The 144,179-nt window shown below is 44.1% G+C and overlaps 1 protein-coding gene across 1 annotated transcript; it reads right to left on the bottom strand.

The window, feature by feature from the left end:
* Positions 1-63,641: 63,641 nt before the first annotated feature.
* TAPT1 (transmembrane anterior posterior transformation 1) lies at positions 63,642-126,550 on the bottom strand. The gene is made up of 14 exons (XM_029235390.1): positions 125,738-126,550; positions 113,121-113,251; positions 99,077-99,195; positions 88,768-88,930; positions 86,231-86,366; positions 84,582-84,679; positions 84,329-84,398; positions 78,294-78,374; positions 75,796-75,905; positions 74,318-74,377; positions 73,868-73,936; positions 70,218-70,294; positions 67,324-67,484; positions 63,642-64,427 (listed from the first exon to the last, which is right to left on the bottom strand). Exons 1-14 carry the CDS (start codon positions 126,522-126,524, stop codon positions 64,210-64,212), a joined length of 2,280 nt encoding a protein of 759 aa, XP_029091223.1. The 5' UTR covers positions 126,525-126,550; the 3' UTR covers positions 63,642-64,209.
* Between the last annotated feature and the right edge of the window lie 17,629 nt (positions 126,551-144,179).

The raw sequence follows: 144,179 nt of genomic DNA, 5'->3' as shown, positions 1-144,179 counted from the left end.
ATTTCATACGGTCCAAGCAACCAAAGAACAGAGCTGTTTGGGTCTCCAGTGGGTCTCTGTTGGGATGGGGGGAGGGGACGTTCAAGGACCTCAATCACACCTGCTTGTGTTAACAAAGATCAGCCGCCTCTCTCAGAAACCCGGGAAAACCTTCCTCCAGCCCGGGCAGGAGCAAGGTCAGCAGCCGCCGCGGGCTACGGGCGCAACCTGTTGCTACAGAAAGCTGGTGGCGCCGCTCCCCCAGCCTTCCCCTGCAACCCACCGCCAGGCCGGGGCCGCTCTTGCCCTCGCTCCCTCCGCGCAGGAACCTCTCTCCGGCTGCGGGACAAAGGATAGGCGGCAAGGCGGGCGCGGGAAACCAGGAGACTCCAGGAATCCGCCGTCGCCCTGGGGGAGGGGGCTGCCGGAGTAACTTGGCTGCCGCGAGAGAGTCGGCGCCGGTTCCCCGCCGAGGCGCGGGTTGGCGTGGACTGGGGTCGCCGTCCTAAGCTGTGTGCCCCAGGGCCCCCTGGTCGCATCCCCCGCCGCTCTCGGCGAGGGCTTTCGAGGAAACTGACCTCGGGCCCCCGACTCTCCCGCACCGCGAAGCTCCTCCTCTGTCCACGCTTCCCTTTGTTGTCCTGGCCGGCGCCTTACCCAGCGGGGTGCGCCTCCATCACCCAGTTCTCCATCAGGCAGTCGCCAAAGGTCCCCGTGCTGTGCACCCAAAGCAGACCGGGGGGATGCATCAAGCCAGGGGTGCGTGCGCTGCCAGATGGGCAAGGCGATAAGGCCTCCCATGGCACCCTCAGAGCCCCCCTCCTGTGATGGTCGATTGCACCGCGTACTTCTTTTAGCAAACCAGAGGAAGGTGAACCCTTTCCATACCCACCTGGGGAGGGTCAGTGTCCCGCACCCCTCGTTCCACTCCCCAGGACTCCCCTCACCCCCGAACAGTTCCCAAGCCCCGGACCACCCTCGCCTCGTCCGCCGCCCTCTCAGAGAACGAGCCGGTAGCCTCGGGGTCTGGGGTCCCACTCGCGTTACCACCGCCTGCTCGCGCCCCGGATCCTGGCCACAGCCGCCAGCTCCCCTCCAGTGGGCGGAAAGAAGACCCACCACGCAGCCCGCAAAGTTTGCGTGCGTCTGCGCCCTGCCCGGAACTCTCGCAGGGTCCACCTCGGCGGCCCTGCAGCCCCTCTGGTTCCCCCGACGCTCCCGGGCTCGCACCACCTGCCGCGGCCCGGGGAGGGGGTGCCGAGGGTTGGGAGGAGAAGGGAGCAGAGCAAGCCCCTCCATTCCCCATTCCCCGCCCCCAGCTTTCTGGAAAGGGGTGCACTCAGCCGCCGGGTCGGGGCCGCAGACACCTTCCGAGCTCCGGCGTGAGGACGCGGCTACTCACCGTGCGCCCGGTCCAGCTACCGGTCAGCCTTCGCCGCCGCTGCCGCCCCCCTCTTTCCTCCCAGCCCTGCTCGCCCGGCCCCCACTCATGAATGATTTATGACTTGGCTTCGGGGACCACCGGGATGGCTTCCGGAGAGGCCGCTCCGCTGTCCCGCTGCCCCGCGCGCCGGCCAGACCCCGAGATGGGGCGGGTCCGGAAAGGCGCCTGCCTTCGAGGCGCGCCGGAGAGGCCCAGGGTACCCTTGGGGACCTGTTGCGGCCTCCGCAGCTCCTGGGCGGGACTCGCGGATGAGGCTGCCGCAATGCACTGCTTCCAGAAATGTACTCACCCGCGCGCGGCGGGAGAGCTGAGCGCGCAGCCAGGTGGCGGGTGGGGACTGGCTCGGTACTTCAGAGATAGCTAATCCTGGAGTTCGGCCCGCGCGCTCCCGGTTGGACCAGCTGAGCAGCTTCGCCACGATACCCCGGGGCACACACTGGGACCCAGCTGCATCCATTTCCTGAGGCTAGAGCCCCGCTCAACCGAGCACGTCCCTCCCACAGGACCCACGCCTCCTTGAGGCAGGCTGAGCGGTTTAGTTGGAACGCCGCTCCTCTTCTAAAAATTTCGCATCTCTCTGGTTCCACCTCAGACCTGCCTTGGTTGACTCCCTCTACCGCTTTAGACGCTTCTATTGCCAGTTTCCAAGACTTTAAAAAAAAAAAAAAATTACTCAAATAAAACAAAACCCCAATCATTTGGTTCCTTAGCGTGTACCAATCGTAATGCTAGTGGCTGGAGCTATAAAACCGGCAAAAAGCAGCCCTTGCTCCCATGTACGTACACAGGCATCTGCTATAGCTCCAAGCACACGGAGCTTTCATTACTCGTTTCATATCGGTCTCTTTGCTGTGCGTTGCTTGCCATCCCCTCAAGCTGAGGGGTGGGGACCTTCTGCCAGAAGCAACCACTCCGTCTTCTAACTGTGCTCACCTCACTCCTCACTCACTACTTCCTATCTTGAGTGGAGAGTACTCTCTGGTAGGAAAAATAAGACTAATGGAAGAAAAGCACCTTCCGGACAGTGTTTAGCATACAGTAGGTGTTTAATGTTTGTGATATGGATGGATTGATGGATGCATGGAAGGATGCACAGACTGACAATTGAATGATGGACAGGAAGGTTAACTCAACAGCTCTTTCACTTACCCCAGAATCTAGCATAAAACAGGTGCTCGAAAGAGCATTATTTTTGTTCGATTTAAATTTAAACTGATCTTGAATGTGCATATTTCCTGGACAAATGCTAGTTCAGGAAACTTCTGAAAACTGCCCTATAGGCATGCAAAGTTAGATGGTGCCCTGAGACATCTGATCAGGCCTGCTGTCTCTCCGTCTGAAAGTGGTCAGGGCCTCTGCTTGAACACCTCCAGAGGCCCCAGCACTTCTGCTCAAGGGCAGCCCTCTCTGGGTGGGGCCCAGAGGTGAGTTCTTCCCTCCTGAGGGCAGCCAGCTCTGCCCTGCCTCAAATTTTGGCCCTGTCCCTTTTCATCACTGTGACTTCGTCTGCTTAATCTCACTGAGCCTGTTTCCTTGTCTGCAAAGTAAAAATAATTATGCCTCAGAAAGCTCATTTTTACTCCTAATAATGACGATGGTGATGATGATAATAATAATGACGACAGTAATAGTGGTGATAGCTAAAGCTTAATGAATGCTTACTACAAATGAGGCAGTATGCCAAGTGCTTTATGTGCATTATTTCATGTAATCTTAGCAACAACAACAGCATAGTATTATCTCCATCTTAGAGATAAGGCTAGGGGCTTCCCTGGTGGCGCAGTGGTTGAGAGTCCGCCTGCCGATGCAGGGGACGCGGGTTCGTGCCCCGGTCCGGGAGGATCCCACATGCCGCGGAGCGGCTGGGCCCATGAGCCATGGCCGCTGAGCCTGCGCGTCCAGAGCCTGTGCTCCGCAACGGGAGAGGCCACAACAGTGAGAGGCCCGCGTACCGCAAAAACAAAAAAAGATAAGACTGAAAGAGTTTCAGTAATTTGCCCAAGGTCACAGAGCTAGTAAGTGACGCACTGAATCTGAACCCAGATGTGGCCTCCAGAGCCCATGATTATCCTAACATACCAGTGCCCCAAAGATAACATAAAACCCTCTGGGGCCTGTACTCTCCCGACAGATAATGTAGTGTGGATTGAAATGGTTGGCCATCAGTCTTCCTGCAGGCACTGAATGCTTCAGCTGTTTTTATCCATTTCATACCCCCAACACCTACTCTACCTGGGCCATCGTAGGTGTTTAATAAATGAATGAATAGATAGTAAACATAGAACACAATATTAAGATGTGTTCTGAGCAGCCTTAGGCAGACTATAACAGGAACTAATGATTTATTCTGTTCAGCTTGGCTTGGAGTTCTAATCCTACAGTCCCACTATTCAGCACAACTGAATTTCTTTTCTCTCTTTTGTTAAAATTGAGGTATAGTTGATTTACAATACTGTGTTAGTTATAGGTGTACAACACAGTAATTCAATTTTTTTTGCAGATTATATTCCATTATAGGTTGTTACAAGATATTCAATATAATTCCCTGTGCTATCCTTGCTGCTTATCTCTTTTATGTATCATAGTTTGTAACTGTTAATCCCATACTCCTAATTTGTCACTCCCCACCCTCTCCTCTTCGGTAACCATAAGTTTGTTTTCTATGTCTGTGAGTCTCTTTCTGTTTTGTATATGATTCATTGGTATTATTTTTTAGATTCCACATGTAAGTGATATCATGTAGTATTTGTCTTTCTCTGAGTTACTTCTCTAAGCATAATACTCTCTAGGTCCATCCGTGTTGCGGCAAATGGCAATATTCCATTGTTTTTTATGGCTGAGTAATATTCCATTGTGTGTGTGTGTGTGTGTGTGTGTGTGTGTGTGTGTGTATAAAACATCTTCTTAAGCCAGTCATCTGTTGATGGGCACTTGGGTTGTTTCCATGTCTTGGATATCGTAAATAGTGCTGCTATGAACATTGGGGTGCAGATATCTTTTTGAATTAGAGTTTTCGTTTTTTTTCCAGACATGTACCCAGGAGTGGATCACATGGCAGCTTTATTTTTAGTTTTTTAAGGAACTCCTATACTGTTCTCCATAGTGGCTGCACCAATTTACATTCCCGCCAACAGTGTAGGAAGGCTCCCTTTTCTCCACACCCTCTCCAGCATTTATTATTTGTAGACATTTTGCGGATGGCCATTCTGACCAGTGTGAGGTGATACCTCATTGTGGTTTTGATTTAGTGCAACTGAATTTCTATGCCATATGTTCTATGCAAGGCCAGAGGGGGTGATGTTATTCCCATACACACACTGAGTCATTAGATGCAAAAATTGTCCCCCTTTCTGAAATTGCTCCTCACTTTGCCTGCCCAAATGAAATCTAAACAGGAGGCAGCAGGGCATCCTAGAAGGATCCAGAAGATTCATTCAGTTTCAGTCACGAACAGCCAGTGTGTTCCCTGGTAAGTCATGTAACCCCCCTGGGCTTCACGTTCCTCACTGGTCAATAGCCATGCTCAATGACCACATAGGGCTAAAGGCTACCATCTTGGACAGTGCAGACAGCACATTTCCATCATCACAGACAGGTCTATTGGACAGTGCTGGGTTAAATAGTGAACCATAATAAAGGGAAAATTACAACAGGACTACAATAACAAACTTAAGTTTCAAGAAAAGTGATTGGGGTTATGTAACATTAGAAATGAAGTGTTGATTGAAATCAGTTATTCTCAGAGTACACAACACTTGGTCTTTCAACAATCCTTGATCTTTGACAAGATGTTCCTTATGAAGAACACTGAATATTTTTCTCTGAGTCACTAAGACTAAAACAAAATAGGTTAGTGAGTATATTATTCTAATTAACCTGAAAATTTCTATAAATATGTTCCCCCCAAAATAATGTATTTGTATGACCAACAAACATTTAGCATGTGATGCTTTAGAAAAATGGGTTTATGCAATCTCAACATCCACTGCCTTGTCTTCTTAAGACAGAAATTTGTGTAAGAGACAGCTAGGGAGAGAGGGAAAAGGAGAGAGAGACAGAGAGCCAGTGAGAGGGAAAGAGAAATTGTTCTAAATAGAAATTCCACTAGTTTTGAAGGGAATGACTTCATGCAAGCCAAGGTTCTCCTATAAATGTTTTACCTCATGATTTCCTGTTAATCTTGCTTTTTTCCACTTGCCTCTGGACTTAGATGCCAAAAAGTAGCATTGCTGGTGTTTAATAACCAAAAGCCAAGAATACATTCTTCTTGTACATTGAGTACATTCAGCTAAGATTTTTGACTCATCCATCAAGCCCACTGCTTACTAATTCAGAGGAAAAAAACTTCAATCTAGTTTGGCCCAAGAGGAGGAAAGAGAGAGAAGGGGCCAGGCTAAGGACAGTACCTCAGAGCCTGGATTCCAAACATGGGGAGAACTTGGAAAACTCAGTCACAATTTAATGAGGCAGGTATTGGGTAGTTTTATATTTTATGTGTTGTATCTGTCTTTCGGTAACTGTTTCAAATAAATGCCTCCTCTCTAGGGCTGGCTTTCATCTGTGGCTTTCCCCCTGACATCATTTTTAACATGCACTAACTCAGATGGGGCTTCATAATCTGTCTTCAGTAACAGTATGGAAAAAATGAGAGCAGCAGAACGTCAGAGAATTATAAAGTGTTAGGATACTTGCTTTTATTTTCTTGAGGAAAGCAAGGTTCTTTCCAGCTAAATGTTATTGCGAGATTGCAGAAGGAGGTAGACAGGAAAATTCTACAATTTCTGATTCTATAGTTTTCAGTTTTTATTATATCTCAAAAGAGATTCACCCAGGAACTTTTATTTATACAACACAAAACTTACATCTATGCATGCAGTGTTTTACCCCTCTGGGAATACTTACTATTATTACTTTCCTCTAAAGAACTATTAATTTGCATTTATCTTCTGCATCATCTGAAAGCACTTATTAAGCATCTGTTAATTATTCATACATTCATTCATTCAGTAACATTTACTCAGCACCTGAAACCGAGCAGGACCCTGAGGAGTCCTCCCAGCTAACCAGAGATTTATGGCTCAGATAATGTTCCAGCCACAAGAGAGACCTGATGGCTATTTGGAACCATGTAATCAAGACAATCATCTCTGAAAATAGAAGATTACCTCCTCCCTAGCATGTAGCCCCTTCCTCTTTTCCCTATATAATCTCCAAGCAAAACCTGGGGAGTTGGGAGTTGGTTCTTTGGGACATGAGTCCACCTTCTCCCCAGGATTGCCAGCTTCCTCAATAAAGCTATCTTTCTTTCACCTAACACTTGTCTCTCAGTATTGGATTCTCGAGCAACAAGCAGCTGAATCTGAGTTCAGTAACACTGCTACTCGTCAGGAGCTAGAGATTCTAGTTACCCTGACCCAGAACATACTTATGAAAAGTCAGTCACACTGTAACAGGGGCAGGTGTGGGGAAGTTTCATATTTTGTGTGCTGAATCTGTCTTCTGGCAACTGTTTCAAGTGAAACTTATGAAAAAAATCTTTTATCAAACACTATCTTTTCCTCTTATTTACCCTCATTGTGAGACTTTCTAAAAAAGCATTCTCTGCAAAATTCTCTTTTGCTTCATATTTGATGTGCCACCTAAGCTATCATCAGATATTTATTTTAAATAAATATTTAAAATATTTATTTTAAATCCACAAAAATTTCTGCTAATTAAAACACTATTCACTTTTGCCAGAGCAATCAAGGTGTTAAATTATAGTCCCAAACACCTACTCACGTCAGAGAGTGAAAGGTGGAACTATGTTTTGTGGAACAGTGTGGAAAACCTGGGAGGTGGAGCTTGAACAGTACTGGGAATGAGCCCTAGCTCTGTTACTCCATTCACTCATTCATTCATTCATTTTTCTCCTTCATTCATTCACTTACACATGCATTTGACAAATGGTGATTGACCACCTTCTGTGGGCCAGACTGAGCAAAGAGATAGGGCAGAGAATAACAAAGGACACCCTTGGCCTCCCAGAGCCAACCCCCTCATAAAGGAGACACACAAGCCAACAAATCAATAAGCATGTTCACTGTACACCCTTCAGTAAGTACTTGATGTCTCTGAGCTTCAGTTTCCTCACCTACAAACCACAGGTTTTGCAAAGATTAAATGAGATGATATATGTAACATACCTGTAGGTATGTTGAATAGCAGCTATTATTTCTGCTCTTACTATTTCTCTGTAAAACTCCCTTTCACCCCTACCCCCCATCTTTATTTCCAGTTCCATAAATTAGGGTGTAGGGCTATTGGGTCCACAAGCTAAATATTCATCCCATAAATACTTACATAATATGTCCTAAGGATTTGTAAGGCTCCAAGCCAGAGAGGCTGAAGAAGCTGGATATATTCTGACTTCTGCTCTGCAAAAGAAATTGTCCAAAACTTGGAAATGGCAAAGGAGATGACTGGGCATCTTTTCAGTGGAGTGAGGGGCATGATCTAAAGGACCTTCTGGGAATTATTGGATCTTACAGAGGTGTGTATTTGATTGTATTTATATTGACTAGGCTATATCACAACTCTGTAAAGGTAGAAGTTAAAATTGTAGAACACCTGGGGACTTCCCTGGTGGCTCAGTGGTTAAGAATCTGCCTGGCAGTGCAAGGGACATGGGTTCGATCCCTGGTCCAGGAAGATCCCACATTCTGCGGAGCAACTAAGCCCATGTGCCCCAACTGAGCCTGCGTGTCTCAACTACGGAAGCCCATGCTTCATTATGGAGGGAAGAAAAATTACAAATGAAGTGAGAATATTGTTCTAGATCAGGGTTTTTTAACCTCAGTGCTTTCGACATTTGGGGCTGGATAACCCTTTGTTGTGGGTCTGTCCTGTGCATTGTAGGATGTTCAAGCATCCCTGACTTATACCCACCAGACAGAAGTAGCGCCCTGCCCCCTTCCCCCGAAATGTGACAAACAAGTATTTTCAAAATCTAGAGTTGATTTTTTTTAAGTCACAGGAGAGATGACTGAGTTTGGGCAGAATTTATCAGCTATATTAAAGAGGGAGTCTCTGGTATCAGTTTTGGCAAGTGCTAAGCGTGATGGTCATGAACTGAAGCATACTGTGCGCCCAAGCCGCTTAATCCATTCACATCACCTACCCGGCCCTGGGGAGTCTGCCCTCGGTGACTTCCCATCGCCCCAGTCACAGCCTACCCTGGAAGAATTGCAAAGTGAGTTGTTTTGAGAATGCAGCTACCTGCTTGGATTCCTCCACTGTGACCTTCACAAACCTCCCCTGCTTGGTGCTTGCTCTGAGATTAGCCTACCACTTGGAGAAACTCGACATTTTACTTACAACTGTGAGCACAGAAGCATTCAGAAAGAAGAATAGGACAATTCATGAAATTTCCCATGGGCTAACGAGAAAGCGCCCCGTATGTAATAGGGCTTCAATAAATCTCAGAGGAAAACAAGGGGAATGGGGGGAGCTATGAGCTCATAAGAAGACAAATGAAAGTAGTGATGAGATAAAAATTCACATTTTAAGGCAAGATAAGAAAAATTTAAACATAAAACTTTTTCTCTGCCCTTTGGCCTCCTCCGTCCCCACTGGTATGCATTGTGCATCCGCATTGGATGTTAACCAGACCTCCCCAGAGGTAAAGATCAGTTTTTCTCCTACTGGCGCCAGCCATGTAACTCCTTAGAAGATAACGTTCCTTTCTCAATCCTGTAAAAGGTCATGATGACCCACCCTCACCTTGTACATGCAGAGATCTTCGGTGAACTTTATGTACAATGCCAATATAGAATTTCCCTTAAAGATTGATGCTGAACAGACTGGTCAGTTGACCTGGGGAGATACTGGACTGCACCTAATAATGGAAGTTCATAGCTTAAATACTTACTTATGCCCTTACTAATATTACCAGCTATACTACTTGTACTCTGTTCATTTTACCAGATTATTGTTTCTTGCATTACCAAATGTGTGACTGAGCCTCAGATAAAATTAATGATGATTAATTAATTAATTACTGATGACTTGAAATGATCGACCAAACGTATAGCTCTGTAAGATCAGTGATTGTGGGACTTCCCTGGCTGTCCAGTGGTTAAGATTCCACACTTTCCCATGACAGTGGGGGACCAGAAAGTCTGCAGAGCGTGGAGGGTAGAACCCCAGGCCTGGATGATAGAAAAATAACAACAGCTAACATTTTACTGAAATTTCACCATGCATTGGGCAGAATGCTAGTTCCCATGTGCCAACTCATCGGCCCTTGTAATAACTGTATGAGGTTGGTTCTGATATTATTTCTACTTTACAAATGGGGAACCTAGTACCAAAAGGTTAAGCAATGTTCCCAGGGTCCAGGCTCCCCGTTAACATGGGGCTCAGGGCAAGAGTACATGGAGGTCCATAGACCACATGTCAAATATTTCAAAGTGAAGAATCCAGCCAACAAATTGTTAACTAAAATATGTTCTCTCATCCTAAAAAAAAAAAAAAAAGAATAAAGAAAAAGATTCATGCTTCCAACGCAGGGAGTGCAGGTTCAATGCCTGGTCTGGGAACTCAGATACCACGTGCCATGTGGCGCAGGCCAAAAAAAAAAATTAAAAAAAAAAGATCAGTGATTGTAATAGTTAGTGTAACTCTAGATATGGGAAGAAGCAACAGGAGGGAACCACTTCCTGGACCATAACAGACCAGTGAGACAGGCGGTCCAGAGGCTTTTGCTTACAGGTAACAGGGCCGAGCCCAGTAATAGCACGTTGAGTGGCCTATCAACGCAATCCTTGCCCGACCTGGGAATGAGCATTCCTAGCACCGTGGGACAAGCTGATCACGAAATGCCTCCCAAACCTTGGTCGAAATTAAGACTGAAAAGGAAGGGATTGTAAAATAAAGAATGTTGCCCACCATCCAGTCCATAAGAATCAAGTCATTAGCCACCGCAGTGGCTGACCTACAGTACACCCTGGAAGGAATTCAGGGCAAAGACCAGGATGACATGCTCTGTGCTCTGGGAGAAATGGTGGAACAGGCCTTCGGGTAGTTAGATATTTTCAGGAGAAATTTTTGAGGAATCTGCATTCCTGCATCTTCCCATACTTAGAAAAGCACTAAAACCACTAATTAAAATTTTTCTCCCTCGAGGCTAGCAGCAACCTACTGAGATGTGCGCTTGATTGCATGTACCCCCTTCACCAAAATCACACATATACTGGCTGGCCTCCCCCTTTACCTCTTTGGAGTACTTCTCAGAGCTCTCTGACAGACTGACTGTCTCCCGGGTTATAATCCTCAGTGTGGCTTGAATAAAATTTTCCATTTCTTTCTTAGATTGACTACTTATTATTTCCTTGACAATAGTAACAGCAAGAGTATGAGAAGAGAGATGACGAATATCCCCAGGGCAGTTTGCTGGCTGCTGACGTTTGGTGACCATCTACTCTCTGTCAAGCACTGAGCAAAGCGCTTTCCCTACATTCCCTTATTTAATTAAATCCTCCTAAGGGGGCATTGTCATCCCCATTTTTCAGAGAAGGAAACTGAGGCTTACAGACTTGGACTAGTCCACAATAAAAACAACACTTACCATTTATCAAGGTAACCATTACGCTCAATATTTCATTTAATGTTTAAGATGATCCTAGGAAGAAGGTATTATCCAAGCAAATTAAACAAAAATCTATTTTGTTACATGCCAAGAGCTGCTGGGGGTGCGGGGGACACAGCCGCAGACAGTCCTTGCCCTCATGGAGCGTTTAGTCTAGGTGGGAAAGCAGACCCTAACAAATAAGAACAGATGGGATGATTTGTTTCAAAATCCCACCTTCTTCCTCCTGACTGGAAGTTCTTACCGCAAGAATACACAGCAGCCTTCAGACTGGAAGCAAAGACGCTTTCTCAGTGAGTTTTCCTCCGCCAGGCGGACCCTGTCCTGGCACTCAGGGACACAGAGATGACTTGAACCTCATGCCAGTGAGAAACTCTTTGCTTGGACCTGGCTGCCCATGTACTGTGGCTGCTCAATTAAACCCTATTAGGGGGCAAATAATGATGGTGGTAAAAAAAAAATTTCTTAAGAGAATGTAAGAAGAACAAAATGAACAAGAACAGTCCAGGATCCTTTGCAACAAAGCAGAACCATAAACCTGGGTAAGCACGGCCTGGAAAAGCTGAGTGAAGTTAGAGGAGGCCAGAGATTCACGAGGACAAAGAGCAGAAGGAAACATTCGCATGCATGTCTTTCTGCAAAACACTTCAGAAGCCATTTAACGCTGTCTGAAGGTGCTAAAATGCAAGAGGATTTTAGAGGTACCTAAGTTGTAGTGGTAGAGGGGTAAGGGGCGGGAGGGGGCAAGAAATGTAAAATTAAGGGAAATTTCCCTTAAACCTAAGGGAAAATCTCCCGGTAAGGAGACCTAGAGATGCAAGGAATACGAATGAACATCTTAAGAGTATACTGAAATCAAATTTAAATCAGTAAAATGATTGAAGCAGGGTAATAGGTATCAGGGGTTCTATTTTGTGCTGGTTTGAAATTTTCCATTATAAGAAGGTAAAAAAGAAAAAGAACAGAACGTCAATGGCTGGAATACTGGGAGATGGGAGGTGCAGTGGGCTTGCAGTGAGGGTGTGATGGCTGTGGGGTTGAGGGCCAGGGCTGAGTTGAGTGTGGGGTGGAAGACCAGAGTAAGCAAGTCAGGGGTGAACTCTGCCCCCTGTCTCCTCTTGGCTACTTTTCTCACATTGGTTCTTAAGGAAGGAAAATGTCAAACACCTCAAAAATTTAATAGATAAGGGCCAGCAATGGGTGTAAAGTTACTCTCTCTTGGTGATGGGCCAGACAGCAACACAGATTCTGGAAAAGACCAACCTGGGTTTGAATCTGACTCTGGCACACCTAACTCCATGGGTCACCTTGGAGGTGTTACCCAACTCTCGCGCGCCTCAGTTTCCTCACCTGTAAAATGGAATTAACCCTGGTAGTACTGCTGGGCTTTGAGAACATGAATGAGGTAAGGCATGTATGGCACCTGCACATCAGAGGGTTCCAGTAAGCGCTTGCTCTGTCCTCCTGACCACACCAGCCCTGACTGTATTTAGGGCAGGACAAAGGTCCTTCTTTAGACTCCAGCTTTGCCTCTCCATCCAGCAGGTCTGGGGCTGGCTGGCTGAACTGGATAAAGTGATATCACAAAGACAGTGGAGCCACAGGTTAGAGAATGGCTCTGACACACCCCATCTCCACCCCCCACTTCAAGAAGGCAGCTCTTTGGTACAACTGTACTAGATGGTACACGAGGACCATATCATCTCCGCAGCTTGTTGCCTCCATGGGAAAACCATCTGAATGTGTCCTACTGGCCTTCACAGGCACCGAGGAAACAGAGCACGTGTCTGAAAGTGAGGCCAACTTACTATTTTTCCTTTTGTCATTTTCAAGACTACTGGTTTGTTCCTTCTCCAGAGTTTTCCATCTTAATTCATGGCTCTAAGCAGTCTCCCAAGAGAGAAATTCAACCTTGCCTGTATTAAGTGTTTATTATTAGTTGAGTTGTCCAACATGCAGACCTTTTCCATCTGGGACAATGGACAACTCACCCCTTTGTGGTGAGTGGTAGTGGGTTACAGTCCAGCATCTTCCACCACAAATGCCAGAGGGCTATCCTCCCATTCACCTGTCATGCACCCAAGGCATGGCCTTACCTAGGCCCGACCAGTTGGCCACTCCTGCCCGTGACTTTGACTCTGGAGCGTGTGCTGCTGCAAAGACTGTGATGCCAGGTGCCAGAAACCATGTCCTAACCGGGCTGTGTCCACTGCCTTTGCATCTGATTCTGTTCTCCAGCCTCCTGACAAGGCCAGGAGCCATCCAACACCCTTCCGGTATGCTCCTTTCCTAAGATTAGCCAGAGTTGCTTTCTGCTGATGCCTGATTAATCAATGCACCACCTTTGGGACTTCCCTGGTGGCGCAGTGGTTAAGAATCCGCCTGCCAATGCAGGGGACACGGGTTTGATCCCTGGTCTGGGAAGATCCCACATGCCGTGGAGCAACTAAGCCCGTGTGCCACACAACTACTGAAGCCCGCGTGCCTAGACCCCGTGCTCCACAACAAGAGAAGCCACCACAATGAGAAGCCCGCGCACTGCAACAAAGAGTGGCCCCGCTCTCCACAACTAGAGAAAGCCCGCGTGCAGCAACGAAGACCCAACGCAGCCAAAAATAAAAATTAATTAATTAAAAATATATACCACCTGAACCCCCCTCCCTCAACTTCACATCACTTTCTAATCCATGGTCTCGTCTCCAGTCTCTCAGTGGCAGGGCTAACTCATCCTCTCAGCAGGTACTACTGGGAGTCACCTTCCTGAGCAAATTACTTGGGGATGGGACTTAGGAAGATGAGTGACAGGAGTTGGGCAAGGGCAAGATGGGATCCTGTCTTTATTTAGCATTTTGAGATTTGTTCATCATGGAGTTTGGGGCATCAATATGGATTTTTTAAATTGCATTAAAATATTATGTATCTTTAAATGCCATCTGTAGCAACATGGGTGAACCTAGAGATTATCATACTAAGTGAAGTAAGTCAGACAGAGAAAGACACATACCATGTGCTATCGCTTATATGTGGAATCTAAAACAAACATGACACAAATGAACTTATTTACAAAACAGAAATAGACTCACAGACATAGAAGACAAACTTATGGTTACCAAAGGGGTAGGGGGACGGATAAATTGGAAATTTGGGATTAACAGATACATACTACTATATATAAAATAGATAACCAACAAGGACCTACTGTATAGCACGGGGAACTATATTCAATATATTGTGACAAACCACAGTGGAAAAGAATTTGAAAAAGAATTTTTTTTTTTTTTTTTTTTTTTGTTGCGGTACGCGGGCCTCTCACTGTTGTGGCCTCTCCCGTTGTGGAGCACAGGCTCCGGACGCGCAGGCTCAGCGGCCATGGCTCACGGGCCCAGCCGCTCCGCGGCATGTGGGATCTTCCCGGACCGGGGCACGAACCCGTATCCCCTGCATCGGCAGGCAGACTCTCAACCACTGCGCCACCAGGGAAGCCCGAAAAAGAATTTTTATATACGTGTGTGTGTGTGTGTGTGTGTGTGTGTGTGTGTGTGTATAAACTGAATCACTTTGCTGTACACCTGAATCATTATAAATCAACTATACTTCAACTTAAAGAAATTATGTATCTTCATTAATGAGCTTTTAGGCGCCCCTTACATTTTGTGCTGGCCCTGTGTGACTCCATGCAACACTGGCCAAGACCAGAGCTTATCCACGCATTTCCCTTTGTTCACTAAACAAGTTCTTTGGGGCGTGGCTCTGCATTCGACTATACTAAGCTGTAAGCCTGCAGAGATGATGAACACCAAGCCCAGCCCTCAAGATTGTCACCATCTAGTGGGGGAAACAAAGAAAGGACACTCAGAATTCTAGGTGCACCAACAGAGAGCGAGGACAAGGTAAGTGTGGGCATAAAGAGAGGAAGCAAAGCTCAGCTCAGCCCCAGCTGGATCAGGGAAGGCTTCCCACGGGCCCTGGTGCTCAAGCTACTTCTTTGGAGTGAGAAGTTCATCAGGTGGAAAAGGAGGAGGACCTTCTGAGCAAAGCAGTCAGCATTCCTAGGTGTCTTTCTGAAACCGAGCAGGATCCTATGGGGCCCTCCTGGGGAAAAAAGCCTTTCCATGTCCCCCCATTTCTTGTTTGTAGGAAAAAGGCTTCAGCCTCCTAGGCCTTCCCTGAACTCCAGAGGGCAGATTCAAACAGTTACTAATTACTGGAGTGAGGGAAAGCAGAAACAAAGGAGGAGCAGTCAAGAAACAATGGTGCAGGACTTCCCTGGTGGTGCAGTGGTTGAGAATCCACCTGCCAATGCAGGGGATGTGGATTTGAGCCCTGGTCCGGAAGATCCCACATGCTGCTGAGCAACTAAGCCCGTGCACCACAGCTACTGAGCCTGTGCTCTAGAGCACATGAGCCACAACTACTGAGCCCGCGTGCCGCAACTACTGAAACCCACGCGCCTAGAGCCCGTGCTCCGCAACAAGAGAAGCCACCGCAATGAGAAGCCCACGCACTGCAACGGAGACCCAACACAGCCAAAAATAAATTAAATAAATAAATTATAAAAAAAAAAAGAAAGAAACAATGGTGCAGTGATGGGGCAGGGTCCTGGTTCCTCCTCAAGGGATATACAGAACAATCTGATACACATCTCTGAGTTCTGCTACAGGAACTAAGGCCCCCCACCCAGGTGGAGGTTGATACCTTCAAGCTGAGCACAAGCACGTGGACCCCTTCTGGTTGGAATCAGAAGGCTGATGCTTGATATTCCTGGAACACCACCCCGTAACCTCAACATCAACCAATCAGAGGAAGGTCACATACCCTGCAACCCTCCCTTCAAATTCTGCTTATAAAAACTCTTCCCCCAAACCCATCAGGGAGTTCAGGCTTTTTGAGCATGAGCCACCCATTCTTCTAACTTGGCGCTTGCAATAAACCTTATTTCTGCTCCAAACTCTGACGTTTCAGTTTGTTTGGCCTCACTGCGCTTCCAGGACTGAACTTGGGTTTGACAACATTCAGATTCAGTCAGTGATATTGTAGGGTTGGATTGCAAAGTGTGTGGAACACAATTTGGAAAAATGAATAATGAAAAGTGAACCTAGAGCGGGAGGTTGGAAAGGGTGAGGCTGTGAAGGGGCTCATACAACAACCAGGCTAAGGGATTTGGACCATCTGAAGGCAATGGAGGAACCATCAATGGTTATAAAGTAGAGGAGTAATGGTATGACATTAGTTTTAGGTAGATTATTCCAGAAGGAGGGCTGGGGAGGAGGAAGCTGTGTGGTGTGGGAGAGAGGAGCCTGACAAGACACTATCCAGTGTGGGTGCTTAGGGGCTGGTTCACAAGGGCCTTGGTGCCCTATTCAGGAGTCTGGCTTTTTCCTCTACGTTGAAGAGCTCTGGCCTTTGGAATATGCATTAGATTAACCTCTCCTTGTGTTGCCTCTCTCTACCCAATTGCTGGCAACAAGTCTAATTATTATATGCCACAAATGTCTGCTGGCCTCAACACCCTAGATCAACAATATAAAGTCTCGGGGACTTCCCTGGTGGTGCAGTGGATAAGACTCCGTGCTCCCAATGCAGGGGGCCCAGGTTCGATCCCTGGTTGGGGAACTAGATCCCACATGCATGTCACAACTAAGAGTTCACATGCCACAACTAAGGAGCCCACGTGCCACAACTAAGGAGCCGGCGAGCCGCAACTAAGGAGCCCACCTGCCGCAACTAAGACCTGGCCCAACCAAATAACTAACATAAATAAATAAAGTCTCATTTACATTTCTGTCCCAATTAGAAGTCTCCATGCCCTGCCCCCCCTTACCTAAGCAGAAAAGTAGATGCCTTTTAAAGTACCAATGAGGTATTTTGGGGAGTCCCCAAAGGTGTCTGTTCTCTGCTTTCATCCACCGCTCAGAGCCCAACATGGCCTTCAGCTGCTGCTCTGACACCCATGGCCACAAAACCACCTGAGGAAGCCTGTCTCCTGCCCCTGCAGACACAGCCCATCACAGGACCCAACATCCTTATCACCACCATCTCCAAACTGCTACAGGGCCCTTAAGACATGGAGTTCCACAGGTGCTGCACAGATCTGGGGTGTATGGCCTCATCCCCAAATCTGGACCATAATTTGGAGGGCTAAAAGAACCCCCAGAGGGCGCCTGGCCCAATGGTTCTCAAACTCTAGCCCACCCATCACTGAGAGCCGGTCTGAGGGATTCCCCCACTAAAACCCAGTAAGACCCAAATAAACCTGGATCTTCTTGCCCCTTAAGGCCTGCCTTCACACGCCGTGGCTTTCCAGGTACACCCTTCCGCTATATCTGCCTCCAAACTGCCCTGCGTGGTGACTGCAGCCAGTCTCCCGAGGGACGAGAGACGTAGAGGAGAACATCACCCATTATGAGGGCTGCAGAGCTTCCTTACCATCCCCCTTTTCTCACACCGCCACTCAGATCTCCCCCCCTCCCTTCTTTCCAGAAACTCCCTGCTCACGTAGTCCTTGATGCTGGCAGCAGAAGGCGCAGGATTCAGTAGACTGTAGTTAGAGGATCACTGGAAGATGGGTACCAAAGGTTCCGGATCCTCAGCTCAGGGATCATTCCTTCAATCGCACGATAGGGGAAAAGAGAATACTGGAGAAAGCCCAGACCAGGCCCCTGCATCACGGAAAGAGAGGCACCATGGGGGATGGAAAGGTGTGGGCGTTAAGCTCTGCAGAACAAAAGGCACAACAGCGATGTGTATCTTACAAAGATAATACTTGATAAAAGCCCATTGACTCCTCCACTACCGGAAGCCTTTTCTCAAAGGGCTTCCATTCTGAGTGTGGTTTTCTAACTCTGGGGCAGGGAGCCCTAGAGTTTGCTCAGGATAGGAGTCTTAAGTCCCAGCCCCATTTCAAGGGGAACGAACACCCAGGTGTCAGTTACATATGTTAGGTTACTAAATAAGATCTTCATTTAAGAAAAAAGCATCGATGCTCTACCCCAACTCAACATTTAAAATTGGCCTAGGAAAAGCCCTGAGCTTCACTAGTAGTCAAGCAGCACACAAACAATAAGGACGTGGCCAGGACCGTTCCTTGCCCACCGATGTCCACTCTCCCCTTCTTCTTTCACTCACTGAGATGATGAATAAGCAGTACCCGTAGCCTCCTCCAGTAAAGATTACATTTCCCAGCCTTCCTTGGAGTTATCACTAAATTCTGGTTAAGCAGAATAAAGCCAGAGGGGTGTATGCAGTTCTCGGAAATGTCCTTAGAGGGCGTATTAATGAGGGTTCTCCAGAGAAACAGAACAGGAGATCTATATGGAGATTTATTACTAAGAAGTGGCTCACGTGATTTTGGAGGCTGAGGAGTTCCTCAATCTCCCAACAGCAAGCTGGAGCCCCAGGGAAGTCGGTGGTATACTTCAGTCTGAGTCTGAAGGCCTTAAAACCAGGGAAGCTGATAAAGTAAATCCCAGTCCGCAGGCAAGAGAAGATGAAATGAAATGTCCCAGATCAAGCAGGGGAAAAAAAGGGGGAAATCTCTTCTTACTCAAGCTTTTGTTCTGTTCAAACCCTCAACAGATTGGACAATGCCCAAACCACACTGGGGAGGATAATCTACTAAGTTCACTCATTAAAATGCTAATTTTATCAGGAAACACCCCTCACAAACACACCCAGAAACAATGTTTAAACTGGGCACCTGGGGCCAGTCAAGGTGACACATAAAATGAACCATCACAGAGGGAGAGGGTGCCTCCTTCTTCAGCTCTTCCTCCTACCTACTGCGCAGAATTTGGACTGATGGTTGGAGCTCCGGCAGCCATCTTGGGCCATGAGTGGACCTTGAGAATAGAAGCCATGCACAGCAGAGCCACATAAAAGGAAAAGTGAAGCATCACTTCAGCTCACACTGCCTTCCTTCCACCAGTGTTATAATGAGTGACAAACAAATTTCTATGAGGTTTAAGCTACAGTTTTGTTTTGTTTTGTTTTCTGCTCTGTTACTTGTAGCCAAACTTCCTCAAAACTAATAAAATGCCAATATATCACATTCAATGAAAGATGGTGGGCCCTCTGGGGGCTTTTTTGTCATTCATTTCTGCCTTTATTAGTATAATGTATTTGGACTCACTTTCTCTCTCTAACCACAGACTCTTCATTCAGGGAAGGTCTGGCTATAGTTGCTGCACATTTGATAGATAGAGCAAGAGGCTGGGAGGAGGGAGGACAAATTCTAAATTTAAGACAGAACAAACCACTTCCTTCCTGTCATTCATTTGTTCTTTTTAATTTAACCAGTGCTGACTGACTCTGTGCCAGGTACTATGCAGTATCTCATCTAATCCTCACTGACGACACAATGAGGGAGGCATCATTCCCATTTTTCAGATCAGGAAACTGAGGTTCTGAGAGGTAAGGAAATGGCAGAGTGAGAATCAGTCTGCCTCCCTTGATTCTGCATTGATTATTTTTTAAAATCATCAAACATATTTTCATTTGGCTAGTGGGAACTTGATTCCACAAACTTACTTCAACAAGGCAGAGAATGAAATAGTATGAAGCACCCAGTTCTCAGGTGATAAGGAGGCTGGGGTTGGTCAATCAGTTAACCACTATCTACTGAGCACCTACTGTGCTCCATGTACTATTCTTCAAGTGGGTCGTCACCAATGTGATGTTTACAGAGGACCTTTCCTCTGAAGTGCAAACATCACCGTTTCTGTGCAGAACCCACATTGCCCTGGCACACTCTCATGGTTCAGAAGAAAAAATAACAGCCAGGGGTACAGGGATCTAGGTCTGGTTCCATCTCTACCACCTGTCCACTGTGCGCCTTCAGATAGGTTGGGTAACCTCTCTGGTCTTCTGTCTCCCCTTCAGGGCCTTTGAGAGTTTCCCCTGCCCTTGCTTGTGCTTCTTTTGGGTGTTCCTGAATTCAGACTTGGTCAAAGCTTGTCGGGCAGTGCTATTTAGAGTTGTCCAGGAAATTACACTCTCAATGGAAATTCAGGAACCTTCCATTAGGCCCCCAAAATAATTCACATAAACAAACATCGGGCTTCAGTTGCAGTTTCCTTTTATAAAAGAGAGAAGACATTTGAGAAGGAACTGTTGTTACAGTTGAAATAGTCCCTGGAATCATGTTCTCACCTCCTCCTTGACTTTTTTCTTTTAGGAACCTTCTCTGGGAAAGAGTCCCATTGGAATGTGTTTCCAAAATATATTTGGTGATAAGAACATGGGGTTCTTGATTAAACTAACAAACAAACAGAAGCAGTATCCCAAGTCAGTCTTGGAGCTGTGATTCTGCAGATCAGAATGAGGCCAGGAATAAATATTCTTAAGAAGTCCCCAGGGCCTGGGCTAAACCAAGACTTGAGTCCACATCCTGAGGTTACATGGAAGTTGGAATCAGAAGTTTGAACCCTGATCGGCCTATTTATTAGCTGTGTGATCTTGGGCAAGGGTTCTACTCAACTGACAAAGTATTCATGAGCAAGGGTCCGTATTACGTGCCAGATCACGTGCCTGGCTGAAGTGCTGATGGTGGAAGGTGAGAAGCCAGCCTGCCTATGGGTGTTGCAGAGCCTGGAGGGGAGATGACCAAAGAGCAGGGACCACTAGAGGTGAAGAATGCCACCAAAGCGGAGGGGGACCCCATAGAGGTACCCAGCACACCTGGCCCGGTCTGCAGGGGACGGGAGTGGCTTCCCTGAGAAAAGGTGGTTCAGGCTGCAAAGGCTGACGAGGACTCGGCCAGGTGAGCAGGTTGGACGAGAGCACTGCAGGTATCAGGACAAATGCGCAGAGACCAGGTAAGTACCTGAATGCGGGCCTCCTGAGTCCAGAAAGAAATCCAGGAGGCGACCGGGGTAGCCGGGGAAACTGGGGTGGGAGGGGGAGGCAGATCACAAGTGGTCTCGTCCGCGCATGCGCTCTATTCTAAAGGCGAAAGGAAGTCCCTCAAAGATGAGGGGTGGTCATGGTGCCGTCGGATGTTGAAGGCACGTTCCTGAGCCTCCGAATCTTCATCTGTAAACGAGGGGTTTTGAGGGGCCTCTGCTTTCCTCTTTCCCACCTGTGGTCTAATTCTCCACCGAGGGAGCGGTGTTTTCACGCCAGAAGCCACATCCTGTCCCTCCTTTGCTTAAAAGCCCCTGATGGCCCCCATCTCAGAACAGCGTCCAAAGTGCCCACCGTGGCCTGTAACAATATGCCACGCCCTTCCCGGGCCTCCCTGTGGCCCCCAGGCCCCCAGCACGCTTCCCCGGCAAGTTGTGCCGCGGCTGCGTCCTCCGCCTGGGGTCTCAGACACAGACGCCACTCAGCCCCTCCCGACGGCACCCCTCGCTGTCCCTTGAGGTAGCTCAGTTTTTCTTTGGAGCTCATTCACCTGTCATCTCATATATTTATTTGTCTAGTTCTTTCTTGTCTGCTCCCCCCAGCAGAAGGTGAGCTCCCGGGGAGCAGGGATTTGGTGTCTGCTTGCTGCTGTCTCCCCAGGGTCTGGTGCAGAGCGCCAGCCCATAATATCAGAACAATACTTATCTCACATGTTTGAGAAGCTCAAATAATAGAATTATTGTATAAGTAGCATTGGGTTCAGTAAGTACTTAGGAAGTACTTCCCTGTTTCTTTCTACCCCAATCCCCCATCTTCCAGGCTCCCGTTAGAAGTCCTTCCCAGGGTACCATTTACCCCTGAGCCCCCAGTTGCCCCACTGGGCCCTCTGCCCCGCCTGCCAGCCCCTGGCTCTGTCCCTGACTGACCTGCAGGTTTCGTACTGCCCCGCTGCTGGCTTGGCTGTGTCCCGGGAGGAGATGGCGTGTGTCACAGTTACCACACACTGTGGCCCAGGCTGTTTGGAGGTTGGCAACTCTAGTTAAGAGTCCTGCTGCCCCTGGACCCTGTGTGGTCAGGGCCTGGGTGTGGCCATCACCCCGGGCGGCATCAAATGCATGCCAGGGCATGTAATGAATCTGGACCATTTTGCAGGGACAGAAAAAACAAAACCCTTCCTTAAGCTTTGACTGATGGCTTCTTTTCTCCTGACCCCAACACAAATAGATGGTTTTCATCTGATTTTCTCCAGCAGTGACCTGGGATCACGTGCAGAAAGTCTGCTGATTGCCCCTGCCCCTTCCTACAATCTACCTGCAAGGGTGGTGGAGATGGCAAGAAGTCTGCAACAGGGAGGCCCAGGCAATGTTCTGGAAAGGCTCTCTCCTCCTGCCTCTTACTCAGAACTCACAGGGATTTAAACAAAAAGCAGGGTCTTGCAGCACACGGGATCTTCACTGTGGCACATGGACTTAGTTGTGGCACACATGCGGGATCTAGTTCTCTGACCAGGGATCGAACCCAGGACCCCTGCATTGGAAGTGCTGAGTCTTACCCACTGGACCACCAGGGAAGTCCCGCAAGGTGGGGGGGTGTCTTTAAAATCACCTAGATCAGGGGTGTTGAACCTGAGGCTTCTGATTGGCTGAGGGGTTTGGACTTGGACTCTGAGCCTGTGTGCAAGATGGTGTCGGTCTGTGGACAGAGGGTGCTTGATTTTTTGATTCTCAGAACCGACCTGTGCAAACATCCGGCCTGGGCAAGAGGAATAACTCACCGTGATCACACCGTGGATGGCAGCTCAGTCTCCTGGGGCTCCGAGACCTCCACCTGTAGTGATGCCAGGTCACCAGCACTACTCAGGACAAAACCATGGGCAGATAAATAACAACAAACACGGAAACAATAAAAACCAAGCTTAGAAGAAACAAAGCAAAAGGAGATCAACATGTTAGCCACAATCGTTTCAGGGAGCAGTGGGACAAAAGTCTTTCTCTTTTCTATTCTTTTACATTTTTTTCTGTATTTTGCAGATTTTCTATTTTAAAAGCCTTTTCTTGAAAGCATCATTAAAAGAAGAAAACTTTCTTTGAAGGAAAAAGAAAATCACTAGCATTGTATAAAAGTATCTCCATCCAACCCCTCTTTTTATATTTTTTTAGGTTTGAAGGTTTTTTTCTATTGTTCGAGTTTGTGAGGAATACATTTTGGTAAACAACTTTTCTAGAAAAAAAGCATGAGAATTTAAGAATGCATTTGTTTTCACTCTGGAAGTATTTTCAATCTGAAAAAAAGCATGAGAGTTTAAGAATGCATTAGTTTTCACTCTGGAAGTATTTAAGGATTTCGCAGGAATGCTTTAAAGGACAATTTTCATGTTCTGATAAGTTCTATAAATGGCAGAGTGCATTATTTGGAAAGATGCTTTTTTATGAATAGTTTTTTATTTCACTTACACTGTTGTAAAGTTTTATTTCTTCAGGGACTGAACAAAATTCAGGGAGCTGAGTTTGCCCTGAGATACCACTTCAGGACAACCCTCTTATTTTTCTATTCTTAGCTTCAATGGAGGTTTTAAAAATAAAATTTTAAACTGTGGCTTCAGCTGTTGAGTCCTATGTGATAGCTACTGAACCTGATAATTATAAGATTTCCTAGAATAAATTTAATTGGCACACAAACACTTGCAATCAGCCATTATTGTTGCTATAAATATCTCTAAAGCCCTGGGTAAAACTATGCTAGTTGTTCTGGCCTCCGGAAAAATGTTAGGCATCACCCATTTATGGGCCCTCATTGTAGCCAGTTGTTTTGATTCATCTGGGGCAGATGTCTATGTAGTTCAGAGAAACTCCTCACACACACAGAAGACAGCAGAAAGTTACTATCATTCTTGTGGAAAAAGGACACTTTTTTTTTTTTTACCCCATGTGGTGTGTTAGAATCAGGTTTACAAATCCATCCCTGTTTATATCTAGCTATGTCATCTTCTAGAATTTCATTCTGAATTTACAGGGATAAAAATAATTTGAATATAAGCCATTAAGCTGAATATAAGCCATTTTGTCTTTAAATATGTAAGTCTGACTTTAAACCCTTGTTCTGCTTCTTAGTAGCTGTGTGACCCTGGGCAGCTCACACAACTTCTCTGATCCTTATTTATAAAACAGGGATGGTAATATACATGCCATAAGATGTATGTGCTGTTAAGACTGCAGTTTTCTGGAAATAAGGTTTTGGGAATTAAAGTATAATATGGCATTATTAGCACAGTGTGGAACACACAGAGCACATTTAAATTCATTTCATTTTCCCCAGGTGATTCTCAGAGAAGAATATCAATTTTATTCAATTAAGCAAACATTAATTGAGCACTTATTATATGCAAAGTCCTGGGGATACCAACCCTCCATTCAATATTTTTAAGAAGCTCATCATCTTTTTTTAATTTATTTAATTAATTTATTTTTGGCTGCATTGGGTCTATGTTGCTGCGTGCAGGCTTTCTCTAGTTGTGACGAGTGAGGGCTACTCTTCGTTGTGATTCACAGGCTTCTCACTGCGGTGGCTCCTCTTGCTGCGGAGCACAGGCTCTAGGAGTGCGGGCTTCAGTAGTTGTGACTCACGGGCCCTAGAGCGCAGGCTCAGTAGTTGTGGTGCACGGGCTTAGTTGCTCCGCGGCATGTGGGATCTTCCCAGACCAGGGCTCGAACCCATGTCCCCTGCATTGGCAGGCGGATTCTTAACCACTGCACCACCAGGGAAGCTCTGCTCATCATCTTCTAAGGAGGACAGACTCCCTCTTATGTCCTAATCACACCAGATTGGGAAAACTGCTTTAACTGAATTCGAAAGAACGTGCTCAGGGTTCCAAGGGAAAGGAATATTAGTTTTGACTGGTACAAAAAGGTTTTTATGAAAGGGTTTAAGAGCCTCAACCTAGCTCTCAAAGGATGAATAGTTCTGACCTGAAAGAGAAGAAAGATTTGGAAAGCAGAGAATGGAGAAAGAACACTGTAAGAGGCAAAAGCATAAAGGATGGCAAGACAGAGTAAATGTGTGTGGTGTGGTCGAGGAATGCTGCAGAGGACTGTGTCTCCTCAGGGGAGATGACCAAGTGCCAGAGAGAGAAAGATGGGAAACAGAGTCGCCAGAGGCCTAGGTAGAAGTACCTGTGGCTCGTCCACATTGCCTCTGTCAGTGCCTGCCCCTTTAAGGCAGGCTGATCTCCAGAAAGGCAAGTCTTGGAACTCTAGTGGAAGGTCAGTAGACATCTATCACCTTTAATTATTTACTCAGCAAATACTCATCGAGTATCTACTATGTGCCAGGCCCTGTCTGAGACCCTTGGGAGGCAACAGTGAGCAAAACATGGTTCCTGCCTTCGTGGGGTTCCATTCTACCAGGGCAAACAGATGATAATCAGATAAACAAATAAATGTCCTATAGAATAAAAATTTAGGGCATAGTGCTGTGAAGTACAAGAAAGTGTAGGGGATGGACATGAGCTATTTTCCACAGGGTCATCAGAGATGTCTCTCGGAGGTGATACTTGAGCAGAGATCCAAGTTAAGTGAATAACTGTGGGAAGAGGGTTCCAGGGAGAAGCGCGGCAGGTGCAAAGGCCCTGATATGGATAGGGTCGCTTCATGTGCTCAGGGAAGAGCAAGAAGCCTAGGTGGCTCCAGTGCAGGGTTTGGAAATGAGGTCAGAGATTTGAAGAGGCAGATGAAGGTTTCTAAACCCATAACTCTGTAATGCACCCCCCAATCATGCTCTGACCTTCTGAGCTTGGTTCTCCTGGATTTTGAACTTGGCTTTTCCAGGGCAGATTCTCTTGACTCACTATTGGCTCCCTCTGCCCTTACAGGAAGCCCTGGCTCCCATGCCACCCAGGGCACATAATTCTGGGCACTAGTCTTTGGAAAGGAAACGCGTAGAAAAGGGAATTGGTCACTTGGGTGGCTGTGCCTCCCCCACCAGAGTTCTCATCAAATTCTCACCTTGATTCTGCAGACTGGCGGCAGGGAGGGGGACTCTCCAGTGCGGAGGGCCATGGCAGGCTTGACTCTGGGACTCCCCTGGTGTCATCACACCCCTGCTGGCCCTTTACTCTCTCTGACCTAACCCTGAACACAGACCCTTCCATCGATTTGCTCCAGCCCAGCTGAGACCAGGCTGGATAGTTTAGCAAGATTTTACAGGGGACTTAGGGAACACCAAAGGGATGTAACTAGAATAACTGACAACTACCACCGCCACGGTTGCTCTCAGAACCCTCAAGGCCACCCACAGCTGTCCTCTGCCTGGCTCAGCCCCTTCCCAGGCAGCAGTCACTGCTCCCTACTCCTGGGGTCCTGGTCCCCACGGAGGGGCCCACAGAGAAGCAGGCGGCCAACTCCTCACCAGTTTAAGGTCAGCCTTCCACATTACTTCCCGTCCCAGAATCCTCCTCTTCCCACCTGATTGACAGCAGGGTCACTGTAGGAGACCCTGCCCAGCACCCCAAGGGCTTGTAGCCCAACTTAATCCTATCAGAGTGAAACCGAGTCCCCCTAAAACCAAGTTCCCTTACTGAGTTTATTAACCTCTCTATTCAGAACTTCATTGCCTTTCTTGTCCTGCTGCAGTTCCCCTCAGGATTGAGGAGTGTCAAAGGAAAGTGGGGATTGAAACCAAGCAGGACCCTGTGAGGCCCTCCTGGGTACGAAAGGCCCTCCATGCTCCCGTCTCTCTTTTGTTTTTTTAAACATCTTTATTGGAGTATAATTGCTTTACAATGGTGTGTTAGTTTCTGCTTTATAACAAAGTGATTCAGTTATACATACACATATGTTCCCATATCTCTTCCCTCTTGCATCTCCCTCCCTCCCACCCTCCCTATCCCACCCCTCTAGGTGGTCACAAAGCACCGAGCTGATCTCCCTGTCTCTTCTCTGTAGAAAAAAGGCTTCAATCCCCTGGGTCTTCCCGAAGTTCCAGAGAGCGGACTCAAGCAGGTAGCGATTAGAACAATAGAGCTGATTTCAGACGCAGGCAGCAGTGAGCAGTAGTTGGAAGAAAGATCTTAGTTCCCAGACGGGGAGTCCTAACTGCTGGACCACAGAGGCCAGCGGCTAGGGCCTAAACCCCCCGTTCTTGCCTGCCTTGTCAGGAAAGAATTCAGGCTAGGAGGCAGAAGGTGAAGAAAAAAGTAAAAAATTTACTGGGAAAGCAGAGTACATGCGGAAAGATGGACGGGCGAACTCAGAGAGAGAGTCTCGCCTTTGGGAAGTTTAAATCCTTTATAAGGGGGAAGTTTTCCGGGTCTTTGTCTTCCTTCTGGCCAAACATCTTGCTTTGTGCTCCCTGGCTAATTTGTCTCAGGACCCTCCCCTTAGGTGCGTACACATCTCTCAGCCAAGACGGATCTCTACGCAAAGGATTCTGGGGGAAGCAAGACTCATTATGGCCTGGAGTTGTCCCCTGATTTTGATCCCCAAGGAGCCTTTCTGCACATGAGTAGTGTCTCCCTTGCCCCAAGGAGGGGGGAAGAAGAGATCCCTTGATCCTTTACTCAAACAAGGTTTTGCCCCTCTTTGTTCCTGCCATGACTGCTGTCTCAAGGCCTCCACGAGAGGCAAAGCTTGGCTAATTATCCAGTCCCTGTCATAGCTTCCATTTCAGAGAGTAAACAGGAGGTTGATTTTAAATGTCTAACCTGGAGCCCATCTAACTCTTGTCTCAGGAAATGCAAACAGGAGACTAGTTGTAAGTGTCAGGTCTGAAGCCCACTTTTTCCTGGCCTACGAAATGTAAACAGAAGGCCGGTTGTAAATGCTTAAACTGGAGCCCATCTATCTCCCGCCTCAGAGTCACCAGACTCCTAGCTCCTCCTGAAGATACAGAGAACAATCTGGTGCATATCTTTCAGTTGTTCTATAAAAACGAAGACCCCCACCCAGGTGGAGGATGGTGACTACATGCTGACCATAAGCACGTAGACCCCAGGCTGGTGGGAACCAGAAGGTTGACGATTGGGATTCCTGAAACATCACCCCGTTACCTCACCACCAAGCAGTCAGAAGAAGGTCCACCAGCTGGTCAGGCACCCTAGGACATCCCATCCCCTAACACTGTCTTTAAAACCTTGCCTGGAAGCCATCAGGAAGTTGGGGTCTTTTGAGCACAAGTTGCCTGTCCTCCTTGCTTGGCGCCCTGCAAATAAACCCTGACTTTGCTGCAAACATCCGCTGGCAGAGTTTGGCTCTTGGTGCCTTGTGCACACGAGCCCTTGCTCGGTAACAAGAGCACTGTGCTCTCAGTGTCATTCAGAGGTCACAGATTCTCCTATGGGAGGATTCCTCACAGCTCGACCGGTGCCCCTGGACTCAGTTCGCCCCCGCCCTGAGCTGCTTGGGGCAGGAATTCCCACCTGGCCTGGCTTCTTGAAGCTCATCTCTGCTCAGCAGCCCCAGCATGGTGGGGAGGGAGCGGGGGGTAGCCTGGAGGGGGCTGGCCTCCTGTCCTGCACTCTGCCTGTGCTGCTGAGTCTCTGGCTCAAGGGGCCGGTGGGCTCACCGGGGGTGTCCTGAAGTCCGGCTAGTCTCAGGGTAAGGTACGTGGCTCCTTCTACCCATCATGCCTTGAGCTGAAGAACTGTCACCCTGTTTACAAGTTAGACACCGAAGCAAATGGAGCAGAGTAGTTCTCCAGGTTCAAATGGGACACAAAAGGAGCGGAGTCTGGATGAGTTTGGAGGACAGAGACCAAGAGGGACACGCCATGTAACGTAGCGGTTTACACTGAGAGTGAACACATGTAAACTTAACAGATTTGACTCAGTATCATATTATATCCCAGACACAATGCACGTGATCCTTTTTTTTTTCAACATCTTTATTGGAGTATAATTTCTTTACAATGGTGTGTTAGTTTTTGCTTTATAACAAACTGAGGGGGCTTCCCTGGTGGCGCAGTGGTTAAGAATCCGCCTGCCAATGCAGGGGACACGGGTTCGAGCCCTGGTCCGGGAAGATCCCACATGCCGCGGAGCAACAAAGCCCGTGCGCCGCAACTGCTGAGCCTGCGCTCTACCACCTGCGAGCCACAACTACTGAGCCCACATGCCACAACTACTGAAGCCCATGCACCTAGAGCCCGTGCTCCGCAACAAGAGAAACCACTGCAATGAGAAGCCCGCGCACGGCAACGAAGAGTAGAGCCCCCGTCCGCCACAGCTAGAGGAAGCCCACGCACAGCAACGAAGACCCAACGCAGCCAAAAATAAATAAATAAAATAAATAAATTTATTTAAAAAAACAAAATAAAGTGAATCAGCTATACATATACATATATCCCCATATCCCCTCCCTCTTGCGTCTCCTTCCCACCCTCCCTATCCCACCCATTTAGGTGTGATGCATTTTCTTGATTCCCAAGGTGAAGAGACTTGGTAAAGTTCCATTGCTGAGGAATGGAGGTGGGGGACTGGGTGCAGATTGGCCTGACTCCGGGCCTGGGATTTTAGCTACCACACCACACTGCTTCTTAAGCAAAGATGCCTGAAGTCTGGGGAGGAGAAAACAAAGTCGGGAAGAATTCACTGAAGCAGGTTTCTGGGCCATCATGACATGTTGTGCTGAGCTCATGGCCCTTGTCCATCATAGAGTGTACAGTGGAATCATCTAGAATACAGTAGGGAACCACCCAGCTGCCAAGGCAAGAAGAGGACCATAGTAGTGTCCCCAAGACAAAGGCTCCCAAGCCTCTAGGAGAGAAAATCGAACACATTTATGAATCACCCCTGATTTCCTATCATCATGGCAGCCACCCTGTTATGGATTGAACTGCATCCCCCAAAGTCCTTACCCCTAGTACCTCACAATGTTACCTTCCTTGGAGACAGGGTCTTTACAGAGGTAATTAGTTAAGCTAAGGTCATTAGGGTGGGCCCTAATTCAAAATGGCTGGTGTCCTTATAAAAAGGGGACATTTGGACAAAGGCAGACATAGAGGGAAGATGCTGTGCAGAGAAACAGAGAGAAGACGGACGTCTACAAGCCAAGGAGGGAGGCCAGGGACACATCCTTCACTCTCTGTGAGACAGTGCCTGTCTGTCGTCTAGGCCACCAGTTTGTGGAACTTGGTTACAGCAGCCCTAGCGAATGAATCGACACTCCATGTGGGAAGAGTTATTGTCTTTACTTTACAAATGAGGAAACAGAAGCTCAGACAGATTTCATGTGCCCCCTCAAGGGTCCTTGCATCCAGTAGGAGGCTGAGATTTGGGCTGTCAAGCCTTTTCCCACTGCCTGGAGCTGCTCCTGTGGGGGGCAGGGGGCAGGGAGTTGGGGAGCCCTGAGGTTTCCCACACACGGGCCAGGCTGCACCCTCGTGCTGCAGCAGACGAGGCCCTGACTCTAATTATGATCACTTGCTCCCTTCTGTGGTTAGGTAGCAACCGTTCCAATGATCTCCTGGGTACTCACACGGGGCAGGGCACCTCCTTCCTGGAGGCAGGAGGGGATCCAATTCCTGGCAGCCAGGAGGAAGAAAGTTTCCTTATTTACACAGTAAAGCTAATGAAAACCTTGTTGGAAGTCCAAGCTATTTACACCCCCCCGGAGAGGGGGTAGGGGAACTGAACCCTGGGAAAGTAAGTAAGGTGTTTGCAGGAAATGTTTGAAAGTGAAAGTATGTGGCCCTCGGTGGCGGTCCCCTTTCCCATGCTGGTGTCATCCCATCACAGCTCAGGGTTTACTGACTCCCTCCCAGGGTCTTCTGGCCTTCACCCCTTCGCCCATCCCAGCCTCTCCACACCTTGCGGGGCAGGGGCTGCTCTTATTTCTCCCTTGGACAGAGGAGGAAACCCAAGATCAAGGAAGCAGGAAAACGAGCCCAAATCCACGTGGCCAGTGAGTGGCAGAGCTGGGAGTCAAACACAGTCTTTTATTGTCTCACCATAGAACTCATCTGGAGACCGTTGCTGAGCCCTTGCTGTTTGTCGGAGGGAAGGAGGGGAAGAATGAAAACAGGGGCCTGCCTCTCTAGACTGTCTGGAGGCCTCTGAGCTCCCTCCTGCTAAGAGCTGCCTCACCCACTCGATCTCCTAAAAGCGCTGTTGAAACTGGCAGCCAGGCTGGTCCTGCGACCGAGGCCACAAAGCAGGAGGAACTGCCACCTCACTTCCATCCCGTTCATCCTGTGACACCGGCTTTCCAGTCTGGGGCTCGGGGAGAGCCAGGGGGTCAGGCTCGAAGGATGGAGGGGTCTTAAGGGGGAAGTGACTCACCTTGAACGAGCACATCAGAGGTAAAGAACAACGATTAAGTCCAGCAAAGGGCACAACGTCCAATGACCCTCCACACGACACTCCCCACCCCTTCGCCGGGCCCTGAGGGCTGCACTGGGCTGAGTCTGCACAGGAAATGGGGGGACAAGGGGTTGGGGAGCCCTTTCCTCATCCAGAAAAGGGCCTCAAGGCTCCAAGGGGCCTAAGTGGCCCCTCGCCCTCAGAGGGTGGTAGGGCGCACAGTGAGGCACAGGGCGCTGTGTGAGAGGTGCTGGTCTCTCCTGGAGCATCATGCAAAACCTCCGGAGCGGGGAGGGTCAGTCCAGCAGATCCAGCCCCTGGACAGGCATAAGCTACAGGCACAGCCCTATTCTCCTTTTTAAAAAATTGAGGTAGATTCACGTAACGTAAAATTCGCCATTTTAAAGTGTACAGTTCATTGGTATTTAGTACATTCACAGGGTTGGACAAATGCTGTCTCTGTCTGGTACCAACACACCTTCATCAATCCCAAGAAAGCCCCGATCCCATTAAGCAGGTGCTGGCTCTCCTCGCCTCCCAGCCCCTGGCAAGCCCCCATCTGCATCTGTCTTGATGGAGTCACCTCTTCTGGGTATTTCCCACAAATGGAACTGTACGACCCTGTCTCCCTATCAACAGCCTGCAGAGCATCAGGTGGAGAAGGGCTGAACTGTAGACTTCCTTCTGATATATTTTAACCTTTGTTGAGACTTTTTTTGTGTGTGATAAAGAAAGTCACACATTTCATGGTAGAAAACCTAGAAACTGAGAAAATCCCAAAGAAGAAACTTAAAATTGCTCCTTGTCCCATCCCTCAGAATAACTATACTAATATTTCAGAGACAAATATTCCACTTTCCCCCCCCCCAAGCAAATATCAGTGAGCATCTAGGCTGTTCTACCCGGCTATGTGCCTTGGGTTGGTTTCTTAACCTCTCTGTATCTCCTTTCCTCACCTGTACAATGGAGATGATAATAGTACCTACTTCATGGGTCCATTGAGAGGATAAATAAGTGAATAATACATGTGAAGCACTGAAAACGGGGCGAGCCACAGAATAAATGCTCAGCAAATGCATCCACGTCAGCTATTATCATATTCTTTCCCACAACTCAATGTCATGAGGATTATTATATCTGCAGAAGAAGAAACCGAGGGTCTGAGAGGTCAAGTAATTTGCCAAAAGGCAAAAGGAAGCAAAGATTCTTTTTTGAGTACCTCTATGTGCTAGGTCATTATCACTGCCTCATTTTACAGAGAAGGAAATTGAGGTGCTGAGAGGTTAGTGTGTCCAAGGTCACACGGCAAGTTAGGGGCAGAGCTGGTTATTAGCAGTCCTGGTGTCTTCCTCCATCCTGCCCCATTGCCTCCTTCCATGTAACGAAGGCCCCTAATCTGGGATTTACAATCACGTGGCCAGGGCGCCTCACCTCTGTGTGGTTCCAAGCATCTGGTTCTGCCTTCCTGGTTTTCCAGGGCTGCTGTCAGCTCCCTCTGGCTGCTTGCTCTGGTCATCTCTGGGCTGTAACTGGAGACACTCCTGCAGTGTCTCCAGTGTCTCTCTGAGAAGAGTCAAACACCCTGTGGAAGCAGGCTTGTCAGTGCCCCGGTTTCTACTGCCGGAGGCCCTTGGGTACTGCTCAGAGACAGTCCAGGGCCTTTGAGCAAGGCGTCTCCAGGTTACACTACCTGCTGTGAGCTCAGAGCCAGGCACCAGGCCTCCCTTCACAGATGCCATCCACTGAAGCCTCCCACCTCTGCCCTGGAGCAGGGTAAGCCCTGCGAAACACCGAGAAACGCCTCAAGCCTGGTGAAGCAAGGAAGACGTCTCAGGCTGGAGCCCATAGCTCTGCCAGCTCACCATGGTCAGCACTGGATGTTGTTACCGAAACAATTCATTGGGCCGTAGAGCTTTCCCTGAGATTCCACAGGAGGGCTTCGAGGCTGCAGCCTTTTCCCAGGATGCTAATTAGAAGCACAACCCGACCAATACAGCATCATAAATTATTCAACTTGGGGACCACAGGGACGCAGGGTTCATGCTGCTGCCCGAATCCCTCCAGAGCATGCTTGTTCCTGCCGTCCTCTGTCTGTCTGGAGATCTCCCGAGACGGGAGTACTTCTCAGCAGGAGCAGCTCCCTAGTCACTGGGACTAGAGGCCCGCATGGCTGCCTTGGTCTTGGCAGCCCCACTGAACCCCATCTGGGCTGCTCCCTGGCTGGGCTGTAGATGAGGCTGCCTGGCTTGTCAAACGGGAATTGAGTCTGGAAACTGGACACGCCTCCCTTCAGTGAAGTTCCCCAAAGTCCTCCAGCTTGGGGCTTGGTGGGAGCCGGGTAGACCTTCTGTTCCTGAGTTCCCAGAGCATCCACAGGTGAAGACTTATTTGTGAATTTAGAAATTGCAAATGCCTTGGACTCTGTCCCTTGAGGATGTCAGGCACCTGCTAGGTGATGAGATGCCTGAGCACGTGTAGCACCATTGTGCTGTGCTGTACGGATGGAGATGCTGTCAGTGTTTGGGTGTGGCTTTGACACCGGGGAAGACTTAGAACGTCCACACGGAATAGACCTGTGGGGCAGGTGATGCCTCCGGGGGCCTCTGCCTACCCAAGCTCTCTCCTTGGCCTTTCTGAACTAATGAAAACTCACTTAATACACCTGGAAAAATCCTATCGTCCATGACCCATGGAGAAGGCTCCCAATAAATAGAGAAGGTTCCCACACTTGGACTTCAGTGGAAGGATCAGAGGACAAAGCAACACAATCTGTGTGGCAGACCCTCCGGGGGCGTTCCTCAGCTGGCTCGACTCTCTTCCCCTGCTGCCAAAGCCCAGGGCAGATCTGGGCACCCCCTCTCCCACCTGATCAAGGGAGCTAGTGTCTCTGTGGCCACAGGCAATGAATGTGGCTCAGTTTGAGCCATTTGTGGTCCCTCATTCCCCACATCCATGATTGCTTAGGTGTGGGCTTGGGATGTAACCCTAGCTCCTGAAACAAAAGGAGACGGTCTTTTGGGGATTTGGGGAAGGATTTCCTCCCTGATGGAAAGGATATGTGAGGAGAAATTGCCCCTCTTGTTCCTGGACATGATTCTGTGAAGACAGGCGATCAGAGGCTGAGGCCGCCATCTTGCAACCATGAGGCAAACCTGAGGACAAAAGCCGGTAAACCAGGAAGCAGTGTAGAAAGCACCCAGGCCCTTGATAAAATTCAACAACCTGCTCCCAGCTGCCTTTGTACTACTTGTAGATGAGATAATAAATCCTTACGTGCCCAAGCCATTGATTTCCAACCTTTAGCGTGTGTATGAGGATCACTCAGGGAGCTTGTCAAAACAGGGATGCGCATTGGGGCTGGAGTGAGGCTCCCGAATTTGCATTTTCAGCAAACTCCCAGATGATGCTGATGCTGACCCAGGGACCGCACTTTGAGTAGCCATGGCTGAAAGCCATTTTAGTTGCCTGCTCTATGTCTCACAACCCAAAGCATCCTAGCTGATAAGTGCTTTGGGCTGGTACATGACAACGAAGTTTACTTCATATTCACAAAGCTCTGGTGCAACACTAGTTCGTTTGATCCTCACCACCGGCTTAGGAGGTGGCTTGCTTTGTGGAAGAGGAAACTGAGACTTAGAAAACTTCATTGGCCAGAAGCCTTTTGTTTGCAACGACAGAAACATGGCTCCAAAGGAGTTTAAGCACAAAGGGAAAGTTGTTGACTTAGGTGTCCAGAAAGAATAGGGGAAAATCCAGGCACAGGTGGATCCAGTGATTCATAAGATGTTGCCAGGGCTTCATTTTGTTTTATTCTTTCTGACCTTTGACCACCTTTCTTCCAGTAGCAGAGAACCTGACCAGTAGCAACCCAAGGCTCCCATCCCATCACACTGGATTAAGACTCTAGAGTGGAGTGTTTCTCTTGCCCATTGTCCACATATGAAACCCCTGGACCAATCCCCGGGGGGAAAGAATGGAAACAGTGAGAATGGTTAGGAAGTGACCCAAATTGCCAGGCATGAGATGACGTGGCTCATATCAGGCTGGGGTCATGAAGGTTGTGAAAAGCAGTCGGTGTGCTTAAATTCAAATACCTTTGTAAGATTTTCATTTCAATATATTTAAAAATCAGACAAAAATACTTTACCCGAATTCCTGTTCCAGGGCTTGGTCCTGAAAATGTGAGTCCCTCTGTTTGTAGTTTTTATCTGACCCTCCAGCTTGGAGATGTTAATTATTACCTCCTCCATGAGTTATGGAGCCCTGAGAGCAGAAAACATGTCATTCATTCATTTCCTCAACAAATATTTGTGGGCCCTGCTGTGTGCCCAGCTCGAGGAATGGCGCTGATAATGCTGTGTCCGTCCCAGTGAGGACATGGCCTCTGGACAGTCGGGCTCCCTGTGGACCAGGCGTCCAGGAGGTGCATCTTTGTGCCCCTCCTGGAGCACAAAGACCCACTTCATCACACTCTCCTCAAATTTCATTCTATGATTGGAATATTCAGCTTTGTCTTGGCTTTGAATAAAGACTGATTTTACCATCTGTCAATTTAGAATTTGGTCATAGGCACATTTAGTGACCCCCAGAACGTGTGCATGCACGTACGTGCATGCACACACACACACACACACACACACACGCCTCGTTATCCCAATGTCTCCAAGCCTCGCCAAACTGGAGTTATGATCACGTTAGCCATAATCCCTATGGTTGGCAAGTAGTTCTTTTGTTTATATTCTCAGCCTTTTCCATCCCAAACAGCATATTAGCTGGGTCAGAATGGATCTTAACTATGAGCTTGCAGATGACCTTCAGATCCCCCGTACTGCCCTCTGGACCTCAAGTCCTGAATCTGAATTGTTTTGCCAAAATTCCACTTCTCTCTTCAATTCCCTTGCAAAGATGCCCCAGTACTTTCGGTGGCTGTGTAATTTCATCCATCTCTGGTTCACAGAAAGACAAGGAAATCACAGTTGGGGTGGTTTGGGCTGATATTAGATCTGGACCTAATTAGATGTGGGCTTCCACGCGGTGATGCCCATCCACATGGTGATGCCCATTCATGCAGTGATCCATCTTCATGGTGATGCCCATCTATGTGGTGTTGACCATCAGCCGGGCAGAGCAGCCATCTTGGAAGCCTCTGCGGAGAAGTTCTGCTTGAAGACTTGGGATAAAACTGGGGCATCTAGAGAGGAGAACAGACACAAAAGGGAACTCACCCTGGGTTACAACCGGGGTTGAAGGGCAGGGAGAAAGCAGAGCAAATGCAAATGGAAGAGACAAAGAAGCAGTATCCGGAGAAAGGACAGCACAAGATGGCTGAGTCCAGGCGGGAGCATTGCTGGAGGGAAGGAGAAATGCAGTGAAAGTACCAAGACCGCAAAGCCAGGTGGGACTGACCACAGCAAAGCAGGCGAGTGGCATAGGCGAGCGCCTGCCTGGACCTTCTCCCTGCCTCTGGAGGTGGGCACAGCAGACACTGTGATCCTGTGATCTCTAGCTCCCAAACGAGTCTGCTGAGGACCAGAGAACTGTAGGAACGTCTTCGAAGTCACACAGGTTATTCTAATGCTCATGTGTCCTGGGACCTTGGCCAGTGTCCTTTGGGCTCCATCCAGCTGCCAAGGGCAGTGATCACTCCAATGGGCGGCAGCTGCGCAGGAAGAATCGGTCATTGGAAAGGTCAGCTGAATTACAGCTCAAACACGTTGAGGTCTGAATTTTTTGAAAAACCCATACAAGCCTGCTGAAATTAACCATCCAACTTTGCCATCCAGCTGTCCTCTCAGGAGGCAGAGTTTGTGGATAAATTTCTGTATATCATTACAAGTTTCCAAAATAGTTTTCCTTCTCTGTGTTGGGGAAACCAGCCAGACTTCCCAGGAGACATGACGATACCAGAGGCTTCCCTGCATCCACTAAATGGAAAACAAGCCTTTAGCACTGATGTGAATTCCCTAAATCACTGGTTCTCCACCCTGACCAAGAGGTTAAGTCCTTTGTGATGTTGTCTCCCAGGCAGGGGACGGTCCACCCCCAGCCCTACCGCCAGCTGGTCCCATCTACTGCGGGGAGCCTGGGAGAGAGATGATCACTAAGGTAACCCAAGGCCCCGGGGGTGGGCAGACACAGACACACAACAGCTCCCACTGCTGGGCACGCAGCCTATGTCCTGCTCTGGGGGGACTCCCGGGGGCCTTTGGCCAGCTGAGGCCTCAGACCCAACGCCTGCGGGCCTGCCTGGAGAGAGCTGCTTGGAGAGAGTCTTCTTGGTCTCTGCACACTCCTGTTGGATCACGGAGACCCCGGGGACCATCTCCAACTGGGGAGACTGAGGCCAGGAGTGGAACTGACACTTAGCAGCAGAGCTGGGGCTTACCCTCAGTGGTCCTGATACCTGCTCCTTCTTTGGGGTGATGTCTCGATACAGTGGGCTCCCCAGGATCCCATAGAGAGGGGCTGAACAGTGCTGCCATGGATGGCATTCATTCATTCATTCATTCACTCAGTAGGCATACCAGATGTCTACTATATTAGTTTCCCAGGGCTACCATAACAAATTACCACACATTTGGTGACCTGAAATAACAGGAAGTTATTCTTGTATAGTTCTGGAAGCAAGAAGTCCAAAGTCAAGGTGTTGGCAGGGCAGTGTTCCCTCCGAAGGATCTAGGGGTGAATCCTTCCTTACCTCTTCCAGCTTCTGGTGGCTCCGGGCATTCCTTGGCTGGAAACTCTGCCTCCTGAACGCGTCCTGAGCTGCTGAAGTGCAGGCCCGGGCACCTTGAGACCAGAGCAGAGTGTGGTGACACCATGGCATGAACACTTGGCTTTTGAATTTCAGGGGCCACACGCAAGCGGCACGCCTTTCCTGGAGCTGGCCTGGATGCACAGCGAGGCGTAACAGCAAGGGGTGCAATCTGCATCCCCAGGGGCTGGACAGGCCAAGGGAATCCAAGGAAGGAACCAGCCTAGAGACTTCCTGGAAAAAATTCTGCCCAAGAGGCTGCTTGCTGGGCAAGGGGGCCTCCAGCGTGAACCCTAGGGCCGGAGATGTGATGGGCAGAAGCTGTGAGAGGTCAGACAGAGAATGCACCTCCCACGCCAAGAGCCCCAGGTGGCGACAAGGGTGGGTATCAGGGGAAGGGGATATCCCTGAAGAGCCCACAAAACACCCCATGAAAGAGAGAGGAGAAAGAGTGCCATTATGGGTGAGTTGTTCACCCCCACCCACCAAATATGTTGAAGTCCTAACGCCCAATACCTGTGAATGTGATCTTATTTGCGAATGGGGCTGTGACTAATGTCATTGGTGAAGATGAGGTCACACCGCAGTAGGAGGGGCTCTTAATCCACTGTGACTGGGGTCCTTACAAGAAGAGGGAAAACTGGGCACAGGCACAGAGAGGAGAAGGCCGTGCGAAGAGGCAGAGACTGGAGTGATGCTGCCACAGCCAAGGAACACTTAGCGCCAATAGAAGCTGGAAGAAGCAAGCGAGGGTCCTCCCCTGGAGACTTCAGAGGGAGCGTGGCTCTGCCAAAACCATGATTTTGGACTTCTGGCCTCCAGATTGTGAGAGAACAGATCTCTGTTGATTGAAGTGCCCCATATTGTGGCTCTTTGTTATGGCAGCCCTAGGAAATTAACAAGGGGACCAACCTTTGAGCATCCACCACATAGCAGGTACCGGTAGCCAGCCATTCCAACAGGAGTTCAACAGAACTGCCTTGCCTTCACATCTCCTCTCCCTTTGCTCACCCTTCTCCTCCAGCTCTGGAGGAGCCAGACACGGCAAAGCCTATGGGGGAGAGGGGAGGAGAAATACGAGCCGAAGGACACACAATGCTCTCATTCCTGCTGTTGCTCTGCCTGAACTGGGGGAAGGGTACTTCTTCAAATGGGATGTGAGACAAAAAAAAGAAAAAGGAAAAAAAGGTCTGCCTTACATTAGACTGGAATCTTTTTTTTTTAATCAATTTATTTATTTTTGGCATCATTGGGTCTTCACTGCCGTGCCCAGGCTTTCTCTAGTTGCGGTGAGCGGGGGCTACTCTTCGTTGTGGTGCACAGGCTTCTCATTGCGGTAGCTTCTCTTGTTGCAGAGCCCGGGCTCTAGGTGCGCGAGCTCAGTAGTTGTGGTTCATGGGCTCTAGAGCACTGACTCGGTAGTTGTGGTGCATGGGCTTAGTTGCTCCGTGGCATGTGGGATCTTCCCGGACCAGGGATCACACCCATGTCCCCTGCATCGGCAGGTGGATTCTTAACCACTGCACCACCAGGGAAGCCCTAGACTGGAATCTTTATACTATCTGAAAATGACCAGAACGGGGTATGGGATCCACCTATATAATGTGGGAAATTGCCTCCAAGAGGTAAGACTGGGCAAGAATTCAAAGTAAACATGCAGGTAGAAACATCTGATTGGCTCTGATACGAAACTTCCCCCTAAGCCGCAGCAGGAGCCAGAGTGCCTCTCTAAAGACGAGGGTGGCGGCAGGAGGTTATCTCAGAATCCTTGCCTTCCTTTGTGCTTTTCCAGAATGGAAAGAACCCTCAATTCAGCTTCACAGAAGTCTTCTCCAGGGACTGAAACCTAACCTGGAGCCCAGGTCATTTGCAGGGAAATGATCCAGACTTCAAGGAATTGTAAAACATGTACTCAGGCAACAGCTTTACCTGGAGGCTGGCCAATGAAAGTCACCTAGTGGCCACCTTTGAGACTGGAGATGGTGATACAAATGCCAGAGTAAATAGAGCAGGGTTTCCTGGTTGAGGGCATGGGTGCTCGAGGCAGACAGCGCGGGTCTTTGTTCTGGCCATCTGTGCAGTTGGCTAAGTGGCTTTATCATCAGGGGCAACTGCAGGAAACAAAAGCCTCTAGTAGTTTCTAGGCAAAAAGAGAATTAGTACAGGGAATTAGATGCTTACAAAGTCATCTGAAGGCTAAAGGGAGTAGGGGGCTCTAGACTCGGTCTCCAGGGGTATTTAAAGCGTAGATAGGATTTGTTTTCATCGGTATGATAAGATACTGACATGTCAGTGACTGTTGTCAAGGAAGAAGTGTGTTATCCTCGCAGATCCCTAGAAACAGGAGGCATAGTGTGCTATGTAGGGCCACATGGGGAGGCACCATGGTCTGCTGGGGGCAGTGGGAGCAAGGGGAAAACATGAACAAGAAAGAGCCTTTATCACAGTTTCCAGGGGAAGGAACTTGCTGCAGGGTAGGCAGGCTTGGGATTGGCTGGTGTGAATAACTTCAGCAGACTGTGGGGCCTAGGTGCTGTCCTTAGTTGTCTGGTACCAGGCCTTGGGGAGATTAGGGCAGGTGAATAGCGGCTCAGATGGTGAGAGCCTTAAAGGAGGTGGCTGGGGGTATGGGCTCTGGGTTATTGGCCAGTTTGCATAGGAAACACATGTGTACAGACCAGCCATTGGCTGTCTCTAGGAATTAGCTACTGTGGAAGGGACAGTCCCTCCAGGGTCAGCAAAGCCCCAAGATGTCAAAGCATCAAAAATACAGAATAAAAAGACTCGATAAACACAAGAATGATTTCTTTACTACTGTAGAATTGACCAATAGGATGTGGAATGGTTTCTGCCACCTTCTGGAAGGTGAGGAAACAGGCCACAAGGAAGCTACTGAGTGTGAGAAGATAAAGACATGTATATAAACTGCTAGCAGAGCTAAAGGCATCAAGTCTTCATAGTGACTGCTGTCATTCTGATTACTGTTTTGAATTCTGTAACTTGGGCAGCACAGACAATGATCATTAGGCTTGAAGTTAAAAAGGTAAAATGTCCCTGTCATTTGATTATCCATTAATACAGTACTCCCAGGGACACAGGTCTGATCGCATGTGCGTACTTGTCAGCACTTAGATGCACCAAGTTAAATTGGACCGCAGTGTATTGGGGATAAGGGAGTAGTTCTGAACCTCATCTTTCCAGGAGGGCTTGAGCATTGTTGGGGGTAAAGTTGCCTATGAGAGGACCTAGCAAAAATTGTTTCCAGCACCTTTCTGAAATATCCCAAGAGCTTTTCCATACGTGTAATGTTTTCTGCTGCCCACCAGGTAAGCATCAGAGTGAGGCGAGCCCCAAAGCAGGGTGATGAAGAGGCAAACCCTAGGGCTTCCCTGGTAGCGCAGTGGTTGAGAGTCCGACTGCCGATGCAGGGGACATGGGTTCGTGCCCCGGTCCGGGAAGATCCCACATGCCGCGGAGCAGCTGGGCCCGTGAGCCATGGCCGCTGAGCCTGCGCGTTCGGAGCCTGTGCTCCGCAACGGGAGAGGCCACAACAGTGAGAGGCCCGCGTACCGAAAAAAAAAAAAAAAAAAAGAGGCAAACCCTAAATCCAGCCAAGGAGGGCCAACCTCTGAATCCATTTCCTGGAGTTGGGGAAACAAAGCGAGGGAACCGTTCAGTGGGTGGGGCCTCAGGGACAACAGGGGCGGGGCAGACCACAAAGCTCCCCCAAGTCAACACAGGCCAATGTTGGCTCCTTCAACCTGGCTTGTCCTGCCCAGTTTCCCTGACTGAAATTGCATTCCTCTGCACTTTCACTCACAACTTTTATGGGTTGCATTTTTTTTTTTAATGAAATAGCTCTTTTTAATTTATTTTTAAATTTATTTTGGCTGCATTGGTCTTCCTTGCTGCACCTGGGCTTTCTCTAGTTGCGGTGAGCAGGGGCTACTCTACGTTGCAGTGTGCCGGCTTCTCATTGCGGAGCCATTCTCATTGCGGAGCCATTCTCTTGTGGAGCACGGGCTCTAGGCGCGCGGGCTTCAGTAGTTGCGGCACGCAGGGTTAGTTGCTCCATGGCATGTGGGATCTTCCTGGACCAGGGATCGAACCCGTGTCCCCTGCATTGGCAGGCGGATTCTTAACCACTGCACCCCCAGGGAAGTCCCTTATGGGTTGTATTAATAACACATCCTTCACAATTACAAAAGTAAGAGACACTGTAAGTCAGAGACATGTACACTGTATAAAGATAAATCACCGCACTGACAAGGATGGCTATACTGCAAAAGATAACAGCAGGTACTGTAAGGATGTGCAGCGATTCGAGCCCTCAGACACAGCTGGCATTTAGCACAGCTGCTCTGCAGAACAGCCTGGCAGTTCCTCAAAATGTTAAACAGAGTTATCCCACGACCCAGCAATTCCACTCGTAGGGATATACACAAGAGACATGAGAACATGTGTCCACATAAGAGCTTGCCCATGAATGTTCATGGCAAAATTATTCATAATAGCCAAAAAGTGGAATCAGCCCAAATGTCCATCAACTGATGAAGAGATAAAGAAAATGTGGTCTATCCATACAATGAGAATAATTCAGCAATAAAAAGGAACGAAGTCGGGGAGGGAGAAGGGTAAGCTGGGATGAAGTGAGAGAGTGGCATGGACTTACATACACTACCAAATGTAAAATAGATAGCTAGTGGGAAGCAGCCACATAGCACAGGGAGATCAGCTCGGTGCTTTGTGACCACCTAGAGGGGTGGGATAGGGAGGGAGGGAGGGAGACGCAAGAGGGAGGAGATATGGGGACATATGTATATGTATAGCTGATTCACTTTGTTATAAAGCAGAAACTAACACACCATCGTAAAGCAATTATACTCCAATAAAGATGTTTTTTAAAGAAAAGGAATGAAGTACTGATACAGGCTACAACATGGATGAACCTTGAAAATATTAAGCTAAGTGAAATAACTCACAAAAGACCACATATTGTAAGTAATGTCCAGAAAAGGCAAATTATAGACAGAAAGTATATTAGGGGTTGCTTAAGCCTGGGGTGGATGAGATGGGGAGTGACTACTAATGGATACGGGGTTTCTTTTGTGATTACAAAAAGGTTCTAAAATTGATGGTGGTAATGGTTGTACAACTCTATGAATATACTAGAAATCACTGAATTATGCTCCTTAAATGGGTGGATTTTATGGTATATGAACTAAATCTCAATGAAGCTGTTATAAAAATTAGTTATGAAAACTTATGTCCACACAAAGGCCTGCACACGGATGTTTATAGCAGCTTTATTCATAATTGCCAAAACATGGAAGCAACCAAGATGCCCTTTAGTAAGTGAATGGATCCTGCAGTACATCCAGACAATGGAATATTATACAGCGCTAAAAAGAAGTGAGCCATCAAGCCATGGAAAGACATGAAGGAAACTTAAATGCGTACTACTAAGTGGAAGAAGCCAGTCTGAGAAGGCTACATACTGTATGAGTCCAATGATCTGATTTTCTGGAAAAGGCTAAATTATGCAGACAGTAAAAAGAGCAGTGGTTGCCAGGGGTTGGGGGAATGGAGGGAGGGATGAATAAGTAGAGCGTAGAGGATTTTTAGGGCAGTGAAACTATTCTGTATGATACCATAACAGTAGATACATATCATTACATATTTGTCAAAACCCATAGAAGGTACAACACCAAGAGTCAACCCTCCTGTAAACTATGGACTTTGGGTGATCATGATGTTTCCACGTGGGATTATCCATCGTAACAAGTGTACCACTCCCTGGGGGATGTTGATGGTGGGAGTGGAGGTGGTGAATGTCAGAGACCAGGGTGCATATGGGAACACTCTGTACTTTTCTACTCAGTTTTGATATGAACCTAAAATTGGTCTTAAAAAATAAGGCCTATTTTTTTTTTAATCACTTAAAATTTAAAAAATCACTTAAGAGTCTGATCACATACACACATGATAACTCAAACATTTTAATCGTGTGCTTGGAGTCTTTGTAAAGGCGTTTTTATATAGTTTCACGTTACAGTATTTTAGCCTGTTTTTCTTCACTTAGCAATATAATGTAAACATTTTTCTATGTCAATAAAGGTTTTATTACACTTTAAAATATCTACATGGAAATCCATTATGTAGATGAGCTATAATTTATTTAAACATTCCACATTTTTAGACATCCTTTTAATTTGTGTTAGCATAAAGAACACAATGGTAAACATCACATGCTCTTGGAATAAATTCTTAATGATAATAAATAGTGAATATTTGTTGAGTGCTTATAGGGGCCAGTTAATGATCAAATGCTGTACAATTTGTCTCGATTAACAAATGCTCAGAGAAACTTAGGAAGCAAGGTACTATAATTGACCCCATTTTACAGATGAAGTGACTGAGGTTCGGAAATATTAAATGACTTGCCCAAGGTTAAACAGCTAGTAAATGACGAAGGCTGCAATCACACTTAGGTTCACCTGATTCTAGAACTTAGAGCTATTAATTGTTTCTGACTCCTAAACACATGGAATTAGTTTCTGTAACTTTTCATTCTTTTGATACCTTTTGTCAAATAGCCCTCCAGAAAATTCACAATAATTTATAGTCCCCACCAAAAATGCAGAAAAGTACTAATAACTCTCACCAACACTGGTTTTATAGTTCTATGTAATCTTTGTGCTAATTTGATAGTCAAAAAATGATTTCCTGTTTACTGTTTCAATTTGTAATTTTTTTTTAAGGGGCAGAGTTGTCATCTCTGAGGATGTAGACATTGTTTCTTTTTTGTTCTTTTTCTTTTTTAATTGAAGTATAGTTGATTTACAATGTGTTCATTTCAGGTGTACAGTAAAGTGATTCAGATATATATATATATATATATATATATATATATATTTCAGATTATTTTCCCTTACAGGTTATTACAAAATATTGAGTGTAAGTTCCCTGTGTTATACAGTAGGTCCTTGCTGGTTATCTATTTCATATATAGTAGTGTGTATATGTCAATCCCAAACTCCTAGCTTATCCCTCCCCCACTCTTTCCCTCTAGGTAACCATAAGTTTGTTTTCTATGTCTGTGGGTCTACTCCTGTTTTGTAAATAAGTTCATTTGTATCTCTCTTTTTTTTAAAGATTCCACATATAAGAGATATCATATGATATTTGTCTTTGTCTGGCTTACTTCACTCAGTATGATAATCTCTAGGTTCATCCATGTTGTTGCAAATGGTATTATTTCATTCGTTTTTATGGCTGAGTAATATTCCATTGTATAAATATACCACATCTTCTTTATCCATTCATCTGTTGATGGACATTTAGGTTGCTTCTATGTCTTGGCTATTGTACATAGTGCTGCAATGAACACAAGGGTGCGTGTATCTTTTCGAATTATAGTTTTCTCCAGGTATATGCCCAGGAGTGGGAATGCTGGATCATATGGTAACTCTATTTTTAGTTTTTTAACGAACTTTCGTACTGTTCTCCATAGTGGCTGTACCAGTTTACTTACCAACCAAGTTATAGAAGGGCTCCCTTTTCCCCACACCCTCTCCATCATTTATTGTTTGTAGGCTTTTTGATGATGGTCATTCTGACCGGTGTGAGGTGATACCTCATTGTAGTTTTGATTTGCATTTCTCTAAAAATTAGTGATGTTGAGTATTCTTTTCACATTCCTGTTGGCCATCTGTATGTCTTCTTTGGAGAAATGTCTATTAGGTCTTCTGCTCATTTTCAATTTGTAACTTTTAAGTTACTTGCGAGATTGTATATTTTTATGTTTATTCGCTGTATTCATTTATTTTCTCAAGAATCAATTTTGTACCTGCTTTTTTCTCTTCCACTGCACTTCTTTCTTATTATTTGTTTAGCAATAGCCTTGTTGTTATATAATTTTCAAACATCTTCACACTTCATACTTTTGCATTGTAACTTGACAATTTCCATTATTTCTCTTACTGACTTTTATTTTTAGACTTTAAAACTGTTCCCTTACCAACTCCTCTAGACACGAGTACAGTAGCAATGAAGCTCCACAGTAAGCAAGCTGACAACGGCTAGTCAGGGAGCCAGCTCCTGAAATCGTTTAAAACCAGTCTCTGCTCTTATTTTCTCTCCAATCAAATCCAGAATAAATATCCATATTCTTTGCTTTCTGCCTGGAGAAGTCAGAATACACATCAGATGTAGAAGGGCGGTATCAAAAGTGCAATTTGGAGCTGACATTTGGTCCATAAGACAGCAAAAATTACAGCAAATTCCTCCATACTTTTGCTAATTGATGAAAAATGTTAAGATATAATTCATATACCATGAAATTCATCACTTAAAAGTATAAAATCTAATGCCTTCTATTATATTCACAAGGTTGTACAACAATCACTACTACTTAATTTCAGAATGTTTTCATCACCCTGCAAAATGACACTCCATACCCATTAAGCAGTCGATCCCCATTTCCCCTCCCGCCAGCCCTGGGATCCAATAATATGCTTTCTGTCTCTATGGATTTGCCCATTTTCTATAAATGGAATCCTACAACATGTAGTCTGTGTCTAGTTTCTTTCACTTCGCATGTTTTTCTTTTTTTTAATGATTTTTTTTTTCTTTTGTCTGCGTTGGGTCTTCATTGCCGTGCGCGGGCTTTCTCTAGTTGTGAGCGGGGGCTACTCTTTGCTGTGGTGCGCGGGCTTCTCATTGTGGTGGCCTTTCTCATTGCTGAGCACGGGCTCTAGGGCCGCGGGCTTCAGTAGTTGTGGCACACGTGCTCAGTAGTTGTGGCTCGTGGGCTCTAGAGTGCAGGTTCAGTAGTTGTGGCTCATGGGCTTAGTTGCTTTGTGGCATGTGGGATCTTCCCGGACCGGGGCTTGAACCCGTGTCCCCTGCATCGGCAGGCGGATTCTTAAGCACTGCACCACCAGGGAAGCCCTAGCATGTTTTTAAGTTTCATCCATGCTGTAGTTTGAGTCAGTGCTTTTCTTTTTGTGGCCAAATAATATTCCATTGTATGGAATTTTGTTCCTCTGTTTGATGTTGATGGACATTTGGTTGTTTCCACTTTTTGGCTCTTATGAATAATGCTGATATAAAAATTCGTTGCTACACATTTTCATGTGGAGGTAAGTTTTCATTTCCCTTGGGTATATATCCAGGAGAATGGCTATATCATATGGTAATGATGTTTAACATTTTGGAAAACTGCTAAACTTTTCCGTAGAGTCTACACTATTTTTCATTCCCACCAGCAATGTGTGAAGGTTCCAATTTCTCTGCATCCCTGCCAACCCCTGTTATTTTAAAATGTATTTATTTTTATTATGGCCATCCTAGTGGGAGAGACTTTTACACTGGGTGAACTTTGAGCCTGTTAAAATAAAGACAAGCTTTCTGAGTGTGGGTCTTCCAGGGAACTACCAGACAGGTCAAATGATGATCGTTCTTTGTGAATGATGTTTTGAAAGAACTCCAGCTTTGTTCTGCTCCATCCAGTACGGGGAATGCAGACTGTTATTTTTCAAGGCTACTGCTGAGCTGGAAAATGAGGGATGGGACTAGAGCAAGTTAAAAAACAGAAATTATATTTTTATGCAAAATTGCCTGATTTTTAAAACACCTTTTGATGGTCCCAGTTGAAAACACCTGTGGGTCAAAATCAACCGCGGGCCCCAGTTAGGGAACTTGGACACAGAGAGAGGTGGCTTGGCGGAATGGAATGGTTTTCAATTGTTTTAAAGTAGTATAAAATTTTTGTCAGATAGCATTTTATTCAGAAGCAAGGGTGATATGGAAAATATTTCACAACCCAAAGGCCTAGCACCGGCCCATCAGAACAGACACAACTTCAGCTGTGCCAAGTGTTGCCCTTTGAACGGCCGGGTTGTGGGGAGACGGAAGGGTGTCCAGGAGAGGGGCCCTCCCGGAGCAGCCCTCAGAGAAGAAAGGATGAAAGCGGAGCTTCCTTTCAAGTGGGGGTGGGAAAGGAGAGCGTGTGCGCTGACCCCCGCGGTGCCCCAGACCCTCTGCAATCCCGACTCCCTCTGATGCCACACCCTGAGCCCACACTCCCGCGCTGCGGACCCCACTGCCCCTCCCCTGCTCCTCGTCATCCCTTGCTTCTCCCCTCCCCCTTTCTGTGCCCTCCCCTCTCCGTGCTCCGGACCGCCCCCCACCCCCCGTGCGCCCCCCGGGTCCTGGTACCTGGACTCCGCTGTTCCTGGGCCCCCTGCACCCCTGCCCCTTCCGCCCCTCCCGCAGCAGCCCTTAAAGTACCTCGGGGAACCCTGAGCTCGGCAGAGGAGTTTAAAACTTCCTGCTAGAGGGTTCCCTTTTCTCCACACCCTCTCCAGCATTTATTGTTTCTAGATTTTTTGATGATCTTGCACTGTTGGTGGGAATGTAAATTGATACAGACACTATGGAGAACAGTATGGAGGTTCCTTAAAAATTAAAAATAGAACTACCATATGACCCAGCAATCCCACTAGTGGACATATACCCTGAGAAAACCATAATTCAAAAAGAGTCATGCACCACAATGTTCATTGCAGCACTATTTACAATAGCCAGGACATGGAAGCAACCTAAGCGTCCATCGACAGATGAATGGATAAAGAAGATGTGGCACATATACACAATGGAATATTACTCAGCCATAAAAAGAAATGAAATTGAGATATTTGTAGTGAGGTGGATGGACCTAGAGTCTGTCATACAGAGTGAAGTAAGTCAGAAAGAGAAAAACAAATGCCATATGCTAACATATATATATGGAATTTAAGAAAAAAAAAGAAAGGTCATGAAGAACCTAGGGGTAAGACGGGAATAAAGACACAGACCTACTAGAGAATAGACTTGAGGATATGGGGAGGAGGAAGGGTAAGCTGGGACAAAGTGAGAGAGTGGCATGGACATATATACACTACCAAACGTAAAATAGATAGCTAGTGGGAAGCAGCCTCATAGCACAGGGAGATCAGCTCGGTGCTTTGTGACCGCCTGGAGGGGTGGGATAGGGAGGGTGGGAGGGAGGGAGACGCAAGAGGGAAGAGATATGGGAACATATGTATATGTATAACTGATTCACTTTGTTATAAAGCAGAAACTAACCACCATTGTAAAGCAATTATACTCCAATAAAGATGTTTAAATAAATAAACAAATAAATAAATTAATTAATTTAAAACAAAAAAACTTCCTGCTACAGGATGAAGAGTGTAGCCCACTCCAGGGCTTCCCAGACTTGATCCTTGGGGGTCCATTCTCTGAGCCCGCGGAACCCTGCCCTCCCCGCCCCATCCCCGGCGCCCTGGGGGGGTCGGTTCTCTGCTGGGGTTGGCGGGGCTCCCGGGGTCTGTCCTCCACCCACCCCCGCAGGCACTGGGGGCGGCGGCGGCCACCCCTTCCCGAGGACCAGCCTCACAGGGGGTTCCTCCTCTGAACGCAGACGGGTCGCGGGTCCAGGGCGGGGCTGAGGGCGGCGGTGGGGCTGGAATCTGCCGCCTTTGTTTCCTCAACCCCGGGGGAGTGCGTCTGGAGGAAGGGTCTCCCCTGGGCCCCCAGCTTTCCCCAGTCTCCCTTCTGTTAATGCCACCCTCCTTCGTGTGTTTTGTAGTCTAGCTTTGCTGGATGCCCAGGTCTCATAGATGGGTCCTGAGTGGGTCCCGTCTCTCCGCAGGGGTGCTGGTTTTTCTTGGAGACCGCCACATCTGGTCTCCCGTAAAGAAAGCGTATTCGAGCTGTGATGTGTCTTGGTTCCTGATCCTTGAGATACGAAAGTTACTGAGGTTTCTCGTGAGGGGCTTCTGAGTCCTGCTTGAGCCTGGTTTTTACTGAGAATCAAGTCAACACGCAGCAGGCTCCCTACCGTCTTGTCTTTCATGATTGGCACCAGCGCCCCTGGGATTGTTTCTCTGATCCTGGATGGGGATGATAACGTCACTTTACCGTTGGCCTCAAGGGCGCGGTGTTGGTTGTCAGCAGACTGGGTTCAATTCTCATCTCCACCAACTGTTGTATGATCTTAGGGGGTTCACTTGGCCTTCCTGGACCTCAGGCTCCTCAGTTATAAACCTGAGATAAGACTGTCCTCCTTATGGAATATTAGCCATACAAAAGAATGAAATAATGCCATTTGCAGCAACACAGACCGAACCAGAGATTATCATACTAAGTGAAGTAAGTCAGAGAAAGACAAATGCCATATGATATCACTTACATGTGGAATCTAAAATATGTCTCAGATAAACTTATCTACAGAACAGAAACAGACTCAGACAAAGAGAACAGACTGGTGGCTGCCAAGGGGGGGAGGGGGAGGGCTGGAGTGGGAGGTTAGGGTTAGCAGTTGCAAACTATACATATAGAATGGATAAACAACAAGGTCCTACTGTATAGCACGGGGAACTATATTCAACACCCTGTGATTAAACCACAATGGGAAAGAACATAAAAAGATATATATGTATAAGTGAATCACTTTGCTGTACAGCAGAAATTAAGACAACATTGTAAATCAACTATTCTTCAATTAAAAAAAATAAATAAAAGCATTAAAAAAAAAGAAAAAAGACTCTCTCCTTGCAGTGAGGACTCAGACAGTGTGTGGCGAGGACCCAGCCCTCTTGCTGGCATCAAGCAGGCCAGCAACAGAAGTGAGCTTCTTTCTTTGCGTCTCTTGGCTTCCTGGGTTGAGCCAGTTGGTGTCCACGCCTTCTGGAGCGGCCGAAAGGAGAGGACGATTCTATGACGCTCTGCTGTCTGCCAGTCCCACCTGCTCTCTGGACAGGACCATGATCAAAGTGGCAAACATGGCCCCAGGGCTGCAGAAAGGCTGCAGATGGAGCGAACAGCATGGTGGTTCAGCAGGGTCTGAAGCCAGACACCCTGGGTTTGAATCCTGCCTCCGCCACTTCCTGTGTTCCTTTGAACTTGCAGCTTTTATCTTAAGTCAGAGTCTTATCCATAAAAAGGAGTAGATTGTGAGGGTACCCAGCTCAGAAAAAGTACATGCAGAATGAATGACCTAAAGCACCCACCGTACGTGAACACAGAGTCCAGACGTGGGAAGGAGCACTGCATCAACACAAACCAGTGTTATGTATTCTTTTTTTTTAATTTTTAAAATTTATTTATTTATGGCTGTGTTGGGTCTTCGTTTCTGTGCGAGGGCTTTCTCTACTTGCGGCGAGTGGGGGCCACTCTTCATCGCGGTGCGCGGGCCTCTCACTATCGCGGCCTCTCCTGTTGCGGAGCACAGGCTCCAGACGCGCAGGCTCAGTCGTTGTGGCTCACGGGGCTAGTTGCTCCGCGGCATGTGGGATCTTCCCAGACCAGGGCTCGAGCCCGTGTCCCCTGCATTGGCAGGCAGATTCCCAACCACTGCGCCACCAGGGAAGCCCGAATTATGTGTTTTGACCTCACGGGATTGCCCTGAACATCCAATGAAATCATGGTATGTGGGCTCTTGGTGAGTTGTAAACGGCTTTTTGAAAATAAAAGCTTTTTGTCATTTGATCAAAACAGCAAAAAAGGGAAAATGGCCCACTCTAGGATGAAACCCAGGGGTTGGGAGGCTGCCCTTGTGAGTCTAGACCAAGTTCAGGAACACACAGAGAGATTCTAATTCCTGGGTAGGATACTGTGCCTGCACTGAGTTATAGCTTCGGCTTTTCAAACCCGGTCAGCAGCTTGCCAGGGGGGTTATCTTGTGGCTTAACTACGTAGTTGTAAGTGAAAGGCCTTTTGCTAAGTAGAGGAAAGACAGCATCCCTATCAGTCATCTGTGTTAAAATGGCAGAGCTAACTAACACCATTTTAATTAGGAAATTGTAGGAATTTAATTTGCAGTGGCACTAGGGTGCCCTGCTCAGGGGGTGGGGTGGGGTAAACCCGGAGCTGCGAGTCACAGGGCTGCATCTGGGTGAGTCATACCTCCATCACTAGCCAGATGTGTCACCTATAGGGCAGGTTACCTAACCTTCCCAGGTCTTGTGTTCCTACTCTGAAAAATGAGTAGAGTCAAACCTATTTCATCTATTAAAGATAATTAATGAGAACAGTCCAGAAAGTATTAGGTTCTACACAAATGCAAGGTTTCATCGTCATCACATCAGATCCCTTCTCTCATCTCTCAGTCCAGGGGCCCAAGTTCACCAGAGAATGGAGATTTTTGTTTGTTCGTTCAGTAATTCTTTACTGACCGTCATTTAACAACAAGGATTCGAAGCAGCATGTAGAAACATACAGAGTCCAGTAGCGTTCCAGTAAACACCACAGTGAGCTCCAGAAGGCTATTTCTTATAAGCAACACAGTAAAGTAAAAGTGATTCTTTGGGATTCTTCTTCTCACTTGGTTTGTTGACTGAATGAAAGACTGAATGGAAGATGGTGAATTGAGATTCCCTTTAGGTAATATTCCTTTGTACATGTACAGGGAGTACATACGTTTGCAATGTCCACAATAACCTGTTAGATGATCTCTCCCTTACAAGCATAATCCAGTCACAGAGGATCGATTTTCTCTCCATCATCACTGACCATCAACTTTATGACAAAGAGGCTCCAAATTGACAGGACTCAGGGTGCAGAACATGGTGTGATCAAAGATTTGGTGAAGCACTCCTCAAATGGCATTGAAATGATCGACTGGTAAAAACACAGATGCTTTATTTCTGGACACTAAGGAACTGAGCAAAACCCTCCTTTTGGGGGGAACTTTGTGCCTGGCCTAGACAGAATGGGGATCAATTGCCGTGTCCCCAGTCTTTTGGGGCAACAATGATGGAGGGGAATGAGAGGATGCTGAGTGCTGTGTCCCAGAGACAAAGCCCAGTTCATTGGATGCTCTATACATTGCGACTCAAGGGGATGTGGGCCCCATTGAATGTAACTGCTGATCTGCATTGCATAGTTGTCCTTAGCCATTGGAGAAACATCCAATGAAGAGTTTAAATAGAACTTTGGGGGAGGATTTGTTACGATGCGTGCTTGAAAAGACACTAGGAAAACTTATCCTACATGAGGAAAAGAGTGCAGAGAAGTAGTTGCAATCTGAACACACCTGAAGAAACAACACTGGGCTTGGTGAATAGCCCGGAGGAGGGTGATCCTGCTATCCTAAAATGAACCTTGAAGAAAGGCCACTGGGGATCTGAGAACTCCTACCCAGGCATAACTCTCTCTATTATGGGCTGAATGTTTGTGTCCCCCCAAAATTCATATGTCGAAACCCTGACCCCCAATGTGATGGTATTAGGAAGTGGGGTCTTTAGGAGGTGATTAGGTCATGAAGCTGGAGCCCTCGGGATGGGATTAGTGCCTTGTTAGTCAGGGTTCTCCAGAGAAACAGAACCAGTAGGATATATATATAGTTATATACAAGAGGAGATTTATTCTGGGAATTGGTTCACGAGGTTATGGAGGCCAAGAAGTTCCACGGTCTGCTTTCCTGGAGAATCAGGAAAGCTGAGGGTATAATTCAGTCCGAGGCTGAAGGCCTGAGAACTGGGGAGGCTGTTGGTTTTAAGCCCCTCAGTCCAACGGCCTGAGAACAAGGAGCTCTGATGTCCGAGGGCAGGAGAAGATGGACATCCCAGCTGGAGGAGAGAGAGAATTCACCCTCCTTTCACCTTTTGGTTCCATTCGGGCCCTCAACAGATTAGATGGCGCTGCCCGTATTGGTGAGGGCGGATCTCTTTATTCTTCTTCTGAATCAAACACTAGCCTCTTCTGGAAACGCCCTTCACAGGCACACCAAGAAATAATGTTTTACCAGCTATCTGGGCATCCTTTTTTTTTTTTCATTACTCGGGCCTCTCACTATCGTGGCCTCTCCCATTGCGTAGCACAGACTCCAGACGGGCAAGCTCAGCGGCCATGGCTCACGGGCCCAGCCGCTCCGCGGCATGTGGGATCTTCCCGGACCGGGGCACGAACCCGCATCCCCTGCATCGGCAGGCGGACTCTCAACCACTGCGCCACCAGGGAAGCTATCTGGGCATCCTTTAGTCAACTTGATACATAAAATTAACCATAATGGTGTCCTTATAAGAAGAGACAGGAGACAGGAGAAACAGTAGAGAGCCTTCTCTCTCTGCTTTCCGCCAGGTGAGGCTACAAAGAGAAGACAGCCGCCTGCAAGCCAGGAAGAGGCTCCTCATCAGACCAGATCTGCCAGCACCCTGACCTTGGACTTCCAGAACTGAGTAAGGTTTGTTGTTTAAGCCACCCTCGTCGTTGGTAATTTGTTCCAGCAGCGTGGCTGGCTAAGGCACTCCCTGAAGGGGCTCTCCTGCAGCCTGGCAGTCAAGGTCCTCTGGGGCAGGTGGGGCTCAGACAACTTTCCCAGACAATCTCCTTCCATCCGTCCCAGAGCCCAGCCCGCCTGGTGCTGGACGCGTGCTTGTTCGCTCACACTGCCGCTCTGCCAGGGTTCACGTGTTCACACGGGCCCACCCTTCAAGGTCTGATGTCGGCTCTGTTACGTGTCTACCTGATGTCTCCCTCCCTTTCATCCTGTGCTAATGAAACCCTGATTCTGTTCGGAGCCAGTATGTTCCAGGTAGTTGATTATGCTCGGTGTAAACTGGTGTTTTTCAAACAATGGACACAATCCATCACAAGATTATGAAATCAATTTAGTATAGTGTGACCAGCATTTAAAAATTATAAACTGAAAATTTCTGAATAAATCAGAGTGAAGGTAAGTATTGTTTGGTGAAAGTTTACTTTTCAGTTATATATGTGTGTGTACACTGGTTTCAATGTGCCATGTACAGTTGACCCTTGAACAACACGGGTTTAAACAGAGTCCACTTATATGTGGATATTTTTCAATAAATACTACTACAGTACTACACAATCCACGGTCGGCTGAATCCGAGGATACGGAAGCATGGATTGGGAGGGCCCACTCTAAAGTTATACACGGATTTTGGATTTTCGACTGCAAGGAGGTTGGCACCCCTAACCCTCCTGTTGTTCAAGGGTCAGCTTTATTACCTATTATGGGTCTCCACCAGAAATTTCCAAAATCACTGGTCTAGGCCAATCAGGAAGCTCTCAAGTCCCCATCTCCCAGCCCCACTTGCAGCTAACACCAAAAAGAAAAATTAAAGATATAAATACACATGCCACTAAGATGAAAAATAACTAATAAATATTTTTAAAATATTTAATCACACTCTTAAAACTAGGTACCCTTTTTAAACATCTGTAAGGTTGGCAAGGATTAGATCAGGGCTGGTGGAAGTGTGGGGTTCCAGGTATGCTCATGTGTGCATCTAGAAGGTAATTTCATAACTACAACAAAAGTTGTTTGGAGACTTTGTCCAAGGAATTCCAGCTCTAGGAATTTATGCTAATGAGAAAATCAAATGCCCAACAAAAAGGAATTGATTAAACAAATTATGATATGGCCGTAAATGGAATTCTAGGCAGCCATTAAAAATATTTTAAATCATTGACTTGGAAAAATGTCCACCACGTGTAAAGGAAAGGAAGCATGTTATAAACCAGTATGTAGAGTATCATGGAAATATATTTACACGTAGAAACCTATACCTGTGTATATATTGTCAGAAACAGTTTGAAAGAAAGTACAACAAATTAGATGGTAAAATTATAGATATTCCTCTCCACATCTCTACCTTTTTCTTAATAGTCCTCTGACTTTTCTATAACAAATGTCTATTACCTGAGGATTGACAAAAGCTTTTAAATTATGCGCTATTTACCGTTGCTCAAGACAGGAAGGTGGTCCCCACCCTCCTTTCTTAGCACGTGATCAGCGATGGGGGACATGTTATGCCCACGTGTTTAGCAAGCATGTGCCCCATGCATGGTCAGGAGCCCTGCTCCAAGGTCCTGGCACCACACCCAAATTCTTGGAAAACCAAGGTCTTGGTCTCCCAGTTGGTACATGGACATCAGGACCCACCACGCAGGAGTAAATGAGAAACCAAATGCTAAGCATCACATAAATCCATGTTGTCATGCCTCACACCGTCTAGGTTCCTTAGGGAGAAAAAAAAGGTGATTCAACAGTAAGCAGTAGAACCAGAACAATCCATTCATCGTCCAAATTCTAAAAATAGCACTCAGCAAAGCCAACCTATGGAGAATTGGAATCATATGAGAGACTGGAAAGTGTGAACTGAAAAGAGGTCAGGAGGAATGGAAAATTTGTTAAATGCTCATGCTTTTGTTGGAAAACCACTTGATTTAAGAAAAAAGTCTTGTGCATATTGGTAAGAGCTCTGGTGCAGGGCTGTCCTGGGGTCTGAGCACTGCACAGCTGTGAAGGACCAGTGCTCTGCCATTAGATGAACCAGCCTTTAAATCTTGGTCCTATTTTTCCCTAGCCGGATGACTGTTGTGAAAAGCCTCCTAGCCTCAGTTTCCACATCCATAAAATGGGGACCCTGCAGGCATATTGTACAGATTAGATGAAGTATGAATTAAAAGGGCCTTGTATGATGGTTTGCAGTAGATGTCTAACAAGTACTGCTCTAAAAATCATTATTATTGGGCTTCCCTGGCGGCGCAGTGGTTGAGAGTCCGCCTGCCGATGCAGGGGACACGGGTTCGTGCACCGGTCCGGGAAGATCCCACATGCCGCGGAGCGGCTGGGCCCGTGAGCCATGGCCGCTGAGCCTGCGCGTCCAGAGCCTGTGCTCCGCAACGGGAGAGGCCACAACAGTAAGAGGCCCGCGTACTGCAAAAAAAAAAAAAAAAATCATTATTATTCTTATTACTACTACAGCTCTTGCTTCAAGCCAAAGCTAGATGACACTGGGGTACAGGAGAAAAGTAGCTTGTCCTGGGACAGAGGTTGGGTGCCTGTTAGAGCCCCTTCAAGGCTAAAATTCCATCTTTCTAGGACCTACATCATCTTTAAACATGTTATCTTTGAAGGAGAAATGAACATCCATTACATTTACAAGGGAAAGTCATATTCTTTCATGCGGTGTTTTCTAATTAAAGATGGGTAGGATCTGAAACCGCATGGCTTTATGTCACCCCGCCACCGGCTTCTTTTTTTTTTTTTTTTTTACAACTTTATTGGAGTATAATTGCTTTACAATGGTGTGTTAGTTTCTGCTTTATAACAAAGTGACTCAGTTATACATATGTTCCCATATCTCTTTCCTCTTGCGTCTCCCTCCCTCCCACCCTCCCTATCCCACCCCTCCAGGTGGTCACAAAGCACCGAGCTGATCTCCCCGTGCCATGCGGCTGCTTCCCACTAGCTATCTATTTTATGTTTGTTTCCAGTTCTCAGTCCAGTCCTGACAATGAGGGAGCTGAGCCCAGTTTCCTGCTATTCAGCCTGGGGCTCTCAGGGTGCTTCCTTCCGTTGCCTGTTATGCAAATGTGATTTCCATCCTGAGCCTGTGACCCGGGCCCAGCCTGTCTGGGCAATCATTTCAGGAGGCTGCTCATCACTACATCATCCAGTGAGAAACAGAAAATCAGACAAAGATGATTGATTTTGCCTATGTGCAGTGTCAGCATTGAAAAAACACAAGGATGAAGTGTAAGTCGAAACCTTTGTTATGTGGCTGTACGGCCAGTGGAGGTTTAAAGGTTCCTGCAGAGGTGCTGCTTTTTCCTTCCGAGGTGGAGACAGAACCAAGTCAGCCTGGGGGGCTCCTGGCCCTGCCCCGACTCCAGGCCTCCCTCGCCTGGTTTATTCCATAAAAGCACCCCCCCCCACACACACATGTCCCTGATTCCATGCTAGCTGCCCTACAACCCATTCTTCACACAGCAGGACAAAGCAACATCCTAACTCCTTATCTGGTCCCCGACCCAGGAATATCCTGGCCCCTCCTGGTCCCTGGGCTTGGATGAGCTGGACGCCCTGCCATAGCCCACCTCTTACTGCATTTCAAGCTGCGTCCTGTCCTTAACCCCACATCCCTTCAGCACTGCTGACTTCCTTCTGTGGGAAGAATACACCCTTCTCACTCTCATCTCAGCAACCTTGAACTTGCTGGTCTCTGCCTGAAAGAAGTTCCTTGTACCTCAGGCCACATCTTACATGTCAGCTTTTAGAGGGCTTCCCTGACCATCCCTATCACATTATCTTGTTTTCTCTATGGCACCCATCACCCTCCACACTACTCAGCTGTTCCCAAGGTTGTGGTCCGGTTTCCGCACTGGAAAGTAAGCTTCCAAGTGAAGGACCCTGCTACCTTGTCTGCTGTGTCACTAGTTCTCAGAACAGCAGGCTGCTCCCGGAGGGGATGAATCTCCTGCAAAGGGTTTTGGTGCCCAATTGCACAACTTAGTGGACTGTGTGTCCTTTCTCTCTTCCTCGGCTTTGGTGATTAAAACTTTGGAGTGTCATGTGATATCTTGACCCAGCGCTCTATGATTTCTGCATGATTTATCTGAAAAGTTCTACTGCCAGAGGTTGGGGGTGGAGCCTTGAGGGTGCAGTAGGCGGAGCATTGAGGCTTGAACATCTGGAAGACACCGGTTCAGCCCTGCTCTGCCTCATCTAACTGCCCTGTCTTGCGAAAGCAACATCAGTGAAGTGTGGATTTTAAATAAAACGTAGGCATATGCTTAGAGAACTTTGGCTCCCCAATTCTATTTTAGTCTCTTCGGTCTTTACCTTGGGAAGAGCAGCTGGAGCTGTTTCTGGCCCCATAATTTGAGGTCCAGATCCTAGACAGTGATGGCTCTAGGCCAGGGGCTCTGAAACTTGAACGTGCACGTGAATCGCCTCGATCGTCGGGCACCACTTCCAGAGCTTCGGATTCAACATGGCTGGGCAGGGGCCAAGAATGTGCAGTTCTAACATCTTCCCAGGTGATGCGATGCTGCTGCTCCGGGACAACGCTTTGAGGACCACTAATCTAAGCTGTGAGGCATCAGGTAATGATGGTCAGCACAACTCAGATTTGTACAGTGCTTTATCATTTACAAGCCGAGTTTTAGATGCATTACCTTATTCGCTCCTCCCAACAACCCTGAGAATATTATCAAGCCCAGTTTACAACTGAGGTTTGCAGTTGCACACAGAGGAAGTCCCTGACTCAACACCACACAGCCAGCCAGCCAGCCCTCCCCGGACTTCCTAGAGGGGTAAACATTCTAGACATCCAACGTCCACAAGGTCACCATGCCCTACACCCCTTAAGTCCTGTTACTCCGGCATGAATGACCACAGTCACCTCCTTAAAGGGTTTCCTTCATTCATTCACTTCTGACTTGTCCTTCCTTTTTTTTTTTTTTAATCCATTTAATTCCTACTCTTCTTTCAAAGCAGCCTAATTGCACATCCTCCACAATGACTCCCAGGTTTATTCATCCAATAAACATTTATTGGCTGCATCCATGTGCCAGGAACTGTACAAAATGCCAGGGCTACAGTGGACATGGTGAACCCCATCTGAATCCGATGTCCTGTAGCAACCAGCACCATGTTTGCGGTAGCACTTACGTCAGTTAGTGGTCCCCCATCAGGCTGCAGATAAACTCTGTGAACAGAGAGCACAGCTTATTTAGTTCTGTGCTGTGCACAGCGACTGACTGTGCCATGAATATTTTACATCAAGCCCGACAAGCTATTTAGCCATTTTTGTTGTATTTCACTTATCTGGTTAACCCTGACATGATAGCTGTCTCTTTCCCGAGTATTTACATTTTTATGTAGACGTATCTAAAATGAAGTGAAAATAAGCTTGTTGAAAATAATTGCAGTTTTGAAAGTACCCACTTTGCAGGTGATTCACCCCTCAAGAGCACAAACACTCTGTAATCCCTGATCTAATTCCCTCAAAAAGGTGCCAACTGTACTCTCAAGACCCTCACTTCATTTCCTCACCTGCCAAAAAGAAAGTTGTAAGTGAAAAGCAAACTACATCGTGCAGATACATTCCCTTCTTTTTCATCACTTTAAATATCAAACGACTCCAAATAAACTTTACTATGCTGTGCCAAAACGGTGCCTTTCATTAACTGGCCAGTGTGTGTTGCTTTTCTTTTCTTACTGAAATTTACAACAGCAAGGCCAAGCTTGCACTTGCGGAGCACTGCCTGTTACTAAGGAAACTCCTCAGATAACAGAAGCTCCCCTGGAATGCCAATTTCTTTCTTAACAACTTCCCCTCTCAACTGTACACATTGGATATTTTCAGCCATCACGTACATGGTACCATTTGCTTCAAACTGGTCCCGGATGATCATGATTCTGCTGCTCTTTTGACATACTAACTCCTTTTCTTTCCAATTCTCTGTGCTGTTCGACTGTACCCATAATCTATTCTTCCTGTACAATTTCCTGAGAGACAAGGGACAGGGCACATCTTTTCTGTAGAGTATATGAACAAATAGGACTGCCACTTATAAACACTTAATGTCGTGATGACCCAGGGTGTTGCAGTCTGACTGCTGAGTAAGTGGGGCATAGTCGTTTTATCTCTTCCTCTACAAACAACAAATAGTAAATATCTAAAGAGTATTTTTAGAAGCACCCGTTTTAGGAAGTTAGGTCTAACATCCACTCCTTTTATGTAAAGATCTCTAAATAGGCCCTTTCAGATTTCCAAGTGTTATGAATGTGGGCTGTAATCCAGACCCTCCAGGTTCAGTGGCTTAGAACCAAAACCACTTACATCTCTCTCATGTATAGTCTAAGCTAAGTGTCCCAGGTTGATGGGCAACTCCACTCCACAGAGGCATTCAGGGACCTGGGTTCCTTCCCCACTGAGGCTCTGCCATCCAGTGAGCCCTGTGCATTTACCTGCATGGCTGGGAAGGGACCACACCTTCTCTGGGTTCCAACTGGTGGGAAACGGAGAGGTGTAGGGGACCCGTGATGGTATATACCCTTTGGTTTCCATCTCTTGGTGAGAATTAGTCACTTGGCCACATGTAACAGCAAGAGGGGCTTGGGAACGTAGTCCCCAGCGAGGCAGCTAGGTGCCCAGCCACAGCTCTATGCTTATGCCACAGAAGATGCTGGTGGACAACTAGAAGTATTTGGTAAAAAAAAAATATTTTCTTTCTTTTTTTTTAAATTAATTTATTTTTGGCTGCGTTGGGTCTTCGTTGCCGCGTGTGGGCTTTCTCTAGATGTGGTGAGCGGTGTCTACTCTTCGTTGCGGTGCACAGGCTTCTCATTGCAGTGGCTTCTCTTGTTGTGGAGCCTGGGCTCTGGGCACGCGGGCTTCAGCAGTTGCAGCATGCAGGCTCAGCAGTTGTGGCTTGCAGGCTTAGCTGCTCTGCGGCATGTGGGATCTTCCCAGACCAGGGCTCGAACCCGCGCACCCTGCATTGGCAGGCGGATTCTTAACCACTGCGTCACCAGGGAAGTCCCTCTTATTTTTTTTTTATTTTATGGAAGCACTGTGAAACTGCTATACAATTATTTTATTTTAAGCGAATCCAATAGGAAAAAAAATCAGATTTACATTAAGATGTTAAAGAACTATATTTATTTTAAACTAAAATAGACCTGAGAGATCATTTGGTTATTAGACGACTTGCCCACAGCAGCTGTTATTTCACTGACTTGTTTACTATCAGTCCTCCCCAGGAGGGCAGGGACTTTTGTTCATTGTTGATCCCAGCAGCTAGAGCAGTTCCTGACACATAGAAAGTGTTAATAAATCTTTGTTGAAAGAATAAACAGATGGAACTGAAACAGTCCAAAATGTAGTGATTTTAAATTATTTTGTGACTTTACATCCAGCTCTGCTGAGTTACCAGGGATGGGAGGAAAATTTCTGAGGCTCTAACAAGTTTCTTCCATGTATACGTATAAAGAGTATAAAGTCTAACTGCTAGCCAAAGTACAAAGAAAATCTGAACAAGCTCTGAATGACTCTTGGTGTTTATACTTCTATCCCAAAGAGAAAGCTATGAGTCTGACTTACGTTGTGCCTCAGATTTTTTTTTTTTTTTAACCAAAGTACTGTCTTAAACTTGACTCCCAGATGTGAAAAGCACATGGTGTGACATTCAAATAGCTGCAAAATGAAGTACCTTAATTTGCTGAGAGATATTAAATGGTCTGTGAGCAAGACCCAGCCTATTTTTTTCCTCCAAAGACAAAAATCAAACATTTTTCTCCCATTAAAACCAAAAGAATAATTCAAATTAGACAGTCCTGTCACTTGTGAATTGGAAGTAAATTCTTATTATAGAGTGGGAAATTCACTCCACTGAATACAGTAGTAAATATTATTAAAATAAATTCAGTGACCTTTTTAAAAAAGATTATAAAATTGAATTTATTGAGTTTCACACAAGATGCACTTATAAAATTAGTACTGAATGCCATTTTAACAGAAGAAACGAACATTATTCCAAACTCCCAATATATTCTGCCAAAAAAAGATCTTTCCAACATGACAGCACAGTAACAGAGTAATTCAAGCTGAACTGAAAGATATACCCAAATCATATTTTTGCTCTGATCAGGGCTATGTTTGGCAAATTTATCCCCAAACTGTTCCCATTCCTCACAGACACTGTTCCTTACGTTGGTGAAGAGAAGATGGAAAAAAGAATAATAATCCTAAAACGGGCCTTCATTGAAACATACACAAAACAATTTAAAGTCTTTCATCTTTAAGTTAAAATAGTTCCTGGTTTCACAAAAGCGTTTCTGTACAATTTTCTTTTTTAGCCTACATAAACGTTAATTTCGATTTCTTTAGCTTTAATGTAAAACATTAAAATCCACTTTTGTTTTTCAGAGGAACAAGCCAAAGCATTAAAGCTTGCTTTTTCACATTTCACCCAGGAAACAGACCAACCAGCTACAATTTACCTTCTGCACGTCACGTGCTGGAAATATCAGCACAAGAGCTGAACTTTAAAATGAAAACTTTAAAATGAAACCATCAAAGGAAGTTAACAGTTAACGGTTAACACCTGGACATTCTGAAATTAGACCCTGTAACATTTTTATAAAAGTGCAGAAAGGTTCCTCAAGGTAAAATGTGGTGGAAAATAACCTGTCCTATGACGTGGGCCACAAACCGGTGATTAAGCAGAAATGGAATACTGATCTCAAACAAAACCGAAAAGCACCTTTTGGCCGCTGTTCCCAACATCCCCGCACAAACACCTGTCCACACCCAGGCAGCCACCTGAACGCCCCGAACACCCCACTTCCCTTCCCCCACACAGCCTGCCCAGCCCGGCACAGGTGCACGTGACAGCCACACCTCCCCACACAACACAGGCCCGCCCAGGCGCAGGCACACAGACAGACCCACCCATGCACTCCAGAAGCCGGAGCAAGATGCTGCCCCATCCGCTAGAAGATGGACTTCAAAACTGTTGCTTGGAAAACCCACTTGAAGTCGACACCTTTGAATTTTGTATACTGACAGTTCTTCAGCCTGTTCAACACCAAATCCTTTTAACTGTAACAGTTTAGGAAGCAATTAATTAGTTTAAAGTGAAACCAGTTAACGATAGTTAAAGTTAACACTGCTCCGCTTTCTCAGCATAGGAAGTGCCTTTCTGTAAGGGAATTCCTATTTTATCCACTGCAATGAAACAATACACAGCTCACGTTTGCTGTAAAGAGTAAACTGAAAAATTATGAAACATTTTCTCAGTGATGCATAACTTTCATTAATTAATATTTTTTAAATAAACTGGCTTAGGGTCTTTTATTTTTTCTCTATAAAGTGCTACTATTCATCATGTCTTATTTAAGGTAGCTTTTTATTCTGATTAATTCAGGTACATCTTCAAAGATTATTCTGGTGGTAAGAACACTTGACTTAAGTTTAATTATTATTATTATTTTTAATGGCTTGGCAGATGAAGTGACGTTTGAAAACTGTGGAAACAGAGTGAGGCTGGAAAGGGAGCATCGTGCTAAGAGCTTCACAGTTTTCCAGGTATATCCTTATACTGAAGAGGACTCACGTCAAAATCCGATCTTCTGGAAGCACAGATTGACAAAGCAAAAGTGATGTCCGTGTTGCTCCTGTCGGGCCCAGAGAGGTTCTGCTGCTTTGCCAAGCAGGAGGAACTTTTCCTAATCCGTCAAGTTTTCCAAGGAGTCAAGGCTGGAGGTCACTGTTGGCGGACTCACGTGACCTGACCTTCAGCCAGAGCACATCACTGGAAGAAGGACACTAAGATTTGCTTTCCATTAATAACTTAAGTTCTTAAATAAATATTTAAGTGCCATTTTCAGCATCTGTCCATCCTGGTAGCACAGCATGTGCTGCCCCGGGACTCTGTATCTTTGGCACACGCAGCTACAGAAATCAGTCAATTCGGTTTCCACAAATTGTGAACCTGTCTATCTCTAACAAATCTTTCTTTGAGGATCTGTGTTTCAATTCAGAGTTTTCTTGCGTTATGTCCTTCTCGTCACCATCTGGAGTCGTCAGGAACTGATCAGAATTGCTTGTCACAAGTAGTGGTACGACATTTTCCTTTTGATGAAGAGGCTGGCTGGTGACTGAAGCAGACAGGTTTTCTTCTGTGGAAAAACAGATTCATTTAATTAGAAGAGGGTTTCCCCCCAACTTATAATAACCACAAGCTTACCAATATAGTGGTACTGAAAAGAAATGTGGATTATCCATGCTTTTGGATAAAGCGAATAATAGCCAAATAGCATGCTGTACAAGCCCCAGAGTTTATAATGAAACTCAGAGGCTACACTATTTCTGTTTCCTCATCCAAAATTTTATATAAAAGCTATTATGTGGATCATGTCACACAAATAACACTGTTACCTGACTCTGGAAAGATCAGAACTCCTATGTAACAACCCTCCTCCTATAAAACCAATAATAAGATTGTTGCCAGAGCTGAAAAATTAACATTGTTTCCTAAACTCAGGACATCAGGGCTAAGTAGACTCTAATCCATTCCACCTCTTATGTGTAGTCACATTAGACATAGTCAGCATTTCATGTCCAGGAAGTCCAAATCAGAAGTAAAAACAAATCAATGGACAAAACCTCTAATGTGTATTTTGGGCCATGGCGATCCTGAGCCTGGCCTGAGGAGCAGTGGTCTGGGGGCCTGGACCCACCAATCTCTGAATCATACATTCAGTCCTTATAAGAGCAGCTTCATCAAGGTAAGGATGACATACTACAAACGGTACATATTTAAAATGGATAATCTGATGAGTGTTGACACATATATACACCTGTTGAAACCTTTGCCATGGCTGAGACGATGGATACATTCATCTCTCTTGGTCGTCCCTCCCTCATGCTGTCCTTTGCTTCTTTTGGAACGTGATAGACTCCATGCTGTCTTGACAGCCAGCCCCTCTGTTCATATGCAAATTGGGCCCGAGCTGCCCGACTTGCAGTATCTTCCTGAAAGGTCTCTGGCCAGTGGTCTCCTGACCTCCAAAACATCCTGACCAGACACAAAGGCACTCGCCCAAAATGCACTTCTTATTACAGGACTCTGGATCCAGTGAACCTGAACTGCAGCGCGTGCTACAGGCCTTATCCCCTCTTCAGTTAGAGGCTTCTTGAAAGCAAGACTGATGGTTATTAGTTCCTTACTGTGCTGAAGGAGCCTAGCCTAACAGATCACATATGGACCCATTATGAACTATCCAGGTAGCTGAAACGAATGCAACCCCATATCACCAATGGTACTTATGTGTTCTTTAAAATTAAAAATTATTTTCAAGTTAATCACAAGTTTCTGTTCTACTTTAAAATAAAGCATACATGACGAGCATGGCTCTCTCTTCAGACTGGCCTCCGGCCCAGCTCTAGTCTCATCTCTTATTCCTTCCAGAACAAACTTGACGCTTGGAATACTGACCTACTAGTTCTCTTCTTTTTCAGGCCTCCACGATTCAGCCCACGCTGGTCCCTTTCCTGACGTGCCCCGATCTTCACCTGGGCCTATTTCTTCTCACCCTTCAGGATTTAGTTCAGGTGTCACCACCTCCAGGAAGGGCCCCTCTCCTGTGCCCTCCACGCCCGTCTATAACCTCACTCACCAATTTGGATTATCCACTTTTGTTGTCTCCCCTGTCAGTCTGTGAGGCGCTAAAGCATGATTTATTTACCTTTGTATCTCCAGCATCTCATATACTACCTGTCACACACATTGCCCCAGTTCTTCCTCCAAATCTTCCAGGCCAGAAGCCCTGGAATCATCCTCAACTCCTCTCCCATGGCACAACCTCACTGGCAAGCCCTGGGCCCCTCCTAACCCATCCAGAATCTGGTCAGCCTGCCCGCTCACATGCTGACCCATGCACTGAGCCGGGCAGCTCCCCACTGGCCTCCACCTCTGGGCTCACCCTTCTTTTCTTTTTTTAAAATAAATTTATTTTATTTATTTTATTTTTGGCTGTGTTGGGTCTTTGTTGCCACACGCGGGCTTTCTCTAGTTGTGGTGAGCAGGGGCTACTCTTCCTTGCGGCGCATGGGCTTCTCACTGCGGTGGCCTCTCTTGTTGCAGAGCACGGGCTCTAGGCACGTGGACTTCAGTAGCTGTGGCTCGCGGGCTCTAGAGCGCAGGCTCAGTAGTTGTGGCGCACAGGCTTAGTTGCTCCACAGCATGTAGGATCTTCCCAGACCAGGGCTCGAACCCGTGTCCCCTGCATTGGCAGGCGGATTCTTAACCACTGCGCCACCATGGAAGCTCTGGGCTCACCCTTCTTGAGGTTAATTTCCACAAAGACTGAAAACAGTCCTTTTAAAATGTCTGCGGGATTGTGTCACTCCTCCGCTCCAAGCCCTGCAACAACCCCTTCACACAGGAAAAGCTGAGATCCTTGAGAGCCCACAGGGCCCTGGGTGACCCGGAGCCCTGGGCAGCCTCTTGGACCCCCTTCCAGTCCCTCCCGATCCCGGGGGAGAGGCTGTCCCTTGACATGCCAAGCATGTTCCTGCCTGGGGCCTCTGGACGCATGGCCTGTGCCTGGGAGGCTCCTCCCTGGAAGGCTCGGTCTCTGCCCGGATGCCGGCTCCTCACGGCTGGGGAGTGCCCCCAACTCCCACCACAGTCCCTCTCCTGAGTCTGCTTTAGTTTTCTCCACAGCACTTACAGCCACCTGCCATAGTGCACATCCACTCCCTCTCTCTCCCCGATGATCCAGCTCTGCCTGCCCCACTGCTGCATCCCTGGGCCTGTCAGGTAACAGGTGCCCAACAATCATCTACCGAACAACCAACGAAGGAGTGAAAAAGCTCGGAGCACTGCGTTAGGGGCACCTGTGATGAGATCCACAGCATAAACATTAAAAATCAACAGCTAAGCAAAGCAAAATCCAATCTTGAAAGCACTGCTAAACATCGACTGAACAGTGATTTTTTTATTAAGTGGAGTTCAGACAATTAATTCATTATAGAATGATTCATAGAAGTGATAAAAAGAACCAAACCTACCTTGAGAGGGTTTACATTTATTTTGTGATTTACTGGATGGTTTGCTGGGAGCGCTGGTTGGGGGAGGGTTAAACAACTTTTCTTCCATTTTGGCTTCCTTCACGTACTGGCATGATTTTCCCAACAGGACAATGCTGTTCAGTACTTTCAGAGATATCAACCTAAAACCGGAAAGAAACGACCAACTACTGTTGGAGTCCCTCTCAGTCACTGGGCAGGTAGAGGGGAGGGGGAGAGAGGATCACCCAGGCGCTGCAGGGCCCAGTTCCTTATGCAAAACCCGAGTTTCTGGAGGTTTCTTTACCATGGGGGAACATTTTTGAAAAACTCCTTAGTTTTCTTTATAAGAAGAAATTATACTTAGAAGTCTCACCTGGTTCTAAATTGTTTGACATTTATTCTTTTATTGTAAAACAAATACATTTAGTAAATGCAGATAAAAACAACAACAAAAACTTATAATGCCACACTCCAGTGCAAATCACTGTGACATCTGGTATATCATCCTTCAGTCATTTTTGCTCTGAATGTACGTCTATTCATACTTCTCACTGTCCAGAAATGGGGTCTCTTCAGAAGGCAGTAGAGGACTGGAGTTCAGAGCGAGTGCAGAGACTCTAGGGGCCAAGTGTTTGAGTTCGAATCCTGACTCCACTGCTCAGGACCTGTGTGGATCTGAGTGAATTTCCTAACAAGTTAATCCATAAAGAGGTGATTTCAGTAAGGTGCTCAGAACAGTGCTGAGCACACAGAAATGCCAACAAAATTTGTTATTTTATTACCATCGTTGTTGTTGACATGACAATACATCATGAATATTCTCCAGAACCGCTGGTGTTCCTTAATGACATTGTCTTAATGGTCTCACAATGCTTCACTATATGGGTTATCATATAACAAAGCCCCTCAAAGCCCTTAATTTCTGGTTACTTAGGCTATTTCTAATATTTTGCTTCCATTAAAAAGTTTCTGGTTAGGAAAACTTACGTTAAATCTGTGTTTCCTTAAGATAAATTCCAAAATACATAATTACAGAAGTGGGATTTCTGGGCCAAAAGGTATATAACCTTTTTAGGCATTTGAAACAAATCTGGCAAAAATTCTGAAAAAAACTCTTCACACTGGTATCGTCACACAAATAGGGGCCCTTAAATGGCACAACACCAAGGACCTCACGGTCAGTTCTACAGCGAGTGAAGACGGGGGTGGCTATTTCTTAGGCCTGATACGAAATCCTGGTAGTGACACGGAACTACGCGTCAGTGAGGGGAAGTCCGAAGAGGGACGTGGAAGGAGGTCAAACAAGAAGCAAACAGGCTTCCTTCACTCTCCCCGGCCTCCCCACTCCCTACTCCGGAGCACCGAGGGCCTCACATGGACCAAGGCTGCAAGGACCTTCCGCGTGCATGCGCCACTCTTCCAGGTTTACCACCGGCCCCAACTTCCCCCGCCCTCCTTACTCAGCCCTTCCACTGCTTCCTTGACACCACTAGGGGATGTCTAGTAGGATCTCAAGCTTACAAAACCCAAACAGGACTCTTGTGCTCACAAGACTCCAGTGGTTCACCTCCCTCAGAGCTGAAGCCCAGGCCCTTCCCGGGGTCTGCCGGACTGCCGGCCATCCTTGCCCACACTCTCTGCCTGGCAGGGTGGAGATAAACAAGGAATGATACTAAGAACTTCGGAGGGCAGTGTGAGCATCTGTGCCAGGGAAGGAGGATCTCACGTTTTTTAATGGCAGTAACTGATGAAAGTTACCTTAATACAGTAAAGCATTTCTATGTTCATTCAAACAGTAAATGGTATGCAATCCGATCAGAACCACATCTTGCTTTGGGCATCACTGACACTGGCCGCGTAGCCTGAACGCGGCACTGAGGGCGTAGAAAGTTTATTTGTAAGTCACATACTTGGTGGAGATGGTGAAAACTGACTGCTCCTGGGATCCTGCATCAGACACCTCTGGAGCACCTGCTGAGTCAGTTAGCGGGCAGACAGCAGTGTAGGAAACACACCCAAAACGTGGAACTGGAAATACCCAGATGTCTCTGGAAAGCGGACCTCGTCCCAGGGGCAGATTCTGGGTGAATCTCTGGCTGAGGTCACTACCGCTACGCTTATCCTCTCCTTACTTTCTCCTCTCGAGATACTCAGTTCTGACTGCCGCCCAGAGCATGGCTCCTGATGCGCCACTGCACGTGAGCACAGGGACCAGGGATGGGGTCCCTTTCTTCTAAAGTAAGTGAACCTAAAGCTAGGCGGGGCTACTTTATCATAAATTCACGTCATGAAAAAACTAGCAGTGGCAAAAAATGCCTTTTTATATTATTTTCTTCATACCGCTTACTACTATCTTAAAGTATTTTAGTTGTTAATTTGTTACCCTTTGTCTTTCCCAACAAGATATAAGCCGCATGAGACCAACAAATCTGCAGATAAAAGTTTAACCAGTCACAGGCAGAGAAATGATACACTTCTGCATCTCCTTTGGGTTTATATGACATAGGCTTAGAGCATGCTAAATCATCAGTATGGCAAACATAGTAGAAACAAAGATTTTTTTAAAACACAGAACAATATCTGATTACAATGGCAGATTTTATCATAAAACATGGGTGAAACTTAAGTCCTAGGCAGAAAGGGCTTTAAATGCTTTCACTAAAAGATTAAAATTAAATCTAAAGTGCTATTAATACTACTACCAAACAGCATATTTAATTTAACTAGAATTTAACTGAGTCACAAATACATTTGCAGATACATGCTGTCAAGGGAGACCCAAGACAGTTGGGATGGGCATATTGCTATGATTTAGCTGCTATTAGCTTCCATCACATCTTGCATTTATACTTTACTGTATAACCAAAAACATATTCAAGAATGGTTAATCTTACCCGAAATAGAAGAGTATGACACAGGCGTAAGACAGGATCCCTTGCACTTTAATTGAGCTTGTTACAACTCTGATGAGCTAGCCAGAAACAAACCAAAACAACAAAACACATAAACAAAACGTACAAACAGAGTTATTAGTTAATATTTAAATAAAGATTTCTCCATGTGGATTTTAACACTTTGGGCACATACCTGTGGCCTTTGTCTAAACTGAAGAAAGCAGTTCTAGTTTTGTTGATTCATATCAGAATCTGGCTGCTTGTGAAAGCTTCTGTGGTAGATTTGGATTCTTTAGACAAATCCAGGATGGCTGTGGCTAATGCCACGTTCAACTGCTGACCCTAAAGTCAGACACTATACCTAGCTCATGAATGACATGTTTACCTGTATGTTAATACATAGATGCAAATCAGCTGACTTTTAACATAAAAATTATTCTGGAAGATACAAATGAATTCATCTTGCTGCATGTGTCCCTACCAGAACTAGAAGCATTGAGTGGGCATTTCCCTCGCTCCTGCTGTTTCTGTCCTTTTTTCTTTGACTCTCTAAGAACCCCCAATGACTTGCAGGGGGAGAGAGAAAAGGGAGCCTTAGGGGGTTTGTACTGTTTAAAAAAACTAAATACTATTACAAAATTAATTACTTAAAGGCCAGAAACGTTCTGCCTCCTTTGGATAGTTATGATGAAACACCTATTTTCTTACTTATCTCACAGAAACATAGGAGTAACAGCACTATCCTTGGAAGTTTGCTGAATAAATCTGGTGGGATCTGTTGCTGGAAAATGTTTGCACATTATAGGTTCAGCTTAATAATGAGCCCACATATTAGGGTATAGGGGGACTGCTTGGTGAAAACAGAAAATCAGGGAAAATAACTGACCTTATCTAGTAATGTTATCATCAAATGGAAGGGTCTCTAAATAAATATCATAAGATACATTTTAAATGACATTTAAAAAATGCTTTTAATAGGGCTTCCCTGGTGGCGCAGTGGTTGAGAGTCCGCCTGCCAATGCAGGGGACATGGGTTCGTGCCCCGGTCCGGGAGGATCCCACATGCCTCGGAGCGGCTGGGCCCGTGGGCCTGCGCGCCCGGAGCCTGTGCTCCGCCACAGGAGGGGCCGCGGCGGTGAGAGGCCCGCGTAACGCAAAAAAAAAAAAAAAAAAAGCTTTTAATAAAAGAGCAATTGGGAGGAGATAGACAGAATGGACTGCCGTATATTCAATAAAATTTCACGATGAGGAAAGATATGGAAGTCGTCATCTCTGTCACAGTCTCTAATGGGGAAATGACCTGTCGTACAAACATTTGTGATGGAAAGTAACATGGTTCTAGAATTTTATTCATTAATATGAAAGGCAAACCAACGATCACATTCCAGGCTTAAACGACTTCATTTTTACCCAGTATATTATTAGGCAACTTTAAGATACATGTGTCCCAAGTCCAATTTCCTTGAGACCTTAACATTATGATTTATTTTACTTTTCTTGGATATGAATTCATTCTAGGACCAACGGTAACATTTACAAGGAAACACTGCCACTCTTGGCCTTAATTAAAGAATTATCTTAGTTACTGAGGCCTCAGCTTATTCTTCAGGGCCCCAAGATTTCTGCCAAAGCTAGGGTGTCGTTCTGGTGCTCTGTGAGAAAAGCGCTGCAAAAGAAAACCTGCTGGATCCTCGCATAACTACGTAATCCCCTTTGAAACTACAGGAGGTTTCCCAGAAGTGTTCTGCTAATCAATTATTAATTAAACTCAAATCTTTTCATATAACAACCATAAAAACTTATTTAAAGAGTAAAACAAAGACTGAAGGAAAATCTAAAAAATCTACTAATTTAAAAAATTCATACTAATTATGAATCGAGTTTTCTGGCAGATAAGTTACTAGATAAATAATTATTATTTGGCAAAGCAGGGACACACTTAAATCCAACCACTTAACCAATCCTTCCTTTAAAAAAAAAAAAAGTCAGGCAACCTAGATTTATTCTCACACTGTTGTATCCTTTTTCCAGTTGTAGAAAACAAATGTAGAAAAATTTTAAATTCTATTTCATCAATCTCTTAAACCTTTAACAAATAACTTTACTCTTGAAAAATTTTCTGTTTTTCCAAAATTCTAGGAGCTCCTTTTCCCAAGCAAAAGAAAGCCGAATTAGTTAGTACATAATAAAAACAAGCTCCTAATACAACTGAAAACATTTAGGATGTGGTTATTAGAAGAGTCCTGCTGAAGTTTAAATAACATTAAATCTATTAATCATCCATCCTCTAAAAAAAAGTTACGCAAGCTGGTCAAAACTACAGTTAGTATAATCTACAGCTTCTTTACACCTCTCTTAGTTAATTTCTATGGGACTCTGCATTATAAGAGAACTTCAGATGTCCTTTGACAAAAAGATGGCATTTGTTTTGATATAAGAATAGGTAGCCAAAAAGGAATATAGGGACTTCCCTGGTGGCGCAGTGGTTAAGAATCTGCCTGCCAGTGCAGGAGACACAGGTTCGAGCCCTGGTCTGGGAAGATCCCACATGCCGCAGAGCATCTAAGCCTGTGCGCCACAACTACTGAGCCTGCGCTCTAGAGCCCACGAGCCACAGCTACTGAAGCCCGTGTGCCACAACTACCGAAGCCCACACACCTAGAGCCCATGCTCTGCAACAAGAGAAGCCACCGCAGTGAGAAGCCCATGCACCCCAACTAAGAGTAGAGCCCCCACTTGCTGCAACTAGAGGAAGCCCATGTGCAACAACAAAGACCCAACACAGCCAAAAATTTTTAAAAAAACAACAAAAAAAACCCCAAAACCCCCCCAAAAAAGAATATAATCATATATAAGTGCAGCCAGCAAATCTTCTTAATTAACATTATTACAGCCTTAATTAAATATTATAGTAACTATATGCAAGGCTGTTCTGAGCAATTCATTAAAATATCAGAAGTTGATGACTAATTTTTTTGGTTGATCTAGTAAATTTCAGTGCTATTATTTTAAAAATATATATGATATTTCCTGTGTATAACAGTAGAAAATCTCCTTGTAAAAACTTCGGAAAAAATTTAAGAATTAGTGCTTATAACGAACACAGAGTATTTCTTCATTTGTGCATACCAAATTTATCTATTTCATCTGTTGCCCAATTTTTACTACTACAAATGCCACTGCGATGCATAACCTTGCCTATAAATCATCATGTGCCTTTTATAACTATTTTCTTAGGATAAATTCCTAGAACTGGAATTACTTCATCAAAGCATAATACCGTCACAGTGCCCTTTAGAAACGCTGAATCAACTTATACTTCCACCAATATGTGTTACAGTGGCCACATCAATGCCTACCACTAGGTATTTCCACTCTAAAAGAAACATCGTTGCCAAATGAATACGCAGAAATGAATATTCTCCTTGTCAGGAAAGCCATTACATAAAATAGAGCCTTAATATCATTTACCTATTGGATGGCTCAAAATCCAAAAGGGAGATACTATAAAACAAAATTTCCTTCTAAGTCATGTACCTTTAATTTTTATATCAAGTCCTTTTAAAACAAACTTATTGATAATCCATTTATTAATATTCTATAATGACAGTCATCTCGTCATAAAAAAGGGAAAAGAAGTACGGACTTACTAGAACAGCTAGTGGGAGAGGAATAAACCCCATCCTCCGTGCCACGGAGTCACTGTGATCAGTATATGCCTAGACAGAGAAAGGGGAAAAGGATTTACGGGATTCAACAGCGTTTAAAAAGTACAATTCACTCATCGCCAGCAAATGTTATAAACAGGTGAGGCTGTGAGCGAGAACCTAGCACCTATAGTGTAATGTAGTAAAATGATGTGGCCATCTAAGTGTTCATAAGAAGTTTGAAATACAAAGTTGCATAACTGTTACAACACTGCAGAAACCATACCCTATGTAATGTTACATATTAGTATTATTTTTATCATTTTGTAAACATTTAGTGTCAAGAACAGAGATAAGTAGGAAGTTTACCTAGCTTTCCCTTAATTAATATCCCATGCTGAATTAAACCATTGTTCAGTTAACTTCAGACTATGTCTTCAATATAATACTCACATTTTTCTGTCGACTGCTAACAAGGTCAAAAGCAAGGCTGGCTCTATATTCACTGTAGACCTGAAGACAAGTAAGAAAGAAATATTACATAATATAGTGCAAACATACAACGTGGAAAGATTTACCTTGTAGATAAGATGTTCAATAACTAGCCAGAAAGAAGGTGCTACTAACTAAGCGACATCTGGGTGGTTTTTTCTCTTATTCGTTTTCCTACAATAAGGGTAAAACATAGCCTCAATTCTCCCAACTGGTAAGTTCACAGGCTTTGTAAAGGTTTCTCTTAAAGAGGGATAAATATTCAACGATTATGATTCTGAGAGTTTAGAATCTGGGGAGGAGTGGTTATATTTTAAGTAGTGTAAGGCACAGAAAATAATTCTGAAAATTTAAATTAAATGAACACTTTAAAAATTATTATTCCTCTGTATCTAATGATAATGATGCCTTCTTAGAAAAATGAATGCTAAACATGATATAAAGCTGAGTTAGAGAATATAGTTATGAAGGCACTTGTATTCCACTAAAAACTGCACGAAGTATTAGAATCAAGCCTATTAGTTTTGACTTATGTTGCTGAGAAAATGATCCCATGAAAAGGGATTCTTGTTTGGAGGAAGCCAAGAGAGTAAAGGGTAAAATTACTTTATCACCGTTTATGCAAAGAAGTGCAAAATTATATTTTATTCAAGTATATTAAAACATTCAGAAACCCCATAATCCAATCATCACATTGTAGCAGCTGCAACTGCATTACATTTTAAGTCTTTGCCTTTTGAAATAAAATAAGCATCAGAGTTAAGACAAAGCACAACCAAACCAAATCTAGATAACTGGTGAAATTACTATTCATTTTGGGCCTGAGGTAGGAATGAGGACTGCACTAGAAAACTTGCCTACGTTTTGTTTACAAGCTTAAAGTCCCATTTCTATTTCTGGAAATTCTACAGAATACCTGGTTATAATATAAAACAAATCTCTCAAAGTTCCAGCAAACGCTTTCACTAGAAAAATATAAGGCTCTTGTCTTCTAGGACTTATCAGAAACCTATTCATAATCACAGAAAAAGAATCAATTTTTAAATATAAAATATTAAACAATCTAGGCAGAGAGAGGAGTTTTGATATCTAATGTTTTAAATAGAAACAATGTGATTTTTAAACAGTTTAAGTAGACAGATTATGATGGTTATTAACAGTTTATAATGGTTTTGAGTTACTGACACCCTGATCTCAACTACTGGTCAATCTATACCTCTACCCAAATGTATGGAACCAGAACTGTTTAATATTGAAATAATGTACTTTCAGTAGTACAATTATTTTTAGAAATTTAAAATTATAATTCTAACTTTAAAGTAGTAGTACTTTTCTATTTTTCTTCATAAATGCAGTAAACTTAAAGTTGCTCTTCTACAACTTTATAATATTAACCAGAAGTCAACAGCAAACACTGAATTGCTTATTAAAATACATACATCTGCAGTAATGTCATTGAACTTTGTGATAAAGGCATGTTTTACAATATCCACAGCGATTTCTGATGTAACCACCATACAGACATCTGGAAACAACACCCAGAGATGATCTATAAAGTAGGGGAGAAGAGAGACAATTAAATCTCTTAATATGAAGAGAATCCATAATATCCTATCACAGGCTACCACAGAAACCTGCAATCTCCACAGGGCAAAACTATAACGTTTTCAATAAGTGATAATAGAGAGAGAACCAGCATTCAATTAATTATCAGAAGAGCCCTATTTTATCCAGATAAAGGATAAGGCATTCAACAAGTATTTATTCTGTGCTTCCTCTGTGCCAACCCCTACTGAAGGGGGCACAGTGGTGAGCAGAGCCCCTGGCTTCCTTCCGGACCAGCACGGGAGGACTGGTGGGATGGCTAACTAAGCAGGCTCCTTGTAAAACTCTCTGGCTGCCTTAATGTGACAGTGAATAACTACTAGGAACACGTGCTGAAGTCAACTGAACAAACTGTTTTCCCTCCTTGATCACTAAGACTTAAAGATACTGATCAATCATTTATTTCACTGTCATACAGATGTTATTTGTCAGATTTGCTCACCTTTACCATATTTATTAGAATGTCAATTCAGTACCAAGTACGTGACAAAAAACTGCCAACAGATAACCTCCTTAGACCTTGAAGAAGGATATGAGTGGGACAGAGCAAGAAAAGGATCGGAATTGTTGGCAGGGACCTGTAGCAACCCAGCACTGGAAGCTGGAAGGTGGGGTGGAGAGAGCACAGCTGGGGCTCTGCCTGCTGACAAGACAAGGCAGTCTTAGGGAGTTTCACATCCTGTTGAGGTTTGGGGAATCAGGGAACCTCGTTCAACAATAAACTCTGCCACTGACTGGCTAGATGATGCTGGCAATTACCTAAGTTCCAGTTTCCTCATCTACAAGATAGCAGTATCCACACTTCACCATTATGAGAATTAAATGAGACAATGATGTGAAGTGCATAGCAATGGGCCAGGCATACAGGAAAGCTTGTACTATTTCTATGTTATTCATCATCTTGGGAATTTAGGGTAAGCTTCCGTAAGTGGTATTTGGTTTAAAAAAAGTTTTTTTTAAACCTAAAAAAAACAAAAACGAAGAGTGAAAGAATGATGAATTTACCAACAAAGAAGTGCTCCTCTTATCATACTCACAAAGAAAACTAAGACAACTTGTTGAAAATCAAGTACAAATGAGAACACGACTTTAAACATCCAGTTGTCAGCAGGTTTAGGGATTACTATCCTGGGGCGCAACAATACCGCTGTTTAGGGACTGCTGATCCCACGCGGGCTCTGCTGGGACCAGCCACACTCGCCCGTTACTGCCTCTCATGGACAACTGTTAGCTGACTTAGTTATAAAGCAAGAATCCAGCTATGCAGAGAATCTAGGGGTGTGTGTGTGTGTGTGTGTGTGTGTGTGTGTGTGTGTGTGTGGAGGAGGGGCTTTGCTACCACAGGTCAAGTAGCCTTTGGAAGCCACTGTTAAGATATACCATTTGATTGTATGCTTTCTACAAGAAAATAACTTCTGGAAATATATTTCCAAGATCACATATCTCATTTTACATCTGTTTCTGATGTTTCACACACACCTGAAAACTAACAAGAAGTTATTAAATACCTATAACATGCACGGCATTGGGGGTGCTAAACTGCAAAACATGACCTCGATGCTTAAGAACAAGGTTATACAGAAATGTCAGACGTAAAAAATTCTAAATTACTTGAGATCATTTCCCACCAAGCTGACTTCAGCACCACCAGACTGCGTTATAATTACCTATCTATTTCCTCTATTAGCTTGTGATTCCTACGCACATCTTAGTCCTTCTTACCTGTGCCAGTGCCCAGCACATAACATATACTTAGTGAATGTCTGCTAGCTGAATGACTGATGAAAATTCATGGAATCTCAACAACTTCCTTGCCAGCCTTGATTCAGAGAGTGTAAGTAACAAAGTTTACTGCTTTACATTATATTTCTTTAATTTATCTTTATTCAAAATGCTAATTCATAGGCAGTGAATGAGTAAAAGATAAATTTTAGGAAAGAGTAAAAGTTCTTCTGGTGAACCCGTAAAATGAAAAAGATCTGACTGTATTTAGATAACCACAGCACACTACAGTTAGAAAAATCAGCAAAGAGGCTTGGAAGCTGCAGTGCTCGACAGGGTCCACTCACCCACTGGGTACACAGCTCTATAGAGATGCTGTGTGGCTCACAGGAAATGACGGGCCAAACACCACGGCACGTGGTCTGGCTCCCACCATACCACAGAAAGCACACTCAATCTGTCCTACTGGAATGGTTATTTCCAACACCCAAAGAGTTGAGCAGCTAAAAATTTTGACTTTTCTGCAATATTCATTTTATTCCATGGAAGAGAATGATTTTTGGTTCAAGAGTAAAATTGGAAGGCACCGTATTTGTTAAGAGTTACTTACCTGGATTCCAAGAAAATTGTTCCATGTTTCTTAGACACACTATTAGCAAAAGCACATAATTTGTAAATCGTTCTTTAATATCTGAAAGAAAATTTAACAAATAGTAGATATATAACAAATTGTATATGAATAACAATTATATAGTATGTATCTAAAATAACTTTCTTTTAGTCGGAGCATGATGAAATTATATATGTAAATGTGTGTAAAATTAATATATTATAAAATATATATAAAACATCTGTAAAATTATATATACGGTGGTGCTACGTTGGTAGGCCATCTACTTCTTTCACCAACGTAATTCTAGTATGGAAATTCCGGTTTTCTACAGACTTCAAAAAATATTCAAGCCATCAATCTGCTCATACTGAGTCAGACTGCTCCAGTGGTCTTTGGGAACGTAAGAAAACTATTTTCATTTTATAGAAGAAGAAATAATAGAAGAGTGTAAAATGTAAGACTTTGGGTAACATAAAACCCCTGCTTCCCAGACTATTTCCGATCTGGTAAATAGTAAGCATACAAGTACCGACCTGATGAATCCTTCAGCTAAGAAAGTGCTAGTATTACAATAGCATTACTAAGGATATATGTGGAACTTAGGGGAATAAAACGAGCAAAAAATTAGGTTTCATGATATTTACCGTAAGTTACTAAGTATTCTGAGCTTAGTCTGAATGAATTTAATAAAAGCAAATAAGTAAATTCCTGCTAAAGGCTAGTTTACACATTTCACTTTTGAAGCTGTTATCCTCTTATCAGAGTCTAAGATACTATGTAACCAAAAAATGGAATGAAATAAATCTGTCTGTGGTAAGGCTGGTACATCCACATGTTGGGTCTATGCAATGGTAGGGCTGTGGCTAGAAGCCATCACGCATGTAGTGCCCATCTCAAAAGCGTGTACACATCTGTCATTTCCCTAATAAATCTAATATCTCAGGAATTCAACTGTGGGACCCCCTATAGCCCTCTGCGTTTCAGTTTCACTCTGAAGTCCTTCCTGGGACAGCTTTGTTCTTCCTTTCTGATTTCCACCTTACCCTGTCAATCTAGAGCAAATGATTTGGACTTTTGTTCTACAGCTAAACCTTGGCCTCTGTAAGTGAGGTGGCGTTTTCCATGTGTCTTCTTCCCTAAATTCCTGAACTCTCTCTAGTTAGTAGCAGTACCTCTTTTCTAGGGTAGCTTGGCTCCTAGCCCCTATTTGTGAGGAGTCTGAGCTGTACCTTTACTTCTTCAAAGGCTAGGGGTCACAATTTGCTGTTCTATTATGAATCCATAGCGTTATTTCTTATGAAATGCCATGTTTTGGGGTATAAGCTCACAGCACAGTGAGTCCCAGGTGAAGAGCAGAGGCGTGCCCCCTCGAAGGGCACTGCAGAATTGCAAGGAAGCACACTGTGGAGTGTAAAGCACACATGTTGTGACTAGTTCTAGATCACATTTTCAACTTATTCTGTGATTTCAAACGGGAGTATAGGTTAAAAGAAGTTGAGAAGGGCTTCCCTGGTGGCGCAGTGGTTGAGAGTCCGCCTGCTGATGCAGGGGACGCGGGTTCGTGCTCCAGTCCGGGAAGATCCCACATGCTGCGGAGCGGCTAGGCCCGTGAGCCATGGCCGCTGAGCCTGCGCGTCCGGAGCCTGTGCTCCGCAACGGGAGAGGCCACAAGAGTGAGAGGCCCGCGTACCACAAAAAAAAAAAAAAAAAAAGAAGTTGAGAAAAGCCTGTCCTAGAATAATTTCCATCATAATCTAAATAAAATGTATTCTCTGCTACTTATGCATAGTTAACTGTGGGACTTAATTTATGGGACTAATTAAATTTGTTCATGTACTTTCAGTTGGAATTCTGTACAGTTATTCACAGAGCTGCATCTATATGTGCGCTAAGCCCTTTGGATTTCTAATTTCCATTAACAAATTTAGCAAAGAAGTGTACTTATTTCTGACCTTTCCACTTTCCATGATACTGACTTGGTTCACTGCAGAATTATCTGGAAAGAAACTGCCTTGTGAAATTTAAAATAGTATTTGAGATAATCCAACATAATTTTTATGAAGTCTTATATAATAAAACAAAAACAAGAGCAGTGCTTAAATTAATCATATCTGATTCTTGGACACATGGTAGCTGCCGGCACAGAGGAAACCTATAATCATTTCAATTGTAAGAATACTGATAAAAGGGGAAAAACTCCTTTTTTTTTTTTTTTTTTTTGCGTTATGTGGGCCTCTCACTGTTGTGGCCTCTCCCATTGCAGAGCACAGGCTCCAGATGCGCAGGCTCAGCGGCCATGGCTCACGGGCCTAGCCACTCCGAGGCATGTGGGATCTTCCCGGACCGGGGCACGAACCCGTGTCCCCTGCATCGGCAGGCGGACTCTCAACCACTGCGCCACCAGGGAAGCCCAAAGCTCCATTTTATTAGGGGGATATTTAAGGTCAAATAGATTTTAGAAAAGCAGACTATTTCAAAATACTGTAGAGATTAATAAAAATTGATAAATTCTGGTAGATAAATGCATTTTACACTATGAGGGACGTGAAAGGCGGTAAGTTTGAAGATTAAAAACACAATTAAAAAAGCACTCATTTATCAATCTATGAAAATGAGGCTGCTATGTGGCTATTAAAAAATCCCACTATGTTTCATTCTTGTACTTTCACAACTTTGTTTTTTGTACATTTAAATAATTTACAGATTTGACTTTTAAAATTTGAGCATCACTAAAGTATACCGAAATTCTGACACAGTTCCTCTGCAATAAAATAAAACCTTACATAAAGAAGTAACATTTTTTAGAATAGATTCTGATAATGATAAGATGTAAATATGTTGCTGACTGAATGATTTATCTATTTACAATATTAATAATGCAATCCACAACGTATTTACATCATACCTCATCTTCAGAACACAGTTTTGACTTGGATTGAACTCGCATTAATCAAAAAGTGAAACTCCTACCAAAATGGGAGTGTTTTCTCTTAATCTTTATTAATGAGCTTAAAAACACGGGTGATTAATGCTTTAAGACTATTTCTGATATTCAAATTATTAAGCTCCTTTTTCCTCTTCTAAGTCACCACTAACAGGGATATACTTTAACATATTTACAGTCACAATTTAAATGTGCAGTGAGTGACTCTTTTATTTCCAACAGTCATTCAAATTAATGCAGGTACTCAGGCTTATGTTAAGAGAGTTAAACAGAATCACCCTGAGCTGGAACCTTACTTCAGACCAATGTAACTCCTGCAGGATCTTTCTGAACGTACAGTTCACATTGTCAGTGGGTTAACAGCTATGTAAAACATTTCATTTTAAGAACCCAGGTCAGAAAGGTCTAGGTTCCATACTCAGCTGGGGCATACAGTGACATGATGTGGAAGAAAGGACAAAATGTTAAAAGTTGGGTTTTATTAACTAAACTCTATTTCGTGTGGCCTCAGGTAATTCCCCTAAAGACAATGTACAGTCAGGCAAGAAACTGAAAGGGATAAAGTCACTCTAAAATTTCCAAACCAAGTTTTCAACGTTAAACTAGCATGAGGTACTAAATTTGATTCCATGAACACGGCAGCTCAGTTTCCCAGGGAAATTCACAGGGAAAGAAATAGCTGGTGTGTGACCGGCAGCATCCTGTGGACTGGCTCTCATTTCACAGCTGCTAATGCACGTGGAGGAGGCAATAAACCCAGTCGCCACGTGAAAGGCAGGCGTTAGTGACTCCTTACCTATTCCTTTAATATCTGAGTACTGCCTGCACCATCAGTGAAATTGTCTACGACAGATTTTTCTTTTTCTTACTTGGGAACAGGTTTTAAAATTCTACCTCAGGTAAAATTAATTTCTTATAAAACTTGAAGGGAGACAGAAGGGGGTACAATGCAGATCACCCTGCATTGTAACGTGAATTATTTTACCTCTAACAAAAAGCAAAACTTTTCATGCTGATTACTAACCATTTTAAGCCAAAATACACTTCTGAATTCCTTATAGACTCACATGCATTGCTTTATTAATATGCTACTGTTTTCAGAGTTTTCTTAGAGCTGAAATGTTGAATTCCTTATCTTTCTAAGCTAAGAGATTAAAATTTGGGGGACTTGTTTATAAAAGAAAGGAAAAAGGGATATTAATTATATCAACATACTGGCGATAAGGTTGAAAATCGTTCACAATCTCCTCCTCACGATACATAAAGACTGAAAACCCTTATAACTTAAAGATCTGCATGTCTAGTTTAAAGCTCTACAAAGAGTGCCTACTCAAACCAGGTTATTAATTTAAATACAAATTATATGATTTCTGCTACAAGTGAAATTCTTATAGTTGACGCAATATATTCTGGAGTTAACTCCTGAAGCTGAGAAGAGCATGCCCCTTCCCTCCTATCCCTCCCCTCCTCTTACATTTCAAATGTAAAGAGCTTGGCAGCACACGTTTGAAAGAATATTACTGCACAGAAGACACCGTGCCGACTGCCCTTCAGAGCTCTGAGATCTAAGGTCTATCACTGCTCCACAGAATTATCTAAAGTTTTTCATTAGTTCTTTCTGTCCCTTGCCTAGCTATCAAATCTCCTATAATTCTAAACACTCCTTTGCTTTAATATATTCATAGGCCATTATTTTCTTTGTCTAATATACGTACAGCAAAATTTATGTACAGTGAAATTTTACTTTGAAGTGTACAATTTGATTGAGTTTTGATGAATGCATAAGCTATGCCACCATTCCCATCACTAAAATATGAACAGCTCCATCACTACAGTAAGTTTCCTTGCTCCCTTCCCAGTCAACCCCACTGCCAGTAAGTAATCACTCTTTTATTTCTATCATCATAAATTAATTTTATTTGATCATAAACCTCATAAGTATGAAATCACACAGTAGGTACTTATTTGTGTCTGGCCTCTTTTCACTCAGCATGAGGCTTCTGAGATTCATCCATGTAGCTGAATATACGTAGTTCTCTCTAACTGCTGAATACTGTCCCACAGTGTAGATATACCAGAATTTATTTATCCACGGTGTAGATATACCAGAATTTATTTATCCATCTGCTCTCTTCTTAATGGGAGGATTTGGGTTGTTCCCAGTTTCGGGCTATGAATAAAGCTGCCATTACAATTCTTTACAAGTACAAGTCCTTTTGTGAAACCGTGTTCCCGCTGGTGAGTGACAGGGTAGGTCAATGTGTAACTGTGTAAGAAACCGCCAAAAGGTTTCCCAGAGCAGCTGCAGCAATTCACATCCACCATCAGTGCGGGGCACTCCCCAGCGTCACTGACACACACTGGCAGCCACAGGACCAGCCATTCCAGTGGGCGCGTGGTGATCTCTCACTGGCTTTTTCACCCCTGTTTTCCACCATAGTGCAAATGGCAACATGGTGAAAGAGAAAAGTAATGTCTTCATATTCCTATGAAAACAGTTTTGACTTTGCAGACTCCCTGGAAGGGTCTTGGGACTCCCCTCCAGGGTTCCATGGGCCACACCTTGAGAACCAAGACACTGTGCTGCTATGATTATCCTAACTATGTAAGATAAGGTTTCTGGGGATAAATTTTGTGCCCTCACACATCTTAGAATTAGAAAGGAGGCGGTAAGGCACAACTGAAAAAGTCTAGAACTAAGAGCCAATCTGAGGTTTATCATCAGAATTCTCTTAGTAGCTAAGTGAGTGACCTTAGGGAAGTCAAATTACTCTCTGTTTCAACTTTCACATCTGTAAAATGGAATAATATCAGCTGCTCCTAAGAAATTTCTGGATCAGTGAGAAGCTTCTGAAAGTATGGTAAGGTGAGATACCAATACCTGTAATTTTTTACTATCTTAAACATCCTGAGATTACAATAACCAAAATAATCAAAAAAATACTTAGTAAAGATGTTGAGAGAATAAAAGCAAGCACAGCTTAAGTCAAAGAAAACAGTGGCCCATAGGAAACGTGACATTAGAGTTTCAGAATGAGTTACAAAATAATACTGCATAAAGCTGCAAGTAGAATCTGATTGTACATACCGCTATTTGACATTTGAAAAAGATTGTTCTTTTCAAACTTCTTGAAAACACTTCCTTTAATTTCAACAAACTGAAATAGTAAACACAAATATCATCTTCATCATTAACACAGTTTTAAAAATGGACATGCTACATATAAAACTTCTTAGGGAATAAATAACATTTAGGAAAAATAATTTTTTCCCATTCAGAATACTGCTGTTAAATACCATATAACCTCAAATGTAAATGTAAGATAAAATCTCATACTTACATTATTAGACATCATAATAGTAAGCAGGGACTTGTTGTGTGAGTTAAAAGCCACGTTGAGAGTTGTTGCCTGAACCATTATAAGGATCGCATGCAAAACTAGCAGTAAGTGATGTCAAGGAAAAAACTTAAGTTTGTTTTCAGTTTATATTAATAGATAATGCTATAAAATCTTGCAAGTTTATAATGGGGAAAAAAGATGACTATGCTTTCTAAATCAAGTCTTACGTAAGTATTTTATTATCTTTGTAATTCCCCTATTAGCTATAGCTGATATAAATTTGATGGGATAAGATGTATGCAACTCATATGAAACAAAACAAAAGCAGAAATGAATCCAGTCATTTAGACTGTGAGTCCTGGAAAACAGTTGTCTTGTTCTTTCTGGATCTTTGGCATTTGGTACAATGCTTGGGAAATAGGATCTCAGAAAAGTTTATTAAATAAATGGAATAAACTATGGTAAATACTGAAAGAAGAGACCTAGATATATACATTGTGAATTAAGATAACTTGCATTCTAAAATAGAAGAGAACACAAAGTAAAAGTTAGTCTGGAACTGATTTTCCTCTCTGGTTCTGCAGGGGGCGGGGAATATAAGACAATAAGAAATGTCTGATAATTAAGATTCTTCCTCAGATGTCATTTTTGAAGACATCCACAAGCTGCAGAATTATACTCATATTACATATGGAATAGTTTATTTAAATGAGAACAGCAACTTTTTACTTCATTATACTTGGAACAAGCTTTTGCTCTCCACAGAAATTTTTCCTACAGTCCTTTAACTTCCCAAATATTAATCCAATTCTTTCAAGCATTGCTCTTTCAGAGACAGTACAGAAAAAAAAAAAATCACACGACACACTCCTTTGAATGAGTCCTGATCCCATATGGACCTTAAGTGTAGGTATGCATGTGTGTGTAAATATACATACACACACGTGCACACTGTGCTATATAGTAAAGCATTTACTCTCCAAAAGAAAAGCTTTCAGGAGATGAAGGAGGGAGAAATAAAAGCTCAAAAATTCCTCCCTAACCAATTTCAAATTTTATTTCTAGATGAATTGTATACATTTTAAGCTGCAGGTTAAAACAAAGAATTCATAGGTTTAAAGATAACTTCAAAAAAATTCTAATATATGTATGAAAAAGTTATATAGATCTATATAAATCTAAAATATGTATAAACATACTATCCCTTTATTCTAAAATCCTTCCTTATAATCAGCTACACTGAGAACAGAACTATTTTCTAGCAGTTCAAAGGGTCATGTACACATGAGACTCTTTAAATTAATTTACAATTACAGCTGACCCTTGAACAACATGGGTTTGAAACGCATGAGCCCACTTATACGCATATATTTTTCAACAGTAAATACTACACTATTAAATGGTCCGTGGCTGCTTGAATCCTTGGATACACAGGGCTAATTGTAAGTTATACTTGAATTAGCCCCTGTGTTGTTCAAGGGTCAACTGTACTATTATAAGCAATTTCTCAAAAGAAAGCAGAGGGTTCACATTAGTCTTCAGGATATGGACACACACACACATCTTTAAATCTGAGAAACAGCTAACCAAATAGAATAATGTAAAATATGCACTGATGGTTGGAATTTCCGAGAAGTCTAAAAGGATACAGACGTAGAGAACGGCCATGAAAAAGTGAGGAATCACCCCGATGTGGGCTCTTTTTCTTTCTTTGGGCTCTGTTGCTGTCCAATAGAGAGCATCTAATATATCTTGTCCAAATGATGAAAACAGACGATCTGCTACCTAAAGAGAACAATTTTGTTAAGGTGTTTCTCAATATTCCATTTGAATATGTTACTAAAATTCAGAGGTGAACTCAAATACTGGAAATCTCACTTTTTAAATCCTACTAGAAGCTAGGCTCCAAAAGAGAGCAGGATCTTTATTTACTTCTTCACTTACATTTCCTTATTCTCTGACACACAATGAGTGCTCAAGTTTCGTGTTACCTGAATTAGGCTTTGTCTAGTAAACTCTGTTTGTAACAAGAAAAGTTTTAGTAGCAAAAATAAAAGGGAGAGGATACATCACAATCACAGTTCCTCTGGTTTTAAAACTCTCTGAACTCAAATTCAGGATTCAAACTTAAATCCTTTAGGACAAATATATCATTTGACCCACTCTACTCACACCTAAAGCAGTAAATAACAATAGCTGTAATTTGTTTGAGGTTTATCATATAAGAATATAATAAGCAGATTTGCTTCCTAAAGACATTTTCAAGTTCTGATCTCCATGAATACAGTATGATAAATAAAGAGAAGCACATAAAAAAAGAAAACAGAAGGGCTTATCATTCAGGATTCAGTCACATTCTAAGACAGGACCTTCCCAGACCATCCAGTCTTTTGTGGTTCCCGTGGTCTCTAACTATTACCGTGTTCTTCTTCATCACGGTTATTTATTATTTCCAAATACCTCCTTGTTTACTGCCTCTCTCCCACCTGTAGAATATAAGCTCCAGGGGATTAGGCTTTGTTCATCTCTGGATCTTCGGGATCTTGGCATGTAGGGAGTGTTGGTTGAATATCTACCGAATGAAGGGATAAATCGCTACCATTTAGGGAGCTCCTACCACGTGCCTGGTCTGTGCTAAGCCCCTCTACGGGCTGTCTCGTGTACTCCTGGTAATTCCCCTAGTATCTCCACTTCACAGATGAGAAGCTGAAGGTTAGAGTCATTCAGCAACCGGTGGCCATGTGCAGGATAACCAGGATTGGAGGTAGTTATCTCTATACTAGAGCCTGGACTCTTCTACACTATGCTGAAACCACTCATCAACTCTAGTCTACAAAGTGAATCAGTACTTAAAGCCACTTTGATCAGCAATTCATGGATCCTTCTGCTTGCCCTGTTTCCTAGTAACGGTAATACCACCACCTTGTAGAGGGCTGTGTAAATCAGGCGGCGTCTGCCTTAAGTTTGGGAATAGGGAGAAGCCCGGTAACCTGCAATCCCCCGGAGGGAGGGCATGGAGGAGATTAGTGGGGTGCTGGCACGGAGAGCCACCCATGCGGCCGGGGAAGAAAGGAGGCCTGGGCTTTTCCTTCTGTGGGAGGGAGGCGAGAGCAGGATGGCTACTCTGCTTCACAAACCACACCCACACTTAACGGGGCAAAGCAAGTGTATGGCAACGAGCCTACAACCAGGAAGCTGGGGTGTGGTTTTTAAATCATCCCAGTCAATGAATTAAGGACTAACCAGGACGGCCAGAGTTCTGCGGCTTCTACGAAGAGATGGAAAGCCCCCAGCTGCCCGGGCAGCGCAGCTTCAGGGCAGAAAGGCCAGCAGCCTCCACACCACCCCACGTGTCTACGCCAGGACAAGCCCGCCTGTGACTAATTGAAAAGACAGGTAGACCTTACTTGTGTCCCCAAAGAGTAGTATAGGAAAGTGCAAGTTGAGTCTCAGAGGTTAATTATATAACCCAGGTTGGCTTACTATCTATCTGACTTATTAAATTTCTGCCTATAAAGCAAAGCATGTTTTTCTTTGCTTTGTGTAACTGTTAATTTATGTAAATGCAGATTTTCATATGATGACTGCTTTAAAGCGCAGCGTACTTGGAAGACATATTGTATTCAAAATGTTAAGTACTTAGAGAAATCGGGAAATTGTTTACTTGCTTGGTGTGAAAATTCAAAAGCCACTTAAAATATAAATCTACTATAGCCAACATACACATAACCCTAAAAGTATCTTCATAAATTTAAAAATTCTAGCAAAAAGGATACACAGGTTTCCAATGAATTTGCAAAATAAATTTCTCTACCATTTGACAGTTTACGTTCTCAAGGGAGCACTGACTCAGAAATGTCTAGGCAGCAGGTGCCCCTCTTCCCTACCTGAGGACACTTTGTGCCCTGAGGACCTGCCACCCTCAGTGTGTCCCAGGACCGGCAGCACAAGCACCATCCTGTTAGAAAGACAGATTCTCCAGTGCCAGCCCAGACCCACTAAATCAGAATGTGCATTTTAACAAGGTCGCCGATGACCGGATGAACACTGGAGGCCAGAAGCACCATTACCAGAGCCTGCAGGAAAGTGTTCTGTGCTGGGAGGCTTGGAGCCGTGTGCCACCGGCCAGGCCTGTGCAGGCTGGGGCGCTGGGCTGCCTGGAGGGTAAACGAGGGCCCAGGCTCACCTCGAGCATATTGTAGATGATGTAGAGCTTGATGACGGACTGGCCCCTGATCAGGTGATACATCATGGAGTAGTCCACATAGTGCATCATAAAATAGCAGATGACCAGAATGACGCCCTTCAAGATGTCACACACCTGGGCAGGCTGAAGCAAACGTCTGTCCCTGAAATACATGAGAAGTAATAAAAATATGAGTTTTACCTTCTGTGTCCCTGAATAAACAATCTTTACTGGACATACAGTGGCAAACAAAGGTAATGGGACTTAGGCTGATCTTTCAAAAATTTCAAACTAACGAGGAAAGTTATGCTGACTACTCAACAGTATGAAATTTTCTGCCCAAGGAGAGAATATAAAATATTAAACCAGAATTACTGCTAGAAGTGGGGAACCTAAACAAGTGAACACCGAAGGCAGGCGGCTTCTGATAGAGTGCTTGGAAGCCATGGATATCCACGAAGAAGACACAAGCCTCCCACCTCATCGGGAAGCCCTGGAGCCCCACTGGCTCAGCCCTTCTTACGCAGTGCTGGCACTCTACGCATGGTGTTCTGCACTTTGCACTTTTTATTTAACAGCATAACAGATTTTTCCATATCGGTTCATAAGGAATTCATATTTACATGACAGTGCAGTGCCCCACTGTCTGGATGTATCATAATTTATGTAACATATCATTGACAGATTTCCAGCCTTCTGCAACTATAAACCATGATGCAATGTACATGTCATGCCATGTCAGTGAAAGTGCATCTACAGGATAAAGTCCTAAAACTGGAATCTCAGGGTTATGTTCACTTGACATTTTGATAATAGCAGCTGCGCTGCCCTCTGCAAGGGTTGTACCAATTTACACTTGCACTAGACACCTGTAAGCCCACGTGCATCAATTAGCATTTGATCAACTTTGGGATCTCTGCCAATGCCACTGGTGAAAAATTGAATCTAGTAGTTTCAATGTTAATTTCTCTCATTAGGAGACTGACATCTTCTTTATATATTTAAGTTATTTATACTGTGTGTGAATTCTCTCCTCACATCTTTCTCTTACTGGTTTGTAGGGCAGCTTTTATATTACAAAAGTTAGCCGTCTATGACACGAGTCGAAAATACAGTTGCTCCTTAAACAACATGGGTTTGAACTGCACGGGTCCACTTATATGTGGATTTTTTTCAGTAAATATGTACTTCAGTACTACGTGCTCTGCGACTGGTTGAGTCCATGGATGAGGAACCATGGATACAGAGGAATCTCGGACACGGAGGGATCGTGTATACGGAGGGCTGGCTATTGAGCACAGGGTTGGTGCCCTAACCCCCAGTCGCTCAAGTGTCAACTGTGGTTTTTTCCTAATTAATACAAGCAGAATATTCCTTACTTTCGAGATCAGAGTATAAGGAGCTAAACCTAAATTGTGAATGGAAATGTCTTCCTAAGACACAGCAAAAAAAATACATTAGAAAAGAAGAAATTTAAGACTTCTTTCACTGAACGTAAAATTCCTGTGACAAGAATGGGAAAGGTGTTTTCTCTAAGTCAACTACAGGCTGATTCCTCAAGATAGAAAATGCTCAGTCTCCTGCTTTGGCAGCTTTTACATATGTATCATACAATCAATAAAAAGCCTGAATACTGGCATTAGGAGTCGCAGAGTCTCTTCACTGCTGCCCGTTGTGACAATACTTTAGGACCTACCTAAGGGGTGAGCTCCCTTTCCAGCGGCCTATTGGCGTCCTGAGCTCTCTACTTACTTGGTATTTCCTGGCTACCTATTCTCTCTGGAGCTCCTTCCTAGCCCTTGTCCACATTCAGATCGGGGGCTCTTTTCTTCCAAAGATCCTTGTAGGGCTCAACAAGGAACCCGTAACTGCTACCCAGAACACTGGTCTATAAGATAACAGTGAGGTATGCAATGTCAATTCTGCCAGATGTGCTACAGAACCTCATACTTGTTTTCTACAATACATACTGCATTGCGTACTACATTGTAGTATGCAGAGGTTTTCAGTCAGGTGTGAATTTGACCTCTTCACAGAGAGAATAGGAAATCTGCAAAAATCCTGAAAAGAGACAAATTCTGAGAAGACTGGGTCCAGGGAGGGCTAGCAGAGGATGAGAAGACACTGGGCTGAACCAACGAGCTAGATGGAAAGACGGGTCAGAATAGTCCAAGTCACGCCACGTGTCCAAGTCATACCACCACGGCACAAGCCGAGGGAAGTTATTCTTAGTAGTTGAAGTCGAAATCTTGGGAAAAACTGCCTCAAGGACAAAGCTGATCAATGTCTATCATCATTTTTCTGTCCCTTTCTGTCTCCAGTGCTGTTCCTCTCTCTCCCTGTAGACTCTGGACCTTTTCTCCTCATGAAATCCAGAGTGAGCTGTGTTTCCCATATCCAAACACCTAGCCCAGAACACAGAACTCTGCCAAGGGCTGTTCAAATATCGAGGTAATTTGGTGCTGGACCCCAAGATAAAAAAATGGAAGCGGTATATTTGTCAAGAGCTGGAGGTAAACATATTTTTAAGTCAAACAATGAGAAGAGGAGACATTCTGAACACTCTTGGGCTCCTGGCCCGTGTGCCTGTCTCCCCCCGGGATGGCCAGGGTCAACCCGAAGCATCAGCCAGGAGCACACACCCACCTCCCCCTCAGAAGTGCTGGCACAGCTGAGCATATGCTGAAAAGCACAAATCACCCATAGTCGGGGGCCTCTGGGTTTAAGAACTAGAGGTCATGTTTTATGAACTAAAGAGAACGATAGGAACGAAAAGTAGGGTGGTATTAATGAATGTGCATTAATTACCAAAAAGATTTAGATAACTAATTAAAGTAGAAATCTATACTTAGAGCTTTTGGTACTAGATTGGCATCTACTTAGTTAAGTGATCTCAGTCAAAGCACTTTATTTAAGAGATAAAAGGATTTTTAATACCTATCTGTCCAATTTTGTTTCTTTATAAACATTTGCAACAAAGGAACAGTGTGTTAGTATATCTGAGGAGGAATATTATATTCGATACAAGTCATTGTTAGAAATTAGCTACCAAACATTGGAAAGCTGTCTCCCCAAATAACGTTAAGACCACACATTTTAAACCAAGATGATAATAAATTTAAATTTTTAAACTTTAAATAAACAACTTTAACTTAGCTTCCTTTTGCTTAGGATTAAACCAGGCTGTAAACATGGCGGAAGAGCTGAAGAAACACCTTATGCTGCAATCCACAGGTCCTATGAGGCAGGCACCATTCTAGGCACTTGGCACGTATCTGTTCTAGTTTCCACGACAATCCTATGAGATCCTATGAGGAAGGTTCATCACCATCCCAATTTCACAGATGACGCAAAGAGTATCAAGAACGTGCCTGCAGCTGCGTGGTCAGGAATCAGATGTGGGGGACCAGGGATCTGACCCTCTGCATCTGGCTCCAGAAGGCATGTTCTCACTCCCATCTACCGTCCCAGACTTTTCTTTAAAAGAACTTTTAAACTTACAGGAATCAGCAACTCGGTATCTTTTATCTTTCAGCATAATTTAATACTGTATAATTTATCACTGTACTGTCATCTCATATGGAAAAATTATTGTGCTAAAAACCAAAAATAGCGATAATCTTTCATTTCTAAAAAGAGGGAAAAAAGGACTATTTTCACTGGATCTGTGCACTGCTTTATGTGCACTCTCTGCTTTGGTGAAAATTTTCCATTGCTTACATCATAACCGTACAGAGATGACTCTGATTTTCTCCTTAATTTCAAAATTAAGAGGATTTATTCAAATAAAAAAAAAAGCATAACTCTTAAGAAACAAGGGTCTTGTTTTCATATAAATTTCCCTGTAAATGAAGAAGGAAAGTTGCAAAAATAAAAAAATCATTTCTAAGGGGGCATCACAGCTTCTCTGAGTAAGAAAAAATCTAACCTCAAAATAAGTCCAGCTGATTAAAACAACTTGAACCAGTTCCAGCATTTGTTTCCTTCTCTGCCAGGACATTTTTAGATATGATATATGATAAGTATTTCCAACTCCAGAAGGAGCTTCTCTACAGCCCTGCCAATCAACTCTGAATTGGTTTATGAACAATACTTTCAGGCTGAAGCTCTTCCTTATAAATGCCTGTTAAACAGTGGTTACTGGCAATTCGTTTTGCAAGCACTGAAAATCCCACACTAACACATAAACAAGTGGAGGAAGCTGTTGGACAAAGTGAAAAACCCACTAAATCTAATTTACAGCTGGCTGTGAGTTATCACAAGACAAGTAATATTAAACAAGATAGTCAACACAACTTAAATTTTTTTTAATTTTCAAGTTAAGCCACTCTTACAGAAATTAAATTGTCTACATTTCTAAATTTTATCTTTTGGTCTTTCAAATACTTTCCCTGGATTTGCACAATTACCGAATAAAGTGACCCAGTTGTTTCAAGGGCACTTTTGGGGAACAGAATGATGTAGTAAACCAAGATGATCAGGTGTAGGCTTTTTCTGCACCCTGTTCAGCAGAAGGTACTATGCCAACTAAGATTAAAGTAAAAACTGATAGTGAACAGAAAAAGATCAGGAAAGAAGAGGAGGCAACACAAATGACTAAGAGAACTGGGATAAGCCCTGCCTAGTTAATTTTCAAACTGGTGTTGAAACATACCAAGGTATCAGCATGAGCTACTTCATTACAAAATACGCAGATGGGATTTCTTTTTTTCTCTCTTTCTCTTTTAACATTTTTAGCTATTTGTGGTATAAGTGAAAGAATGAAGATATATAAGCACTATTGAAAAAAACGTGAGATATTAAAAATGGTCTCCATTTTTGAAAGAGAAGTCGTTTTATAATTTTAGAGTAAACTGGAATAAAGTATTAAGATTAAGATATTTTCCTTAATTAGGAGATTGAAAATTTTAAATCTTAAGTTTTTGTGACAGACAGTAGAAAAATAATTATAAAAGCTTAAACTGAATGACTAAAGCGTTCCTTGGGCTTTGAAAATAATTTCAAACTATACTAGGAAAAAACCACTGGTTTTATAAGCTATGTTTGGTGCCTGGAGGATGCAAAATAAAAACTGCTCACATTGAAGGGCTCAGCTGACTGATGTGGCATTGGGAATGAAGTACCTGATGTCAGGTCTAGTCCGACATGTATAATTAAAGATCATTTTATCAAGTGATTTTCTTATGTTAGATGAGATCACGGTGAAATCCTGCACAAATGTGGACAAAGCTCTATGACCAAGTAAGGACAGGGAACCACATTTTCTTCAGTATGTGTCCATCTCCAAATGGTTATGTCTATATTTTTTCATTATAATCAGTATTCGTTTGTACTGATGTCAATTTGGCCGAAAGTATAGAAGGAAAAATCAGGGTTTACTCACCACAAGGAGTCCCTGTGACACCACATTCCATTCTATAAAGGAAGTGAAAGTGCTCCTCCCTTCGGTCTGATTTACGAGAGAGAAAGAAAGAGAGAAGGTTGTAATGTTGCTACGCTACTTAGAGCGTCATGGTGAGGAAACAGCGGACAATAAAACTGAGGTTAGGAAGACTCTCTAACAAATATATTGCTCTTTACAAATCAGCCACGTAGACCAGCCCTGGTAAGAGGAAATGACAGACGTACTTGTTTCCCCAGAGAAAGTTACCAAGAGCTCTCCCTACATGCGCGACAGGGGTGGCATGAATCACTCAGGCCAAAAATAAGGCTTATATCTAAAAAGAGAAAAATCTATTATGTATATGTGTGTGTGTTCATATGTGTGCAGTTAATTTTAAGTAGAACTACCTTGGAGGAGGTAAGGCATACGGAAGAAACCCAATGGGTTAAGAAACTCTCAAGCATTTGAAATTCATAATTCTTCGGGAGATGAGAGCTTTCTGTGGGGTAAATTCTCAAAAGAAAAAGGCACCATTGCCTCTGAAAAACAAAAAAGTACATAAAGCCCAAGTAAGAGTTATGCCTAAAACCGAGGTGAGAAATCAGTAAAATTTACTTGCACATATTTTATTTGCTCCAATAGTAAAAGAAAATTACTCTAGCATTTATTACTTAAACCTACTCTACACTTATTACTGTCTAAAATATTTTAGCAAAGTTTTCAAAACTATCAGTTCCTGGCACCAGATAGTATTGCTTTTCTCTACAATCTCCCTCAACTTTTAACTCAAATGTGACTGAGGCTTCTACAACACAAAATGAAGCCACAGGCGGGAGGAGGAAAAAGGATCCAGAAAAAATGCCAGGTGAATTAAAAACACACATACAACTGGTTATTATTTATTTATTCTATAAGTAAATTTGGAAAACATAATGTTGGATACCTCTTTAGCATAATATAGAGCAGTCTACTTTACTAAAAAACAAAATACTTTCGTTCTTCCAAGAAACAGACACTTCATATAACAAATCAAAACAATTCTGATTTTCATGTCCTCATCATTAAAAAAATTATCCTAATTCAAGAAGTTTCTCAAATGTTTTTAAAAAATTATACTATCCTGAGAAAGAGGGAAGACATACATAAATCAGTTGGCTTTTAAAGAATCTGGGTGTATTTCTTTATTTTAGTCTACAACAAAGTAGTTAAGGGCAAAGGCTTTTCAAGACTGTAAATTCATTAGCAATAGTTTTCACCTAAATATTCTTGAAATTACTAAGGACAGGTGTAAACTTTTTATGCAAGCAGTACACCCTTTGCACACAACTACCGAGTCAAGAAAATTACCCTGCCAACATCTCAAAATGAAAAATATTTTAACAGGGTCAAAAGCTGGTAAAATGTCCACCAGGGGAGCAATCACGATAAAGGCTGGTTTCTTAAGGGCTGCAGATTCGCCCTGGCCCTCAGGCTTAGTGAAAGGCAGAAAGGCTATTTAGTTTGTCAGTACTGACAAACACCCCCAAACCAAAACCCACGGCAAGTCTGCAGAAGATTTAGAAATAGGTTCAAAAAATCAATTCTAAAGCAGAAAACCCGGGAGGCTGTCAGCTTTCGGAAGCCTCTCACAAATGCTGTACCAGATACAACTCTGCATGTACAGGAGGTGAGAACACCAATCCCATTTCTGAAAAGAGGGCAATAATAGTACTCTGCTATGATGTGACACTGAAACCACAGCACTAGAGCCTGCAAACTGTTGCTGTTTTCATGTCAGCATCTTGATTACTTTGACAAATATCCCTTCCCACCCCCCCACCCGGCTTTTGGGGAATAATTTCAAACAACTAAGAGACTAGGAAGATATCAATAGTAACTTTCTTTTTTTTTTAACAGAAAGAAAACTAAAATACAGGAGAGTGAGAAAAAGGAAACAGAAAAAAGAATGCAATTAACCTCTTTGCTGGTCTCTTTAATTTCTTCTTACCTCTTTGAAAAAATAAAGTCAGACTGAAGGAAAGAGCACTTTTTGTTTGCTTAAAAAGATGGGACATGATACAGCTACAGGTAAGACAAATCAAATAATCTTGAATGGAAGTAGAGAATGCTGGAAGAAAAGCTATAAGATGATAAAACTTGGCTGATTAATAATTTTGTAAAAATAAAATATTTTTATATTCCTAAAATATCTGAAAGGTCTTAGACTTAATATTAACAATAGTTTTGCTAATTCTGATAAAGTAAGGCACTAAGACAGGAAGGCAGTATCTTCATATTCTGTATAATCTGCCTACACTCACAGAGTATTTAAAGTGCTGAAGTTCTGTTATATAATTTTAACTGCACTTCACGTTATATATACACATATTTATTAGTGATGGCATAAAATGTAATTTTTCAGTTGATCCAAACTGCAGAAATAGCAAGAACTGTTTGCCCAGGAAAACTTAGCGGAGTCTTCACTGTAGTGTGATGGGCTGCCCTCTAGTGTCAGTTTGGCCATAAAAACTTGAAAATAGAACGGACTTGAATTCTGTTTTAAAATGTTATTCAAATTAATTTAGATTGAAAAGTATTTTAAAGTAATATACGAAAGTTATCACCTTTACTTTTTATGCCAAAAAAAAAACCCCTTAAAATACCTAGAAAAGGTTGGCTCTAGGGACCACTGACCACTCACACTAAAGCCAACAAGGAGTAGAGGGATGAAGTCTTCCCAGCTCTCTGCAACATCTCTCCCAGTTTTTAGAACAAACACTGAAAGACTTCTCTAATGCTACTTTGGTGCCTTGCTCCCCGAGTGACAAGGGACACAGTTTAGATACCTGTGTAACAACAAGATGGCTCTTGTTGATTTTAGGTTACACATCCTTTTAATGCTATATCTCATAGTGCCAACAGCCACGGAGAACATGCTCTGTCTTTAAAAGCCATTCGCTTAAAGACAGCTAGAGCACGAACTTGCCTCACATTGTTGATCAAAGAATAACTAAAACATAATCTAGCTCATAGTGTAGACACGAGCTATTTTATGTCAGATAGCCTCACCTGGGCTTTATCCAACTTTCCGTGCGTCTATTCTTGTTATGCAATCACACATGAAGACTTCCATTTAGTAATGTCTTAGATTTTTTTTCTTGGTCTTCTGAAAAGGTAACTGAAATAACCATGATTCTACTGAGCTCCCAACAGTGATAAAGGAATAGTGATAGTATACAAGCTTAGGCTTTCTGAATATTGGAGTACCATGCTACAAATGTCTGAAAAAAAAAGGTTTGCTGATACGAATAAAGTCTTCTTAAAAATTCTCCCAAAGGCATAAAGCACGTACTTGAATATCTTAAAGTTGACGGTAAATTCCTAAAAAAGATACTCCTGTTTGATTAACAAGAAATTAATAAAATATATAACATAATTCTTTCATTCTGGAAGGAGAGGAAGATTATAGAATATGAAGTATCACATATAACAATGATGTGACCTTAATTCTTATAATCTACCCCATGCCATCTTGCAAAGAAGAGCTTTTACTCTTATCACAATATGATCATCATGATCGATAAATTCTTCCAGTTTACACTGGAGGGATTTCTTCCTTATTAAGACTGATTAAGGCCATTTTTAAAAGGACTGTTATGTGTTATTCAGTACGTACTAAATATCAAGTATATGCTTGTTTATTACTTTAAAAGAGACTCTTCCATGACTTTAGTCTTTAAAAAAATTAACATATAATTCTGTATGTTGATCAATAATTTTATAAGTCAGTTTCCATGGTTACTGATGACAATGTTATTATTCATATATTTAATATACCATGGAAGAGTCACCTACTTTATAGTTAAATAAAGTTTCACATATTATTGTCCATTTCAGTATTTTGTAACTTTTTCGGAAGGAAACGCATTTAGAAAAATGACACATGTGAGAAACGTAAATTGGGCAACTATGCTAAGAACACTGTAATAATGTTACAGAGAGTGACCACACAGAGCAGAGGCATGTTGATGTAACCACAGAGAAAAAACCTGTAAAATCCAAATTTCTAACCTCAAGACCAAAAAAGCAATAAGATTCACATAAGCTTTACATTTTCATCTTCCTGTTCCCAGTTTTGGAAGAGAAGGAAGGAAGGAAACTAGTATTTATTCCTGTCTACTACAAACCAGGCACTACACTAGGTATTCTTTGCACATCTCTCAGTCTTTGTGGTAAAAGATGCTGGCTCTAAACATCCCCTTTTTACTGATGGGGACACAAGCTTAGAGAAGTTAGTAGTTGCTCATGACTCGTCAGTTAATCAATGCTGGGCCAGACTGTCTGATCCTTCCCACCAGGACAATGGTCTTCAAGAGCTTTCCCCTCTCACAAATCAGAGGGGGGTCTCACCTGTAAGCAGTAACTAAGGCTAGCTAGGCCATGAAGACAAAGACTCTCAAATGAGACAGAGGAGGAACCCTGTACTAAGAGCTCCCTAGGAGATTCTGATGCCAGCCGCCGCCTACCTCCCAGCCTAGCACCTGGTCCTCACTTTACAGATGATGCCCAGGAGGCCAAGGGACTTGAAGAAAATAAAAGTACAGGCTGAGCTAGCACAGTGGCAATGTGGTTGGTCCTTGACTCTCAGTGCTAGGCCTTTTCTATTCTTCTACACAGCCTCCTGCATTATTAACATTTGTTTACTGGCCAAAGCAAAGTTCTGGTCCAAAACCATTTGGAAAAAAAAAGTACATATATTATATAAGCATATTATATAATATTCATTAAAAAGATAAACAGTATTCATTTATGCATTAAGGGCCAAAGTGTGAAAGAAACTTAATGATTATCCCTATTCTAAAAAATTTATGCAAGTGGTTATTTAGCTCAACTACAAGTAGTAAAAATAACTTAAATGTTTAAAATAGTTCATAATCTTAAACTTACCTTAAGCCATAGCAAGGCAGTGTGAAGAGCCTGAACAGCGCCAGGAAAACTCTTAAAGGAAGCAGGGTGAACACATACAGAAATGCATCCAGGCACAGAAAGATTCCAAAGACCATGAGCTGGATTTTAAAAGCAGAGAAGAACATAAAAAACAAAATGTAAAATAAATATTCTTTAAAATATTACAGATGAAAATTTCAAACAATCAAGGAATTTCTAAGCTTTGTAGGAAATTCATTTCTTATAACTTATCCATGGGAATAACAAGTTAGTACTTCTCCTTGTGTATACAAGCCATATTCTAATGAAAAATCCCTTTTCAAAATGCAAGTTTGTAGTTCTTCTTCCAGAGTCTTTGGTTTACCACCTACACAAGTCAATTAAAACACAAGTTGCCCCTGACCACAGCATCTGATGTAGCTTTCTGGGTACTTCCTCAAACTTTAGAGATATTATAGAAAACCTTTCAGACAAAACTTGTAAAGTCTAACCTTACTCTTACGTAAAGAGATTACTAATTTTAACAAAATTTCATGTATACTTTAACTTGTTGTACAGAGAAGGCATTATTCTTAATTGGAGGAATAGCTGCTAATATCTGTAATGTTTCCCCCTTTCTTGTATACTTGCCACATAAGGAGGACAGAATCTTTTGATGGCTTAGAGAAGTAGCCATACCCAGGCTACTAAACTCCCCTATTTTAAGAGTGGTGACTTTCTGTATGTCTGACACACAAACATGGTATGATATATACACCCTCACACACAGCACTTGATGTATTCTTAGTCAATAAACTGTCCTACATATATATATTAAGCAGCTAAAATCCACACTGTTACTGGTAGAATCGTATCCCTCCCCACCAAATTCAGATGTTGAAGGCCTAGCCCCTGGCACCTCAGAATGTGACCGTATTTGGAGATGAGAGTTAATTAAGTTAAAATGAGGTCATTAGGGTGGGCCCTAATGCAATATGACTGGTATGCTTATAAGAAGAGGAAATTTGGACACAGACAAGACACCGAGGGAAGACAACACAAAGACACAGGGAGAAGACAGCCACCTACAAGCCAAGGAGAGAGGCCTCAGAAGAAACCAACTCTGCTGACACTTTGATCTTGGACTTTTAGCATCCAGAACTGTGAGAAAACAAATTTCTGTTGTTTAAGACACCCAGTTCATGGTACTGTTACTGCAACCCTAGCAAACTAACACACCTTTATAGGAAAGGACACATTTTATTAATTTTTTGCAAGAATGTCTCAAAGGAAAAAAATATATATATACACACACACACGTATGTGTATGTATACATATATGTGCCAGGTTTCTTAGTAGTTGGTCTGAGTCAGTCACCCTGTCGTCAGCACAGTCACAGTTCTGTCTGTCCCCTTGTTTTACACACAAAGGAGTGCTATAAAAGACTGAACAAGGTCCACCTAAAGCTAGTGGTCCTTACTCTCCTGTCACCAAGAATCCTTTCCCTGTTTGCTGGTGATCTGTTGTTTACACTCCAAAGGCAGAAAATGACAGAAACCTGACATTCCCAGAAGGTATTTTGCTGTGTCCGCGTAAGTGGCTGTCTTTCTCGTGACCTTACACTGGGGATTAACACATCACTCATTCATCAGCATCTACTAAGCCGTTAATACGGGCCAAGTAAGATGCTCAGCCTGGCGGGCACAGAGCCTGGCAGGACCTCATGATGGGGTTCCTGCCCTCAGCAAGCTTATTCGCATTTTCACAGATAGAGACACCAGCATGTAGATAAAGGAGGTCAATGCAGAGGTAACGGCTGCTATGGTAGAACTAAGTATACAAGGAACAGGGGAGCCCTGAGAAAGAATGGCCAACCCAACTTTGGGAGATTTAGAAAAAGCTCCATAGAAGGAGACTCTTAATGACATCTGAGATGAGGGCTACTGACACCTGGAGAGGGTAAACTGGGAGGGGGTGGAGGGGTGGGAAAAGGGGAAGGAAGCTTTCCAGGGGAGGAAGAAGTGTGAACAAGAACACCGATGAGAAAAGTAATCATGACGAAAACTCTCTCTTAAAGAATCAAACCTTCTTTTAAAGAACAGTCACCTTTCTTAGGCTTAGAGGAATGTGTATTAGTATCATGGTAAACAACAGTAACAAAAGTCTAACGGGCCTTCCCTTCACTTTTCTTTTCAATTTTTCTTTTTATTGAAGTAGAGTTGATGTACAATGTTGTGTCAATCTCTGCTGTGCAGCAAAATGACTCAGTTATACACATAGACATTTTTCATACTTTTTTTGTTGTTGTTAATTAATTAATTTATTTATTTATTTTTGGCTGCTTTTGGTTCTTTGTTGCTGTGTGCAGCTTTCTCTAGTTGCAGCGAGCGGGGACTACTCTTCGTTGTGGCGCATGGGCTTCTCATTGCAGTGGCTTCTCTTGTTGCAGAGCACGGGCTCTAGGCACGTGGGCTTCAGTAGTTGCGTCATGCGGGCTCAGTAGTTGTGGCTCGCGGGCTCTAGAGCGCAAGCTCAGTAGTTGTGGTGCACAGGATTAGTTGCTCCGTGGCATGTGGGATCTTCCTGGACCAGGGCTCGAACCCGTGTCCCCTGCATTGGCAGGCGGATTCTTAACCACTGCACCACCAGGGAAGCCCTCTTTTTTCATATTCTTTTCCATTATGGTTTATCACAGTATTCTGAGTATAGTTCCCTGTGCTATACAGTAGGACCTTGTTGTTTATCCTCCCCTTCACATTTTAAACCAGCCCAGTAAACTCAGTGGGCAAGAAAAAATCTTCCCCGCACTGTGTGCTGACCACATAAAGACCACCTGGAGCTGTCAATATGACAGATCTCAATATTAAAATGGAAGGAGGGACTTCTCTGGCGGCACAGTTGTTTAAGAATCCGCCTGCCAATGCAGGGGACACGAGTTCGAGCCCTGGTCTGAGAAGATCCCACATGCCACAGAACAACTAAGCCCGTGTGCCACAACTACTGAGCCTGCGCTCTAGAGCCCGCGAGCCACAACTACTGAGCCTGCATATCACAACTACTGAAGCCCGCGCGCCTAGAGCCCATGCTCCGCAACAAGAGAAGCCACCACAATGAGAAGCCTGTGCACCGCAACAAAGAGTAGCCCCCGCTCGCTGCAACTAGAGGAAGCCTGCGTGCAGCAACGAAGACCCAACACAGCCAAAAATAAATTAATAAATAAAATTTTAAAAATAAAAAATAAAATGGAAGGAAAGCAAGTGGCTGTGATCTAAAGAAACTTCAGCTGGGCGGAAAGAAGGCATCCATCTATGTGAGAACATGCAATACACAAGTAAAGCAAAAGAGATGCCTTTCAGGGTTTAGAAACATGGAAAAGTGACCCAACTCCTCTATCTACTGTTCAGGTGTTAACTTTTTTCACAAAGCACAGCATTCTCTTAAATTCTTTACAAATGAAAATGAGAAAACTTCCAAAAAAAGTAAACAAGATGTAATCCTGAAAACATTCATCCTTGAGGGAGGTAAAGAAACCCCTGCTGGGCTGAGTGTGAGCCTGGCGCCCTACTGGGCGCTGGAGGGCATCTCATTTCATTTACCTGGTGATCCAGGAGTCTGAAGGAGATGTGCCAAGAGGGACTCCTGTGTCTTCCATCCTCCAGGCGAGTGGTGAGTGCTTACTACTTAATCCCCCATCAGCTCTTGAGCTAGTGATTTTCATCCCTGCTCAGCACACGAGGAAACCACAGCTCTGGCGGCTGAACACCTGCCCAAGGCTGTGGGTCAGAGTGAAGGAACTGGCCTTCACGCCTGGGTCTGTCTGCCTCAAGGCCCTACATGTTCTCTTTGAAGCAGTTTAAGCACAGCAAAAAGATCTTACTCCCTATTTTTGCTAGGCATAGGAGTTAACGTAATTTTCTTTGTGCTACCTTGTCTTTTGCCAATTTGCCTAGCGTCATAAAAAATGTAGAAATAAAAGGCATTTAATGAATCAAATTTACAAAAGGCATAAACATTTCACACATATAGATTTACTGCTAGCTTTGAAAATGTTATCTTAATAAAATTAAAAGGTTTGAGTATATATTATTAACAAGAATAATGTGTACTTTCACACCTTCAGTTAATTGGTATGGCATCTTGATAAAATAGGCAAGTACTATTTCCTCTTCATTTGGACCAAATAACCATAAAGCATTCAAGCAGTCTTAAGTAACAGCTAATGAAATCTGCCCTGAAATATACAAGGTGTGACTATAAAGCAATGAAATTGGTGTCATATGCCACCCTGTTTCCCTTTCGAGAAACACAAAAATCTCCTTTAAATGCCACTTGAAATTTCAAAATAAATACAATGTTGTGGCTAAAATCAAAGAAGCACCATGCTTCTGGAACATGCCTCTTTAAACCACGGGTGAACATCCGTCCTATCAGCTGACAGTCATGCCTTGCACACTGGACCCTTGTTGCTCTCTCACCCCATTTCCCCATTTCTCTCCTCCTCTGGTACTGCTGCTCCAGTCCCACCTCACTTTATCCATCTTGAAGAAGGTGGTATCTTACTTTAGCTGCATCTCACCTTTACGGGGGGCAGGGTGGGGGAGGCCTTATAAATATGTCATTTCTTTGAACTGGCCACTACATGAATAACAGAATGCAGAAAACCAAAGCATAATGGAGAAACTTCAAGAAGAAACCCCACACTGGAGTTTTTGGCTTGTACCTCTTTTCCATTCCGTGTTACTTTCCCAGGGATGGAAGACAAAATGCTACAGAAGGTTTTGTGTGAAAACTTTCCAGAGCTAGCTCAGTCTTTGATTTGTTCCTCCTTCTCTCTCTTAACGAAACATGTATGGCATGCTCTAATGTTCCCTGGTCTTTCTGTCTGGCGGGAGATCTTGTGTGCAAAGGCTTCAGAAGCCTTTTACGGGTACTGGGCAATACGGCCAGGCACTAGCCAGGTGCTGTGCACAGGGCCTGAGGGCCTCCGTCCATCCTCACCTCCAACCCGAGCACGCCGCCCCTGCCCCGACTCTGCAGTGAAACTCGGGAGCTTGCCCAGTTCCTGAGCAGTAGAGGCAAGGCCAGTAGGTCTGCAGAGGACATGGCTTTGAAACTGAAGCACTATTTCTACTGAAGACACCTGTCACTCAGCCTCAACCTCGCCACTGGATTTGGCTTTATATGTTTAAAAAAAAAAGATTTAACAGAAGTTTTTAATAATTGAACATCAATGTTAAAACTACAACAATTCTGTAACACTTCTGGTCAACAAAATATCACACGCTAGTGAAAATTTCCACAACCAGCTCTTACCACACTCATTTTGAACCTAACACTATTGCTCTTAATCATATGAAAAATACTAGCCTCAAAAGAAATAAACAAATAAAATGCCAGCCTGTCTCTGTGGAGAGTGGAGCAAGGTTTCTTAACCTTTTAAAAATGCTTCCTTTTTTGACAAAAATCTCCTGCCTTCCTTTTAATGCCATTTGAAATTTCAATAAATGTTATGGCCAAAATTAAAGCACAGTGATTCTGGAATATGCCTCTTTGAGTTGCACAAACCATCTTCTGGCGATTCTGAATCTACCTCCTCCACCATGACCACAAAGTAGTGTCCAGAGCTGAGGGCGGCTGCTCTGGGGTGGGAGTTGGGAAGCAGTAGTAAAGCAGGAAGGGTGTTTTCTTTCCTTCCCCTGGTCTCAGTTTATAAAGCTCTGGGTCTACTTCTGTCAGAGCAGAACCCGCGTCCTGCTTAATTCTACACGGGGGTTGAAAGGTCATTTAGGAAGGACATTTTCTCCAGGGAATTCAAATCTAGTGAGCGGGACACAGACTGCAGAGTAAGGGCCGGATGAAGGATGTGCTCTGGATGCGCTGAGATCAGGTCTGAGCAGCGAGCTGGGGGCGGGGGGTGGTGGTGGTGGTGGTGAACTTGGGATGGGCACCTGGGGGAGGGAGGAACAGCGTTAGCAAAGATCTCCCACCAGGAGACAAGATGGGTACTAGCTGCCGCCAGGCACAGAAAGGAGGAACAGCATTTCAAGCAAAGACAAGAGCGTGCTCAGGTGCAACGTGAGCGGGAGGCTGTGTGGCCAGAACGTAATCATCAGATGAGAGGGTCAGGAATCTGCTCAGTTAACCACTAAGGGCACAAATCTTTATCCTGTGCTCTGGAAGTTCTCAACAAACTCACATGTGGCGATCAATTAAAAGGATGCCAAGGAGACTGGGTTATCAATAAGGAAGTTTACAAATGACTGACTTTGAAAGCAATTACTGCTTCAAGGTCATCCCTATAATAAAATAATTTTTGTTCATCTGAATTCAAAAATTCATACCCCTGGGAAGTCTACACTCTAGGAGATGGTAAACAAAGGGATTACAAGGAGCCAAGTACTTTCATGACAGGTAAAGTCACATAAACGCATGTGTGTACAGAAAACAAGGTAATTTTGATAAAAGGCTTCGTAACAGTCAACTTATGTCTGACATATTTAACACAAGGAATACATTTCTTCGGAGGTAAATAAATATATTGAAGATTTTAATTTGTGGAAAGACTGCACATGGAAAGATCTTGAGATTTTCCTACTTCTCTTATTTTTAATCATTGTTGAATCCTGTAATATTCTAAGCACTTGGCCTATATTAACTTACTTAGTCCTTACAACAACCCTTGCTTGCGGCAGGGGCCATTACTTGGTATTTGGCAAGGACAAACAGGGCTGTGATGTACAGGGCTGGGTGTGCCCTCAGGACTCCACGGCACATTTGCGAGGTCTTAGCGGCTGCTGCAGGCTACAATCACACACCTTCTAGGCTCAAACCTGCTTTTTTTAGGGAGCGACCAGCAGCACTGCAGCAGGCTGAGAGAAGCAGCAGGAACAGTTACGAAGGAGAATACTAGTCTGAGGGAGACAGCACAGCGGCCTGATACAGCACAATGGAAAGAGAGAGGAAGAGAAAGAGTTTAGACTGTTTCCAAAGCTAACGTGACAGAAGTAAGTTACTGATCCAAAAAGATAAACATAGCCCCACAGTGGCAAGATCACAAATTGTCTTTTAAACACATCAGTGAATGGGATGGAGGCCTGAAGTCTTTGGCTGGTTGCCCTAGAACCATCTGATGGGTCCTATGTGCCTAAGAGGTACAGGGCTGACACCAGGCCAAGGAAGCCCTGGATGCCTGGGCCATCCCCCATCACCTCCAAGACCTCCCTCTGAAGTGGGCTACTCGTGCCCCCGCCAAAATGGATCTGCACTCCCACCTGCCCCACGCCAAGAAGCGTTAGGAACAGTAAGACTGTCACACAAGACACGTGGAAGCTGCTGTCACCACTGCTGCAAGCCAGGGGCGACAAGCGTCAGAGAGGCCAGGAGGAACACCAGCCAAGGCTGCTGAGATGCTGAGATGAGCAGATACCCTAGGCTTTCCGGTGTCTTAGTAGTCATGTGGTGGGACGTCTTGAGTCAGGGTGTGTCACAAGCAAGAGCTGCATCACGAGAACAATTTAGGGGGATGATTCCCCTCACGTTTTCATGAAAATTAGAAACCGAGTAGGATGCCCAAAAAATCACTGCCATAAACAGATCTATGTACTCTCACAACAAAATCTCAGGACTGCTTTATTGAAATAAAGGTGAAACATTGGCTATAACTACATTTTCTTAATATACACTTACACTGTGAAACAACAAAAAGGCTTTATATATTTTCACTAAGTTCATTATTTTGAAAGGAACTTTTTGAATTACTTTTTCCTAAATGTTATTACCCCTTCCAACTCTCAAAAAAGCAGAACTAAGTTCCTCCACTAGAGATGTAAAATTTCCCTGCTGTGAACGTTTCCATTACTCCCATTTCCTCTGCCCCTCGTCAGCAAACTCATTCACACGGTCATGGACTACCCACCCTCCTGAGATGACCTAGTCCAAGTGCCTCATCTTAGACGAAGAAAGTCAAAGCCAAAGGAACACCACGATCGGGCTACCGGGCTCTTCCCTGCGGACCCGAGATGAGAAGCTAAGGTTGTTCACCTTGACCCCAAGACTTCCCTCTGTGACAGTAACCTCTCCCTTCCAATAATAACAAAGTCTATGCCCCAAACACAATATTCTATACCTATTGTATACTTATATCTTCAACCTGATGAACTTAAGTAGTTCTATTTAAGACTAAGCAGTTGAATTCAATTTTCTAAAAAAATATATTAAATAACTATAACATACAAAGCATGGTAATGATGAAATAAAAGATTGTCAAAAAACACAGAATTATAAGGTAAACTCAAAAATATATTTTCATTTTAGTTCTACCTCTTATGATATAGGCAAGGTTACATAAACATATGTAACTACAGAAAAGTAATTTTGATAAAAGGCTTCATAATAATCACATCCCACATATGACATGTATTTAACACGAGGAATAAATTTCTTAAGAAGTAAAATTAATCAATTGTTTTTTTTGTTTTTTTTTTTTTTTTCGGTAAGTGGGCCTCTCACTGTTGTGGCCTCTCCCATTGCAGAGCACAGGCTCCGGACGCGCAGGGTCAGCGGCCATGGCTCACGGGCCCAGCCGCTCCGCGGCATGTGGGATCTTCCCGGACCGGGGCACGAACCCGTGTCCCTTGCATTGGCAGGTGGACTCTCAACGACTGTGCCACCAGGGAAGCCCTAATCAATTGATTTTAATCTGAAGAAAGAGCGTACTTATGGAGGGATCTTAAGCTCTCCCTGCTTCTCTTATTTCTAATCCGTGTTGAACATTGGTATGTTTCAGAAGCAGAGCTCTGAGGGGTGGATAACCTGATTATCATTCTCAATCTGTTTCTCCCTTTGTTGGAAAAGCATGATATTCACTGGCCTAGTCTCCTGTGCAGCAGGGATGGCTGTGTGACTCAGTGGCTAATAAGACACAGTGGAAGGAAGCATGCTGGGGCACCTCTGGGAAAGCTTTAAATTCTTTATAAAAGGGACAGTGGAAAAGGTGGCACTGTCCATCTCCTCTTGTTTCTGATTATAATGCAGATGTAATGCCCAAGGTTGCAGCTGTCATCTTTTTATTAAAAGGAGGACTGAGAGCCAATTTGCCAGTGATGGTGAAACAGAAAGATAAAAAGGACTTGAGTCCATGCTGGCCTCATTAATCTGCTGGAACAATTAAGATCTCCTTCCTCTTCACTTGTTAAAAATTTTTTCAGGGCTTCCCTGGTGGCGCAGTGGTTAAGAGTCTGCCTGCCGATGCAGGGGACGCGGGTTCGTGCCCCGGTCCGGGAAGATCCCACATGCCGCGGAGCGGCTGGGCCCGTGAGCCATGGCCGCTGAGCCTGTGCGTCTGGAGCCTGTGCTCCGCAGCGGGAGAGGCCCGCGTACCTCAAAAAAAAAAAAAAAAAAGAAAAATTTTTTCAAAAACCTTCTTGTTTAAGTCAGCATTAGGTATTCTGTTACCTATACAGCTAAAAGTATTCTTGAGAAATAAATTTTAATTTCCTCCCAAAGCCAGTCTAAACTCCTTAGCCTAACCATTCAAAGTAACCTGGATCCAGCCCAACCTTCCAGTGTACCTGTCCTTTCTTGTGTGTTCCTAACAATTTCCCACCTCTGGATCTCCCTAGTACAACCACCCCTGTCCCCGCCACACAGGCTGTAAAATGTACAGAAGTGACCTTTCTCCTCATCACCTTGCCATTACCTTCATGAGTCTTATGTTTATCTCTCTACTCCCACACTGTAAGAGTGCCTGGAACACAGTGAGCACTCAAAACAAAGACAGAGGAAATTAATAAATAAATGCATGAGTGAGCTGTATCTCTCTAAATTAGTATTTAAATACATTAGGGAATTTTAGAAAATATGGAGTTGGCCAAAAAGTTCGTTCCGGTTTTTCTGTTAAGATATTAAGGAAACGTGTAACACCTTACGGAAAAACCCGAACAAACTTTTTGGCCAACCCAATACTATGGTGAGCATTTCTTCACTACTTCCTGCAGTTTTGGATTCACTCAGATGACAAAACTAGCCCTTGGACAAGGGATGATTTTGTACATGGTGTGGGGTAAACTGTTCCTATGGGGTCAAAATGCAGAACACACACTAGCACATGCTTCAACCAAAACATGGGCTGAAGATGAGATCTGTCTGGGCGTCTACGTGCGACGGCAGAGTGCGGCAGGAAGAGGACACGGAACTTTCATGGTGCTTATACCTCAGGAGGCTGCTGATGGGATTCAGTGCTATTTCATTTCAGGTGCTCAGGACAGTGCTAAGCATCTAATCCTTATTTGATAAATGCTATTCGTTTTATTAGTAACACAGAAATGGATGCCAGCGATGGGATGTAACTGGCCAAGCCAAGTGGGGTAAGAAGCAGTGAAAATCACTCACCAGGAATTTCCTCTCTGGGAAACTGGTGATCCCCTGCCCTGGTTCCACCAGCACCTGACTAAAGCAACCATTGTCTATCCTAACTGTCAGCTCCAGCCCCGTGCCTGCTGAGGTCAGACTTGAGGGCTCAGCAGAAAATGTCAGGGTGTAAGGTATGTTATCTCTATGGCCATTAGCTAAATCCTGATGAAAGACATAAGCTTTACCCTAAGACAGTCTGGCTAAAAAGAGGGAAGAAAACAGTCTTCCCTAAAGGCTCTTTCTGCAGGATGTCGGCAATCCAAGAGGGCTGAGAGTCAGAAAATCGTGGCCCTTGCAGGGTTAGAAAAGTCGTTTATTAGCTAGCGAAGAAGGAAGATGAAAGTATAGCAGGAGATGAAAGAGGGACACAGGAGAACCTTGAAAATCAGTCCTTTCCCAATCACTTCCTGCTGTACTCAGCCCAAGATGACAGCTACCCCTATTGCAAATGAGACTTCCACTGGAATGCAACCTGGGGACAAGAAACCTTTCAAAATTTTTCTTGTTCTCCCAGGGAAAGGCATTCCCAATTTGCTGAAGAGAGGCTTGTAAAGATTTTAAAACACTTACAGAAGGCTTACCACATAATTAACATACAGATGAGAAAACCGAGGCACACGGACAGAAGTAAATTAATCAAGGCCCCACAGTTAATAAACTGTGGAGCCAAGATTCAAGTCCAGGCAGACTGACTTTAGAGTTCATGCCCTTAACCCACGTTGCTATCCTGGCTCTCAGTTCAGGATGCACAGAAAGTACAGTTCAGCCTCCTCCTTGTAATGGAAGAGAAGAACACAGCCCCCAAAGTGGACCAGGTGAGCAGTTAGCAGCAGATCTAGGACAAGAACCCAAGGGGTGTGTGTGGGCACAGGGGAAAAGGGATTGTGGAGGCAAAGAGGAAATGTTGCCCCAAAGCCAACAAAATGCTCCAAAATTTCATACACTTACCTAAGATTGAAAAGTTCAAATGTAAAAAAGTGCTAATGATTGGAAATACTATTTTAAATATGTAAGCAATTCACCTTTATTAAATATCAAGTATAATGTGTTTATCCACTGACACAAAAAACATGGGATTTTTTTTTTTTTTTTACAATCACTAAACAGGTTCGGTAAGAGATACTAAGCTGACCTTTCTCTTGACTTTAAAGTATAATATGCAGTAATTACATGCTTTATAGTATTTGCAATCCCTGTAGACGCAAAGTGCTCTTTAATTATCAACTTTCTCTTCCTGCAAAGGTTAGGTGAAAATATATTAGCATTTACCCAAAAAAACAAGAACAATAAAAAAAGAATAAGGTATTACATATTAGAATAGACAAACACAAAGGAAACCAATAAAAAATAAATTAGATTAGCGTGAATATCTAGATAGCCTCTCACCTCTCACAGTAAAAGTCTAAAGTGGGATCCCCACATATCAAATAAAGGCCTTAGAGAGAGCAGAGTGAATTCATGCTGTTTTGAGAGACATTTAAGCCTGGAATTAAACTGAAATCTAACTTTCCTCTGTGCTTCACTTAGTCTTAGAAGAAGAAATTGCTCTAAACTGAAAAAGAAGACATTCTTTCGTACATTTTAAGCAGTAAAATTGCTAGTGTTGTTCTAAGAGACTAAATGAAAATTTCCTAAATAGGCCTAAAGCTAAAAGCCTCTCTCATGGGAAACAGGATTAGAATAATTACAACTGTGCATGAGCAGTGCCCATTCAACTTTTCTGACGTTAATACGTTTTATACACATAGAAGTGAGACCTAAGTTGTAAGAAAAAATACTTACCCTTAGCACAGGCAATGAATGCAATCTGATACTTTTTCTATTCTTTAATTAAAAAGAAATAAATCCTAACTGATCAGTAACCGTATGGGTTACTCCACCTATCAGTGGTCCTGTAACCGACCACAGTTTGAAAAACAATGGTTTATACTGCAGTCCCAGAAAGACCTGCAGGGATTTCCCCCAGAAGACAATTTAATACAATAACAAACATGAAACGCTTACAAGTTTCTGTGAGGAATCTACCCAGAAACCTGTCTGTGATTTCAATGTTGCTAATAAAGAGAGAAGGATGGGTGTACTGAACCTGCCTCTGATGAGGTAACAGAATTACGAGAGGATGCTGCCATCACGCACTATTTCTGCCACAGGTGGGATGATAGAAGGGGTCAGATGGACACCTCTCCGTGTCGAACCAGCTTCCCGGGCGTGTCCATAAAGTCTGCCTGTGACTGCAGGCAAATCCCTCTATGCTCTCCCAGAGCAAAATGGGAGTCCAGACAGGTGGGCGGACGAGGCCGGCACTGTCCCAGACAAGAGTCCAAGCCGCAGAGGTCCACGCCTCCAGCAGTGTCCTCACATTTCCAGCCATGGCTTATCATTGGTAGAAAATAGTGAGCTTTGAAAAGCAGGTTAAAGTGTTTTAAGAAAGACACAAGACTTACCATAAAAAAAATTTTTTTTTTTCTCAAGCAAAAGAAACATCACCCCCTAGGTCCCTCCAGGACAAAATCTTAAAGCAACTCCAATACACAAAATAAGGTTGATGCTGCACCTGGGGAGGAGTGCTGTCGAGGGTGCCCCCCAGGCCTCCACCTCCCTCCTCACCTCCAGCCTCGGCTCCTCCACAGAACCCTAGAACTCCCCAGAAAAGCAGCAACACAATAATAGCTACGCATGTTTAATGATCATGACCAAAGGCAACAAGCTGTTTCATTGTCTCAAAGGTCTGCTGGCTCCCTAGCTCTCTAAATCTCACCCTAATACAGAACTTTCCAAAGCTTCAGCACTGCTGCGCCACTAAGAACCTACTGAAAGCAACATCTCTCAAACCGGGCATCCTTCCTTTTTACTGTACCACACCTCTTGTTATTATAATACACTGAGAAAGCAAACCAACTAAACTCTTCTGATACCAACTCCAATAGTAAAGTGTGATTCTACAGAAGTGACTGGAACATTACAAGTTTCACGTTACTATAAAAGTACGAAAACGTGTTTCAGTATAGCTAAAGCTGAATTATTTCTTAATTCTTTCCTTCTTGCTCAGACTGGTCAACTCTATCAATGCAGACAGAAAGAGCGGCCTTGATTTCGTATCTGACTGGTCTTGATGCCCTGGGACACAATCAAGGGAGCGCCCGATGTGCAAAGATTTAGTGCTGCTATTACTATGTTTATCCTATGCTGAGATGTTTTCTGTGATGAAGGTGAAATGAATTGTCTTTTCTCTTTGAAGAAACTGTTTTTAAAAATGAGGGCTTTCTGAGAAACTGAAACCTTAAAAAAAAGGGTGCAATTAAATAATTTATATTACGCTGAATGGGAAAAAAACTGCTTCTACTAAAACAAAACTGAAGAGAACTAAAGGAATAAGTAGAGAGCAATTCCTTGAAAAAGTTATTTGGGTGGGACACAAATGGGAATACGGTAAGTTTAATAAGTTGCAAAGTTAAAAATCACTGGATCTTACACTAAAAATACACTTTTTAAGACTCTTTCTGAATGGGAATTCCTACTCCCCCAATATATTTAATTATTTATGATCACGTTATTTCCAATATTTTAAAAACGCAACTCAAGCTGTTCACAATTTTTAAATAGAATTAACATATTGACATAATTTTCAAAACGACGAGTTAAAAAAAAAAGTACCTTTTCCAATTCTCTTGGTATTCGCATACAAGTGTACACTCTTTCTCTTCTTTCTGTATACTTGGCCTCATTATGTTCAAGGAAGTACCCTCTGGTTAGTTCAGCACTGAGGAACCTCAACAATGAAAGCTCTACAGGAAAAATAAAAAATGACAAAACAAAAAGAACAGTATTTATCAAGGAATTTCCATGCTAGCTGGTGCTACAGGTAATGTATATGTAAAACAACAAGAGAATAAAACAAAGTAATCTACATTTCTGTGCCCAGAATTGAATTGCACACAAACCACCAGAAAAGATTGTTGAGAAAATTGCTGTTCTGTGTGATATAAACTGAAAAAGTCATAGGAATATAAAAGGGACGATTACTATGAGCCAGAATAGTTAGAAAAGTGTTCTGTGAGAGTCTAGTCCTGGGTCTTACAGGTGATATAGGACCTGGACTGATGGAGAGATGAAGGCAGGTAAAAAGAGTAGATACCAAGTACATACAAAATGGAGGGAGATACACACACACACACACACACACAATCAAAAGGGAGCCAAGTCACCTAACAGGCATTGCTTCAGCCCAAGAACTATCCTGGGTGAAGTACACAGACACTGGTGCAAATTCTTCCTTGTTCAGCCTCAGAGATCCTGCAAGTATCTAAATAATGCCACTTCCCCAGGTGAAGGCTTCCCAACATGATGGTAATTATAATAAGTCATACAAAACAGAACCTCAACCCGATCTGAAAAACCTCCCTTTCCTTGGATTTGTCCACCTGTTTCCTCGGTTCCTCTGAGGCAAATTCACCCACAGTCATCTCGTCTAAGCTGAGGAAAGAAAGGCCAAAGGAGGTGGAATGCTTTCCACTTGGCTGTACCTGGAGGACTTGAGATGAGAAGTAAGGGTGTTAATGCCTGATCCCAATCTTCCCACTGGGTGACACTTCTCTGACAGCCCAGCACCTCGGTGACCTCTCAGTACCCAACTTCACAGACATCCCTACTTCTACTCTCTAGGAGGCCATCCTCTCTTCCAGAACTCAGCAAACCAAAGGTTTCAAATTGTTGTCTTTGCTCTGAGCTGGCCTCGTGGTCCTTTTACCAAATACAGTATTGGTGTTCCCTCCAAAAAATGACAAAGAGAGGAGTTTGATTTCATTTACGAGTGATCGACCCTCATAGTTACGTCTTACGTGATGCTAGGATTTAAAGGTTGCAGGGATGGGGAAAAGTGTATAGTCCAAAATACCCTTGAAAAGCCCTTAGGAAGACTCAGAAGTGGACTTATTATCTCCCAGTGGGCCTAAAAACAGCTTACTTCCTCCAACACTGGGACAGATCACTAGTTCTTTGAGCGTCAGGTGAAGTGGCTTGCTTATGTATAGAAGTTACAGCTTCCCCCCAAAAATTACACACATTTTTTTAAAATATAAGATTCATAATCCATTTGGAGAGTCAGTGATACCATGAAAGCTGTCTGAAACAGGAGACTGAAACAGATGGAGAGAAAACCCGACTTCCACCTACTGCAGCCCAGCGCAGGGGCAGGCCAAATCATCCAGTGCACCACGAGCACAGTACTCTCAGTACATTTATGGTTGAAGCCATGTACACAAGATGTAAACTTCACTGCATATATTAACAGATGTTCAGACTAAAAGGCCTTAGTATAGGGACTTCCCTGGAGGCGTAGTGGTTAAGAATCCGCCTGCCAATGCAGGGGGCACAGGTTCGAGCCCTGGTCTGGTAAGATCCCACATGCTGTGGAGCAGCTAAGCCCGTGCACCACAACTAATGAGCCTGCGCTCTACAGCCCGTGAGCCACAGCTACTGAGCCCGCGAGCTGCAACTGCTGAAGCCCGCACACCTAGAGCCCGTGCTCCGCAACAAGAGAAGCCACCGCAATGAGAAGCCTGATCACCGCTAAGAAGAGTAGCCCCCGCTCGCTGCAACTAGAGAAAGCCCGCGCGCAGCAACGAAGGCCCAACGCAGCCAAAAATAAATAATTAAAATAAAATAAATAAATGAAAAGAAAAAAAAAGGCCTTAGTATAACCAAATCTGTGTAGAGTAAAATTTCTGGCTAGGAACTTTCTAATATGCTGTTGGCTGGCTAGGTCCAGGACAAGATCTACCGTCTGAAGGAGAGAAAAAGAGTCTTTTGAGCTGCAAGCAAAACAGCTAAAACGGAAAAGAAAGATCAAACAGTTATACGTGCACACAGTTCAGTTTTCCAATTAGAAAGGAAGGGATGTTTTAATTAGCTAATATCTAAAATATCAGTTCTTTCCTGTGAAAACTGGGAAGCAACAGGACATTCAGAGAGCAGAAGAAACTGCGCTTACACAAAGTTTCACTGGCGCCAGCGAGCTGAGTCATGAGCCCCAAAGGTCACTTCACCATAACTGCTGAGCGGCATCTGCCCCCAGCTTCACGTTCCTGCCTGCCACCCCCATCAGTGGCGCTCTGCTCTCGGAATCACCTTTGCTAACCTAAGTCTCTGCGGGGTGCCTCCTCCACCACCGGACCCTTAAGCATTTGCTGGTCGGTTCGGTGCTCTATTCACTACATCTGAACAAAGTACGGTTACAGTAAAATGCCAGCCATCCTTTAAGGCCATATTCTCTGATGTGTCATCAGCCACCTTCTCTTTTTCTTGTCTTTTTTTTTCCTACACATACTCTATTTGGGCCGTCTAAGGTCAAAACCATCATCTAAATCCTTAAGTCACCATACCTTCAGCTCTGACTCCTGAGCCTGAACCAATATTTCCAACTGCCACCTGGAAATCCCAAAGGCACCTTTAAACCAGCAAATCCAAACCTCACCTCTTCTCCACTAATCCCCCACCCCCCACCCCGACCTCCTGCAGCCCTGCTGTTAGCTCAGGGCTCACCAGTGATACAGAGGGTTCTACACTGGCGGCTCGGGACCAATTCTGACCATCCCCTCCCTCCTCTCCCCAAGCCCTAATGACTCTTTCTTGAAATGTTTATTAACTGTGCCCTCTTCTTTCCGGGCTCAGCCTGCATTTGGTCCTCGTCCTCTCTCTCCAGGTTACTGCAGAGGATTCCTGACCGGAGCCCTCCTTCCGATCCTTTGTCCCCTCGGTCCCACCTGGCCTGGCGCCTGTCCGTGTGCACGCAGGCCAGCCATGGAAACCCTCTGGGGCTCGTGGGACCTCCAGGTGAGGTCAACACCTCAGCAGTGGCAACACCAGAGCCTTGCAGCCTTGGCCCCTGGCTATCTTTCCAGCAGTGCCGCACAACTGCCTCCCTGAACCTAAAGGTTATGATTTTCTAGTTACATCACTCCTCACTGCTGGCAAATGTGTCAGTTGGATCACACTGTTCACTGGCCTGAGAACTCCCTTCCAGCCTCCACAGGTGAACACGTGCAGAGTCACCTGCCCCGTGAAGATTTCCCAGGTTCCCCAGGCAGAACAAGTCCTCCCCCAACTCAGCTCCATGCTTCCCGGAGCCGCGGTGCATGCATTTTCTCGTCTGGTGTGCTCCTCCACCTCTGCATCCTCGGCGTGCAGCACGTAAGAGGTGCTCAACCAACGCTCGCTGAAGGAATGTGTGGATCAGAGAAGAGGAAGGGAAATCGCAACGCAGAGTGTGGCAGAAAGAAAAACAGAATCAGAAATTAGAAGCGGCGAAAGCAGAGAGCAGCAGATTCTTGGGAAGAGGGCCCGTGGCTGAGGCAGGTGTGTTCTGAGACTGGGGTGTTCGTAGCAGGGCAAGAACGCGAGGCTCCTGGTGTCTCGCTGGGCTCAGCAGCCGCCGGAGCTAAGGAGCCTCCAGTCCGTATGCATGCGAACGATGGAAAAGGTCCCCCAGCAGGTGCCTGTCCCTCCACCCCTAGGAGGACAGGGCACCGCAATGCAGTCACAGCTGGTGAGGGGCTGGGTGCATCGTCCCCAGTAAGTGCAGGAAGTTGGGGAGCGCACTAGTATCACAGTGTGTGAAGGAGATAAACAGGTTATCGTACAATTTTAAATTTTAAAAAGCAAATTAAGAGCTTCCCTGGTGGCTCAGTGGTTAAGAATCCTCCTGCCAATGCAGGGGACAAGGGTTCAAGCCCTGGTCCGGGAAGATCCCACATGCCGCGGAGCAACTAAGCCCGTGCGCCACAACTACTGAGCTCACGTGCTGCAACTACTTAAGCCCTCGCGCCTAGAGCCCATGCTCCGCAACAAGAGAAGCCACCGCAATGAGAAGCCCGCAAACCGCAATGAAGAGTAGCCCCCGCTCGCCGCAACTAGAGGAAGCCCGGGTGCAGCAGCAAGGGCCCAACGCAGGCAAAAATAAATAAATAAATAATTTTAAAAAAAACCTCAAATTAAATTAAAAGGTTGAGACAGCTGCATGTATGGTGAGGCCACTAAAGGTGGCTGTTCTCTTGCTCTCTGTACTTCCCCTGCCCAGCCAGTGCCTGCTTCACCTACATCTTAGGCACATGAGTGATCTTCCTATATACTTGCCTCAGGCCCCAGCTAGTGACTGTTCTTATCAAAGGGGTAGTGAGGGGTGTGCCCCCTACTGGTTTCCCTGGTAACTAATGAGCCTACCTGAGGTCAATTGCCCTGTAACTGGTAATCTCCCACTCTCCCTGATAGCGAAGACTGCCACCATGTCCTGCCCGCTGTCAGCCACACATTGTGGGGTGTCACTCCAGGACCCTGCTTCACATGTGTAAGATCCCCCATCCATTAAACTACTGATGTCTCTGTTGCTGAGTCCAGGCTCTTTCTTCAGTCTTGAAGCTGGGCAAGCACAGGGCTTGTAGGCCTGCGGGGTGCAGCCCAACACTGTACCCTTGTTTACTTAGAAAATTATCCTCCATAATGGTGCCTTCCCTGGTGCCCACAAGATGACCGAGCTTCCACCGTAATAAGGGTTTTGTTATGATGCACAAAGAGAGCACAGGATTAGCAATTAGAAGAAGGAAGTTCTGGCACCAGTTCTGTCACTCATTAGTGCCGTGACCCCGCTCCACTCATAGATCTCAATTTTACAGAAGAGGAAACCAAGGCTTGGAGCAGTTTTACAACACCTGTTACCTGCTTGCCATCCACAAAGGATGTTCGAGGGACTGAGAGAGGATTTGAATGAAAGGATATGAAAACTGCAAAGCATGACACAATGCTTGAACTACTGACTAGTAATTTCACATGATCTATAGTTTTAACCAGTTCTAGTTTGGTGGTTACCTAATGTTTATTGCTATTTCTGCAATCCTGTTTCCATGGATAAAAGGTAACACATCAAATAAGCATCTTTAACAAACTATATAACTTAAGTAACTAATTTTCCTTAAACAAGTTATAAAATATAAACCTATGAAAGTGTTTTAACTATATAGTAAATATGAAAAAGTGTCGTGTCAGGATTTTACCTCTAGAAATGCAAGAATTTTAGTTATAAACACCAATTTTGATTTTCCATAGAAAATTTAAAAGTAAACACTTAAAAATCAAATGATAAAACATGTTTTGAGTAGACACCTCTCATAACTATGAGACAGGTTTTATAATTATGCCCAATTTATAGATGACGAAACCAAGGCACAGAGAAGTTAAGGAGGTCTCCAAGGCCACAGAGCAAGCCAAATGGTAGAGCCAGCATTCAAATCAAGCAGTCTATCCTAAAGTGTGTGCTTTTTGGCACCAGATTGTTCTATTACTGTCTCAAGTGCGTTTGTAAACAGGCCATTGTGTTCTGGAAAACTGGGTCTCCCCCCACCCACCATCTCTGTGCTCCTGTAGCATTCTGGGTTTACTTCTATGAAGTTACACTGTTTACTAATCAGCTCCCTTACCAGCCTATGAGCTTTCTGAAAGCAAGCACCATGTATCCAGATCTTCTTCATGTCCGGCCAGCAGTGAGTTCTGAGTGTAAGGGCAGTGTTTGCCTACAGTTAACACCATACTAATGGCTGGGGAATGGTTTTTAAAGAAACATTAAAGCAATACTAACAACAGCAAAAAAAGCTTCATGGGGTGAAATATTTTGAAAGCTTTCTTACCTCCTCCTCCTCCTCGCCCACTCCTGGAGAACTGGCCTTACTTAAGGGATTAGGATCCTCCCACTAGATGGCCTGAGGTAGTTTACAAAGGTCCTGCTCACACTACTTCATGAAATTCTCACAATTCTGAGAGCTGAAGAACAGTTAACAGCATTCACATTTTGCAAATGAAGAATCTGAGGCTCACAGAGGTTAGGAGACTTGTCCAAAGTCGCTGAAAAGCTAAGGGGCAAGTTGGGAATAGAACCTGGATCTCTGAACTCCAAGTCCAGCGTGCTCTCTCCCCTGGACCATAATTATCACCCATCTATCTGACAATCGTACTAGAGAAGATGATCTAGCCCTGATCTGGCTTCAACCTGTCAGAAGGAGCCGTCTGATTCACGGTGAAGAACAAGATTCTGTTGCCCCGTGGCCTGAGCTCCTAAGGCATAGGGTAGCCTTGCCACTCTGTCTGGTCTCCCCACCTCCAATCTTTTCCTGGCCATGGATATTGTCTGCAGGATGCTACTCAATCTTCTGTTCCAAAGTATAGCTGCGTTTCAGTGCTTCTGTTTGTTGCTGCCGTTGTTTTAAACGCTGTTCTCTAGCATTCTACAGACTTACCTGAACTCACTTGTCCTGTGATACTGGATAGAGTGCCTGGCTAATGATTTAGGAAGGCTACTACTGTTCTTTGACCTGTGGGTGCCACTCTTCAAGAATTCTGCCAGCTAACTGAACCGTAACTTTTTCCATACCGTGGTGATATTTCATTCCTTCTTAGCAAAAGTCACTTTCATTTGTTATGCCAAACATCTTTCTTTATAAAGTGCAAATTATTTTCCAAAATAAAATAATCCAATTGTTTATTTTCTGAATACCGTTTGAACTCTTCAGATGTCAACCAATTTTAGTTCATTTATCCAGATCTCACCAAGAAGAAATATTCAGTAAAAGTCTTTTTAAAATAGAAGTATTTTACTATTTATCAACAATTATAATAGAAACGAGCTTCTACATTTGAATAAGTTAGTCTTGCCAATTATGAATATTTAACACTAGGAAAATAATACCAATCATAAACCTGGATCAATTCTTCCAGATTATTTTTAATCAATATTCATCTACCACAGAATTGCCTTGTGATCCAGTATCTTAAATTGAGAAAAAGTACAGTATAAATGGTTTCTTCCTCATCCCTAAAAGAAGAAATATTGTTTAATTATCTTCTGAGAGAGCTTGTTTTAGAAATAAAAACCCAGTATAAAAAAGTATTAATTTGAAGTAATGAGTAATCATAAATATATTTACATGTTCAGTAATATGTCTAAATATATCTTTCTTAAAATACCATTGACCATCAAAAAAACTGTAAAGTAATATTGGTTAACTGCTAGGAAAATACTATGAAACATGCAAATCTCCACAGTCTTAAATAATGCAAAAATTTAATAGGCTTTACTAAAGTTACACTAAAATATTAGCTACAAGTTTATTACACAAATACAAAGGCACACCCTTGTACAAGGCCAACTAGGAATCAATGACAGCAATTCTGCTTTCCTAAGTCAAATACAGTAAAGGTTCCAGTCGAACTTTTAAGGTCCTCAAACTGTTTATAAATAATCTCATTCAGGGAAGTAAAGAATAGGTAGAATATTCATAAATTTATAGATGGAAAACAGATACAAAAAGAGTAGTGACTTTTCCCAAGGTCATAAGGTTACAAAGTAAAGGACTAAAAATGGGAACAAAATATCATTAACTTGACAGTCAATGATACAGTCTTTCCAAAGACCTCTTTCTCTTTTATGCGAGCATCCCCAAAGTGGGCTGCAAATGAGCTGCTAGGACTGAATTTTGGAGGGTAAACTAGGTGGATGGTAAACATCTTAAAAAGGTCAAGAATATTGAACCAGTCAAAGATCAAAATAAATAACTTTTCATTGCTTGTTCAGTTTACAAGTACTTGTTAAGTAAAGCAAGTGAGAATTTTCAAAGGAGAGCAATCATCTGTCAGAAGAGAAGAAGCTAATTTTACTTTATCTGCATCAGGGTTGTGTTCACTCCAAGTAATTTCTCAGGCAGTTTTACAATTATTCTTATTTTCCTTCGTAAATGAGAAACTGATTTACTCTAGAGCATAATTTTCAGAATCACATCAGGATGAATTTTAATCATCCATCAGGATAAGTTTGGGGCCATAAGGATAACTATGTAACATATTATAGAGGATCAGGACTGGTTAAATGAGAATGTATTTTAATATTCAAAATGTTAAATTTTCAAATACACAATGGGACATAGTGAATACGAACAGTTAAAACCCTTGTCCCACTCAAAATCTTTTGTGGGAGCTGCTAAAAAGGAGATCAGTTGGCTTTTCTGAGTTTTAGTCTTTCTTCCTGCCTCTGTTCATTCTCTTATGGAGGTAAAGCAAGAAGTTTAAAATGTAAAGAAAAAGAAGAGAAGCACAAGGGATGGATAACAAGTTTAAGCTCCAGAGTGACGAGTCACCACCTAAAAAGGAACAAAATGGGCCCATGGCACTGCTACAGTCAAAAACCATACTGTTCACCCATACCTTACTTCAAGTTCTTTTGTTTTACAAGCAATACCTATCCCTATGCATACTCCAATACCTGCATTATATAGGTATTGTTTCATCCTCACCAGTAGGTGATGTATTTATTTTACAACAAGTCTTCTAGTGTTAAGTCTCCAGTCACTAGAGCCAACTTAGATACTTCAGATACTATTTGGTAGTGGAGTTATGAAACAGAGCCAAATGGATTAGGCAAGCATAGAGTCTACAAAGCAATTAAACAACCGAACCAAGCCAAGCACAGATTGCCTAATTCTTAGTCAAAAGTTGACTTGCTGGGCCTAGATTCCTAAATGGGAATATGGCTATACAGAAACTCTCCCACTTAGAACTTCTACAGACCTGTGAAGTGGGGCACAAACATGGAAACATAGTAATATGTACTTTTTTTTTTTTTGGCCGTGCCATGCAGCTTACAGGATCTTAGTTCCCTGACCGGGGATCAAACCTGAACAGAGAAAGCAAAAGCATGGAGTCCTAATCACTGGACCACCAGGGAAGTCCCAGTCATATGTACTTATTATCTGGTCTTATATCAAAAAGGACAGTAGAAGTTGGTCATATTTTTAAGAAGAGGAAAAAAAGAAGACAGAAGAGATGAATCTGCGGTTCTTGATGACTACTATACCCAGAGTTCAAGACAGGTGACCACATAAGGCAACGGTGGAATACACAGTGACCATTATGAGTGAGAGAATGAAACCAGGAATGACAAGTGGGATATCCATTCCTATCTATGTTAAGGTTTAAGTACTAGAACCTGGGAAAAGTCTCAGCCCATTGCCAGGCTACACATAAGTCAGAGGGAGTTCAGTGAACAAAGTGATTAGAAGAGTTTGAAAAGACAAAAAGAAAGCTTACCCTTGATGTAGCTGTATATATACAAACTAATATACATAAATATTCTACAAACCTATAAACGGGCTTCCCTGGTGGCGCAGTGGTTGAGAATCTGCCTGCTAATGCAGGCGACACGGGTTCGAGCCCTGGTCTGGGAGGATCCCACATGCCACGGAGCAACTAGGCCCGTGAGCCACAACTACTGAGCCTGTGCTCCGCAACAAGAGAGGCCGCGATAGTGAGAGGCCCGCGCACCGCGATGAAGAATGGCCCTCGCTTGCCACAACTAGAGAAAGCCCTTGCACAGAAACGAAGACCCAACACAGCAAAAATAAATAAATTAATTAATAAACTTCTACCCCCAACATAAAAAAAAAACTATCAATGAACATAGACAGGTATAAAATAAAAACAGGAACCTCAAACATTACGTTTTGAATTATTTTCCTTGGATTCAGAGGGTTTGGATAATCACCTAATCTGTATATTCATTTACAGGACCGTAGATGGTTAGGGCAGGCCAACAAACGTCTAATTTATAAGAGTCCTAAATTCCTTGGGAGAAATGATAACGGGGACTTTGGAACTAACTGATGGTTCACGCCACCAAGACACTAAAATTATGACTTTCAAAAGGAAAGACAGGGCTTCCCTGGTGGCGCAGTGGTTGAGAGTCCGCCTGCCGATGCAGGGGATACGGGTTCGTGCCCCGGTCCGGGAAGATCCCACATGCCGTGGAGCGGCTGTGCCCGTGAGCCATGACCGCTGAGCCTGCGCGTCCGGAGCCTGTGCTCCGCAACGGGAGAGGCCACAACAGTGAGAGGCCCGCGTACCGCAAAAAGAAAAAAAAAAGTAAAGACAAAGGTTGCCCTGAATTGGCAGGGGACGGAGGGAAGACTAGAGTATCAGAGGCAGCACCAGAATATAAAAAATGGACATGTAACACCTTAAGTGCAAGCACCTAGGCTTGGAAGACATTTGATTCGGGAAGAAATATTTCTCACATGACACTAGGTGGTGCCACTCCAAGGCCCTCTGGCCCAGGGCAGCCCCTAGGTAAGAGTTTTCTAAATTCCGGACAGGAGAGGAAGGAAAGGATGCTGAGCAGTGGAAGGGAGCAATGCTGCAGGGTTAGGATGAATGCAGAAGCCACTTAGCAGCCCAGGGCATTTCAGAGTGACTGAAAGAATTCTAATCTCCAGCGAGGATGCCCTGACCAGTGCGGCATCAGAGTTGGAGAGTGGGCACTGGCAAGGGCAAGAGCTGTGTAACTAGCGGAGAAGAGACAGACACCCGGGGGAAAGGACAAAGGGCCCATGTGCAGGCCCAGACACAACAACGCTGGCTGGTGACTCCAGCTGAAATACTCCTGGGATTCTCACCTAAGTCCTCATCCCCAAGAGCTGTCACGGTCATCTCTCCTCAACATAACGTTCAGAATTGGGGAAACAATGACTACCCCAAAGACTAAAGCCGGAAGTGTGTCCCCGATAACGACTTCCTGCAACTCTGGGTTAAAAGTCCGGCTTCAAACATGTTAAGTAAACCATGCTCCCTAACCCATGATGATGAAGAATGCACAGGCGGCGTGAAGTCAATGGAAGTCCACAGTACCAGGTATCCAGACCCATGACCAGCAGGGCCACGGAAGGGGTGTTAAGGGTTACTCCAGAAGCCCAACATCTATGATCATCAAAAGGCACCTGACAACTTCATTTTTTGTGCATGCAAACAATAACAAAGGCTTTTATAATGTTGGCTTTCCTAAAACTCATAAATATTTCAAAGAAATTATAGTGAAACCTGGCTACATTTTTTTATATTTGCACCAGAGTGCTTTTAATTTTGAAGTCCAAGTAAGTAAACAGACAGCTAAGAGATTTAATACGTTGTCTTACTTAGATCTGACCAATTTAGAAAGTAAATACTCTCCCAAGCAAGTGTTTAACTGACAACTTAGAGTTGAGAATTTCTAAGTGGTTCATTGAAAAAGACAAAACAAGGCACAATCTGTACTTAATTTTTCAAAGATAAACACCTCTTCAAAGTCTAACCTACGTCTACTTCTGATAATTAGCAAATCAATCAGGATCTTACCTGATCAGCCTTAAGTTAGCATTTAAGTACTCCCACATCTTCAATACCCGACTACAATCAATGATGCAGTAAGCCTTAGTACTTAAACATTTATTTGCATGAACTGCAGGAAATAACGGCTAATGCAGCTCCTATTGTGTACCAGAAGCAAATTTTTAGTTGGAAGAAATTAATGTAGTTATGGGTCTGTTCCTGCTCAAAACTTAGAATTATTTAAGAATTAAAATGCTGTTACCACCCTATATTCAATGAAACATACATCTCAGTCTTCCCCTTTTTTAAGCTTAATACACAACTGCAATATGAATACAAATGCAACTTTTAAAAACTCTCTAAAAATAAGAATAAATTCCTATAGCTTAAAGAAACAACATTGTAACAATATGCTTAAAACCGGTCATTGAAAGTAGGATCCACAAGTGCATCTTACGCAGCCTTTTTCTTTTTTTTCAAAGTGGCTTAAGTTTCGGTTTAGGAAAAGTTCACAGGTAACATTTGCAGGAGTGCTAAATATTTATGTCCTGAGCAAAATGACTGAACTTTACGGTCATTATTACCACCTTGTTATCTGCAGCAGCAGAACACAAATTTAGAGGGCAAGTTAACAGATTTCGATGACTCAAGTTCGTTTAAAACACAGAACAAAAGTCACCTTGGCACACAGATAATGAAATCAGTCTTGCGTTTCTCAGTTCTGGGCTCCCTGAGACGTGGGGAGATGCTCGCCAACGTTATCGAGGCGTGAGGATACCAGGCGTTCTGTTTTGTTTTGAAAGACCTTTCAAAAGCAGGAAAGTGAGTGGGGACGAACTCCCCGGGCCGCAACCCTCTCTCTCGGACGCACCTACCTGGCTGGGCGTTTGCCGCCGGGGCCTCGGCGCTGCGCGCGGAACCGCCCGAGGAGCTGTCAGCGGCCGCGGAGCCTCGGGAGCTGCGGCGGCTCCGCGCGCCCACACCACGGCGGCCCCGGAGGCAGCGGCGACCCCGGAGCTCGCAGCCGGCAGTCCCACGGTGCCCCCCGCCGCCCTCCGCTCCCTCGCCGCGGCCTAGCGCCGCCCGCCCGCCCTTCTCACCTGCGCGGCTGCGGCGCCGCTCCCGCCGGCGGTCGCTCTCGTAGAAGCCCAGTGTCTCCGTGTGCTGAGGCGCCGGCGGGGGCCCGTGACCGCCGCCGCCCGGCTGCTCCGCCTCTCCGCGGCCTTCCCTCTCCGGGATGTCGGCGCCGCCGCCGCCGCCTTCTCTCTGGGCGGTCGCGTCGCCGACGCCCGCCATGTTCCGAGCACAACAAACCTTCCCCACCGCCTCCCTGCAGCCTCCCGCCCGGCCTCCGCCTCCGGCCGGCCCCCTTCCCGCCTCGCCCCGCCCCTCGGTGGAGCCCGGGCCGCCGCTGCCACCACGATCCGCGGTCCGCCGGCCGGCGCGCGCCATTAGCGTCAGCTGCGCGTGAGAGGCCGCAGCCGTCACGGCCGCCGCCATCTTCTTCCTGCCGTCGCCGTAGCGCGCGCTGGCTTCCCGCGCTGTGCTGGGCTCGGCCGTCTTGGACCCAGCGGCGGGCTCCATGCAGCCGGGTCGCGCGGCCGGGGAGAGCGAGCGCCTCCGGGGCTCGGGTCGGGGTCCCGGCGGGAGCGGGGCAAGAGCGGAGGCGGCGGCGGCCGGAGGGTTGGCCGAGGCGCCCCGGGGCGGCTGCCGCTGCGCCTGCTGCCCGCTGTCTGCGAGGTGGCCGGCCGCTCGCCCGGGGCCCGTTTTGCAAGCTCGGTGCCCGGAGTGCGCCGGCGCCGCCCGCCCGGTCTTGGCACAGCTCGCGTGGCCGCGGCGCTGAGGGCCCGGCTCCAGATCCCCGACCCCCGCGGGGCCCGGCCCCATAGGTCCGCTCTCTGGGCTCCATCTCCTCTGCATAGTTATGATCACCTGTCACATTCCCTGGCCTCTAGGTTTTTGTTGACAGTTTCCAAAACACTTGGGCAAGGAGGAGCCCGGAGATGCTACCCAACAGGTGGGGGCGCGGAGGAGAAGCGATGGGCTCAGGGACTCAGCCCGAGGAGCAGTGTGCTGTATACGTTTTCCGCGCCCGCGGACAAACTAGATTGTCTTTCGGCATTAGGGTTCGGATACAGCTCTTGGCCGCCGTGGTGCCCTTGCTCCATCACCTGGGCGACCTCTTTACTTGGGGTGACTGTCCTTTGCAGCTCAGGCGTGTGACTCCGCACCGAGGGCGGTGCCGAGACCACCTACGCCGCAGGGCTCCTGGAAGTGAAGATGCTCGGGGAAGGGGCCGGGCACTCCATTTAGGGGGACCGTGACAGATCGAGTTCTCTTCTGCCAACTTCACCTGTACCTCTGGTACCCTTTTGATTCGAAAACGGAAAACTGTAATTTTTCCCTTAGCATTAAGCTGTCTGGAAATTACCCTAGACCTAAACTTGAGAGCCAGATATAAACGGGTGTGAATAGAGCAAAGTCGACCTCGTGTTGATTCACCAAAGACCTTGAGTGTTCTGTTGTCACTAGTGAGTACCTACCTGGTTGCAGACTCACAGTGGGCTATTTTGGGCACCGTGCTGAGGGCAGCCGCCTAACAGTCTAACAGCAGGGTAAGAGACGGGCGAGCGACCAAGATGGACCAAAAAGGCCCCGTAGCTGGGAACTGACCCTCGGCCGCCAGGGAAAGGAGGAACTGATGCCTTTGGAACATCCTTATTCCCTTCATAAAACGGAACAGTTCAGAGGATGACATTTCTAAACATTCCTGTGACCATGAAATTTTCTGTTTTGGTTATATTTGGTCAAAACTGAGTCTTAATTAATCAATCAAAAACAAGTGCTCTGGTCAAATCTTCAGAATCATTTTGAAAATCAAAAGGTACTGAAAATTGTATAGCCTCTAAGATTCCTTTACAGCTCAAATTCTATTATTCTCTGATCTTTTATAGTGTAAAACCATCCCATTCTATTATGCACTGATTGTGAAGGAGGAAGTAGGCTTTTATTGCTTGTTTATGTCAGTTCCCAAGTGCTGTCTCACCACATTTATTGGCTTATGGCCCCTGCTTTTAACTCAACAGGAGCTGGAAGGGAAGGAATCTAAAATTCTGTTTCCTAAGGCAGCCAGTTGTAAGAATGGATTTCTCTCATTTTCTGTAATAGCCTGAGGAAGAACATGGTGTTCCAAGGCCTGTCTCTGTCCTTTAAAATAGTCAGCAAAGAGAGGGAGGGAGCAGTGTGTCCAGGCCAGGTCTGAAGGTGTTATAGCAGAGGAGCAAAGCAGAAATGGGAAAGCTGAAGCTCTTGTAGCTTTTCACCAATTGGGTCTTTTCACTGGAGCTGCATTATTTTATCTGACGTTTTATGAAACTGCACAATTTCAAACACATAAGTCTAATATACTAAAAAGCATTTTTGAAATGAACATTAATATAAATAATTTTTTCAATTAACACTATTCTTTCCTTGTCTAGGTATTGATAATTAGATAATCAAGTATCTTACTGTATATGAACATTTTTCTCTGACTTAATTCAACCCATTGGCAAATTTTCAGAATCCAGGAAAAGGGTATTATGAAATATGTATTCTAAATCATCAAAAGTTACACATAATCTCAAGAAATAGTTACAAAGCATAGAAAACCAACAGTTCTCTGAGAACAATAAATAGAACTTAAAATATCATAATGTTCTTGATATCAGTTGTAGAACAAAAGATATAAGCTTAGATTCATAATGCCACCGTTAGGAAATAATAGGAGTAGTTCAAAAACATGATAACCCTCGCCATTAAAGAGACATCAAATAACATTCTGAGTTAAATTATAAGTTAAAAGCAGAATTTGGATATCAATGAGCTACAGGAATTGAACTTAAAACATTAATTCAGCAGACAGTAGGATGGTGTGCTGTTAACATGTCACTATATTAGTTGCTAGTGAAAGAGATAATTCATTGGTGGGTAATAGTTTCAGCAGAGGAAAGTGATGAGCAAGAATGAGAAGTGGAGAAGAGCCTTACATGTAAACAGTACTGAAGGAAAAAAACTCAATGAGTGAAGAAACTTCTTAAATAATAAGGGATTTATATATTCAAATTATATTTTAATATATATGCATAATAACTATGATTATATAAATTCAATTAAGAGTTTGTAAAATTGCTACACGTATTCTTAACTGTATTCTTTTTTTAATTTTAAAATTTAATTTTATTTTTTTATACAGCAGGTTCTTATCCATTTTATACATATTAGTGTATATATGTCAATCTCAATTAACTGTATTCTTTACCTAATGGTGGTAATATCTACCATGTAGCTATTGTATTTTGAAAATAGCAAAACGCAAAATGTTGTTTTTAAAAAGAATGAAAATTGGGTGAGTAGTGTACACAATTAAAACAATAAATAGCCTATTTTAGTAAAGATTTAATGATTGTGATTCTGTGACTAAACAAAATACATTGAACACATTGTGTAGGAACCATGGATTCAAGCTCCAGAAAATTATCTTATGAAGCCTATAAACTCTGGTTCTCAGTATCTTTCGCTGGTAAATGGGGCAATACCTATACTACAGTAGGAGCTGAAAAAAATAAGATTTCCCTTTTTCTTCCTCCTCAGTGCTAACTTCGAATGCTTCCTTTTGTTTAGACTGAGTAGGTTTTACTTTTCAACTACAAAGCAATTTATCTCTTGATAACATTTCTGGTATATTTCCCCTAAAATATGTTTGGAATTAGTTTCATATACTTTTCCTGAGTAACGGGAACATCAGGCACTTTGATGACTTGAAGGCGCGCTGAATCAAGAGAAGGCCTGGACACTCTGGCTGTCCAGTCAAAGAGTCTTTTGATCTAAGGTGACACATGTGACCTCTCTATGCTTCATTTTCTCCACTGTAGAGTATTACACCAGATTACCCTGATGGCCTCTTCTAAAATTTTCTGATAAAACCCTTCCAAACCCTTTTCAGATTCTTGGTCCCCTGGGTTATAAAGAGCTAGATATTTGCTTATACTCTGAAGATTCGTAGAAAAGTATGAAATCCTTAATTATAGAGTGACTTTGTAATTGGGTCTAAAATTTGAATGCAGGGAATTCAAATGCAGTAACTTTATTGATAACACATCCAAGGTTTGTCATCTTTAATGTCCCAACTTTATGAGCTAAGCATTAGCTCTTCATCCCTTTGTGTGAGGAGAACTGGTGGTTCCCGCTGACCTTTCCACTTCTCACCCCAAGACTCAGGGTTTCTGTGCTTTTTACAAGTTTTCTGTACTGGACACATGCATAACTCTTAAGAGCACCGCTTGGGGCTTCCCTGGTGGCGCAGTGGTTGAGAGTCCGCCTGCCGATGCAGGGGACATGGGTTCGTGCCCCGGTCTGGGAAGATCCCACATGCCGCGGAGCGGCTGGGCCCGTGAGCCATGGCCGCTGAGCCTGCGCATCCGGAGCCTGTGCTCCGCAACGGGAGAGGCCACAACAGTGAGAGGCCCGCGTACCGCAAAAAAAAAAAAAAAAAGAAAGAAAAAAAAAGAACACCGCTTTAAGGTAGCATTTAATAGCAACTGAAGAGGTATTTGAGATGATTACTATTGTACCACTCATTTTGGTAGTATAGATTCAACCACTGAATAGAATACCGTTTAAAATAATTCTGTATTTCCCAATTGAAAATTTATTTTAGCAGTACATGACTTCTATTCTCTAAACCATAAATACCACACACCTAATTCACAAAATGTAGTACTGAATTTAATTCATTCACCCTTGTCTTTCCAAGAGAAAAGTATGAATTGATGTTTTCAGAAAATCCGAGCAGCATTGCAAATGATGTTCTAAAGAAATAAAATATACTGAGGGCCCCAGAGCAAGGCTTTGCAGTAAATTTATGTGAGTTTATTGAATCTCTGAGTTTCAGTAATAATACTTTCTATCTTCGGCAATCATTTTTTTTGGACTGATACTTATTATGTTTTATTCTGTCTGGGCTTTATTCCATGGATTTCTAAAGGACATCAACTCAGTTTGTTTCTGGAAGATCTAGCACAAATTGAATAATGTGCCTTTGATTCTAATGTACCTGTTACAACTTAACTAAAACGGTCATGAGCAAAATCTTTTTTCTAAAAGCATTTCTCTGGCACAAGAATATAGGACTGAAAACATTTTAAACAGGACCTATTGAAAACTGTATTTTGTTACAAGAGATATTTTATAAAAGATAGTCTGTTCTGAAGACCTAAAAGTAGGTTCTGTTTATGTAATAAAAGTATATGAACGTAAATCCATGCTTTATTGGCTAATGAGACCCTTTATTCAAGATCAGGTGTAAGGTTTGTTTCATATTAAATTTTAAATTTCTGGAAAATTCCAAAATACTGATGAGAGAGAACATGGCGATGGCTTAGCAAGCTTTCCAGTCCAGATTTCTCTCTTTGAGGAGAAAAAAACATTGTTTATTTATTTATTTTTAAAATAAATTTATTTATTTATTTTTGGCTGGGTTGGGTCTTTGTTGCTGCGCGGGCTTTCTCTAGTTGCGGTGAGCGGGGGCTACTCTTTGTTGCAGTGCGCGGGCTTCTCATTGTGTTGGCTTCTCTTGTTGCGGAGCACGGGCTCTAGGTGCGCGGGCTTCAGTAGTTGTGGCACATGGGATCAGTAGTTGTGGCTTGTGGGCTCTAGAGCGCAAGCTCAGTAGTTGTGGTGCACGGGCTTAGTTGCTTTGCGGCATGTGGGATCTTCCTGGACCAGGGCTTGAATCCATGTACCCTGCATTGGCAGGTGGATTCTTAACTGCTGCACCACCAGGGAAGTTCCCAGTGTTCTGTTTTATGGAGAGTAGTATAATTGGCTTCTCCCTTGAAAGAAAATAATTTTCTTTGTATTTGTAAGGATGTGTTTTTAAAAACAACATATCAGCAAGGATTTTTTTCTTCTGAGTTTGTAATTTTTTAATTAAATTTTCATAGAGGCAGCGTCTGTTAATTCTTAAGGGACCTATATAAACACACAGGTGGATTCACCCATGCAAGCATTTATTTCTAGCTAATGGATGGTTTTCTCAAAACAGCCTGATTGTTTTGCTTCTTTGCCAAACTGTGTGGCATATTTGTTTGGGGCTAGACTCTACAATCTAATATCAAGTGATGGCAGTAGACTAGAAAAGGTCTTCAGATAGAGAGACAGCAGATTAAATGGGGAAAGCTATAAACTCGGAGTCAGGAGGCCTGGGTTAGGATTCTGTGCTGCCACTTACTAGTCATGATACTTAGGATGAGCTCTGGGCCTTAGTTCCCGGATCCATACAGCAGAGGATTGGCTATATTGTCTTGAAGTTTCCTTTAAGTTCTAGACTTAAGAGATTTTAGGTACCTCTTGGGGTATTTAGGCTGAATTTAAATGCTGACTTGGCATAAGCTTGTAATATTATTTTTCTTCTGATGAACTCAAATTCCCTATTCTAAATTATAATGTTTACCTTAAATTGCTTACCTTTACTTAACAGACTTTAGCATTTCTTATTCAGCAAACACTTGTTGAATGTTTTTTATGTCAGTTACTACACAAAGCCCTAGAGTAACAACGAAAATGACATGTAGTTCTTGTCCGCAAGAAATTACATTGCAGTGTGATAAGTATTACAGTAGACGAATGAATGAAGTGCCATGGTAGTTCAAAGGGGAGACCGAGTAATTCTGTTCAGAGGGAGCCTGGACAGCTTAGAAGGAAGTGGCATTTGAACAGGTCTTGGAAGATGTGTTTGTCAGGTAGAAAATGGGGCAGAGACGGGTAGCTAAAAGGCCTTACAGGCAGATGGAGCAGCGTGTGCCGAGGGAGCCGGGTAGGAAGATGCAGAGTGTTTGAGTAGAGCTTCAAGACTGGGTTTGTTTCCAGGGCTAAACCCAGGGAAAAAATGGTGGGAGAGGCAGGGTATTGACTAGACAGAAGAATAGGCAAAAATGGTCTGGAAGTAGAATGAGGAATTAGGGGATTAAAAGGTTGCTAACACTACCTCTGGGCCTTCTTGACAAGAATAATTCATAGTTTTTTTGAGCCTCATATATAGTGAGATTTGCTTGCACTTCTACCCATAGTTGTTAAGTAGAACAATTAGAAAGTCGATCTGTGTTTATGGGGCATTTACTGTGTATTAAGTCTTATTCTCAATGTCCAAGTCCCTAAGAACTTTTACCAACATCTTTTTAACTGAGAATTTATCTCTGTATAAAATTTGTAAAACAAACATTTAAAAAGAATTGTTTTGTTTGGCTATAAGACAAAGGGTTAGGTTTTTGACAAGGAATCACAGATGCAATTTAACCGTAAGCAATGTATTCTTCATGTATAGAATATCATATTTCACCTCAAAATCCCAAATCAAATCATTTTAGTCTATTGAAAGGGTAAAATGGGATGATGGCTTGGAAGCTGCTTTTTGGAAACTTTAAAGTTCTAGATTATTTTGATTAATTATAAATATCAGGAGGAATACACTGTTAAATTTTATGTCTGAGTTTCAGCCCTCTCCCCCAACAATTATAGCGTGGGGTAAGAACTGTACGTCAGCTTGGAATCAGGCTGTTTTGAGCCATTTAATTTAGACACATTGTTTTAATATAAGCACTTTTCCTTTGGCAGGCAACATACAATTTTAATTAGCACTTGGAACACAGAAGAATAGGTTGATGAGGTACCAGACACGAAGAAATGTGTTCATAATGGCCTGCCTGAGGACTCTGGCAGCATCCAGGAAAGACGCTTCCAGCATAATGCCCAATGCTTCTGAGAAATCATCTTCACTGGCACTTACACTCATATATTTAATCACTTTAGTGTTTTGAAATGTCAAAATATTGGCATTAGCTGCTTTGTCATCGAAACTACACTCAGAGAGAATATTAATTTCTTAAGCTTATTCTGTTGCAGCAACTGGTATATGAGAAAACTAAACTCATTTTCTACATCTGTCCAGGATTCACTTCCCAACTTTGCCGGTCAAGCTCTTACTCATCCTTTAAGCCCTAGTTGGAGTATACCCCTTCCCAGTCTTCCCTAACTTCCCTTTTCCCCATGGCTAGTCTCTTTTCTATATATACCCATTGTCCGTGCGCCTACAACTACATGACCACACTCTGTTGTTATTTTTTAATGCCTTATTCTCCCTGTTGACTCTCAATGCCATATTTGTAAGAACTGTGTCTCCATATCTGTATTTGGGTTGCATCTAATTAAAAGACACTGCATGGTGGAATAAAAAGAACATGCGCCTTATAGTTAAACTGTTATAGGGTTAATCTTAACTGCTACTTACTTTCTATGGGAACTTGCACAAGTTACCTAACTTCTTTGTGCTTCTTTCAGTGAGGGTAGTAATGCCTCCTGTGCAGGATTGTTGTGAAGATTAAATACGATCCATCCATCTGTTTAACAAATACATAGAGAGGTCCTATTTCATGTCAGCCACTGTGCTTGGTACTAAGAATATAATGGTGAATAAGGCATGATCCCTCCCTGAGAACTTTATAATTTCTTGGGAGAGACAGATAAGAAAACAGACAATTGCAATATAATTCTTTTTTTGTTAATAAATTTATTTATTTTTTGCTGCATTGGGTCTTCATTGCTGCACCCGGGCTTTCTCTAGTTGCGGCGAGCAGGGTCTACTCTTCGCTGTGGTGCACGCGCTTCTCATTGCGGTGGCTTCTCTTGCTGTGGAGCACGGGCTCTAGGCGGGCGGGCTTCAGTAGCTGTGGCGCATGGGCTTCAGTAGTTGTGGCTCGCGGGCTCTAGAGGGCAGGCTCAGTAGTTGTGGTGCACGGGCTTAGTTGCTCTGCGGCATGTGGGATCTTCCCGGACCAGGGCTCAAACCTGTGTCCCCTGAATTGGCAGGCAAATTCGTAACCACTACACCACCAGGGAAGTCCCTGCAATATAATTATTGAAGGAATAGCACAGGGATTCTTGGGGTTGGATGAAGGCAGCAGGATTTGGGGTGGTAGGGGAAGCACATGGGATAGGATGCTCTTGAGCCAGAGAGAAGGCAGCAAGTCAGGAGGCAGAGAGAGACATTGTCTAGCAGTGGCCGTGGGGTTGAGGCTGGAGATGTAAGTACCATGAGAGGCCTTGCATATCAGGCATGAGGCAGAGGGAACCTGTGAAGAATGTATGATCAGATTTGAGATTCAGAAAGATCTCCCTTCTTGGCAGTGTGTGGGTAGTTTGCGATATTCAAGGGAACCAGCACGACCAGTTAAGAGGCTGTTGCCCAGAGGTCATGGTGGCCTCCACAGCAGGAACCACATTGGGAACGGGATGATAAGAACATATTGAGAGATATTTAGGAGCCAGAAAAGGCAGGATGGGATCAGATGTGATGGTGGGGGAAAGGTGGTAAGGAGGGGAGAGGAGTCATGGAGAGGAAACAGAGAAGTGATTTGGGATGTAGGTAGGGAAGGAAAAGTGAGTCTGGTTTGGAAATTGTAGGGTTTGAAGTACCTGTGGGGAGTGTGGGACATTTTGACGTCATCATTTTGAGCACTTGTATATTTTGGCCCTGCTGGCTTTTGTTCTGGAATGTAAACATTTCTGCTAGGTTGATATCAACACGGATGAATTCTGTGGCAAAGATTTATTCCAGAGTGAACTCCATTGAGACAATTTAATGCCCTGATCCATTTCCTATATAGCCTATTAAAACTGTTTCCAATTGTTTTCACTTTCATTTTTTTTTTTTACCAACATTATTTCCATCAGGATAAAATCTTTCTCATGTACCTTTTACAAGGAAGCCTTGATTGTTCAACTTCTTTTCTTCATCTTTGTCAAATTTTTATAGGTTATAGCTTTTACTATGGCAAGTTTCCTTTTAGGTCCACTATTTTTACCATGTCAAATTCTATACATGTAAACTTTTATCAAATCTTTTCTGATTTTTCATTAATCTGTGAGCAATAAAAGTTTTTTACCATTTGCTGTTTGGGCTATTGTCCACTGTAGTTTACTTTGCTTTTTTAACCTAGCCCAATATTTTCTGAAAGAATTTTTGTAGTTTTTAAATTTAGCAATGATATTTGATCCTCAAGTCAGCCTTTCATGTGTAACAAATTTTACTATGTCTCATTTTGGCCCCTGCCAGTTTCATTTCAGTCCTTAATATCAGGGGTCCCCATTCCCCGGGCCATGGACTGACAAGGGTCTGCGGCCTGTTAGGACCGGGGCCGCACAGCAGGAGGTGAGTGGCGGGCGAGCGAGTGAAGCTTCACCTGCCTCTCCCCATCGGTCACATTATTGCCTGGACCATCCCTCACCCCCACCCCGGTCCGTGGAAAAATTGTCTTCCACGAAACGGGTCCCTGGTGCCCAAAAGGTTGGGGACCGTTGCTTAAGATCAAACTGCCTCCATTGAGAGAATCAAAATGACATATTTCAGCCCACTGATAGCCAAGGGGAGGTGTCCAGGAAATAGGATATGGATGCAGATATAGTGATTTGGAGAGAAATCAGGGTCCAATACAGATATGGGTGTCATTTGCATCTGGGTGTTGAGGACAAGGGGATGGGTGACATCTACCAGGAGGGTATATAGCATGAGAGAAGAGCACCCAGGAAAAGTAGAGGAGCACCAACATTCCAGAAAGACTTAGCCTGAGGAGGAGTCCATGAAAGAGAGGCAAGAGGCAGGAAGAAACCCACCGGAGGGTATTATCACGGAAGTCAGGTCAAGGAAGAGCAGGGTCCAATGATGACGGATGCAGCAGAGGGCGTGTAGGAGACACATGAAGCATGTCCTCTAGAGTTAACAGCAATGACACCATCACTGTCCTTAGTGCCAGCCACCTCATGAGTGGGAGAGAAACACTCAGCTGGGGAGACAAACAGGAGGAGTGAGAAGGAAGTAAAGACATGGAGACAGGGCTTCCCAGGTGGCACAGTGGTTAAGAATCCACCTGCCAATGCAGGGGACATGGGTTCGAGCCCTGGTTCAGGAAAATGCCACATGCCACGGAGCAACTAAGCCCGTGAGCCTCGACTACTGAGCCTGTGCTCTAGAGCCTGTAAACTGCAACTACTGAGCCCACGTGCCACAGCTACTGAAGCCCGCGCACCTAGAGCCCATGCTCCACAACAAAAGAAGCCACCGCAGTGAGAAGCCCGCGCACCACAATGAAGAGTAGCCCCTGCTCGCCGCAACTAGAGAAAGCCCACGTGCAGCAACAAAGACCCAACACAGCCAAAAATAAATAAAATAAATAAATGTATTAGAAAAAAAAGAACCAGTTAGTCTAGGTAAGTAGGGACCGGTAGATGGCCTTAATTATTTTTGGGTTTTTTTTGGTTTTTTTTTAGTAGAATCTATAGCAATCTTATGAGGGCAATAGAACATATGAAATGCACTCTTCTTATCCTAATGTAATCATTTCACCTGCCAGTCTCCCAGTTCACACAGCTCCAAAGGTTAACTTTGTTTTAGGAAGTGGGACAGGTTTCAGTACTGCGATTACCTTCAAGTAAACTTTTCTCCTTCCGTAGCAACTGACATCAGCTACTGGACCTCCAGGACATTGAACAAACTCCATTCTCTTTGAATCCTTTATATTTATAGCTAGCATCCCCTTCCACCCTGTCCCTGCTCTGACCCTTTTTTCGTTTTGTTTTTTTTGTTTGTTTTTGCCTTCAGGACAAAGTGCAGGACACTTTTGTTGGCTGTTCTTGAGTCTAGCGTATTTGTTTGACCTCTGTGGAATTCAGTTCTGGGCACATGAATTAAATAAACGTGGACTGAGCAGTCATGATTCCTCCCTGACAAGTTCCCCAAGCTTCCGTCTTTGCGTTGCTATTTCCCTATGCCACAGACATGTCATTGCCTCTGGGCTCCGGCACTGGCGCCCCGTGTAGGTGGGACACTGCAGTGGGACAGCACGGGGCTGGGGGAGCCCAGGGAAAATCAGAGATGCCCTTCTTCTGTTTCCCTGCACCAAGCCACAATTCCGCTTGGAGTATAAGTGTGTCTAATTAGGTTGAGAAAGAATCAGAGATATTGGGCATATATTTCATCCCCCAAATTGAAGTGTGCAATAAACACTGCATGAAAGTGATCTGTAGACCAATTTAATACTCACTTTAGACTCACATCATAGTAGGCTGCTGGAAAAAGGAAAGAAGAGGAAATCCTCACCCTGTCCCGGGGCTGGCTCTCTTCCTGACGTGTGTCACAGTTCCGGATATTGTCCCCGGCCAGAGAATGGGTGGGGTTGGATCTGGGCTTTGTTCACTGTCCATCTTTATAGGTTTGTCTCTGCATAGTCCTTTCACACCATGTGGGTCTCACTCTGTCTCCCTGCCTTGCCTGGAGCACAGGTCTCAGGCTGGGCTCTGCCTGGAGGGTCCCGGCCACATGGCCATGAGTCTCCCTGTCCGTGCCTGGAATATTAGATGGATCCTCTCATTCTCAGTATGCCAGACATCATTCTCTCGTTCTTCTTCCCTCTTTCCTGGTGGGTGGGGCAGTGAAAGTTGGACAGACAGGCCTTTGTGTTCTACCCTCCACATCTGTTCCCCAGGCAATACACATGCAGGCACCTCCCTGCTCCGATGGGGGCAGGACAGCAGAGAGAAAAGAAGGGTCAGACCTGGAGAAAAAAAGACACAGTTTAGTATTTTAAATTAGTATCATCCTGCCCCACAAGCAAATAATGCTAATAGGGAAGATGGTCTCCCCTAAATATTTAGAAAAAATATTTCTAAAAAGTTTTGGCGAATGACGAAGATCTGTGGCAAGATTGAGGGAGACGTTTCTGCAGGCTGGGGGAGGAGGCCGTTTGGGGAAGTGATGTCTTGATCATGCTGCTTCTCCCTTCCTGTTCTCCTGTCACTTCCTCTGTACCACTCTCCTCCCGAGCCATATTGTCCCCTTTCTCCATCCATCCCCGTCTTTCCCCGCCATTGTCCTCCTCTCATCCTATACCCATCCACCGAAAGCCATTTAGAGAGGACCGGCCAGGGCCTAGTAGGTCCCCCTACTTTGAGGATTTGTCCAGAGGGCCATACACCATGGTTTGACTTCTCCCTGTGGATTACTTCTGTAAAATATCTCCTTTTAATTTCTGCATGAGCTATTTTCCTTGTTTTTTTACATTTAATTTTACTTTTTGAACATAAGATTTGTATGATTCCAAAGTCAACATTAAATGGTTATACCCAGGGCCCTGTTGCTTTCATCCTGTACCCTCCACCCTGTTTGCCTCTGCTGTCTGCAGGTAACTACTGTTGTTTCTGAAAATAGTCTTTATGCAAATATATTTCTTTATGCAAATATAAAAAAATATATAGGAAAGGTGGCATATGACTTGCCAGTTTGCACCTTGCTTTTTGCACATAATTTATCTCAGTATCCATATTGATATGTATGGAATCTTCCTCATTTTTCCTCAAGGCTGAATTACAGAATTATGGGAACAGATCATAGTTTCTAAGTCCCGTATGGATAGGCATTTGGATTGTGTCCAATCCTCTGCTATTATAAATTATGACACAATGAATAGCCTTTTGCATTTGTTGATGACTTTATTTAAGTAAAAACAACTAGGAGGGAGGACAGGAGGGCAGGAGAGAGAGGGAGGGAGGAAGAGATGAAGAAGTAGAGAGAGATGCTTGATTTCTTAAAAATATGGTGCTTTGGACAAGAACATTTTTGAAAGAAGACCTGTATGCTCTTGGGAATTAGTTGAGATTCCAGTGTTCTCTCTTCCCAACGGCTTTTGTGTCCTGTGAGAGAACCCCGAGAACTACCCCAGTCTGTCCACAGCCATTGAATTAATGGGAGACCCTGATCTATTTGGAAGTTTGAATTGGTCGTGGCGGGTGGGACTTACTGTCCTCTTCTTAAGGAGGTCAATTTCTCCATGGTGCCAGGAAGCCTCCTCTCCAGCATATTATCTTGATTTTTACTGACTCCTTCGATAGGAATAAGCCTCTCATTTATGATTAGAGTTGCCCAGGAAGAGAGAACTTACTGGCCTTAGTGTGTCAATGGCCTCTGTCCCAGGCAGTTTCTTGAGAAGACATTTGCCCCGGACGCACAGGGTCAGCGGCCATGGCTCACGGGCCCAGCCACTCCGCGGCACGTGGGATCCTCCCGGACCGGGGCACGAACCCGCGTCCCCTGCATCGACAGGCGGACTCCCAACCACTGCGCCACCAGGGAAGCCCCGAGAAGACATTTTGATAGAGCAAAGGACAGTGCAAATGTGATGATGCGAGTTGGGGAGGATGGGAGAGGGAGGAAGGGGAGGGGAGGAGTAAGACACATTTTTGAACGTTTTACCAGGATATCTCCTAATCCCTACAAACTTCGCATCTCACACAGAGATGGTATTTCACCCCTGGAGCTGCTATTCCCCATCTTATTAATGCGAAAGTCCATGCCTTCGTTCACTGAAACTAGAAACCTCAGTTATTTGTACTGATCTCTTTGTCTCACCTACTCACCCTGCAAATGTCATTCGTCTTGTTCCCTCTTCTCTATTCCAGCAATTATTGCCCTTGGACAGACCTTCAACATTTCTCCCCTGGAGGATTACAGAATAGGGGAGCAGAACAGCCTGCCAACTCTGGAGCCAGACTCCCAGGTTTAAGTCACTGCTCTGTGCTTACTAGCTTTGACCCCCTAGACCACTTACTTAGCCTCCTGCGTCTCAGTTTCCTCCTGCCATTTGAGATGCACGATAGTATTTGTCCCATTCAGCCCTTGTGAGGATTAAGTGAAATAAAATGTGGAAAATACTTGGAACAGTGCCCGGCATGTCATAAGTATGCAGTAAGCACTAGAGATCATTTCAAAAGCCTCCTAACTGGTTTCACTGCCTTCTCACCTCTCTCTCTCTATTTCTCTCTAGTCTATTCCCCACTGGGTGGGCAGACTGGTCTTTATCATCCATATGAACAAAGTGGTTCCCACTGGAATCACTTCCATGATCCTCTGGACCTTCTCAAGCTGATTCCAAGCTATCATCCCAGTCTCATCTCCTGCCACAGCCCTGCAGGATTCCCTGGTCCTACCACTGCGGGATTCTCTGGGTTCACATCTCTGCAGCTCGGGGCTCTCAACTGGGATTTCCTCCTTTCTCCTTTTCTCCTTGGTAATCCACTTCCTATCCTTCCAGGCATAGATCAGATGTCCTAAGCTCAGTGAAAAGTTTGCTGACCTTCACCTCCTGATCACCAAGTCATGTTGACGGCTTTCTTTTCTGCAGTCCCCTGGCAATCTGTCTATCCCTCCAACTTAGCCCACCTGCTGCAGCAGGGAGAATGCATATGCACCCCATGTTACCCTTGCTCCATGGAGGGGAAGCCATGCCCTTCCTGCACATCTCGGTTCCCACAGGATTTCCTTGTGCCCAGATCACCTTCTACTTTTCCTCAAACTGTCACACATCCCTCATTGTAGCACTTGCCACACTCCCTAAAGGAATGGAGGGAAGTGTGCTTTATTTTGTGCATAAAAGTGGTTGAGAAAGAAAATGAGAGGAATGAGGGACCTTCAAGATGGAAGAGGAGTAAGACGTGGAGATCACCTTCCTCCCCACAAATATATCAGAAATACATCTACATGTGGAACAACTCCTACAGAACACCTACTGAACGCTGGCAGAAGACCTCAGACGTCCCAAAAGGCAAGAAACTCCCCAAGTACCTGGATAGGGAAAAAGAAAAAATAAACAACAGAGACAAAAGAATAGGGACAGGACCTGCACCAGTGGGACTGAGCTGTGAAGGAGGAAAGGTTTCCACACACTGGAAAGCCCCTTCACTCGTGGAGACGGGGGCATGGCAGAGGGGAAGCTTTGGAGCCATGGAGGAGAATGCAGCCACAGGGTTGCGGAGGGCAAAGCGGAGAGATTCCCGCAAAGAGGATCGGTGCCGACCAGCACTCACCAGCCCAAGAGGCTTGTCTGCTTACCCGGCAGGGCGGTGGGGGCTGGGAGCTGAGGCTCGGGCTTCGGAGGTCGGGTTGCAGGGAGAGGACTGGGGTTGGCTGCGTGAACACAGCCTGAAGGGAGCTAGTGCACCATGGCTAGCCGGGAGGGAGTCCAAAAGTCTGGAGCTGCCGAAGAGGCAAGAGACTCTTTCTTCCCTCTTTGTTTCCTGGTGCGCGAGGAGAGGGTATTAAGAGCGCTGCTTAAAGGAGCTCCAGAGAAGGGCGCGAGCTGCGGCTAAAAGTGCGGACCCCAGAGACGGGCATGGGATGCTAAAGCTGCTGCTGCTGCCACCAAGAAGCCTGTGTGCGAGCACAGGTCACTATCCACACCTCCCTTCCGGGGAGCCTGTGCAGCCCGCCACAGCCAGGGTCCCGGGATCCAGGGACAGCTTCCCGGGGAGAACACACGGCACGCCTCCGGCTGGTGCAACATCACTCTGGCCTCTGCCGCTGCAGGCTTGCCCTGCATCCATACCCCTCCCTTCCCACGGCCTGAGTGAGCAGAGCCCCTGAGTCAGCTGCTCCTTTAACCTCGTCCTGTCTGAGCGAAGAACAGACGCCCTCAGGCGACCTACATGCAGAGGCGGGGCCAAATCCAAAGCTGAACCAGGGAGCTGTGCGAACAAAGAAGAGAAAGGGAAATCTCTCCCAGCAGCCTCAGGAGCAGTGGATTAAATCTCCACAATCAATTTGATGTACCCTGCATCTGTGGAATTCCTGAATGGACAATGAATCATCCCAAACTTGAGGCAGTGGATTTTCGGAGCAGCTGTAGCCTTGGGGTTTGCTGTCTGAGACTGATTTGTTTCTGATTTTTATGTTTATCTTAGTTTTGTTTTTAGTGCTTGAATCGTTGGTGGATTTGTTTATTGGTTTGGTTGCTCTCTTCTTTTATTATTATTATTGTAATAATTTTTTTTTACTTATCATTTTTTAAAAATCTTTTTTCTTTCTTTTTTTCTCCCTATTCTGCAGAGCCGTGTGGCTGACAGGGTCTTGGTGCTCTGGCCAGGTGTCAGGCCTGAGCTTCTGAGGTGGGAGAGCCGAGTTCAGGACATTGGACCACCAGAGACCTCCTGGCCCCATAATATCATTTGGCGAGAGCTCTCCCAGAGATCTCCGTCTCAACGCTAAGACCCAGCTCCACCCAACGGTCAGCAAGCTCCAGTGCTGGATGCCCCATGCCAAACAACTAGTAAGACAGGAACACAGCACCACCCATTAGCAGACAGGCTGCCTAAAATCATACCAAGTTCACAGACACCCCAAAACACACCACCTAATGCGGTCCTGCCCACCAGAAAGACAAGATCCAGCACCACTCACCAGAACACAGGCACCAGTCCTCTCCACCAGAGAGCCTAAACAACCCACTGAACCAACCTCACCCACTGGGGGCAGACACCAAAAACAACGGGAACTATGAACCTGCGGCCTGTGAAAAGGAAACCCCCAACATGGTAAGTTAAGCAAAATGAGAAGACAGAGAAATACCCAGCAGATGAAGGAGCAAAGTAAAACCCCACCAGACCAAACAAATGAAGAGGAAATAGGGAGTCCATCTGAAAAAGAATTCAGAGTAATTAAAGATGATCCAAAGTCTTGGAAATAGAATGGAGAAAATACAAGAAATGTTTAACAAGGATCTAGAAGAACTAAAGAGCAAACAATGATGAACAACACAATAAATGAAATAAAAAATTCTCTAGAAGGCATCAATAGAAGAATAACTGAGGCAGAAGAATAGATAAGTGACCTGGAAGGTAAAATAGTGGAAATAACTGTCACAGAGCAGAATAAAGAAAAAAAGCTTGAAAAGAATTGAAGACAGTCTTAAAAACCACTGGGACAACATTAAACACATCAACCTTTGAGTTATAGGGATCCCAGAAGAAGAAGAGAAAAAGAAAGGGTCTGAGAAAATATTTGAAGATATTATAGTTGAAAACTTCTCTAACATGGGAAAGGAAATAGTCAATCAAGTCCAGGAAGCTCAGAGAGTCCCACACAGGATAGCCCCAAGGAGAAACACACTAAGACACATATTAATCAAACTATCAAAAGTTACATACAAAGAAAAAATATTAAAAGCAGAAAGGGAAAATCAACAAATAACATACAAGGGAATCCCCATAAGGTTAACAGCTGATCCTTCAGCAGAAACTCTGCAAACCAGAAAGGAGTGGCAGGACATATTTCAAGTGATGAAAGGGAAAAACCTATAACCAAGATTTCTCTACCCGGCAAGGATCTCATTCAGATTCAATGGAGAAATTAGAACCTTTACAGACAAGCAAAAGTTGAGAAAATTCAGTACCACCAAATCAGCTTTACAACAAATACTAAAGGAACTTCTCCAAGCAGGAAACACAAGAGAAGGAAAAGACCTACAATAACAAACCCAAAACAATTAAGAAAATGGTAATAGGAAAATACATATTGATAATTATCTTAAATGTAAATGGAATAAATGCTCCCACCAAAAGAAACAGACTGGCTGAATGGACACAAAAGTAAGACCTGTATATATGCTGTCTACAAGAGACCCACTT

Source organism: Monodon monoceros, unplaced genomic scaffold (assembly GCF_005190385.1).
Source record: "Monodon monoceros isolate NGI ecotype Baffin Bay Population unplaced genomic scaffold, NGI_Narwhal_1 Super_Scaffold_20, whole genome shotgun sequence".
Taxonomy (NCBI): domain Eukaryota; kingdom Metazoa; phylum Chordata; class Mammalia; order Artiodactyla; family Monodontidae; genus Monodon; species Monodon monoceros.
This window is presented reverse-complemented; position numbering and strand designations above follow the sequence as displayed.

What these genes read in the sequence shown, in the direction of transcription:
- TAPT1 (XM_029235390.1), bottom strand. Translation starts at nt 126,524, where the DNA reads ATGGGGCCGGGCCCCGCGGGGGTCGGGGATCTGGAGCCGGGCCCTCAG. An exon ending in CTGCCTTGCTATGGCTTAAG is followed by an intron (nt 88,931 to 99,076) that starts GTAAGTTTAAGA and finishes CATGTATTTCAG; the next exon opens with GGACAGACGTTTGCTTCAGC. An exon ending in TAAATGTAAACCCTCTCAAG is followed by an intron (nt 64,428 to 67,323) that starts GTAGGTTTGGTT and finishes GTTTTTCCACAG; the next exon opens with AAGAAAACCTGTCTGCTTCA.